The 144179-nt window shown below is 44.4% G+C and overlaps 3 protein-coding genes across 4 annotated transcripts; 2 read left to right on the top strand and 1 right to left on the bottom strand.

Moving 5' to 3' along the window:
* The first annotated feature begins 1055 nt into the window (after positions 1-1055).
* KLHDC8B (kelch domain containing 8B) lies at positions 1056-31142 on the top strand. Of its 2 annotated transcripts, none has more exons than XM_060239357.1 (6): positions 1056-1149; positions 13210-14041; positions 25515-25679; positions 26625-26849; positions 27389-27490; positions 30910-31142. In XM_060239357.1, exons 2-6 carry the CDS (start codon positions 13666-13668, stop codon positions 31104-31106), a joined length of 1065 nt encoding a protein of 354 aa, XP_060095340.1. In that variant the 5' UTR covers positions 1056-1149; positions 13210-13665; the 3' UTR covers positions 31107-31142. The 2 variants fall into 2 exon arrangements, with proteins under 2 accessions (XP_060095340.1, XP_060095339.1); XM_060239356.1 differs by having other exon boundaries at positions 1089-1149; positions 13195-14041.
* A 3525-nt stretch (positions 31143-34667) lies between these two features.
* C5H3orf84 (chromosome 5 C3orf84 homolog) lies at positions 34668-60027 on the bottom strand. Its single transcript, XM_060238263.1, has 4 exons — positions 59894-60027; positions 54499-54612; positions 36863-36940; positions 34668-35141 (listed from the first exon to the last, which is right to left on the bottom strand). Exons 1-4 carry the CDS (start codon positions 59918-59920, stop codon positions 34668-34670), a joined length of 693 nt encoding a protein of 230 aa, XP_060094246.1. The 5' UTR covers positions 59921-60027.
* A 21547-nt stretch (positions 60028-81574) lies between these two features.
* On the top strand, positions 81575-139574 carry IHO1 (interactor of HORMAD1 1). Its single transcript, XM_060238262.1, has 7 exons — positions 81575-81640; positions 89178-89340; positions 99292-99449; positions 114682-114730; positions 114952-115027; positions 132528-132631; positions 138413-139574. Exons 1-7 carry the CDS (start codon positions 81585-81587, stop codon positions 139532-139534), a joined length of 1728 nt encoding a protein of 575 aa, XP_060094245.1. The 5' UTR covers positions 81575-81584; the 3' UTR covers positions 139535-139574.
* The last annotated feature ends 4605 nt before the right edge of the window (positions 139575-144179 follow it).

The raw sequence follows: 144179 nt of genomic DNA, 5'->3' as shown, positions 1-144179 counted from the left end.
AATCCTTGGCGGAAACGTGAGTGTTCAAAGCGTGTGATTCTCTTTCCTCCAAATGTTTCATTGCAGTGCTTGGCAATTGTATAGTGTGCTTGGCATTCAGAGCCCTTCACCTACTTTGTGTTCTGGTCCTCACAACAGCCTTGCAAGTTAGGTTAGAATAATAGAGTTGGAAGGGATCCCCAGGGTCATCTTGTCGGGCTAGGCCTTGTTAGGCTGGGTCATGTGTGTGCCTATTTAAGAGTAGGTAGCAGAGATATAAACTTTATAAAGGACACAGACAAAAACAAAGGTTTTTTTTTAAAAAAAATGTAAAACATGCTTTAAAACATTAGCACTCATTGGTCTTAAAGGTGCTTGATTTGTATTTCTCTCAAGGGATCCAGGGAACTGGACAAAGGAAGCTCTGACTCTTTCCTTCCTCAGGGGCCGGGGGGGGGGGGGCGGGGAGCCTCAGCCAGTAGAAGGAAGAGAGGCATGGCTCAGTAGCTGTGTGATTGAGAGAGTCCAGCAAAGCAAGCTCTGCCTCTCCCCCTGTCCTCCCCAAGGGAGGAGCCTCAGCCAATGGAGAAAATAGAGGGGTTTTTCTCTGTAGCTCCTGTGCAATTGAGCAAGCCTTGCAAAGCAAACTGTTATGCAGAAGGAAGCAAAAGAGAGGGAGAAGGAAGCAGATGATAGCCAGTTGCTCAGGGGCCTGATAGGAGCCCTCCAAGGGCCTGATTTGGCCCCCAGGCCACATGTTTGACATCCCTGCTCTAAGCTGAGGTAGCTCACAGATTTTTATCCTCCAGTTCACACATTTTTGTCTTAGCTCAGGAAGGATTACCCCAGAGCACACTAATTTATGCAGTAACTCACAACTTTAATACCAGTAGCTCACAAAGTAGAATTTTTGCTCACAAGACTGCAGCTTAGAGGGAACATTGGTCTGTGCCACTGAACTGTTCTTCCCACCTCCTTCCATCACCAGAACTGGCTTCCAAAGGATCAGTTTCCACATGATCATTTCTATCTTTTTTTTAAAAAAAGGACATTATTTATGTTATTTTTTTCTTAACAGGATAACATCACAGCCTGCAGCTGTTTTTTCTTGGAGGGATCTGACCTCTTTGACTATGCATCTTTTCCAGCGTGAACAAGTTTATTATCCAGGTAAGAGCCTCTGGTCTTTTGGCTGCTCAGAAATTTTTGTATGGCATTTTCAATGCAAATCCTCCTTCCCATCCTTTAACCATTTATGATCTTATTCTTTATACAGTTGTGTAGAATCAGGGCCAGACTAGACATGATGGGCACATGAAAACCTCTGCATTATGTGTCAGTCCTTTGATCCATCAAGTTTGCCTACTCCTACGAGTAGCAGCTCTTCAGGATCTCAGGCAGAGGCTTTTCACATCTCCTATCAATCAGATGTTTTGAACTTGAAACCTTTTGCATATCAAGTGGATGCTCATCCATGGAGTCACAGCTCCTCCATCCTAGAGAGCCAGTTTGGTGTACTGGTTAAGTGTGCAGACTCTTATCTGGGAGAACCGGGTTTGACTTTCCACTCCTCCACTTGCAGCTGCTGGAATGGCCTTAGGTCAGTCATAGCTCTTGCAGAGTTGTCATTGAAAGGGCAGCTGCTGCAAGAGCTCTCTCTGCCCCAACCGCCTCGCAGGGTGTCTGTTGTGGGGGAAGAAGATAAAGAAGATTGTAAGCCGCTCTGAGACTCTGATTCAGAGAGGACGGGGTATAAATCCACAGTCTTCTACGGTCCTTCTTCACATGTGTCTTCCATTTGCATTTAAGCAGGAATGAGTGTCCCTGGTTTTTTTTAAACTGGAAATGGTGTGTATGGGTAAGGAGAGCTAAATCTTCTCTCCTCTGCCACGTTGTGCTCTCCATTATTTGTCGGAGCACACGTGGACGCACATGAAGCTGCCTTATACTGAATCAGACCATTAGTATTGTCTTCTCTGACTGGCAGCAGTGCTCCAGGGTCTCAGGTAGAGGTCTCTCCCATCACCTACTACCTGGCTATTTAAATTGGAGATGCCAGGGATTGAACCTGAGACCATCTGCATGCAGAGCCGAGGCTCTTCTACTGAAAAACGACTCCTCCCAAAGGGGAGGGACCATGACTAATTGGTAGAGCCTCTGCTTTGTATAGGGAAGGTCCCAGTTTCAATCCTTAGCATCTCTAGCTAAAAATGGATCAGATAACAGGCGTAAAAGTCTGTATCCTGAGACTCTGGAGAGCAGCTGCCAGTCAGAGTAGACAACACTGACTTCAATATACCTGTCTCAGTATAAGGCATCGTCATGCAAAACATTGTTTTCTTGCCTGGCTCATTTCTGTATTACAGAACACCAATACAGAAAGGAGAAGATGCTAAAAAAAAAAGTTTCAAACAACAGGAACAAATGAGGGTGGCTTTAACCTTCTTTACTGCATTTTCTGGGTTTTGTAAAAATAAATAAATCCTTCCTACCACACTTTACACATTAATACATTTCTTACCTCCTGTTTGAATTGAAAATGCATGCCATCTTTGGGGCAAGAAGCAACCCTAGCTTTTGCAACCAATGCAATACCTGCAGAATGTGCCAGTGTATGCTCTGTAAATGGTGAGCTACGGTCTTGAACCCCTTAGTCCCTAGACCCCTTGATCTCTTAACTAAATCTTTCCAGCGTCCTGGTTTATGGCCCTCTTGTGTAGGACCTACTAAGCTCTAATTCCTCACAATGACAGCCACGACCCTGGCACAACTTTAAACCCAAACTGCAGGCAGTTCCAGTGTCAAGAGCCGTCCACTGTGTAAATGCTATACGAGCGTTAATGTTGCCTGCAGATAAAATTCCTGCTTTTACTGCAACTCTCAGCCCACATCTGCCAAGTTTCCCCTGGGTGCTGAGCATGGCAGAAAAGGTACATTTTCTTCCCTCTGCCTCTTCCTAAAGAGTGTTGAAAGGCCTCCCCACAGAGCCAAAAGCTATTCCTGATCTGGGGACCTTCTTATCAATATTTTATGCATTCATTACTAAATTATGCAGCTCTCAGCTATTAAACTACTAAAGCTTCTAATTTTGTGAGGGGGAAGATAAATGAGCTGTAGAGGCCTTAGCTGCTGACAAGATTTAAAGCGGGGATTTATTGTACTCAGAGGGCCAGCCACAAATTAAAAGCACAGAGCAGAGGAAGAAGGGACTGGGTCTCTTAACTGGACTACGTGGCCACATGTAAGGCAGGTGAGCTGGACCAACACCTGTTTCACTTTCCTTCCTGAATCTCAAAAGACAGCTGCTGCTGTGGCTCTCTGTTCTTTATCTTCATCCTGATTTCATAATCAGTGGCTTGAAAGTTGACTTTGCTTGGGCCTCAGTGAAGAAGACTGCAGATTTATACCTCGACCTTTCTCTCAGAGACTCAGAGCAGCTTACAATCTCCTATATCTTCTCCCCCCACAACAGATACCCTGTGAGGTGGGTGGGGCTGAGAGAGCTCTCACAGCAGCTGCCCTTTCAAGGACAACTCCTGCAAGAGCTATGGCTGACCCAAGACCATTCCAGCAGCTGCAAGTGGAGGAGTGGGGGATCAAATTCGGTTCTCCCAGATAAGAGTCCGTGCACTTAACCACTACATCAAACTGGTGACCCCTTCAGCAAGGGGCCTTTATCCTGATCAACTGGCAACCCAATCTGCATGAGTGAAGTGAAGTGGTCTGGCCTTCTCCTGGAGCCCTAGTAGAAGGTTGGTGCACATAAATCAGCTGTTCACAGTAGTGAAAGAATGCACATTATCTGACCTGCTAGTATCAACATCTGCACATTATGCAACTGCTAAAAGCACAGCAGCTGATGGTAGCAAAGAAAGTTGGTAACCCTTCATGCAAACACTGACTCTTAGGAAGTAAAGAGACAAGTCCTTACACAACAAAGCCTTTTTTTAAAACTTATAAATCAAATTTTATTATAGACTCATTATAATTCATACCTATTCCAACAGAAAAGTGTACAACAATAACAAATCAAAAACAACACACAAAGCCTTGGTCTTCCCAAGGGGTCCATTTCTTTGCCTAGCCAGAGTAGGACTGGAGTCCAAAACAGGCAACAAACATAAGAACATAAGAGAAGTCCAACACTCTGTGTCACACAGTGGCCAAAATATATATATTTTTATATATCTTTTAAACCTCTATCATGTCACCCCGTAGGCGACGTTTCTCCAACCTAAAGATCCCCAAGCGTTTCAACCTTTCTTCATAGGGAAAGTGTTCCAACCCTTTAATCATTCTAGTTGCCCTTTTCTGGACTTTCTCCAATGCTATAATATCCTTTTTGAGGTGCGGCGACCAGAACTGCACACAGTACTCCAAATGAGACCGCACCATCAATTTATACAGGGGCATTATGATACTGGCTGATTTGTTTTCAATTCCCTTCCTAATAATTCCCAGCATGGCGTTGGCCTTTTTTATTGCAAACGCACACTGTCTTGACATTTTCATTGAGTTATCTACCACGACCCCAAGATCTCTCTCTTGGTCAATCTCTGCCAGTTCACACCCCATCAACTTGCATTTATAGCTAGGATTTTTGGACCCAATGTGTATTATTTTGCACTTGGCCACATTGAACCTCATCTGCCACGTTGACGCCCACTCACCCAGCCTCAACAGATCCCTTTGGAGTGCCTCACAATCCTCTCTGGTTCTCACCACCCTGAACGATTTAGTGTCATCTGCAAACTTGGCCACTTCAGTGCTCACTCCCAACTCCAAATCATTTATGAACAAGTTAAAGAGCATGGGACCCAGTACCGAGCCCTGTGGCTCCCCACTGCTTACCGTCCTCCACTGAGAAGACTGCCCATTTATACTCACTCTCTACTTCCTATTAATCAGCCAGTTTTTGATCCACAAGAGGACCTGTCCTTTTACTCCATGACTCTCGAGCTTTCTAAGGAGCCTTTGATGAGGAACTTTATCAAAAGCTTTCTGGAAGTCAAGGTAAACAACATCCATTGGGTCTCCTTTGTCCACATGTTTGTTCACCCCCTCAAAGAAATGTAACAGGTTAGTGAGGCAAGATCTTCCCTTGCAGAACCTATGCTGAGTCTTCCTCAATAACCCGTGTTCATCAATGTGCCTACTCATTCTGTCCTTGATAATGGTTTCTACCAACTTTCCCGGTATTGAAGTCAGACTGACTGGCCTGTAATTTCCCAGGTCTCCTCTGGAACCTTTTTTAAAGATGGGGGTGACATTTGCTACCTTCCAGTCCTCAGGAACGGAGGCAGATTTCAATGAAAGATTACAGATTTTTGTTAGAAGATCCACAAGTTCAACTTTGAGTTCTTTCAGAACTCTCGGATGTATGCCATCCGGACCCGGTGACTTATTAGTTTTTAATTTGTCTATCAGTTGTAGGACCTCCTCTTTTGTCACCTCAATCTGACTCAGGTCTTTCAATACCCCTTCCAAAATTAGTGGTTCTGGGGCGGGCAAAAAGTTCTCATCTTCCACAGTGAAGACGGAGGCAAAAAATTCATTTAGCTTCTCAGCCATTTCCCTATCCTCCTTCAGTAATCCTTTTACCCCATGGTCATCCAAGGGCCCCACTGCCTCCCTGGCTGGTTTTCTACTTCTAATATATTTGAAGAAATTTTTATTGTTGGTCTTTATGTTTTTTGCAATATGCTCCTCATAGTCCCTTTTTGCCTGCCTGATCACAGTCTTGCATTTGATTTGCCACAGCCTGTGTTCCCTTTTACTAATCTCACTTGGACTGGTTTTCCACCGCTTAAAGGAGTCCTTCTTACCTTTTACAGCTTCCATTACTTTGTTTGTTAACCACGCAGGCCTTTTCTTATGCCTGTTTGTGCCTTTCCTAACTTGTGGTATGTATTTTATCTGAGCTTCTAGGATTATAGTTTTAAATAGCATCCAAGCTTCCCCAAAGGTTTTGACCGTATGTACCTTTTTTTTCAGTTTCTTCCTCACATGCCTCCTCATCTCAGTGTATTTACCCCTTTTAAAGTTAAACGTGGTTGTGGCGGTCTTTTTGGACAACTCTCTATTTATACAAACGGTGAAATCAATAACATTATGGTCACTGCTCCCAAGTGGCGCAATCACTTTTACATCTCTCACCAAGTCTTGGGCATTACTTAGGACCAAATCCAGGATCGCCCCACCCCTGGTAGGTTCTGAGACCATCTGCTCCATAGCACAGTCATTGAGAGCATCAAGAAACTCAATCTCTTTCTCTCGACCAGAACACATATTGACCCAATCAATCTGCGGGTAGTTAAAATGACCTATTACAACACAGTTTTTACGTTTAGCTGCTATCTTTAAGCCTTCCATCATATTATAATCGTCCTCTCTCTTTTGATTTGGTGGGCAATAACAAACTCCCATAGTTAAATTTCCTTTTGGGCCCTCTATTTCAACGCAAAGCATTTCTAAAAGTGAATCTAATTCTCTGATCTCAGTCTTACTGGACCGTATATCCTCTCTGACATACAGAGCCACCCCACCTCCAACCCTTCCCTCCCTATCCTTCCGATATAGCTTATATCCAGGAATCACCGTGTCCCACTGATTCTCCTCATTCCACCAAGTTTCTTAAATTCCCACAATGTCTATGTTTTCTCCCAACACTAAACATTCCAATTCACCAATTTTACTTCAAACACTTCTAGCATTTGCATACAAACATCTATAATTTCCCAGGCGAGCTAGGCCCGCCACCTTCCTCCTGCCGCCTCGAGACTCTGGCAGACAGTCCATATTGTTTGTCACCTTCACAGTGGACAACTCTGGTCCATTACCCGGTAGAAAAATAGCAGCTAACCCTTCATCTCTTTGAGACGAGTCCTCCCGAACCAGAGACATTTCATCTCCTGTCGGCTTTCCACCAAGATTTAGTTTAAAAACTGCTCTGCCACCTTTTTGATTTTAAGCGCCAGCAGCCTGGTTCCATCCGGGGACTAGTGGAGACCGTCTCTTTTGTACAGCTCCCGCTTGTTCCAGAAAGCATCCCAGTGCCTAACAAACTTAAAGCCTTCCTCCTTACACCATCGTCTCATCCACACATTGAGACTTCTAATTTGTGCCTGTCTCTCCTGCCCTGCACGTGGAACAGGTAGCACTTCTGAGAAGGCTACCTTGGAGGTCCTGGCCTTAAGTCTCCCGCCTAGCAGCCTAAATTTTTCCTCCAGGACCTCACGACTGCATTTCCCCACATCGTTGGTGCCAACATGCACCACGACCACAGGCTCCTCCCCAGCACTGTCTATCTACTACAACTTGCGTAATGTCCGCTACCTTCGCACCAGGCAGGCAAGTCACCATACGGTCAGTACGCGGTTTCGCCACCCAGCTGTCTACTTGCCTAAGGATCGAATCACCAACTACCAAAGCCCCCCCTCTCCCCCTGCTCAGGGATGGTTCCTTGGCGCGAAAGGATACCCGCTCACCAACCGAAGAAGAGGTCCCTTCTAAGGGTGCATTCCCCTTGTCCTCAGCCCGGTGCCCTGTTCCCTCTCGACCCTCACGCTCTCTGGCAGCAACGGGGCTGCTACGTTCAGAGCGGGGCTCATCTAATACGCCCCCGAGAGTCTTTCCCAAGTGCTTAACTGACCGTCTCTGCTTCTCCAGGGCAGTCACCTCGGCCTCAAGGGTACGAACTCGTTCCCTGAGGACCAGGAGCTCCTTGCATCGAGCACACACCCAAGACTTCTGTCCTTTGGGCAGATAGTCATTCATGTGACAGTCAGTGCAAAACACTGGAAAGCCCCCACCCCCCTGCTGGCATTCTATCTTCATTATATATATATATATATATATATATATATATATATATATATATATATATATAAATCTCTTTCACCCTTAGGCCAGTCAACCAAACAAAGAGCAGTCAACCAAACAAAGAGCAGTTCCCCAGCTATCACACCTTAGAATTTTAGGCAGCTCCACAAACCTTAGAATGAAGTCCTTCAAAACTCAGAAATTTTCAGCAATTTCTCCAGCTGTCTCAGCTATCAGAGCTGCTCTGCTCCTCTCAGACCTCTGTGAGATGTGCTCAGCCTTTGGCAAGGCGCAGCTTAAAATGCAAAGAGGTGGAGCAGAGGCACTCCTCAGCAATCAGCAGCAATCACTCTCAATCTCTTTCACCCTTAGGCCAGTCAACCAAACAAAGAGCAGTTCCCCAGCTATCACACCTTAGAATTTTAGGCAGCCCCACAAACCTTAGAATGAAGTCCTTCAAAACTCAGAAATTCTCAGCAATTTCTCCAGCTGTCTCAGCTATCAGAGCTGCTCTGCTCCTCTCAGACCTCTGTTAGATTCTCTCTGACATACAGAGCCACCCCACCTCCAACCCTTCCCTCCCTATCCTTCCGATATAACTTATATCCAGGAATCATCGTGTCCCACTGATTCTCCTCATTCCACCAAGTTTCTGAAATTCCCACAATGTCTATGTTTTCTCCAAACACTAAACATTCCAATTCACCAATTTTACTTCAAACACTTCTAGCATTTGTATACAAACATCTATAATTTCCCAGGCAAGCTAGGCCCACAACCTTCCTCCTGCCACCTCGAGACTTTGGCAGACAGTCCATACTGTTTGTCACCATCACAGTGGACAACTCAGATCCATTACCCGGTAGAAAAGTAACAGCTAACCCTTCATCTTTTTGAGATGAGTCCTCCCAAACCAGAGACATTTCATCTCCTATCGGCTTTCCACTAAGATTTAGTTTAAAAACTGCTCTGCCACCTTTTTGATTTTAAGCGCCAGCAGCGTGGTTCCATCTGGGGACAAGTGGAAACCATCTCTTTTGTACAGCTCCCGCTTGTTCCAGAAAGCATCCCAGTGCCTAACAAACTTAAAGCCTTCCTCCTTACACCATCGTCTCATCCACACATTGAGACTTCTAATTTGTTCCTGTCTCTCCTGCCCTGCACGTGGAACAGGTAGCACTTCTGAGAAGGCTACCTTGGAGGTCCTGGCCTTAAGTCTCCTGCCTAGCAGCCTAAATTTTTCCTCCAGGACCTCACAACTGCATTTCCCCATATCTGTGGTGCCAACATGCACCACGACCACTGGCTCCTCCCCAGCACTGTCTATCAGCCTATCTACAACTTGCGTAATGTCTGCTACCTTCGCACCAGGCAGGCAAGTCACCATACGGTCAGTATGCGGTTTTGTCACCCAGCTATCTACTTGCCTAAGGATCGAATCACCAACTACCAAGACCCCCCCTCTCTCCCTGCCCAGGGATGGTTCCTTGGCGCGAAAGGATTCCTGCTCACCAACTGAAGAAGAAGTCCCTTCTAAGGGCGCATTCCCCTCATCCACAGCACGGTGCCCTGCTCCCTCTCGACCCTCACGCTCCCTGGCAGCAACGGGGCTGCCACGTTCAGAGCGGGGCTCATCTAATACGCCCCTGAGAGTCTTCCCTGAGTGCCTCACTGACCATCTCTGCTTCTCCAGGGCAGTCACCTCCGCCTCAAGGGTACGAACTCGTTCCCTGAGGACCAGGAGCTCCTTGCATCGAGGACACACCCAAGACTTCTGTCCTTTGGGCAGATAGTCATACATGTGACACTCAGTGCAAAACACTACAAAGATCACTGATTCTTGTCAATCTGTAAAAGGATAAATGGAACTGCAGTTGCAGTTTGGATCTGGTCTCCACAAGAAGTGGGGAGGGTTAGTCTTAACCTGGATAGTCAAAGCAAGGCGGATCTCAGCTGATCTCCGAAGTTAAGCAGGGTCGACTCTGGCAATTACTTGGATGAGAGACCTTGGAATACAAGCAGTCAGGAGGCAGGGGCAGGCTTTATTCAGCCACCTCCCTGAATATCCTCCAGTAGGGATCAGTCACCAGAGGTCGCCATGACTTCCAGATGCACACATGCACATAAAAACACAAAAATGGCAAAAAAAGAAGAAGAAATGGGGGGGGGGGAGGGACATTAATCCTTCAAGCCCTGCTTGGCTTCACTGATTGAAACTACGTTTCTTATGCTGTGTTTGGAAAAAACAAGATGGTTTGTTAAAGGGCACTTCTCTTTCCCGATAGAGCAGGGAGCTTTTGATTGGTAGAATTCAAGCAGTTCCCCCCCACACCCTTTCCTTTCCTCATATCCTTAATTTTAATCAGGGCTGTGCACATATACAATTTACTTTAAAAAAAAAAAAAAAAGATGTCATAAGTGTTTTGGTGCCAAGAGTCGATTCATGCATGCGTATATATCTATCAGTAGCCTCATCTTTGCCAGAGATGAAATTGGGTGTGTGAATTGCTTTTTGTTTTTTAGGTGTGAAAGCTCTCCCAAGTGGTTTTTAGAGACTGGTTTCACACCTGCAAGTCTGTCTAGTGCTATACTTATCAAGTTTTAACATGGACATTCCAGCTCATTCTGAGGGGTTCAAAGTGAAGACTTAATTTGGGCTGAAGAGAGTTGTATATTTGCTTGTCATTGTACCTACTCTGTATTGTTCTCTGCATGAACACAACTTTCTACATGCAGGACATACTAAGAGCCCCTTCAGCCGCAAGTTGCAGTCTCTTCTGAATCACTGCATGGGTCCTGTGCATGCATTAGAAGCACTAAAGAGTTATGTGATACTTTTTTGATCTCTCAAGTGGTGGAGCTGTTGCTGGGATCAGTTCTGCCTTACAGGAATGTAACCCTGGAAGGTGCTGCTAAAATGTGGGATCTGCAGAAGGCCTCCACCCCTTTGACATTTGCCTCCTATCAGTTCATTACTGTCTGATTTCTGAGATAATAGCCACAGTGCCTGTAACACTTTGAAATGAGCTTATTAAGAAAAAATGTTCCCTGAGTCTAAATTCCTGTGTGATGTGTTAGTGACTCTTTGTCTTTGTCATGCTGGAAGCAGCTGGCTCACACTTCCTTGTAGCCAAAGATTGTGGTGTTTATGTTGCATTTGGGGGACATTAAAAAAGATAGCTTCATGCAGTGGAAGGCTGATTATCTGCTGCAGCCGCAGTTAAAACTGCAGCTTGTTGGTCATATTTGGAAGGGGAGAGCTTTCTTGGCACATAGTTAACAGAGCTGCATGCATGCATCAGTGGACTTTGCACTGTCACTACAGTGAATGACTGCTATAATACAGTAGTGCAACCATGTTTGGATGCAGTCCAGGTTTCACTTAGGTTGCCTTCCCAGGCTACTACTGAGCAAATGCAGTCTGTGGGAAGGGAGCAGGGACTTAGGGCTGGCCTGGCCTCCTCCTGACTCTCACTGTATCTTCTGCTGAGCTTCCTTGCTGTTGCAGCTTGGCAGGAAATGTGTTTTGGAGTAGTCTCTCCTCTTAAGCACAGTTCACAGTCTCTTAGAGCTCCACGATGCTTTGTCTTCCTCCTTTGTGGGCCTATTGAGTCCCATTGAGGTGTCTGTGATCTGTTTGACAAAGGCCATCCTAGTGCATGACCCAGGGTACCAGCAGTTGGTATTGCTTTCTGGAGTTAGTAGGCTGGCCTTAATTTGACTGCTGCTCTTAAAACTTCTGGGAACTTTGCAGAATGAGTGAAGCAGCTTCCTTCATCCCTTAGGTTCTACTTGGAGGGACTGCGGCTCAGTGGTAGAACCTCTGCTTGGCATGCACAAAGTCTCGGCTTCAATCCCATCATCTCCAGTTAAAATGATTAGGGAGGAGGTCATGTGAAGGATTGCACCCAAGAGCATCTGCTGGTCAGAAAACACAATATGGATCTTAGCCCTGACCTGGATAGCGCAGGCAAGCTTGGTCTCATCAGATCTTAAAAGTTAAGCAGGGTCAACGCTGGCAAGTACTTGGATGAGAGACCTCCTTGGAAGACCAGGAGTCGGGGGGGACAGGGGCAGGCTTTATTCTGCCACCTCTCTGAATATCCTCCAGGCCCACCAGTAGGGGTCAGTCACCAAAGATCACCATGACTTCTAGGTGCACACAACCACAATTACAAAAACACCAAAAAAGAAAACACGACATGGATCTTGATAGACCAAAGGTCTGACAGTATAAGGCAGCCTGAATTTCTTTGCAGTGGGGCTGTGTCCTTTAAGCATCCAGTTTAACCACCTTTTGTCTATACACAAAGTTGAAGAAAATGGTAACTGGCTTATGTTACCTGATCTTGGGGTAAGCACCAACAAGGAGCTGGAAACAGTTTTTTCTCTGGGCAGCGTTATGGAGGACCCATGATTGTATCCCCCCGCCCCTCTGTGATGCATGATTAACTTAATGGAACTCACTGCCACTGGATGCAGCCACCTGGAGATGCACCATATGCATCTTCTAAATAAATAAATGCTGCTGCTAGTTCACGTAGCTTTCAAAGGGAATCAAACCCATTCCTGGGGGATGGGTCCCTCAATGGCTTTTAGCCTGATAGATAAATAGAACCTCCACATTCAGAGGCCATATACCTCTCTGAATGCCATTTGACAAGGTCAGGGGTGGAATTCTTGGAGGATTGGCTACATCAGGGGTGTGTGCCCTAATATGCAAAGGAGCTCCTGCTAGAATTCCACCCCTGGACAAGGTCCAAGTATGGCTTTGCCCTTGGTGGTCCCTCTGCTTGTGGACTTTCTAGGGCACTTGGTTGACCGCAGAAACAAGATGCTGACCTTGACTGGATCCAGCCTGTACCAGCTCCCCTGACGCTTCCCTTTATCAGTGCTGGGCCAGTCATGGGCAAGCGGGTTCTGTGGGGAAGGCCTCGGTGGGCCAGATGCAGGCTGTGTTTTTCAGCTTCAATCTGTGTGACATGCAGAGTTGATGCCGAATGTGGTTAGTTCTAGTCTGAAGCTCAGGCTGCCTGAAGCCTTCTCCAGTTGATGAATCTGGGATTGTTGCCTGAACATAAAGGGCAGCATGAGGTCTGATGGACAATTTAGGAGAGGCTTCCTGTAATCCAGCATGACCTGTTGTTCTCGTCAGCCAAATGCCTTAAATCAGGGGTGGCCAACGGTAGCTCTCCAGATGTTTTTTGCCTACAACTCCCATCAGCCCCAGCCATTGGCCATGCTGACTGGGGCTGATGGGAGTTGTAGGCAATAAACATCTGGAGGGCTACCGTTGGCCACCCCTGCCTTAAATGCTTCTAATGGCAATCATGAGTAATATTATTCCCTCTTTTCTGCTTTCTCTTTCTCTCTTCCCTGCCCTTTCCCTTGAAGACTTCCCAGCAGCAGGACCTCTCATCAGTAGAAAGACCTGAGAGGCACAAACTGGAAGAGGGCTTTCTGTGAGCACCCTGCGGCCCAAAACTGGCTGATACTTGATGCTGAGCTCCCAACATTTGAGGCCTGGCCTGGGCATCCAGAGAGACCTTCGATACAGCCCTAGGCATTCTGGGTAGGAATGGTTCCCTTCCTGCTGAAACCAGCATCCCTCGGGCATCTTGGTACCACTCACTGGCTCCTTCAGCACATCCTGGACTTTTCCGGCAGTTTTATCAGCTTCTTTTTCCACCCATGCCTCGTAGATGTGGAGTTTCAGCGGCAGAGGAAGTAGGACCTCCTGCTTCTCTCAGGCCTGTCCCTCCGGATCCCCACAGGACGGCGTGGAAGACTACCAGGCCAAGACGCCAAGTCTATACAGGGACTGTTACCATGTCTGCCTCCTGAGATGCCCGGCCGTGGGGCAAAATGGAAGCTGCCAATGCCAAATCCTTCTTCTGGGAGACTTTCCCCCCGCTGCCCACTTGTTGCGTGTACTGCAGCCCAGCCTATCAGGACGGGCACCTCTTTGTGGTGGGGGGCTGCAGTCAGCAGGCATTTCCCCTGGACACTGTGGAAATGTTGGATATCGTTTCCCAGAAGTGGCTTTCACTGCCGCCTATGCCTACACCTCGGGCAGGGGCAGCCACAGCAATGCTGGGCAAGCAACTGATGGTGATTGGAGGGGTGGACTCTACACAGAGCCCTCTGGCGTCAGTTGAAGTCTACAACGTGGACGAAGGCAAGTGGGAGAAGAAAGCGGACCTTGCACAGGCTTCCATGGGCATCTCTGCAGTTGAGAAAGGTAAGGTAGGTAGGGATCTACTGTACAAGTTGTTTGGGTGGTCCAGGCTTGCCTGATCGCGTTAGATCTCAGAAGCAATATGCTGTTGGGTGGTTTTGCTGCCTATGTCTGTAAGATTGTTTACTGTGCTGCTCCCGTTTTGTAATGTCTGTTTTTATGATGTTATTTTAACTTCGTTGTTTTACTGTTGTCAGCTGCCCTGAGCCTGCTTGCGGGATATAATTATGGATGGTCAGCCCTGGATAGTACTTGGATGGGAGACCACCAAGAAAGTCCAGGGTTGCTACATAGAGGCCGACAATAGCAAACCACCTCTGTTCATGTCTTGCCTTGGAAACCCTAAGGGCTCACCTTAAGTTAGCTACAACTTAACAGCACTTGCCACCAGTGTTCCCTCTAAGCTGTGGAGTCTTGTGAGCAAAAATTGTACTTTGTGAGCTACTGGCATTAAAGTTGTGAGCTACTGCATAAATTAGTTTGCTCTGAGGCCATTTTTCCTGAGCTAAGACAAAAATGTGTGAGCTGGAGGCTAAAAACTGTGAGCTAGCTCACACTAACTCAGCTTTGAGGGAACATTGCTTGCCACCATGGTTTACAGTGATGTTGGGTTAGAATCTCACAGTATTTTAAGGAGAATGATTGTTAGTCCTACGCAGAACTCATGTGGTATAGAGATTTTAAAATAAAAATTAATTGCAACTCCCACAGAAAGACCAGGTTCAAATCTCCACCCTGCCATGAAGTTTGCTAGATGACCTCGGGCTGGTCACACACTCTCACAGTTGCTGTAGGGATAAAATGGAAGAGGGGGAAGGAAAAAACAAGTGTGCTGCACTGAATTCCTCAGAGGAAAGGCAGGATAAAAGTAAACTCAAGCACTTCTTTTAAAGAAGATGATTTCCACTTGTAATGTGGGAATCAAGCAAAAGAAGCTTGCCTGTGTGGCATTTGTATGCCCATGGTGTCTCTTTCAGCCCCTGCATTTGTACTATTACCACACCAGCATTGTATCTTCCTGAGCTGTGAATCCCCTGATGTGCAAACAGGCTGGTTTAACAGTGTGCAATATGGACATAAACAGTGCTACATTGGGTAAGCTCTTCTTGCTCCTCCAGCATCATGTTTAACTTGGATCTAAGATTTGGGTCTTCGTGTAATCCTGTGCAGAGTTACATATCTATCTTTGAGGCTTAAAGAGGTAAGTAGCCATTTGCCCAATCACCTGTGGTGTATGGAAGTTGCTTTCAGGTGAGCAAGTGGACACTACAAATGCTGTGGCATGGCTTTTATTATTATTATTTCTTTTTGGCCACAAATAAAGTCAGAAAAGTATGCCTGAGCAAACTGGCAAGTAGGTGTTTCCTGTAGGGCTGTGAACATGTTGCAGAGCGTGCAGTAGTAACCTGGAAAGACATTGACCTGCGCCAGTAATATACTGTTGGCTCATGCAGTTGACAGTGTTGGGTTTTTGCTGATAGTAAATTGTTGCAGAAAGCATGACACACTTTCAGGGTATCTGATCTCCATTTTTGATATGTTGTTCCTCTCCACTCTCTGCTGCAGTCTTTGAATTCTAGGCTTTGCTCCCTCCCTCTCATTTTTTCTTTTTTTAACTACAGTGATTCATACCATTGGGAGTAGATTCAAAAGCCTTATCTGATAGAGTGTAAATAGCTAATGATTTGATTTCTGAAAATTTGAATGTAAACATTATCAATCTACCTGATTTTTTAAAAGTCAATTGTATTAACATAGTAGGCAATAGGTAATATGAACATATGAACCTGCCTTATACGGAATTAGGCCCTCAGTCCATCAAAGTCAGTATTGTCTACTCAGACTGGCAGCGGCTCTCCAGGGTCTCAAGCTATTTGCCTGGACCCTTTTTAGTTGAAGATGCCGGGAATTGAACCTGGGACCTTCTGTTTAACAAGTAGTTTCTCTACCAATGAGCCACCGTCCCTCCCCTAATATTTCAGGTAGTAATGAAAAGAAAAAGGCTTGTAAAATCTGCCTGTTTATTTTGCTATTAAAATCTGACCTTACTGAAATTATTCACACGAGCACATGAAGGTGTGCCTTATAGAAGAAGAAGAAGATGATGATATTGGATTTATATCCCGCCCTCCACTCCGAAGAGTCTCAGAGCGGCTCACAATCTCCTTTACCTTCCTCCCCCACAACAGACACCCTGTGAGGTGGGTGGGGCTGGAGAGGGCTCTCACAGCAGCTGCCCTTTCAAGGACAACCTCTGCCAGAGCTATGGCTGACCCAAGGCCATTCCAGCAGGTGCAAGTGGAGGAGTGGGGAATCAAACCCGGTTCTCCCAGATAAGAGTCCACACACTTAACCACTACACCAAACTGAGTCAGGCCTTTGTATTGTCCAGTACTGTCTACTCTGGCTGGCCAGCTGCTCTCTAGGGTCTCAGGCTGAGGTCTTTCGCATCACCTGACACCTTTTTTTAGCTGGAGATGTTGGGGGTTGAACCTGGGACCTTCTGCATGCCATCAAACAGTGCTCTGCCACTGAGCCACAGCCCCTTCCCACTGTAATTGGTTGATGCTTTTGTCAGCATGACTAAAATTTCATATCATTTCTTTACTCTTTTTAAAATGCAGTTTCATTAAACTTAAATTGACACTACAGATCTGCAACTTTCTTCATGGTCTCCTACCCACACACCAACCTTGTTAGGTTGGTTAGGCTCAGGGGGAAGGGGCTCTGAATGTCTCCTTTTCACACAAAAGTATAATTGCCCACAAGACTGCAAAGGTGGCTCAGATCCCATTTTATTGCATTTGGAATCACAGGGGTTGTAACTTCGTTTGTACATGGGAAAACGAGTGGCAGTCCCCCCCCCCCTCCAGAGTAATAGCATGAGATCTAGTCTGGAAGTCAAATGCATTAACTTAAAGATGATTCTGACTGGCTGAGTGCCCAGCTACCACGGAAGGAGGGAGCTGTCTTAATTCAGGACTGTGTGTACTCCTGGTCAGGAAAGTCTGCAAGTGAATCACGTTGACGCAACACCTTGCTCTTCCTCCTGGTGAGGTAGGGCAAGGAGTTATGCTGGAAACCAAACCCAAGTCCCTGCTCCTGGAAATCCTTTTCACTGTCTGTCTCCCTCAGTTCACAGATGCATACGCACACTTAGGTTTGAGGAAGGGGCGACTCCTGGAGAAATCTCCAGCAATGATGTTTTCCAGCCTATTTTCACAGCCGTTTTAAGTGAAAGCAAAATGAGAATTGTTTTTTCTCAGATCAGGTTTTCTTATTATGTGGATTGACTCTTAGCATGTCATTCAGAGTGAGGTTGGCCAAACAATCTCAGCTACCTAAGAGCCATTTCACAGAGGCCTCTGTCTCAGCCTAACTTACCTCACAAGGTTATTTTGTTTATTTATTTAGTTCCTTTATCCCACCTTGCTTTTCCATGAGGACTCAAAGCAGCTTACACCATTCTCCTCTTCTCTATTCTGCCCTCATAACAACCTTGTGAGGTAGGTTAGTCTTGGAGAGAATGGCTGGACTAGACTAAAGTTACCCAGCAAGCTTTCATGGTAGAACAGGGGTTCAAACAACCTAGTCCAGGGGTGGCCAAACTCACTTAATGTAAGAGCCACATATAATAAATGTCAGATGTTCACTTAATGTAAGAGCCACATATAATAAATGTCAGATGTTCACTTAATGTAAGAGCCACATATAATAAATGTCAGATGTTTGAGAGCTGGAAGGAAGGCAGGCAAATAGAGGTGGAAAGAAAACAACTTTAATGCATTCTCCAAGCCGCTGGCTAGCTTGGCTTGGCTTGATTTTAAGAGAGAAATGCCTTCTCCAAGCTGGCCAATGGGGCAGTGGGGGCTTCGAGAGCCACACAATATATGTGAAAGAGCCACATGTGGCTCCCGAGCAGCAGCTTGGCCACTCCTGTCCTAGTCCAATATTCTGAGCACTATACCAAAGGACAGGATAAAAATATAGGTGGATAACTAAGGGTAGTCAGACAAACTGACTTTAAATGTTACCCAGCTCTTAATGATAGAGTACCAGTTAATCGAGATTAAAAACATAAATAAAGATGGGAGCAACCCCCACCCCAAAGAAATTTTAAACCAGAGATATTGATCATTGACCCCGAGCCTTAATACATGCAAAGCAATTGCCCTGCCATTGATCTGAGGCTTTTCTTTGTGGGTAGAAACATTGATTTTCTTCGTCCTCTGTTCAATAATTTTTACATCACAACCAGACAGTCCATATCTATAGATCCTACCAGCAGAGAAGTTCATCATTCAAAAATGCAGCAGCCACACTCTGAAAGGGCCACTGTTTTTTAAAATTTATTTATAACATACTGCACTCCATCATCGTTGAGGGTGGCTGTATTAACAGTTCTAGGCAATTTAGCCAGCCTATAGAAAAAGAGAACATTGATTTGGGTAGGAAACATCGCTCCAATGAAGAGCAGAAGGACTTGGCAAGGATAATAGAACAGGGTAGTGGTGGGGGGAATGATGTGTGTGTCAGTTTTTACCTTGTTTAGTCATGACAGCCTTGTTTCACAATCCACAGTCTGTAGAATAAATATTTCAGCTGCCAGTATGGAGTGTCCCAGGGGGAAGGTTACACATAGGTGACTTGGCCAATACAAAGCAGCAGTAAATAATTTATTGGTTTCATCTCGCCATTCACCTTAATTATACAGTATTTAATTGCACTGTAAGAGCCCTTAATGTCAACTGAAGTGATCTTTTGGTACACTTTGGGGAAAAATATTTATTACATACACGGATCCAATTTTCTCTTTGTTATGCTAATTGCTGGAATAAGTTGAGCTTTTGCATTGCTACCTGGTTTTCTAAGCTGCTCTGGAAATAAGGGGAGTTTTCCCAGAGTGCTGAGGGCATGCATGGCGGCAGTGGAGGGCACAGAAAGCTCAGAGCGGTTTCCCCTGGCGTGACTGGAGTGAAAAGGCTAAATATAAGGCTTTTAGAATTGGGCAACAAGTCCTTCATGCTTCTGAGGTACTGTGCTGGACAATGGTCCTGATACCGCATCTCCCAGTTGCTGCTGGGTTTGGTCAGTCCAGTCCAGTGTTAACCAGAGGGGTGCTGGAAGAGAGAGGCCGCCTGCGGGCCAAGGGGTAGCGTTCCTGTGGAGCCACTGTTGCGGCTGGCCCCCGTTCCACCTTGGGGGGAGGGAAGCCTTTGAGTCCCCACTTGCAGTTTGCAGAGCGGTGGGCAGGCTGTGCTGGAAGCCACACTTGGCAGCGTGGCTGGGTTGCCATGGCATCTCCAGGGATACAATGCGGCGAGTATAATTAGATGTGATTGCCTCTGTTGTTCATTGTGGAGTACGTTGCAGAGGGAGGGGTGGGAGCCACATCTGGAATGACAGGTAGTGGGGACCTGTCAAATGGCAGTAAGACTGGGGGGGTTGGCATTTGTTTTGAAGTGTTTGCGTGGGGGTGTCAGCCAGCACGAGGAAGAAGACACCTGTTGTAGATGCAGGTAGAATGTGGGAAATGAGGCCATGTTCAGGGCTGGTGCGGCTACTGGGGGGATGCCACCACAAATGTTCCCTCTAAGCTGCAGAGTCTTGTGAGAAAAAATTCTACTTTGCGAGCTACTGGCATTAAAGTTGTGAGTCACTGCATAAGTTAGTGTGCTCTGGGGTCATCCTTCTTGAGCTAAGACAAAAATGTGTGAGCTGGAGGCTAAAAATCTGTGAGCTAGCTCACGCTAATTCAGCTTAGAGGGAACATTGGTCACCACCTAACAGCCTTTAGGGTACCCTTGCTGCACTCCTTCTACTGGCACCCCAGGGGTAGCTTGGTAAATGGGATTAACTGGGGAGCTTTACTGCTGGGATAAATCCATCCTGAAACACTATCAGCCAGTTGCCGACTGGATTATTTAACATCGGGGACTCGTAATATCTGTGAAGAAGAGATCGTTCTGCTAATACTTTTTGATGGTGTCACTGAATAAGAACTCCGCCAGCTTCCGATCCTTAAACCACCCCCTGGCTCCTCTTGTCTTGTCTCAAGGGCTCTTGGGCTCTTCTTCCTAGTTCGGCCGAAAGGAAGAAGGCACCAGGCTCTGCGGGGTGCGATGGAGCTACTGGGATTTCTCACCTGACCTCATTCAGAACACAAGGGTTTATTTCACCCAAGGGGTTAGGCCTATTATTTAACATACACAAAGAATGTAACGTTAAACCCCTTCACAAAACATCCTTTCTAGCTTCATATGTGATGTGAACGACTCATGTGGGCGTTATAGAGTTTACTTAGCTGCGTAAAGGTCCATAGCAAAGAGCCTTCCATCCTTCCGAGGTCAGTAAAATGAGTACCCAGCTTGCTGGGGGGAAAGTGTAGATCACTGAGGAAGGCAGTGGGAAACCACCTCATAAAAAGTCTGCCGTGAAAATGTTGTGATGCAGCATCACCCCAGAGTCAGAAACAACTGGTGCTTGCACAGGGATTTCCTTCACTATATCCCCATCTGGAATTGAACCCAAACAAATGGTAACCATATAAATTAGCTTGTTATTCCTGAATCTGATAAACATCTTCATTATGTTGCATGTTGTGTGCTAATTTACTGCTCACCCTCCATCTATATATGTGAATTGCTGAATTCTGTTTCACTGTATCTGAGGAAGTGTGCTAGCACATGAAACCTCATACAGTAAATAAAACTTTTGTTCTTTAAGATGTTCAAACTCGTTCTGCTCATTTTTTGTCATCCTGCGGAGAAGCATAAGGCGAGCTTATGCTTGTCTTGTTGCAACAAGGCACAATGCATTTAGGACTAGTGCATGGAATATACACAAATATTAATTAGGAACAGAGTGGAGCTATGTGACCCTTGGATATTGAATTAAAGGGGACACTTTAGCCAACACAGGCATATATTTAATAAAGAATTATATTTTACTGCATCTTTTCTTATATTTTACTGTTCTTTTCTTGTGTTCAGAGTAAGAAAAAGAGCAAGGACATGGTAGGCCCATTGCGAGGGCAAGAAAGTGAAATTGTAACAGGTAATGAAGAGAGGGTGGAACTGCTCAATTCCTACTTTTCCTCAGTCTTCTCTTCTGAGGGAAACGATGCTCAACATGGCAAAACCAGAACATATAAGGAGGGTATGAAATTCCAACCTAGGATCAGCATAGGGGTAGTACATAAACACCTAGTTTCTTTAAATGAAACTAAGTCCTCAGGGCCAGATGAATTGCATCGAAGGGTTCTAAAAGAGCTTGCGAATGTAATTTCTGAGCCTCTGGCTATTATTTTTGAGAATTCTTGGCGAACAGGAGAGGTGCCGGAAGATTGGAGGTGGGCGAATGTTGTCTCCATCTTCAAGAAGGGGAAAAAAGACGATCCGGGTAACTACCGACCCGTCAGCTTGACGTCTATACCTGGAAAAGTTTCAGAACAAATCATCAAACAGTAGGTCCTGGAACATTTAGGAAGAATGGATGTGATTACTAAGAGCCATCGTGGGTTTCTCAAGAACAAGTCATGTCAGACTAACCTGATCTCTTTTTTTGAGAAAGTAACTACCTTGCTGGATCAGGGGAATGCTGTAGACATCGTTTATCTTGATTTCATTAAGGCTTTTGATAAGGTTTCACATACTATCCTTGTTGACAAGTTGGTAAAATGTGGTTTGGATCCTGTTACTGTTAGGTGGATCTGTAACTAGTTGACAGATAGCACCCAAAGAGTGCTTGTGAATGGTTCCTCATCCTCTTGGAGAGGAGTGACAAGTGGAGTGCCTCAAGAATCTGTCCTGGGACCTGTTTTGTTCAACATCTTTATCAATGATTTGGATGAAGGAATAGAGGGAATGCTTATTAAATTTGCAGATGATACTAAATTGGGAGGGATTGCAAACACAGAAGAAGACAGAAACCGGATACAGGATGACCTTGACAGGCTGGAAAACTGGGCTAAAATCAATCAAATGAATTTTAACAGGGATTAATGTAAAGTTCTGCATTTAGGTAGGAAAAATCCAATGCATGGTTATAGGATGGGGGAAACTTGTCTTAGCAGTAATATTTGCAAAAAGGATCTAGGGGTCTTAGTGGATCATACGCTGAACATGAGTCAACAGTGTGATGCGGTGGCTAAAAAGGCAAATGCAATTTTGCGCTGTATCAACAGAAGTATAGTGTCCAGATCACGTGATGTGATGGTATCGCTTTACTCTGCTCTGGTAAGACCTCACCTGGAGTATTGTGTTCAGTTTTGGGCACCATATTTTAAGAAGGATATAGACAAGCTGGAACGGGTCCAGAGGAGGGCAACAAAGATGGTGAGAGGTCTGGAGACTGAGTCCTGTGAGGAAAGGTTGAAGGAGCTGGGGATGTTTAGCCTGGAGAGGAGGCGGCTGAGAGGTGATATGATCACCATCTTCAAGTACTTGAATGGCTGTCATATAGAGGATGTTGTGGAATTGTTTTCTGTGGCCCTGGAAGGTAGGACCAGAACCAGTGGGTTGAAATTAAATCAGAGTTTCCGGCTCAACATTAGGAAGAACTTCCTGGCAGTTAGAGCGATTCCTCAGTGGAACAGGCTTCCTCGGGAGGTGGTGGGCTCTTCTTCCTCGGAGGTTTTTAAATAGAGGCTAGATGGCCATCTGACAGCAATGAAGATTCTGTGAATTTAGGGGGAAGGTGTTTGAGTTTCCTGCATTGTGCAGGGGGTTGGACTTGATGACCCTAGAGGTCCCTTCCAATTCTATGATTCTATGATCTATATGAGGGCAAGAAAATGATCCTCTGCTATGGCAGAAGTCCCAAACAAGGTGGGATTGGCCAGAAAAAACATTACGTAAGAACATAAGAGAAGCCATGTTGGATCAGGCCAATGGCCCATCCAGTCCAACACTCTGTCTCACACAGTGGCCAAAAACAAAACAAAACCCAAGTGCCATCAGGAGGTTCACAATTGGGGCTAGAAGCCCTTCCACTTTGCCCCCCCTCCCCAAGCACCAAGAATACAGAGCATCACTGCCCCAGATAGTTCCAACAATATTCTGTGGCTAATAGCCACAGATGGACCTCTGCTCCATGTTTATCCAATCCCCTCTTCAAGCTGGCTATGCTTGTAGCCACCACCACCTCCTGTGCAAGTGAATTCCACATGTTAATCACCCTTTGGGTGAAGAAGTACTTCCTTTTATCTGTTTTAACTCGACTGCTCAGCAATTTCATTGAATGCCCACGAGTTCTTGAATTGTGAGAAAGGGAGAAAAGTACTTCTTTCTCTACCTTCTCCATCCCATGCATAATCTTGTAAACCTCTATCAAGTCACCCCGCAGTCGACGTTTCTCCAAGCTAAAGAGCCCCAAGCATTTTAACCTTTCTTCATAAGGAAAGTGTTCCAAACCTTTAATCATTCTAGTTGCCCTTTTTAGTAGCCCTGTGTCCTGTCTGCTTGCTGCTGGCACTGCCACTCTCCTTCCTAGAGCCAGCCCTAGAGTGTTTTGCGCCCTTTGCAAAACTAACTTTGCTCGCCCCTCTGCAGCACCGCACCAGAGAAGGTGTTTAGATCCCCTTGCTCCTGGCTCCACCCCCAATGTCTCCTGGCTCCACCTCCAAATTCCCCAGATATTTCTTGAATTGGACCTGGCAGCCCTAGAAGGGGTGAGGGTGGGTCACACCAACATCAATTGGAGCAGGGACAGGGCACCTGGACACTATCCTTGTGCACCGCCATCCCATTTACTGTGGCTTTTTCAGCTGAGAGAGCCAGTTTGGTGTAGTGGTTAAGTGTGTGGACTCTTATCTGGGAGAACCGGGTTTGATTCCCCACTCCTCCACTTGCAGCTGCTGGAATGGCCTTGGGTTAGCCATAGCTCTGGCAGAGGTTGTCCTTGAAAGGGCAGCTGCTGTGAGAGCCCTCTCAGCCCCACCCACCTCACAGGGTGTCTGTTGTGTGGGGAGAAGATATGGGAGATTGTAAGCTGCTCTGAGTCTCTGATTCAGAGAGAAGGGCGGGGTATAAATCTGCAATTCTTCTTTTTCTGTCCCCAAGTGGAAGCAGCCACGGACTCCCCATCCACAGCCACCGGACTGTGCATAAGTAACTTTATCCAGGTCTTCTCAGAATCCTACTCAGCTTACTTTCAGGAAAGTATTCTTAGGATTGCACTGTTAGAAGCCTGGCAGTTCATTCAGCTAAAGGATTTAGTTGGGCCTAGGAGGAAGGAGCTAGTCCATACACATTAACAGCACCCCATTTTCAATGAGCTGGACCACTGGGAGGGAGTCTGGGAGGATGGCAGCATATGAAGTCCAGCTGGTGCCTCACTGGGGAGGGGAGCTGGGTTTCTCTGCAAGTGAACTATTAACCCCTCACACCCTCACTGATTCTCTCCTGCTCCTTGGAGGCTCATAGCCTAGGAAGGCAGAATCAGGGTAGGGACTCTCTTCCTACTTTCCTTTCCTCCAAAATAAAATCTTAGAATTCCAGATCACTTAGCATGGAGTAAGTTTTTATGCTTTCATTTTTAACATGTATAAATATACAGTATTATTGAGCAACAGGCATTATTTCATGGCCACTAAATATTTTATGGAGATGCCAATGCAAATTTTGCTATCAAGCATCTAAATTGTCCTCTTCTAGCTTGCTTTTTTTACCCTTATCTCTCCTGGCTTTATGACCCACTTCTGGATCCAAAGCCAACTGATCTATACACAAATATCGCATATATTGCAATATAACATATTGCAGTTGCATTTAAATATCAGTCATGAGTGGTTAGATTCACTTGCCAATGAAAGGCTACTACTTTTTATGTATATTATCTATCGTCTGCCTCTCTCACTTGGACTCAAGGCAATTATGCAGAATGAGTCAAGTACAGCTGACAGATGGGACTTCCCAGCCCTGGAAATTCCATATTTGTGAGAGAGTTCCCTCAGACTCCCTGAAGCAACTATAGGGTCTTAGAAGCCTTTTCCACCTCCACCTACGCTGACTGAGGTTGATGCCCTTGGCTTAAGGTTTGGCAGGGCTTTTTTTGTAGAAAAATCCCAGCAGGAACTCATTTGCATATCAGACCACACCCTCGGCACCACCATTGTTTCACACATGGACTTTTTTTGTAGAAAAAGCCCTGCAGGAAATCATTTGCATATTAGGCCATACCCCAATGCCAAGCCAGCCAGAACTGCCCCCCTGTGCGTTCCTGCTCAATAAAAGCTCTGAGGTTTGGATGATCCTAAATCCTGATTTTCCACATTTTGAATCTTACATTCCTGTGATTTTTCTTATTCATTTTGGGTCCAGGGTTGATTGTTGTCAGAGGCAGCGTATTAGGCTGCCCTGATTGCTCCTGGCAGTGACTATTTTTGTGACTTCATCTGGTAGCAGGCACGTGCAAACTGCTTGTGTACTTTCTCTGTGTGTGCCAATCCCCTTGACTGTCCCCTCCTCTCTTCCAGATGGTACAGTTTATGCCTTAGGTGGGATGGGCTCAGATACATCTCCTCAAGCGCTGGTGCGGCTGTACGAGCCGACAAAGGATCACTGGCTGTCCCTGCCCTCTATGCCCACGCCCTGCTACGGGGCCTCCACTTTCTTGCATGGAAACAAGATCTACGTGATGGGTAAGGACAGCGTTCTCGGGCAGGATGCGCTCCCTGTCATCTGTGCAGTTCTGAAAGCTGTGCCTTGTCTAGGAACTTCCTGCCATCCAGTGCCCATGACAATACTGTTTGCTGGAATGGAGCTGTTTATTCTCTGCCTGCAAGGGTGTGCAAGATATTACCAACAGTATGGAAATGGCAAAGTTTATATACAGAGACAGTACAATCTTAAAGTGAAGCTGGGGGCCAAGGGTGGGGGGTTGAGAGAGGCAGAGGCTGAAAGAGAGAGCGAGAAAGATAAGTTAAGGGAAGATGAACAAAGAACCACAATCCCTGATCAGGCCACCCCATGATGGTCCAGGGCCAGCCAAGCGTGCAGGATTATTCAAACTGGGTCCTAAAGGCTTCGTGTAACTCTAGGTGGGGACGCTATTTGTGACTGATCTTGGACCTGTTTATACAATCTAAAATTAGATTTGGTTAATTGAAAAAGTCATTATCCTGTGTCAGCAGGCGCTGGGTTTTATGAAACAGGAACTCCAGGGTGTTGCAGCTACACAACTGCGCTTGACTTTTGGGTCGTTGGTCATCTTGCGTCTCAGCGGAACTGTGAACTCCATCTGTCACTGATGACAGCATTGATGGGGTTCATATGTCTGCTAATCCAAAAACTAATAGGCTGTCAAGAGTTTTGGATGTGTTTAGAGTTAGCGTTCTCTGTTTGACTTTGCATGGATCTTCCTAAACAAACAGACCTGAAGCTAAAGTGAATTTAATGGCTGTTTGCACAATTTCTTTTCTCCCCCCTCTAGGCATCTTGTTGCTCTGGATTTGAAACACAGGGTTCAGTTGTCTCTAAACGGTCCTTTCGCTTCTTAGCCTCTGAGCCCTCAGCTAGCTTGCATGGCTGCCTTCCTAGCCCACAGGTTTGCGAATCAGGATGTTGGGAATCTTCTCTTCCCACAGGAGGAAGGCAGGGGAAGCTGCCCATCACGGCCTTGGAAGCCCTGGATCTGGAAGTGAGGAGCTGGACGCGCTACCCCAGTGTGCCCAGCCGGCGTGCCTTTGCCAGCTGTGCCATGGTTGGCGGCTGCTTCTTCAGCCTGGGAGGACTGCAGCAGCCCGGCCCCCATAACTTCTATTCCCGGCCCCACTTTGTCAACACTGTGGAAGTGTTTGACTTGGAGGAAGGTAAACTGCAGCCTGTACCTGTGAGGGGTGAGCGATGGCAGTCCTGAGGTTAGCTAAAGTTTGCCCTCCTTAGTAGGAAAGGTGGATGCCCAATCAGTAGCATATCCTACCTTTGTTGATAAGGCACACACACATGTCACTGTTTTAGGGAAGGCAATATCCTTGCCAAGATTACCATGCAGGGGCCTTGACTCATCCTAAATGCACAGGATTCTTGCTCCTCTCTTCCCACTGCCTTTGTTCTTCTACCTTTGTGGCAAGCTAACATCTACTCCCTCCCACCCCAAAGAACCAGTGTGGTGTGTAATGGTTAAGAGCAGTAGCTTCTTCACATGCAGCCAGCTGGGTGATCTTGAGTCTTTCACAGTTCTCTCAGAGCTGTTCTCTCAAGACCGTTCTCTCAGAGCTCTCTCAGCCCCACCTACCTCATAGGGTGTCTGTTGTGGTGAAGGGAAGGGAAAGAGATTGTTAGCTGCTCTGAGACTCCGAGTGAAGGGTAGGGTATAAACCCAATGTCCTCCTCTTCTTTTCCCATTCAGGGTCCTGGAGTCGGCTGAGCCGGGCCACCCGCATGAGGGACAAGAGGGCTGACTTTGTAGCTTGCGGCCTAGGTGGACGTGTGGTGGTTGCTGGTGGTCTCGGTAAGTGATGTAGATCAGGTCCATTGGTTATTTCAGGGTGGGGGATATGAATGAATTTCTCACAATACAAGAACTCGTGGGCATTCGATGAAATTGCTGAGCAGACAGGTTAAAACGGATAAAAGGAAGTACTTCTTCACCCAAAGGGTGATTAACATGTGGAATTCACTGCCACAGGAGGTGGTGGCGGCCACAAGTATAGCCACCTTCAAGAGGGGTTTAGATAAAAATATGGAGCACAGGTCCATCAGTGGCTATTAGCCACAGTGTATGTGTGTATATAACATTTTTTGCCACTGTGTGACACAGAGTGTTGGACTTGATGGGCCGTTGGCCTGATCCAACATGGCTTCTCTTATGTTCTTATGTTCTTAATGTGTACAAAAGCTCAGGGGTGTGTTTGTTTGGGGAGTGAGAGGTCAGAAGTCCTGAACCTGTTGTGAGCTAGAATGTAATTCCTTAAAATAGATTGCCCTACTTCATATGTATGGCTGCTGGTCTGCAGAGACATCCCTTAAAGCTGTTCCTTTTTACCCAATTGCTTCCTCCGGTTTGCAGTTTCTCACCCTACAATTCCATCTTTATGGATAGTTTTTCTTTAAGATGGATGCTGAGTCTGGGGATGGGGGGACAGCAGAATAGGAAAGAGTACATGGAGGGGGAAACTCACTGCAGTCTCATTAGATATTAAAATCTCGGTTGAGAATACTGCTTGCTGTGTGAGATCTTTGTTTAATGCAGAATTGGCATGCATTAAAATCCTTTCTCTGTTTCATGTCTTTATTTTGTCATTGTGGTTATACCATCTGTTTTGTCCTTACAATATCCCCCTGAGGGTAGAGCAAAGTCCTGAGTCCAGTGGTACCTTTAAGACCAATAAAGTTTAATTTTGTTGGTCTTAAAGGTGTCACTGGATTCAAAGTTTGTTCCGTTACTTCAGACCAGCATGGCTACCCACCCACCTGAATGTCAGCCATGCTGGAGATTGTCAGCCGCTCTGAGACTCTTTGGAGTGGAGGGCGGGATATAAATCCAATATCATCATCATCATCATCATCACCATCATCTTCTTCTTCTTCTTCTTCCTCTTCCTCTTCTTCCTCCTCCTCCTCCTCTGAGGGTAGGTTAAGCTGAGAAAATGACTAGGCCAAGATCACCTAATGACCCTCATGGCAGAAGGAACATTTGAACCCAGATCTCTACAGTGTAACCACTACGCCATATTGTCTCTTCAGTCATTCTGTCATGGTTGTAATTAGAGTATCACAAGGTGGGGCTTCTATCCATGGTGGTGTCTAAGCATAGGGCTCAGAGGAAAAATCATTCCCAATCATTTAATTCTTATGGAGAAAAGTAGAGTTTGAAGCATGAGCCCTATGCTAACAAGTTATGGAATTCCTTCAGGATAATTAATCTTGAGTGAAAGACAAATTTATAGAGGATTGCAGGTCTAAAGTTGAGGGAAGAAAAGGAAAAAAATGCTCTTTTTCCTATAGTTTAGTCTTCCTGTCAGACAATGAGGGAAATTAGTGTGATGGGTATTATCTGCTCCCAGCTTAAGTGACCTTGAGATTTTCCTTAGAAATGCAGGTCTCTTACAGAGTGGCAGTCTTTTTGGTTATCTTACATTCAAGAGAGCAGAGTCTATTTTTTAAATAAATGTGAGAGGAATTAGGCTAAAACAGAGTGGCTTACCTTAGGGCATCACCTAGCTTGAGGATCTGAACATATGAACATATGAAGCTGCCTTATACTGAATCAGACCCTTGGTCCATCAAAGTCAGTATTGTCTACTCAGACTGGCAGAGGCTCTCCAGGGTCTCAAGCTGAGGTTTTTCACGCCTATTTGCCTGAACCCTTTTTAGTTGGAGATGCCAGGGATTGAACCTGGGACCTTCTGCTTACCAAGCAGATGCTCTACCACTGAGCCACTGTCCCTCCCCACTAACCTGGGTTTCTTCATCCAGTATCACAACAGTTCTATTCTCCTTGCTGCAGTGGTTCTTTAAACACATTAATATAGGGGTCTGAGAGAACTGGAGAAACACTGGGCGGGATTGGGGTGGGAACACAGGGCCAAAGTGACTTGCTGTACAATTCTAAGAGCACTTACCTGGGAGCAAGCCCAGCTGAATAGACCCCCCCCCCGCCTTGACCAGTGAAAATTGTGTGTGTCTCGTTTAGTGCACTTACACTGAAGACAGCTTCATGTGGATTGACTCCCCACTTTTGGGCCAGGTGGTAAAAGGACGGCAGTGGATAATATTTTTGTTTCTGACCTTCCCCACACCGTGCATTTTGTCCTGTAATCTTTGCTGATGGCAGAACCACACAGTAGTTACTGTGTTCATGAATAATGCAGATTTTTAATCGTATGCTGATGCATCTATGATTTAAGTATGCATAGTAACTAATCAATGGATCAGTCTGCAAGCATCTTTAAGAAGCAGCTAGACAAACATTTGTCAGGGATGCTCTAGATTGATCCTCAAGGGGTTGGGCTAGATGGCCCGTACAGCCCCTTCCAACTCTGTGATTCAAATGCCTGACTCCTCTAGAATGCACGGTGCCTTCATCTCTTTGTGGTAATTATGAATGGCTTTCTGGCTTCTTTCCGCACTGACTTTCTCCCCTCCCCGTGAATGCACGCACACATGCACACAACTCTGAGGTTACAGTCCTCTCTTCTACACCTCCTGCTAAGGAAGTCAGTGACTCACCCATCCCCAGGTACAGACTAGCTTTCCCTGTCATTTTCACAATGAAAGTGTCTACATTGGAATGCCTGGAAGATTACATCTTTGATACATCTAGGTGGGGGATGGGGATTGCTTCTATTGATTTCTTCTCTCAGTAGAAAAGGCATCTAAACCCAATCTCTTTATCCAGCTTCCTTTTTCTTAAAAACAGCCAAATGTCTAGCAATATTCAAACATAAAGTATAGTATGTAAGAGTGAAAATGCATAACCCCCTGAAAAGATCAACTTCGGAGCAGGATAATAGAGCCCTTTGAAATGTGCAGCCCTACAGCTTTTGGGACCAGGGGTGGGGGTGGGGGGTTGCTGGATTTCACACACCCTGTTAGCCTTGCAGGCTCTGCTGGGGTGCTGGCCAAGCCATCAGTGGTGGAGAAAGCCTGCTAAAGGCCAACTTTTCCTTGTTTCTAAGTTGAGTCTGAGTTCTGTCCATGACTTCTCTGAGCATCGTAGTAGCCTGTAAAATTAAACCTTTGGTTAGTGCAGCAGCACATGCCGTGCAGCGTATGTTAGGAGATGCACGGGCTTGAAATCTGGCTACACCACACCGTTCTCTTGTAATTACCATAGCAGTCGTTCCCTGGGTCCTCTGCTGTGACTCGAGCAGAGGACTTGCTGACTGCTGATTGGTTCATGGGTCTGTCTCTTCTCTTCCTTTGCAGGGAACCAGTCGAGTCCTCTGTGCTCCGTGGAAAGTTTTAACTTGACAAAGAAGAAATGGGAACCGCTGCCCTCCATGCCCACTGGCCGCTGTTCCTGCTCGAGCTTGCAGGCTGCCAACTTGCTCTTTGTGATCGGAGGGGTGGCTCAAGGCCCCAGCAGCACAGTAGAGGCCCTGTGCCTCCGGGATGGGGTCTGAACAAACAGCCCTGGTGGAAGGGCTCCTCCTGCCAAGCCAAGCGGGCTGAAGTGCCTGACGACAGTGACAGGATGTGCATTATGAGGGAGTGGGGAGGAGAGCATGCGCTTTGCCACTCATGTGGAAGCCCCCCACAGCAGTGACCTTTTCCTTTCGCTGTTTTCCAAATGACACATTTCATCTTCTCAGAAGCATAGAGTATCTCGGAGACTGGTGCAGTCTGTTCTGCAGGCAGGGCAGGTGGTCAAGCATCAAATTGCTCTTCTTGCCTGCTGGAGCAAGGGAAACTCAATGGCGCTGACTCCCCTGGCGCAGAAGACCCCGGCTGCCTGGCTGTGGTTTCTTCACTGCACATGACGGTTTGACTTCCGAAACAGTGCCAAACGGGTGTCGAGAAAATGGGCAGAGCTGTGCTTCTCAGGTTAGAATTGACTGTAAACTTCGTCACCCAGCTCACGATTCAACTCCCGTCTCTTTGTTATCTCCCCTTCGATTGGGTTTTAGATTGTACGCTCTCCAGGATACGGTCGTACCCTTTCCCTCTCTCTTCCCCTATTCTGTAAAGTGCCATGTACGTTGATGGTGCTATATTTGCAACAACTCACCTTTAATGCACCATGCTAAAGATGCCAGAAAAGGGTGACGCATGACCTGAAGAGTGGGAGTCGACAATCACATGACCGTGCATGACCCTCTGCCCGTGTTCTCACCGTGCCCGTTGGACTGTGTGAATTGGCCTTTGCTCGCAAAAGGGCAGTGGGATTTCCTCAGCTGGCCCTGGGGAAGGCGTGTGAAGGGAGCTGCCGTCCAAGCAGAGCAGGTCCTCTAGGGTTGCTGCTTTCAGCTGTCCTTGCTAGCATTTTTATGTTTGTCTCTTATGCTGCACAGCTGAGTTGATTCTAAGGCTGGGTGTAGCCATGACGCCTTGTGGTGTGTTCCTAACCCGGTCCATGTCTCATGTAGCACGTAATGTGCCCTCTAGCTCAGTGCCTAGGAGGTGACGTAGCACCTCATCTCAATAAAACTGGTGGAATTTTTTCCTCCCTATCTTTCTGTGTCTTGGTATTGGGTTATGAAGGGATGTGGGGCTCTATTATTTGAGGTCTGCTGAAGGTCTCTGACCAGCATCTCTGTCCTGCCTGCACTTACATACAGATGCGACTTTTGGGAAATTATTGCAAAATTCAAAGGTGGCCAGAGACTTGTCACAGCTAAGTGAGATGGCACATGCCAGCCTTCCCCAAGGAAACCAGCCAGCCCATCTCAAAAGGTGGAAGAATTAGATAGGGGTTAGTCAAAGCTGTAGCCATTTCCAAGGAATCTGAGTAGGGCAGTATTTATTGAGAAAACATCTGTGCTGCCTCTCCAGAGAAGCTGCTTGAGGCAGTAGTGGGCAGATGAGAATCAGAACCTAGGAGCATGGGATGTTTTGGGACAGGAGAAAAGGGGGGGGGGGATGGTGGTACAGTCCATGGTGCAGGCGATGCTGGGTGCAGCAGAAGGACAGAGCCAAAAGGGAACGGCTCAGAGCATCCTGGAATTATTTATGAGGGAGTTTCCGGGCCAACTGGATAAAGGCCTTTATGCTTTGGCTTAGGATGCCAATTTTGGCTCTTTTCTCTTGGGGAGCTGAGTCCTTGTGTTGGGGGGAGCCAGTTTATGTCTCTCATCAGTAGACACACAGACACTGTTCAAGGGCCAAACGAGATGTGCATTTTTAAAGCGTTGAGTTCCCTTCAGCCATGCGGCAGCTGAGGGAAATGGCTTTTTGAAAATAAAGGAGAGCCTGGAGGAGGAAGGTCTCATACCTCCCCACTCCTCCTGGCTGCTTTCCTGTGCCATAACAATGCGGGGGGGGGGGGGTGTTTCCCCATCTTTAATGCTCCATGTACACAGCATACGCCTAGCACAGAGCACAGAGAAGTAACTCCTGTCACCCAGCACTTTGTTGGTGCACAAAAATAGCTTGGGGTGCAAGCCTGTTATCCCATTCCTGGCATATTAGCAGAGCTGGAGTGAGACAGGATTCTGGACTAGCCTGAGCCCTGGTCTGATCCAGCAGGACTCTTCTTATGTTCTTAACCCAGGGGCCCACCCTTCCTTCCTCCCAGGGTGACATTCCAAGCCCAAACAGGCTGTCCTTTATTTTTTTAAAAAGAACTGTGACCTGAAGCTGCTGTGGGGAACATGCATTTGGAACCCAGATCCAACTCTTTAAAAACAAGTATGTCTAATTTGGCCCCAGGAGAGGCTGTTCTTGATGACTTGCATTCAGACAACTCTCCAAGATTGCAACAAATTACAACCTCGGAGCTGGGGTGGGCTGATGGGAAGACAATCGCATTTACCCAGGGCTTTTTTTAAAGAAAAAACCCAGCAGGAGCTCATTTGCATATTAGGCCACACCCCCGACAATCACAATTGTTTCACACAGCTTTTTTGTAGAAGCTCAGCAGGAATTTCTTTGCAAAGTAGGTCACACCCCCTGATAACTGCTCAAAAAAAGCCCTGCTTTACCCATGTTTGCAGTTTGTGCTGAGGAAAAACACAGTGTCTCCATAACAAACAGAAGCTCCTGCTTGAGGGAAACTGTGGATTGTGCACAGGAAGTAATCTAGTATGACACACCTACATGGAGGATAGAGTCTGAACAGCACTGTTGCTTGGCTTGCATTTACTGCAAACCCGCCCCTCCCCATAATTACCTCTTCCCCCAGTGGTGCAGTAAATTTTATTTTTATTTATTTCTTACAAACCCTAATGTTCCTTTTCCGAAATAATTCAACCAAAGCAGCTCACCGAAGACAGCCCACAGATGTAGATCCCAGGATTGGGTGTGTCTCTGACAGTGTTAAAATGCAGGATGGGCATTCACTGTACAACCTCCCCTGTTTCTAATTTCCAGCAACAACAGTTAAAGACCTGGGCAGAGGTCCAGTTGCTTTCTTTTTCAGTAAGGATGCCTGCTTGTTTAACTCAGGTCATTCACGTGCATAGTAGAGTTTAACTATGCAGGCAACTCCACCATCCAGTCAGTTCTTCTGTGGACTAGAAAATGGGACTTCTGTATAGTTCAGTTAATCTTCAGTTCACTTGTGACTGTCTGAAGGCTCAAGTAGTTTCTAAGACTGAGCAGCAGCAGTTTTGGCTCTCCGGAGCCCTTGATCTCACCTTTTACCAGCTTCTTTGCCACCTGACTGAAATGCCTTAACCTGCCCCCCTTGAACCCTCTCTTCTCATCTCAAAGAAGGGAAAGGTACAAAGGTACAGTAATGGTATTGTCTATAGGTCAATACGGCAAACTGACCACTGACAGAAGTGGCCATTGGCAAAAACATCCTTACAGAAAATTCAGGCTTTTTTTCTAACAAAATTAACTATCTCAGTTACAGAAAGCTTTGGGTGGGCGGGACAAAAACACTCAACACGCCTTCTCTTGGTGGTGCCATACCTAGCAGATATTCTGCAGACCAGCAAGGTTTTAATTTTTGGGGAGGTTTTTTTTCCTTACAAAGGAGCACTGAAGCTATTCCAAGGCGGAGGCGACATCAGACGTTGTGGTCAACAATTGTACCAGTGCAAGCAGTCGTACACTGTCAGTCGCTCTGGCCTGTGAAGTGCGCAGCGCCTGTAAAAGGGTCCTGGCGCAAGGGTTCGTGGGCTTCTGCTGTCATCTCTGGTGGTGGGTTCACTTGAAGTGGGAGCGGTGGGCTCACTCGAGGTGGGAGGGGCAGGTGTGATGGGTTCTGAGTCTTTGGCCACCTCTTGCTCTTTTAACACCCCAAGGATGGGATCACGCAAGGAGTAGCTCCGGTACGTGTGCTGGTAGGTGGTACTGGGGGTGCGGTGGAGGGGCTGCCCTTGCCCTTGGTTGCGAAGAACTAACATCTGGGGGACTTTGTCTCTGGAGCGGTAATCAGACTGATAGCTCGAAACGAGTGGCCTCTCACGCTGCAGCTCCTCCTTTAGGGGGATCCAGTCTATTAGGTTTTGAGTGCTGGGCAGGCTCCCCTCTATTCTCCTCCTTCCTAAGCCCTGCCATAAAACAAGAGCAAGACTGTTCAAGCTTTTCATTGTGACAAAACCACCTAGCAAATCACTGGGATCATACAGCAGGAAGGGGCTGGAAGGTCCTCAAGGTGGAAGACAGGTGGGTTTATATACTGTTTAGATTCCACCTTTCTCACTAGGACTCAAGGTGGATTACACAGAGTGTGTCAATACAATAAACAAATGGGACATTCAATGAACAATGCAATAGGATTAGGGTTGTGAAACCAACCAGATGTCTTCAAAATGGAACCGAACCAAAGCATAAGTATTAACATGGCACATTAAATGATGCAAAATTCTACAGTAGGATCTGAAATTCAATTTTTAGAGCTGGGAAGAAGGAAAGTGCCAGGGCTTCTTTTGGTAGCAGGAACTCCTTTGCATATTAGGCCACACACCCCTGATATAGCCAATCCTCCTGGAGCTTACAAGGCTCTTAGTACAGGGCCTACTGTAAGCTCCAGGAGGATTGGCTACCTCAGGGGTGTGTGGCCTAATATGCAAAGTTTCTGCTGCAAAAAAAGCTCTGGAAAGTGCTATTGATATGTTTAATCAAAATGAATCTGTTCCTCTCCCAGTGTGAGCTCTGGAGTAAAAGAAATAACAATTCTGTACATTCCCAGTATGGCAGCTAAGTTGGAAGAGAGCTGCTTGTGGTGGGTGCTATCTGTCTAGTACCTGTAACATTGCCCACCTGATAGGTATCTCTTTTCCCTAAACATTTGGGACTAGGGGAGGGAGGGTAAGGTGAAAAATGGCCATTTAAATGAACAGACATACCAATCTCATTTTAAAGGACATTTCTTAAAAATCCAGAGGGTGCCCAAAGGGGCAAGAGTGACACCAGTCACAAGATGGGATAAGTTGGAATGTATGTTTGTAATGCAAGTCCGAAGCTGCACTCACGCCATAGATGCAGAATCTGCTATGGCTGCTGTAATACAGCTGCTTTTACTTCCAGTGCCTGCATGTCCTTCAGCCGTCACTCCAGAGGCCATAACTGCATATCTCATGCCCATCTGCTCTGTGTTCATGCTAAGAGGTACTACCTGCTCCACTAACCTTACACACTTGAGGTGAACAATGGGAACCATCTCTTAGGAAATTACATTGGCTTCCAGGATTATGGATAATCAGATTACTGGACCCAGCATAATTGACAGTGGGTGGGAACAGAATTCAATGGTATGGGGCATCCCAGTGTAGATCCCGCTGCTCAGCTCCGTCTCCTTCCATGCAGACCCCAGTCCTGACTTCTCTGTGTTTAAACTGAGGTGTGTCGCAGTGCCTTCCTTAACAGCGCCACATCCTTCTAAACCCTCTTGACTTTTCAATGGGGTTGGAAAGGGCTTGCTCTCCTTAGGATGGTGCTGTTAGGCAGACACCCATCAGGTTTGTGGCCGAGCTGTGGGCAATTAATGGCTGTTTAGTTCCCGTTTTAGGATGCTCCATAAAGCATGCGGAGGAGGGGGAAAGGCAGAGTTCTTAACTAGCGTTCCTTCCAGGCAGCCGGTTGGCCCCATCAGTTCCTGAAGGAGCCCTGGAGGTTCTCAAAGGAGAGCTAATCACATTAGGAATGAAAATGATGGCTCTAATCAAGCACTCCTCTGATTAACTTCCCCGCCAGCTCTTTTGCTTCAGGAGAGGAAAGGGACTGCAAGCCTCTTCGTTCCCTCCCTTCCCTCTTGGCCAAGTACACTCACGTTCTCAAAGCAAGTCGCTGATCCTGGGAAGGCATGTCTGTTGTCATGCTTGGAGAATATGTGCTTGGAAGGGGTTTCCTTGAAAAACAGCACAAGCAAGAAACAGAGATTAGTCTCCTGCAAAAGGTACCGCCTGCAACACTAATCGTGGAGTGGGAAACAAAATGTCTGTTGACAGAAAGCGAGGCCCCAAGGGTTTAGCAACCGAAAACAGAAGCCGAGAATATTATGCAGGGCTTCCCTGGGTCACTCTCTCTCTGCCTCAGTTCTCTCTCTGTCACTTCTAATGGAACTAATATTAACTTTTCATAAATGGTAGTCCTGGTGCTGAATACTAGGAAATAGGTAAAACTGCTATGGAATACAGCACGAAGTTGAAAGAAAAACAGGTTGCTTACCTGTAACTGATGATCTTCGAGTGGTCATCTGTGCAGTCACACACATGGGTCTTGCCGCAGGCAGCGGATCCATACCTCGGAGCTCCAATAGCTCACCTATAGCGTTTTTGGCGCGCTCCCCTCCCGCCCTGGGGAGCAGGCAGCGACTGCGCATGCCTGGAGCGGGGGGGGGGAGCGCCCATTCCACTCAGTTTCTTCCAGCCGCCACTGGCACTGACATAATATAAGGTTAAGCAACACTCCCAAGAGGCCAGCAGCGGGGAAGGCTGGGTGGGCGTGTGTGACTGCACAGATGACCACTCGAAGATCATCGGTTACAGGTAAGCAACCTGTTTATCTTCTTCGTGGTCTCTGTGCAGTCCCACACATGGGTGACTAGCCAGCTGAATGTCCTGGAGGAGGGTGCGGGTAAAAAAGAAGAATTAGTCACACAATAAAACACATCACACCATATAGGTTATGGATGGAAGCGGATGCACTCACCCATGGCTTCAATGGAAGATCGATCTGAGGACTGCTTGGCCGAAGGAGGCATCTCGTCTGGCACGAACGTCCAAGGCATAATGGGAGACGAACGTGGAAGGAGAGGACCACGATGCAGCAGCACAGATGGCCTCTAGGGAGACGCCCTGTAGAAAAGCCGAAGACGTCAAGACCGCTCTGGTAGAGTGAGCCTTAAGGCCTTCGGGTAGAGGCTGCTTAGCCAGTTCGTAGCACAACCTGATGGCACTAACTACCCATTTAGATAGTCTCTGGGTAGAAATTTTGTGTCCTCTATGAGGTTTACCGTAGGCCACAAACAGATTAGGGTCCTTACGGAAAGGTTGTGTACAAGCAAGATAGAAAGACAAAGCCCTTCTGACATCCAAGGAATGCAGGGCTCTTTGTCCTGGGTCAGTTGGGTTGGAGAAGAACGTAGGTAAAGAAGTCGATGTCGATAAGTGGAACTGGGAGACGACTTTAGGGAGGAATGCAGGGTCTGGTCGCAAAACAACCTTGTCCTTATGGAAAATGGTGTAGGGGGAGTCATGGCGGAAGGCACATAAGTCACTTGCGCACTTCCCTGAGGTAAGGGCAACTAATAATGCTGTCTTCCAAGATAGAAGGTTGAGATCTATGGTAGCCATGGGTTCAAAGGGAGTTTTCATTAAGCAGGAAAGAACTAGGGATAAACTCCAAGCCGGAACGAATGGTTTAACAGGTGGGTGAAGGTGCAGCATGCCCTTGAGAAAGGATTTGGAGAGACCATGAGAAAACACCGTCTTGCCCTCAACGGGGTCATGAAACGCGGAAATGGCAGAGAGGTGAACTTTTAAGGAGGAATAGCAGAGTCCTGATCTCTGTAGGGACAGTAGGTAATCAAGGATCAGATGTAGAGGCGCTGATTCTGCTCGCAGATGATTGGAGGTCGCGAATGAGCAGAAGCGCTTCCATTTACGTTGGTACGAAAGTCTGGTAGAAGGCTTCCTAGCGTTAAGGATGATGTTGGCTACTTCGGTAGAGAGGAAGGAGGGTGGATTCTCCAGGCTGTCAAGGCCAGAACCTGAGGGTTGTGATGCAGTATTTGGCCATTGGCTTGAGATAAAAGATCGCCCATAGGAGGAAGGCGACGGTATGTGTGACAGGACATCTGCAGGAGCCTCGTGAACCACGGTTGCCATGGCCACCATGGAGCAATGAGGATACAATCCGTGCCGTCTCGTGTGATCTTCATCAGCACCCATGTCAGCAGGGGGGTTGGAGGGAAGAGGTAGTGAAGGGGACCTCTCCAAACGTGTAGGAAGGCGTCGTTGCCTCTCCTGGTATAGAATTTGGCATTGTCCCTGGAGGCAAAGACGTCCACCTTGGGTGTTCCGAAGCACCGAAAGATGCGACGAAGGTAGGTCAGATTGATGGACCATTCGTGGTCGTCTATCCGAACCCTGCTGAGAGAGTCGGCCAGAACATTCTCCACACCTGGGAGGTGAATGGCAGTCATATAGAAGTTGTGTTTGACACACCATTCTCAGAGCAGTATAGCTATACGGCACAGCCGGAGGGATCTGGTGCCTCCCTGTTTGTTCACGTAGAAGACTGTTGCCATATTGTCTGTGGAGATCTGAATGTGTCGACCCTTGATGAGTGGGAGGAACGATTGTAGGGCCCTGTGCACAGCAATCAGTTCTAAGCAGTTTATGTGCATGGCCCTCTCTGAGGGAGTCCAAAACCCCCTGACAGTCTTGCCGTCTAAGTGGGCTCCCCATCCCCACTTGGAGGCATCTGTTGTCACAGTAGCCGTTGGAGGAGTCGATAGGAACGGCATGCCTGCGAGAAGGTTGTCGGGTACAGTCCACCAGGTGAGAGAAAGAAGTGCTCTCTGGGGAACGGTGAGCAAGGTACGCTGCGGTTGCACGTGAGGATGGAAGGCACGCACAAACCAGAGCTGCAGCTGTCTCATCCGGAGCCTGGCGAAGCGAAGAACTGACGTAATGGCTGCCATAAGGCCCAGAAGACGTTGGATGGTGAAGGCAGATTGAAGCGGCTCTCGCTGAACTAATTTGGCAAGAGTGATGATGGTCAGCGCTCGGTTCTCCGGAAGGAAAGCACGATGAAGAGGGGTGCGTAGACAGGCACCTATGAATTGCAAGTCTTGGGTGGGTGTGAGGTGTGATTTGGTGGTGTTCACACGAAGGCACAGAGAAGTTAGGAGAGAAAGAGTGGTGTGGAGATTCATCTCCAGTTGGTGCTGAGTTGGTGCAATGAGGAGCCAGTCGTCGATGTATGGAAAGACTGGTATGCTCCGGACGCGGAGGGCAGCTGCCACCACTGCCATGCACTTGGTGAACACCCTGGGTGCAGTGGAGAGTCTGAACGGCAGGGATATGTACTGGAAATGATGTTGGCCCATGGCGAATCGAAGATACTTCCGATGCTGAGGTCGGATTGTGACATGGAAGTAAGCGTCCTGGAGATCTAGGGAAGCCATCCAAGAATCCTTGGGAATCAGAGGCAGGATGGATTGCAGAGATATCATTTCTAAATTTCCTGTATTCAATGTGTTTGCTCAGCCTCCGAAGATCTAGGATAGGATGCTTGCCTCCATCCCTCTTGGGCACCAGGAAGTATCTCGAGTAGAAGCCCGTCCCTCGATGTTGAGGAAGAACGGGTTCTATGGCATTTTTCTGGAGCAAGTCCAGAATTTCCTGATGGAGAGGAGGAGAGGGGGGGGGTAGCTGTGAAATAGTGGTGGTGAGGTGGTGAAATGAACTCGATTGCATAGCCTAGACGCACGATGGTTAGCACCCAGAAGTCGGTTGTGATCGAGTTCCAGGTCGGAAGGAAGGGTGAGAGGCGTGTGTGATAAGCAGGTGGAGTTTGAAGAGAGTCAAAGAGACTGCTTAGCCGGGAGGGAAGCCTTCTTGGTCTGTTGGGACCGAGGTCTCTGCTGGAACTGAGGCTTTTGTTGCACACCCCTCTTCTTCCAGTAGTCATTTTGTTTAGGTGACCGCTGGCGTTTTTGAAATGATGGTCTCCATGTTTTTCCCCGAGTGAATTGTTGGGAGGTAGGTTGGGAAACTCCCAGGCGTTTGGCACGCTTGCGGCCATCATCGACTGAGGTCAGAACCTCGTCAGTGGATGCATGGAAGAGGCCTAGGCCGTCAAAAGGGAGATCCTTGATTTTTTGTTTGATGTCTGGCTGCAAGTTGGTAGATCGCAGCCAGGCATGACGGCGCAAAGCAACGGAGGAAGCGAAGCCCCTTGAAGAGCATGAAACAGCATGGCGTATAGAGTTTATCTGCTGTTTGGACACTCTGGACAGTTCGGATACTAAATTGGAAGCCGTTTTCTGAGAGGTCTCAGGGAGGGAGGGAATGAGGGGCGTAAATTGGTTAGCCAGATTGAAGATGTAAGCAGAGAAGTAGGCTAGATAGTTATTGAGTTTGGAATCAGTAGAAGCCAAGTTAAGTACCTTCCGTGCCAGGGTGTCCAGTTTTCTACCCTCGCGATCGGGTGGCGTGGGGTGTCTAGAGGGCTTGGCCTTAGTGGCGGAGTGTACTATAATGGAGTTAGGCGCTGGATGTGAAGCCAGAAATTTAGCATCAGGGGCATGAACTCTATAGAGAGAGTCAAACCGTTTAGGAGTAGGAGGGACAGAGGCAGGCTTGTCCCATGCCTCTCGCAAGCCCTCCAGATGCACAGGCAGCATCGGTAGAAGTGATCCTGGTGGGAAGTCAGCTTGTACTAGGTCGTGTACAATGTCCGAAACCTTGGGGGAGTCTGAGGGTAAAGCGATCTTTAAAGTCTCGGCCATAGTAGTTATGAGATTTAAGTATGCTTTGGAGGCATCTGATGGTGAAAGGTGGAGCTGTGGTGCGGATTCTGAAGCTACGGAAGCGGGGTGGTCCTCCGAATCCGATGATGCTGAGGTTTCTCTGTCGGAGTGGGAGTCTTCTCTAGAGGGTGAGTGAGGCGATGCAATCGGTTCTGAAACCGACGTCCGAGGCTTGGAGGTCTGAGCATCCCTAGATGATCGAGGTGGAGTAATAATGATTGGAGCCGTTGAAGCCGCCGCGGAGGCAGTATGGGGTTTCTCCAGATCCCGAAGCCGAGGACGCTCTTGAACTTGAATCTGTTCCGAGTGCCGAGAAGGGAAGTATTCGGGGTCTCGAAGTCCAGAGAACTCTCGGAATCTATCGCAGCCACGGGTTCGAGGAGAGTCGTCGTAGCGGATTCGAGGGGTAAGAACCTCATGACCTAAATAGGAGGCAGCTTCCTGGTACCGGGAGCGGTGTGTTCCTTCATCGGAAGGGGAACGGGAACGGCGATGGCGAGGACGGCCCCTTGGAGAAGGGGATCGCGAATGAGATGAGTAGTCATAGCGTGGACGAGATGAGTAGTCGAAACGTGGGTGCACATAATGATCTTGATGTTCATAGTAGGTAGAAGAGCCGGAATCGCGGCGCCCACGTGGGGAGCGAGAGAGGGCTCGAAGAGAAGGGAGATGTGATGGCGAACGGGATCGAATCCGACGCGTGGAGACCTGGTTTGCTGGTGAGCGAGAGCGAACTCGGTGAGTAGAAATCTGAGTTGCTGACTCCCTGTACAAGGGAGAAACCGCGACATCTCGGAAGGACCCAAGTCAAAGTGATGACTTCATATATGGTTGAGTAGGGTCGGTGGATGGGTTGGGCTCGAGAAACTCAGACGGAACCACGCTACGGACTGAAGGTGAATGCGATCGGATCGGAATTACTTCTACATCCGTAGATGTATGAGGCGTTAACTGCGGCATGTCAGTGATTACATCGGACGGCGCCGACAGTTCCGGGGGGAGTAGAAGTTGGCCAGCCGAGGTCGCGTTGGGATCCATAGATGCGGAAGCCAAGGCCGAGTCCTGAGGTCTCTTGGAAGTCGGGTGCGACTCGTATGGCGTTCTTGGAGCCGAATCAGCTGATTCGGAATGATGAGGGTTTTTTGGCGGCAAATCCGTGGCGTCGGAATGACGCGATTTTTTAGAAGACTTATGGCCGGTCTCAGCGTGCTTCGATAGTTTCTTTCCGGACTTGTGCAGCTTCTGCTTTTATGAGAGAAGCGCGTCCGAAGTAGCCGAATCTCCCGCTCGTGGTGGGGGAGGCGGCGAGCCCGACGTGGGCATAGCCCTCAAAGACCGTTCGAGAAGAAAGCTCTGGAGCCTTGCTGCGCGGTTCTTACGGGCTTGCTTCCCAAAATTCACACAGTGTGGGCAAGAGTCCACTCGATGGGCTTCCCCAAGGCAGAATAGGCAGTAGCTGTGGCCGTCAGTGGTGGGGATTTTAGCTCCACAGCGCCTGCACTTTTTAAACGTAACCTTCCCTTCCATGCGCTCCGGACAGGGGAGGGGAGGGGAGGGAGGAAAAGAAAAAGGGGAAAGAAAGCGCAGAAATGGACTTTTTTTTTTTGGTTTAGGGATGAAAAATAGTGAGAAATATGAAGAAAAATGAGGAAACAAGTAAGCAATACGATACCAGTCGAAGAGGAAAACGAAGAAGAGAACGAGCTAAGGAGGAAACGCAGCGAGGTAGGTGTTGTCCGGGTGGCGGTAGGGAAGAAACTGAGTGGAATGGGTGCTCCCCCCCCGCTCCAGGCATGCGCAGTCGCTGCCTGCTCCCCAGGGCGGGAGGGGAGCGCGCCAAAAACGCTATAGGCGAGCTATTGGAGCTCCGAGGTATGGATCCGTTGCCTGCGGCAAGACCCATGTGTGGGACTGCACAGAGACCACGAAGAAGATCTATCTGTATCACTTCATGCTTTCTATTCTCAGCAAGTCTTTCGAAGGCCAATTACTTCTAGAGCAGGGGTGGCCAAATTTGCTTAATGTAAGAGCCACATAGAATAAATGTCAGACGTTTGAGAGCCACAAGACATTGAGAACAAAAAGGAAGGGAGGGAGGGGTGAAAAGAAAGCAACTTTAACTTTAAATGCTTTCTTCAAGCTGCCAGCAGGTTTGGCTTGGAGAAGGCACTTCTCTCTTTAAATCACTTCTCCAAGCTTCGAGAGCCACACAATATGTGCGAAACAGCCACATGCGGCTCTCAAACCACAGTTTGCCACCCCTGTTCTAGAGAAAGCCCGACAAACATTAAGTGTACAAACATACATTGTTTTTCTAGTAACATGAAAGGTGTACAGGGGTAGCACCACTAGAAGGACAGAGCAACAAGCACAAAGATAATCTGTGTTAGTTTCAAAGGAACCTCTACATATGAATAATAAAATAACATCTGCCTTAGAAGGTGGGTGTGATCTATCCAGTGGATAAGTGGAACAGCCAACACTTCCTTGTTGTCCACTGATGACTGGACCACAGTGTGCCATTGCACATGAACGCATGAAGCTGCCTTGTACTGGATTAGACCATTGGACCATCAGTATTGTCTACTCAGACTGGCAGCATCTCTCCAGGGCCTCAAGATAAAGATCTTTCACATCACCTGACGCTTTTAATTGGAGTTGCTGGATACTGAATGTGGGACCTTCTGTGTGCCAAGAAATGCTCTACCACTGAACCACGGCCCCTCCTCTGAAGGGTAGGAAGCCTTATCAATCACCAGCTAGTCTTTTGAAAGGTTAGACACATGCCAGTGTCAATATTGCAGCTCCCCACGTTCTCAGTCAGTCCACTTTCTGATGGTTTTCTAGTGCGCATTGAAGTGAGCTGTCAACTCAGGAGACCATTTAGCATGTCAGAATCCACTCCAAAGGTGACCACCTTGTGGTGGCTTAACTACACAGCTGCCAAATTTTTGAAAATAATATGAGTTGGCTCTTGTACTAGACTTGAACATGGAAGACCTGCATTCAAATCCCAGCTCACTGAAGGCCTCAGTTATAGGTAGCCCTGGACAGATGCCTGCTTTTCAAGTACTATTCTTGTAGAATGGGATAATCATCACAACCATCTACTTCAGAGATTTCCAATATGGTGCTTCTGGGTGCCATAGAACTAGGGTTACCAACCTCAAGGTGGCACCTGGAGTTCTCTCAGAAGTACAACTGATTCCCACACTACAGAGGTCAGTTCCCCTGCAGAAAATGGCAGCTTTGAAAGCTGGATCCCTACTGGCATCCCATGCCTACTGAGCAGCTTCTCTCCCCAAATTCTGCTCTCCCTAGCCACTGCCCACCCCCCAAAGTTCCCAAGCTGCATTGGCAACCCTACATGGAGTCCACCAATGTGTTTCCTGGTGCCCATTTCCTTCTTCCCCAAAGCAAAGAGCAAGTCCTGTCTTTCCTTCGTTGCATTGAAGCAGAAGGTGTTTCAAAAGAGTCCTCGGGTGTTTTTACATTCAGCTTGATCCAGAGTTTTACAGTCTTCAAATCACCTGCCACTGTTCCGCTTTAATTATTTTTGTTTTACATTTAAGCATTTCAATTTTTTTGGGGGGGGGGTGTCTCTGATCAAAGGGCAGCCGGAATACCAATGCTAAGTTAAATATATACGATTGCTTGGAAATCGTGTTGACACTGCAAAAACAATACAAATTTAAATCACTCGATGAGGCAAGCAATGATATGTAAAAATTTCAAGTGCTCTCAGTTCTCATGCAAATTACTGCACCTTGTGGTGGCTTTTGGAGGAGTCTTTTAAAAAGCAGGAAGACTTTTACAATACAAGTTTGAAATGCCTGTAGAGAAAAGACCAGACCAATAGTCTTGAGAAAAACGCTTTTGTGTTCGTCGTCGAAACCCATCTCACTTAAACAAATGTAAATGCCTCGGGAAGCAACAATGCGAAACAGTTATGTAATGTAAAAGGTGAGTTTACAATGCAGAGATAGAGAGTCGCAAACTGCCAGTGTAAAAACACCCCTCAAGGCATGACCTTTGTGTCTGCCTGCAGACAACGCCTATTAGGAATCAGCTGTCTCTGTCACAGCATGACAGTTGGCTTGGACTGTGATTGACCCCAGCATCCATGGCAGCCCTTGTGTGGTTAGCTTTGCAAACTCCGCCCATGACAGCCATTTTGTTGCACCAGCACCATTCTCAAAAGTGTCCATAAGCTCAACATGGTTGGGGAGCCTGATTTACTTAATTCACCTGCGAGGAATCAATTAGATAAGAGAAGGCAGTTACTGACTCCTAAGCCTCAGGGCAATTGCACAGATAGTCAAGCATGAAGGTGGTGCTGTATAACCTAATTGGTTTTTTTTTAAATATGCCCATCTGCCACACCTTCTGCTTCAACAGAAGTCTTACTCCTGTTATTCTTCCATACCAGTTTGTTTACATTGGATAGTATCCTGTTCAAATTCAAATGGCACCCAGGTTTGAATCTCCAGTCTGCTATGGAAGTTCACTGAGAAACCCCGGGATAGTCACTACGGGCCTGAGCACTGCCTTGGCAAATGCAGAGAGATTTTGAAGGTGGTGCCCGAAGAGGTTGAAATTTGGAAGGTTGTGATATCACTTCCAGGGGATGCTCTAGGAATTTCCCCAATCTCTACAGAAAGACCACAGAGATACAGGGAAACTCCAAGACTTGATGTGGACGCCATTTTCCAGACATTTTTTCCTCCCGATTCTCTATTTTTTGAGGGTAAGCATTTTGCCACTGCAGGTGGACTATTAGCAAGCCTACTTGTCACTCTCTTTCAGTCTAACCTATTTCACAGGGTTATTGTTGACAGGATAAAATGGAAGAAGACACAACAATCACGTAAGCCATTTTGGGTCCCTTTTGAGGAGACAAGTGGGGACAGAAGTATCCCACAGCTAAATATAATTAAATTGTTTATAGCAGTAGAAAAGAATAAGAGTACAGTCGCAACTTAAAGACTAACAAAATTTGTGGCAAGGTATGAATTTTCGTGAGTCACAGCTCACTGAGTGATTACTGCTCACTGAAAGCTCATACACTGATACAAAGTTTTTTATTCTTTAAGGTGCTACTCAACTCTTACTCTTTTCTAAATATAAAGCCGACAATCCTGGACCCCAGCTGCTTCATGATCCTGCCTCAAGACTGTACTCATTTTTTCTATATAAAATATGTTCAGGTGTATGAGTGCAATGGAGCACATTCAATATTATTGCAGGAAAACAGATTTAAAGTGCTGTGGTTACAGAAGGAAGAAGCACACATCTTGTGGGCAACTTGCAAAGATTAGCCCTGGGAGAGCAAGGGACAAAACAAATTAAATGCATAAATATTTTAAGTACATTGGTCTGACTGCACCTTCAAATGAATAGATGATGGAAAAATAAGACTAAATAAAGCACCGAGATGCATAATCAATAATTCAGGCTGGAGAAAGGTTTTGTGAACTGCAAGACCACAAAGTAAGTACAAAATTATAATCAGGGATTCCTCCTGGTCCTACTGCCTGCCTTTTGATGGCAAAGGACTTAAAGGACAGGAGGAGGCGTCATTAGGAAGGGCTGGCCTTGCCATCACAATAATCAGCTTCAATTACAGCGGGGTGATAAAGATCTTCTGATATTTCTCTGAGAGCTCATACAACCACTGTTCCCATTTTAAATCCAGACAGACCCCACAGAGGTAGGCTACAGACTGCCAGCTGTGAGGCATATATTTTCATATTTTAACCCCAATTGCTATGAGGTATGCGAAGCAATAGAGGAAAATAATAGAATAGGAAGGACCTCTTATAGAAAATTGGAGAAATCAAGGGAACATTTTGTGCAAAAACGGCCATGATGAAGGACAAAAATGGTAGGGACCTAACAGAAGCAGAAAAGATTAGGAAGAAGTGGCAAGAATACACCGAAGAATTATACACGAAGGATCTCAGTGTCCTTGACAACTGGTGAAATCGCTGACCTCAAGTTAGATATCCTAGTGTGTAAAGTCAAATGGGCCTTAGAAAGCATTACCAGCAACAAAGCGAGCGGCGATAACAATATCCCAGTTGAGCTACTCAAAGTCCTAAAAAACTATGCTGTTAAAGTGATGCACATATTATGTTAGCAAATTTGGAAAAAGCCGGAATTAAGATTGCCAGAAAAACATCAACAACCTCAGATATGCAGGCGACACCATTCTAATGGCAGAAAGTGAAGAGGACCTAAAGAACCTCTTGTTGAGGGTGAAAGAGGAGAGCACAAAAGTAGGCTTGGAATTCAACATCAGAAAAACTAAGATCATGGCATCTGGCCCCATCACTCCTTGGCAAATAGAAAGGGAAGACATGGATGTAGTGACAGACTTCACATTCCTGGAATCCAAGATCACTGCAGATGGTGACTGTAGCCATTAAATTAAAAGACATTTGCTCCTTAGGAGGATAGCTATGGCAAACCTAGGCAGTATAATAAAAAAGTAGAGACATCACCCTGCCAAAAAAAATCCATATAGTCAAAGCAATGGTATTCCCAGTAGTAATGTATGGCTGTGAGAGCTGGACCATAAGGAAGGCCAAGTGCAGAAGAATAGATGCTTTTGACCTGTGGTGCTGGAGAAGACTCTTGAGAGTCCCTTGGACTGCAAGAAGATCAGATCAGTCAGTCCTAAGGGAAATCAACCCTGACTGTTCCCTGGAAGATCAGATGTTGAAGCTGAAGCTCAAATACTTTGGCCACCAAATGAGAAGGGAGCACTCACTGGAGAAGACCCTAATGCTGGGAAAGACAGAAGGCAAAAGAAGAAGGGGACGGCAAAAGCTGAGATGGCTGGACAGTGTTCCTGATATAACTAATATGAATGTGAGTGGACTTTGGTGGAAGCTAGTAGGGCCTGGCGTGACTTGGTCCATTGGATTGCAAAGAGTAGGATTCTACTGTGCAACTGAACAACAACAAAAAGAGTTGCCAATTCCAGGTGTGGCCTGGGGATTTCCCAGAATTACAACTGATCTCTAGAGTATGGAGTATAGAGATAAAAGTGGCTGCTTTGGAGATATACCCTTCTGAGGTTTCTCTCCTCCCCAAACCCTGCCTTCTTCAGGCTGCACCCCCAACTTTCCATATATTTCCAAATCCAGAGGTGGCAAATTTCCAAATCCAGAGCTGAGGGCTAGAAATTTTACTTTTGTATATTGAAATTAGTTAATATATTATTATTGTTTCCACAGTGTGGTACAGTTATATTGACTTGGTTGGCCTACTTTATCTCCTTCCTGCACAGCTTTTTATTTATTTTCATAGTTCACCATTTTCACTGGAACTCAAGGTGGATTGCAAGTATAATATAACTATTTGGTCAATCAGTAAACGGATTGTAAAATATAATGGTATTTGAATTATGACATTTAAACCTAATAACAAAGATTCAAATTCAAGATTTAAAAAAAAAAAGCATTAGATCTTTCTAGGCAAACAAGGATCTAATTCCTAAGCCCCATCCTCAAAATGTACTGCCAGGGCCTTGTTCTAAAAAGCACTGAGCCAAGAAGACCCTTTCTTCCCTCGGTTCCAGAACAGCTCAGTGTTTCTGTCTGGAATGATAGGCACTTGTGCAAACCATCAGCTTCCAGGGACACTCTGCTAGCAGAATAATTTATTCAATCTGCCTCCAGGAGTGATCTAAGGCACTCTTTGCTGTGCCATTTCATCGGGGCCTGCAAAGCTGGCAGCAGAAGACTGGATTTCGCCTGGGCAGACGCTTATGCTGTTCTTGGTTGCATGTCCTCAGTATGTGCAAAGCCTTTGCTGGCATGCTAAGCATCCTGTGGGAAGTGGGGACAAAGAGGTGGTGGTGCACGGGCAGCCTTTCACATATTTGTCCAAACTAGCCAAACAGGTTTCTTGCCATAAGCTATGAGTAGCCATTTCTAGCATGCTTTTAAGTGTATAAATGGGGCTATCTCTTTAAGAGCAACTCATCACAATCTATCTCAGCTAGTCTGTGTAGAGCAGGGGTGTCAAAGCCTCTATTTTCTCCATTGGCTGAGGCTCTTCCCTTGGAGAGGAAGGGGGGAGGCAGAGCTTGCTTTTGCTCCCTCAGTCGCACAACAGAACTACTGAGCCAAGCCTCTCTTTCTTCTGTTGGCTGAGGTTCCTCTCCCTCCTAGTCTCCTGAAGAAGGAAGGAAAGAGCCCGAGCTTTCTTTGCCCAGTTCCCTGGATTCCATGGGAGAGATACAAAGAAACCACCTTTAAGACCAATGAGTGCTAATGTTTTAAGCAGGTTTTATTTTAAGGTTCTTTTAAAAAATCTTTAATTGTGTTTGTCTGTGTTCTTTATAAAGTTTATATCTGTTACCTAATCTTATATAGGTACACACATGGCCCAACCTGACATGGCTCAGTCCAACAAGGTCATATTTATGTCAGATCTGGCCCTCATTACAAATGAGTTTGACATCCCTAGTGTAGAGAGCTCTGCAGAATCCCTCTCCAATACACAGCTGGTACTACCCTGATTCCCTGATGGATGATCCAGTCTTTTGTGATCTCAACAGAGTTGGCCCTGGTACTGGGATGGAAGACGACCAAGGAAGTCCAAGGTTGCTATGCAGAGGCAGGCAATGGTGAACCACATCTGTTCACCTCTTGCCTTGATAATCTTTTGAGGTCACCATAAATCCACTGTGACTGGACAGCACTTTCCACCATCACCACAGCACTGACCTGGATGGTCCAGGCTAGTCTGATCTTCTCAGATCTCAGAAGCTAAACAAAGCTAAGTCCTGGTTAGTACTTGGATGGGAGACCACAAAAGAAGTCCAGGGTCACTATGCAGATGCAAGCACTATGGGAGACCATAGTGCTTGCATCTACTTGGATGGGAGACCACAAAACAAGTCCATGGTCACTATGCAGATGTCCTGGCCCCACTGATGGACCCCTTGATGGGACCTGGTGTTTTTGCCACTGTGTGACACAGGGTGTTGGACTGGATGGCCATTGGCCTGATCCAATATGGTTTCTCTTATGTTCTCTTATTCAAAGTGTTTGCTCTGCCTCTGAACTCTAGCTCCTCCCCTTCTCTGCTCTCAGGGGCCTCATATTGGAGTCAGAGGTATCTTTTACCATACAAACCAGCCTCTTATTTGATCAGCACCACCAGGCAATGAGGGCATTACGGTCAAGAGGAGTGAAGAGCATATGACATGTACTCGGGCATATGAAACTGAAAAAAGAGATGTAGAATGGAATGGCACAATTTTTTTCTTACAAGTCAAACCACCAGCAAACCACTGTGTCTTTATTAGAATGCTAGGGGCCAGATAAAAAAACTGGTTTCATATCTGACCCTACTACTTTCATCTCTGACCCTACAGCTTGCAAACTGATGCTCCCGCCGATAAAGGACAAGGCTCCCATACCTTTAATAACTGTGTAGTAAGACAGCATTTCTGCAGGCATAGCTTGTCATAGCAAAATTGCTGCAGGGATAAGCACCTGCTGAAACACCATCTTCCAAACACTTTTTAAATGGGAGCAGGAGCCTTGTATGTCTAGATCATATCAGATTTCCCAGTACAGGACTTTACAAACCAAAAGGAGCAAAGGAAATGAAAATAATTATCCAAGAAACCCAGATCCAGTGTTGCAGGAGGTAGACCCGTGGTTGTCACAATGCATCCTTGCGTTTACTGCCAGTACAGCTCTGCAAAATGACAGGGTTTGAGGCAAAGTGAGGGCAAACACACGAAGAAGTGGCAGTCAGGACTTTACCTCATAGCAGAACTTCTGTGGGTGCTAAAAGAGAATGAAGAGGCTTTATCTGGGCAAAGGGACAGACACCAGGCCTCCCTCACTGTCAGTGATGGGAGGCTGCAGCAGGGCTCTCATCTACAACATCCCGCTAGAAGTATTGCCAAGGCAATTAAAGAGAGATTAGCTACTGCCCCAGCAGGTAGGTCTTTTAAAAGGAGGGCTAATATTTTCAAACAACAGTGGCAGAAGGCCAGTTTGGTGTAGTGGTTAAGTGTGCGGACTCTTATCTGGGAGAACCCGGTTTGATTCCCCATTCCTCCACTTGCACCTGCTGGAATAGCCTTGGATCAGCCATAGCTATTGCAGGAGTTGTCCTTGAAAGGACAGCTGCTGGGAGAGTCCTCTCAGCCCCAACCACCTCACCTGTTGTGGGGGGAGAAGACATAGGAGATTGTGAGCCACTCTGAGATTCAGAGTGGAGAGCAGGATATAAATTCAATATCATCTTCTTCTTCTTGCTTGAAGTACAAACGAGCTGCCTGAAACAGCTTTGGGCATCCCTTTTGAGATGATAGGGGAAGATAGAGATAGTGTGTGATTTATCTATTTTTAAAAACAGCAGGGGGGATAATTAGCAAACAATTACAGGCATCATTGGCAATTAGAAGTTGTTTTAATTGCACCCAACCTAGGTGCTAGCAGTGGGATATTCAGTTTCATAAAACCGATCATAGCCAGTGAGCAAACATTAATTACTCCAGCCTCCAAAAGGGTATTTCCTTATTATCAGAGAGCTTTATTTTATTCCATAGCAAGTGATGTATTAATTTTTGCAATGCTGAGATCTCAGTGTTCTGAACACAGGTGCCCCTGGGCATGGGTTTACCATACAGGATAACTGAGGGCCAGGATTCAAAAGGTTGCTGTTTGGAATTCACAAAAATAGATTTCCCTTCAGAGGAGCTGAGTCCTGTTAAGTTGCTCCAGTTCAAATTAAACTTTGGATGTGGGAGAGGGATGAGTAGCAAGGCTGTTATCATCAATCTTATCTTGACTGACAGCTCTGGTGTTGCATATACACAAACCCTGCTGATGCATGCAAACAATCTGACAGGGCTTCAGCTACCACTACAGCGGAATGATAGGAGCATGGGCAATTAACCCTCTTGCCAAATCCCTCCCTAGGTACTCTGAGCTGGATCCAGGGCCACAGCCATAATCCTGCCTTGGGTGTACTCTTTCTCTCTTTTTCCCTTCAAGGAATTTACCTAGATGGGTACCCATCACCACTGACGTGCTTCATTCTGCTTTGTTAATTCTGAGTGAAGAGAAGCCAGGCCTCAATAAATTAGCACCTGCCTTCTATGCAGAAGGTCTCAGATTCAATTCCTGATGTCTCCAGCTGAAAGGATCAGGTATGAGGGGATATGAAAGACCTCTGCCTGAGACCATGGAGAGCTGCTGCCAGTCTGAGTAGACAATACTGACCTGGGCAGACCAAGGGCCTGATTCAGCATAAGGCCACAACATATGTATGAGAGGCTGAGGAAAGAGTAGAACTGGACTCACACTGTTGCTGCCATAGAGTAATGTATTTCAAATATGGAATTGGCTGAGGAATGCTTGGATTGGCAGGCAACAACAACCTGTCAGGGCTGATTCGGCCAGGAAAAGATTGGCCACCCCTTAAATATGTAGACTGAAGTTCTACTGTAGTTCTATAACTGAAGTGAAGCAAGCCTAGGCCCACAGGTGGATTAACACATTCCAAGTCCCTGAACAATGTCACATTTAAAAGGCTACATAGCATTATCAAAAATGGTTATTTAGCCCTGACCTGGATAGCCTAGGCAAGCCCGATCTCATCAGGTCTTGGAAGCCAAACAGCGCCACCTCTGGCAAGTAGTTGGATGGGAGACCTCCTTGGAATACTAGAGTTAGGAGGCAGGGGCAGAATTTATTCAGCATCTTTCTGAATATCCTCCAGGGACCCAGTCGGGGTCAGTCACCAGAGAAGGACATGATTTCCAGGTGGAGACATACACACTCGCACACATGCATGCACACAGGGCTTTTTTTGAGCAGGAAAGCACAGGATCACAGTTCTAGCTGCCTTGGCATCAGGAGGTGTGCCCTAATATGCAAATGAGTTCCTGCTGGGATTTTTCTACCAAAAAAGCCCTGACGCACACACACACATACCAAAATTAAAAAATGTTGTATAGTAATGTTAGTAATGTTGATAACGTATTTTTTATTTAGAGGCTCCTCAAAAACTGTAGATTATTTAGCTTATAAATAAATCCAAGTTGGTCTGGGCCTCATCAGTAAAGGAACAGGAAACTGCCTGAAAACCTCATGTAAGCTGGTCTGAGCTCTTTGGGAAACAGGTAGAATAAAAACACAGTATGCACAAAATTAAGTTAAAAAATAAGTGTTCCCTGCAGACCCAAAGTTTTTTGGAACTTTTGAAACACTTCCTGCCCCAGTCAGGCTGAGGATAGCCAAGACCAGGGCTTTCTTTGTAAAAAAAAAGCCCAGCAAGAACTAATTTGCATATTAGGCCACACCCTTTGATCTGCAAGCACTATGGTATATCATAGCTATAAGATAAACAAAAAGCATTCTAGTTCCGCTATTGCAGCCTGAGCATGGCTGAGTACTGGGCCTGAAAAGTCTGAAGACTCCCGATCAAGGCTGGAGAAAGGGTCACCAGCCACCTAGTAGGTCCTGAAGTTCTCCCAGGATTACAACGGATCTCCAAACTAGAGAGGTCAGTTCCCCTGGACAGAATGGCAGCTTCAGAGGGCAAACTCTGGTATACCCATAGCTTCCATGTGAAATCCCTTTGCAAATTCACCCCTCCTGCCCTCAAATCTCCAGGAATTCCCCAGTCTGGAACTGGCAACCCTAGCTGGAGATGGAAACTTATGGGTTCTCTGACAGCTTCTGCTGCTGCTTCCATTGAGGCAGGCTTCCATTGCATTTCATTCTCCAAAGGAGACCGCCAGCTGCAGATTTTGCAAGCCCTTTCATTCCACTTATGCCCATTAGCAATCAGGAAGGAGGGGCTGACAGATACGAAAGAGCTGCATGGCCTTTTTTTTTCATCTTCTTCGGAGCCCTCCAGAGGCCATCCAGAGACTGGTCACTCACCTTCATTCTCTGCAGGAAGCGATCAGGAGGTGGTGGCCGGGCTGCTTTACGATATTCTTGGGTGAAATCACTCCTGCATCTGCTTCTGAAGTTGCCATAGAAACCATTGGCATGCTAGAACAAAACAGGCAACAGGGAGCCCCTAATTAGCAATTGAGCACTGTAATCCAGCAGCTTCTCCAAACTTGCTGGTTAGTTTGATAGGGCCAACAGAGGTCACACTTTTCCTCTGACAAGTCCAAAAGGATTTTACCGAGATTTCTTATTACTGACAAGAAATGCAGCTCTTCAGGCTGGGGAAGCAGACAGGAGAGGCTCAGCTGCTTCCCGTTGGGATCCGGACATCCTCTTACATCCAAGGTCTTGTCATGGGGGCTTTGTTTGGGGGAAATCAGAAGCCCTAGTTAGACACTTTCTGTCACCACGGCCCCAACGTACCCAAGCACTTCAGAATTCCCAGCTACTCTACACGAGGGACACAGAGTGTTAACTAAGGCAGGTACCCTGTTGCATTTACCACCATCACCATGTCCTTGTTGAAAAGACTCCTCTTGTGGCAAAAGTTATAGGCAGGACTGCATTTTAAGCAACAAAAATCAAAATTTGAGGCTACTTTGGTTGGGTACCAAGATCAATGGAATCCCACAACCTAGACACGTCATGGAAAGAGGGCATGTGGACACATCTGCTTCATTTACATACTTTATTTTATTTGTTATAGGTGAAAGGAGCTGCACTCCCTAGCCACCAGAAATTTCAGTCATCCTCCAGTGGATGCCTGCCCCCAGCTGCTGACCCCTACAAGAATTTGGGAAGTGGAGACACATAGCAGAGTTCTGCGATGTGCCACGATGTGTGGTTATGCAGCTGGAAATGAGAATGGTCACGTTGCCAAATGCCACTCCAGCACCAGCATTTCTACCATCCCCACTGCTTGCAGGAGCAAGGCTCCCACCAGGCAAATGGCAATCCCATTTCTAAGTGTTCATCAGGCGTGACTCATGTGCTTTCAGGGCTGAAAAAGGAGCAGTATAATTCTCAAGATGCTGAATTCTATGCCTGTCAGTAAATTTCACACTGCCAGTGTTGTATCCTGGGGAGACCAGGGTATGCATAGTAACATCCCACCCATAAAGCTCACCAGGTGACCATGACCATCTCTCTCTCTCTCTCAGCCTAACCTAACTTACCTCGTAGTGTAGTTGTAAGGATAAAAGGCACTCAGAATATGTGTATATGCTGTTAGCAGGAGGTTTAAGGTGGGCAGCTATGCTGGTCTGCAGAAGAAGAGCTAAACCCGAGTCCACTAGCACCCTAAAGACCAACAAGATTTCCAGGGTATAAGCTTTTGAGAGTCAAAGCTTATAAGGTGTTTTGCCTCTCGAATGCTTATGCCCACAACATCTTGTTGGTCTTTAAGGTGCTACTAGACTTAAATCTTGCCTCAAAGGAAGGATAGGATAAAAAATGTGACAGATATTTATAGGATAAAAAATGTGACAGATATTTACAGGACAGGATGAAAAATGTGACAGGTACTTACAGTGATGTGCACTGCCTTGATTTTGGCTAACACGATATACTAAGAGAATACACTGTGATCTGGGGGGTCACAAAGTTCAAATCTCTGTCACAAACTCACAAAGTGCTGCTCTCATCTCATCTCTAGTATGGGAGTAATAATACCGTAAAGGGCTGTTGTAAGGATTACAAGATAATGGTCCGTGCAGGACTTTGGATTCTGAAAGTGCTGCATAAATGCTTGTTTCTATTAGACCCTATTTAAAATCTTGTGTGTATTGTTGGAAAGTGTGAAAGGGAAGGCTGAGCTGGAACAGTAGGAGGTAGCTTTCAGTTCACAAAACCTGACTCAAACAGTGTTTTGAGGTCAGAATCTTCGCTTCTACAAAATAATGTACAATTTCATCTTTTGTCTATCATGGAAAGCAGATTGTAGGAAATGACATTTCAGCAATTTGTCTCATATAGTAGATGAGGAACATGCACACTCCACTGCGAGTGCTGTTGTGAAGCAAAGGATGAAGGGACTGGGTATATTAGCCTGGGGGGATGGATACGGGGAGAAGGTTCGCTGGCAGTTTTCCTTGATTTTGAAGAGTGTCAAAAGACAGGCAAGTACATTTGCTCATTGTTTCTGCCAAGAAAGTGACATGAAATGAAAGTGCTAAATATGAATGGAGTCTGGCAATGGAGTAAGCTGTGTAGGGAACTTATGACATGTTCCTCTTTGGAGGTTTCAAGAAAAAGCTGAGCCAGAAGTTCTCAGTGGCCAATAAGGTAGACTGTTGCAAGGTTGAGGGGTTGGACCGGATGACCTACAAGATTTTTCTTTAACATCTCTATGATTCTTTGGTGTTTTCCTGGATTTCTGAATAACCTCTCAAAGAAAAAAAAATTCCTTGAATGCTACAAAAATGCAACCTAATTCAATGGTCCTTAATGCTGAAAAACAGAGACATTTCAAGATATACTATTTTGTCAAAAGCTAGATATTCTTTTGGTTTCTTATTTCTTCTTCTGAGGAAATCAGTATGGAGAAAGACAAAAGGCTAACTCACATGGCCAGCATGACATGAAAGAATCAGTGCAAGGGCGGTGGGAGATCAGCAGGGTAACTTTAAGAACACTTTCCTGGGAATAAGCCTTACTGAGTGGACTTCAGCAGACCTGTTCAGAATCACTGTTCAGGACCCACATTCCAGTTTAAAATTAGAGTACTTTCAGATTATTTATTCCATTTACTTTTTATATTTCATTATATTTCTATAGCAAAGTTATCAACACAGCTCAAATCATTACCCTCCTTTTAAGTAATGGAATTTGTGCCTTTCTAGCAATTGTAATTTATTATGTAAATAAGTGTCTAGGAATATAGGTGCTCCTAAGGAAATATCACATGATTTGAAAAACCGTGTGTATGTGAGCAGACTCCCCCATTGCCCTCTTTGGACTGAGGTTGGTGCATTTGGTTGCCAACTTCCTAGAGAAAAAAATGCCTGTCCTTTTCTCAGACCCTTAAGAGGCAGTTATTGACCAGATGATGTTATTTACCTCCACACCATGAAAAGCCTAAACTGCTCTGTTAAGAGGTCAGGACTTTTTTTATCAGGCCTGTCGGCATGTGACTGATTCATATGTGTGGGAAAGGTAATTCAACGTCTGCATTGCTTAATCTGCCTAGGTAGTGGAGCCATCCCACCCTGGCATCTGCAGCTGGCTAAGGTTCAAAGAATCATAGAGTTGGAAGGGAGTGGAAGCCTAGGAAGACACGAAGCAAGAAGATGAGAAATTAGGCATGGAAGTCATATATAAAGAATAGAAGAAATTATTCCTGTCTGGTACATGGAAACAAGGGTTCATTCCAGGGCATGGAGGGGAGGGGGAGAATAGGCCCCCTGGCAAGGGGCAACTTGTCATTGCAGCTAAACAAATTGCTGGAATGAAGGTCTGGGTAAAGCTTTGCAAATCTTGGGACAATATATTAATGAAGATAGGCAAGGACTAACAGATTAATGCGGGGGTGGGTGGGGTAGTTAGAATTGCCATTGTTATCTTTGGCCTAGAGCACTGCATTGCCTAAGGCCTGTCCTATTTACTGCCAAGGAAAAATGGGTGGGATGCACATACAGAGGTTGCTAGGCAACCATATGCTTTTCTCCAAATTAATTTTTCCCAGAAGAAAAGGTAGTGGGATAACCAGTGTGTAATTTATTTATTTATTTATTTATTTATTAATTTCATTTATATCCCGCCCTCCCCCACCTTGGCAGGCTCAGGGCGGCTAACAGCAATCCATAAAACACACCATAATAAATAAAACATCAGAATTACATTATAGAACAATAAAACATTAAAACATTAAATTAAAAACCAGTCTAGTAGATACAATTATACTGCGGTATAGATCTTTGGACCGCATTGGCGGATCTGTAATTACCATTTTTCTTAGCAGTCCGAATATGCTGATTTAAAAAGGATGGTCTTGCAGGCCCTGCGGAACTGTTCAAGGCTCCGCAGGGCCCGCACCTCCTCGGGGAGTCGGTTCCATAGAGTAGGGGCCGCGATCGAAAAGGCCCGTATTCTGGTGCTCTGATATTTAACTTCCTTCGGCCCAGGGATAGTCATTAAGTTTTTCCCCGTTGACCTCAGTGCTCTCTGGGGTTCATATGGGGAAAGACGGTCCCTCAGGTAGGCAGGTCCTCGGCCATATAAGGCTTTAAAGGTAACGACCAACACTTTGTACTGGACCCGGTATATAATCGGCAGCCAGTGCAGTTCACGTAGTCCCGGCCATATATGCTCCCGTTTCGGGAGTCCCAACAACAGCCTGGCCGCCGCGTTCTGCACTAGCTGCAACTTCCGGGTCCGGCACAGAGGTAGCCCCAAGTAGAGGGCGTTACAGTAGTCTAGTCTTGAGGTGACCGTTGCGTGGATCACTGTTGCGAGGTCCCGGCGCTCAAGGAAAGGGGCCAACTGCCTTGCCCGCCTCAGATGGAAGAATGCTGACTTGGCAGTGGCTGCTATCTGGGCCTCCATCGATAATGAAGGCTCCAGTAAAACACCCAGACTCTTTACCTGGCGCGCTGCTTTCAATGGCGCACCATCGAAGGCCGGGAGAGCTATTTCCCTTCCCAGAGCGCCGCGACCCACGCATAGGACCTCTGTCTTCGCTGGGTTCAACTTCAGCCCACTCAGCCTGGTGGAATGGTGGTGGTGGTGGGGAAACTGAGGGCAGCGATATGGAGATATGGTTGGAGAAGTGGGTTTGGAGGCAGTGGTTCCGAGTTCCTTCCAGAGTACCTCAGTAGTTAGAGCTCATCCTGTTGGAGAACTGTCAATATTTGGGTCAATCATCACCTGCCATTTCCATCCTCTTCTAGAATTAAACACGTCTAAAAATACCAGGCAGCCCAGCAAACATGTGCCTCCCCCTCTGCATGAAATCTCCAATTCTTTGTGTGTCAGCTCTGAAGAAACAGGGGCACCTAAGCAACCTTGCCTCCTGTAAGGATCAGGGCCAGTATTTTGAAAGGTTAACCTGATCTCTGCATCCACATTTAACAATATTGTCCAAGTTTCATACTTATATTCAATGACCTTCATGTACAGGGGTTAATTTGCACCAGAGCTTGTCAAGCATCAATATGGGATGTAAGAGCAAAGAAGAAACGTTCCCTGAGCTGGTACAAAATTCAGTTCTTTCACCACTACAAAGATTCTGCACAGAGCAGGATTAGGGAGAAAGACTTCCGTTTCAGAGGGTGGGGTTTTCTGGTGCTGAAGGCTTAGCCTCTCCTTTTTTAAAAAAACATACACTGTTCACAAACCCCTACAAACAGCCACAGACAACATTCATCACTAGGATTGATCTTACCCATGTCCCTACAATCGGGCTAGGCATCCCCTCAGAACCTGAGGGGAGCCGTCTAAAAGCAGCCAGTCCCCTCAGCTACTACAACAGCCACCTGAAGCTGGCTGGGTCCTGCGGCTAGGACTTGCCACCCATGTGTATCTAGTTGCTAAGCAACTATTCTGTGAGGACAGCATGGATTGTTAGATCAGGGCAAAGTGTCTGCCTGTTCCATGTGTCATTTTGAAAGCCTATTCCCTACTCTTAGGAAGAAATAGATATTAAAATGTGAGCAGCTGATGACCTGTTTTGCTAACTACCTAGAAACCTCTGAAGTACAGGTGAAAATGATTTAACAACTTCCCTTCCCCCCATGGACTGGCCTGCATCCTTACTTTTTATTAAATGTTTTATACATAGCAATTACCACATTTACAGTTTCAGAGGTAGGCATACTGGTCTGCAGTAGAAGAGCTAAATTTAGGTCCAGAAGTACCTTAGAGCCCAACATAATTTTGGAGGTATAAGCTTTCCAGAATCAAAACTCCCTTCGTCAGATAATTTTGACTTTCAAAAGCTTAAACCCTGAAACTCTTGGGGGTTTAAGGTACTACTGGAATTGAATCTGGCAGATTTAAGGTACCGTAATTGAACTAATATTTATCACCAGTCAATTATTGCAAATCAAACTGCTGTTAAAGATGACAGCTTCAGAGTCAGTTCAAAAGTTGGCTTGGCAGCCCTGTGGTGAGTTTAGATAAGGATTCTCAGTGTTGACTTTGACATATGCTTCTGGAGCTTTAATGCTGTGTGAAATAGAGATTTAAAAGGTGGGGCTTCTGCCATCTTTGCAGCACTACAACAGGACCGGATCTACACATTTTTTGAGGGGGGGCAAAATTAAAACATGAAGCCCTTATGGGCCATTCTATTTTATGGTCCCATAGAATACAATGAACTCCATACCCAATTTGGCGCCCCCCCCTGTTGGCGCCTGGGGCAAGCACCCCCCTCTGCCCCCCCCCCCCCTCAATCTGGCCCTGCACTACAAGCATTGGATGAACTTATACCTTATGAAAACAGTTCTGGAGATCTCATAAGCAACCTAAAATGTCTGAAGTAAGGAAAAAAGAGGCTGGATCCAGGTGGCTATTATAAACCATCTCAGGGATGCCCCATGACTGGACCAAAAAAGTGTGTTCAGATGCACGTATCTGGATCCCACCCCATTCCCATCCTCACCCTGTCCTAACCTGTCATCCTGCCGCCTCAAAAAGCTACCACATACAAAGTGATGGCAAATTGGTGGCAAATTGGCAAGGCGCTTCCAAGGTGCCTTTCCCTGCCATCTGAATGGCCAGGGAGTGCCTAGGAAGCAGCAGTCAAGCACATGAGAGGTGTGATAGCTCTTCCAGGGCATGTGCGGCCTGTCCCTGTTCTAGCAGTGGGCCGCACTCCATCTGACCCATCCCCAGGTACTTCTCTTTCCGCCGGCTTACTTCCAGGACAGGAGGCTGCCAGTGCCACCCCAAGTTGGCCATCTGTACCCAGCCGGAAAGTCCCTTCTGTAGAATTATCATAACAGGAGGAAATATTTAATTTCTAATCACTTTGTGTATATTTTCTGTAAACCACTTCAGAAGCACAATATAGGAAAACGAGGCACATTTTAAAAATAAATACATAAATAAATATTTAAAATTGTGTTTAAAATCCTTACGGCTAGCTACAAATTTCCTTGGTTCTTTAAAAAAAATTATCGTGACAACATCAGGAAGTAATGTTCTGTGTGTGAGTCTATATTGCTAGGCAGGGATTAGAGATAACATGAGTGATTAGGAAACATAATCCATTGAAATGTTCTATGACTATGCTCTTTCTCATGGTTATCTGTGTATAAATTCCACTACCCTAAAGAGATTTTAATCTGCATAACTGTCCACCAGCCTTAGAATAGTATTTTTTCTATACATCCCCCTTTCTCCTTCACTGGTGGTAAAAAATGCTAAGTCACAGGGGACTAATGGCTACCCTGTAGGGTTTTCCAGGCAAGAGACTAACAGAGGTGGTTTGCCATTGCTTGCCTCTGCATAGCAACCATCTATTGGAATATCTGGTTAATATAGCCAAGCTTTGCTCTGTCATAGAAGCATGATACTGAGCGCAGTAACTAAATCTCTCAAGAAGTATATTGTAAAAAAAGATACTTACATTTATTCAAGTAGATCCAGCTCACATTCAGGTTGCAGTTTAAAGGAGAACTAGAAGCCTAATCTAAAGAGTCCTTTCCCTATCACAAATGGCCAGCTTGTCCAGCATCATGTGTGTAGGAGTATGAGGGCATGATCTCTACAGGAGGGACCTCCATGTGAGAGAACAAAATGAGAGAGAGAGAGAGACAAGGGGCCAGAGGGCAGCTCCCAGATTATGACATTCAAGCAAATAAAGGTTCTTGTCTGCCATATCCTTATAGAACAGACAAATGGTAGCCATGGTGATGAACAAGAGGACCTTGAGATGAAAAGAGATAAACTGATAAAACAAGAACTTTATATTAATGTTATGGCCTATATAATAAACTGAGTACCAGCCTGTTTTAAGTACTGAGAAACTATAAAAGACAGTCTGCTATCTGCTACAAGGCAAGGAGCTTAAGGACATACACTAAATAGCAGAAAGATCGCTTTGGGTCACATTTCTTGTGTGTTAATAAATGAAAGACTCCCTTTGCCTGACTACAGAGGCAAATAAAGTCTTTTCCTTCAAATAAATGCAAGATGAGGAACCCAGTCTTGGCATTATCTCTAAGCTCTAAGGAGTTGTGCTGTGAAGGAAGGAGAGAGAGTAGAATGCAGGTTAGCTGTCAAAGATGGCAATTAAGGAAGATGTCCTCCTTTAATGAGATTTCCTTTCCTTGAATATAAACCCTCTGGAAATATAAAATCTCATTTTCCCAGTCCCAGAAATCCAGCTGGCAATCACTATAAAGCTGAATCTTCACAGCCACCTCTGAAGCAGGAAGCATCCTCTGTAATAGCAGAAAATAACAGGACAAACTGATACCAAATCTCATCACAGTTGTACTCTGCCAAAGCAAATCATTGTTTCTTAACAAGGGTGGAAAAACAAGAGCCAATGAGGCTTCAGAAGAGTTCTGAAGGGTGAAATTGCATGAGTTTTTGTCAAGGTCTGCGGGTTGATGATAAAATGGAATCCCATAAAGGAAGGATAAAACCCATTTGCAGTACATACGCCCTGATAAAAGTATAACATTCATAATTGTCAGAAAAGCTGGCCTTTTTGAATCTTAATTGCAAGATATATATTTCTAATTTTCATGGTTACTAAATAAATAAGTAAAATGCAGAGCATTCTCCGTTAAGGCTTGGGGTGATTCACAGATTAGAAAGTCTATGTACATGGGCTTTGTAAAGGTATATTGTGGGAGTTCCCAGGTGGTATGTGCATGCCTGATTTGGGCTGGGACTGTGGCACACACTGGTTAAACTTGCATGTACTCATATGCCCCTGAAAACTGAGTTCTCAGCATGCAACTCTAAGCACATATCTGATTTTTTAAAAAACCCAATATCATGATAGCCAAAATTTCATCTGAGGTGGACAGTTTCAAGTTCTGCCCTCCAGGACCCTCAGCCAATCATTTTCAAATGGTGGACTGGAAAGCTGAAAAGAAATTTAAAAAAGGAGGAGGAGTTAGGCAGTTTAACTGCTAGCCAACTGACAAAGTCGGGGGTTGTTGGATTTTGCTGGGAGAAGGGGTAGGAGGTTTGCTGGTTAGGGAGGGAAGATTTTAAGGTTTTTAGATATTTTGAAGATAGGGTTTGGGTGATGTTAAATAAAACAGTTAAAAGGCGGAACTAGATTCAAGACTAGTAATGCCTTAGAGACTGACAAGATTTTTTTTTGGGGGGGGGGGAAAGCTTTAGAGAGTCAAAGTGGCTTTCCTCCTGAAAGCTTATACTGCCCACCCCCCCCCCCAAAAAAATCTTGTTGGTAGCTAAGGTGTTACTGTACTTGAATCCAGCTCTTCACTGTAGACCAACATGTCTACTCTCCTGAAGTTAAGGGGGTACCCTATCTGCTCAGTGTTACAAAGGTTTGAGAGCTGTTCCTGTCAATAGCAGTTAGAAGATACAAGCTGTGCTGTTCCATGTTATAAGTCTAAATCAGTCAAAGGAATATGCTTTGTAAATATTCGTAGCTCTCTGATAAAAGGACTAGGGTTGCCATGCCAGCTCAGATTCAGGAAATATTTGGGGACTTTGAGAGTGGAGCTGGGAGACTTTGGGGATGGAGCCAGGAGCATGGTTGTGACAAGCACAATTGAATGCTGAAGGGAGTTCTGGCCATCACCTGCATTCCTTTTAAATGCCTCCCCCCACTGGAAATAATGGAGGATGGGGGCACCTTATTTTGGGACTCATAGAACTGGACCCCCTGACCCATTTTTTTTTTTTAAAAACTTGGGTGTTTTTTTAAGGAGAGGTACCAGATGCTATGCTGAAAATTTGGTGCCTCTAGGTCAAAAAACAGGCCCCTCAGAGCCCTAGATACCCATGAATCAATTCTCCATTATATCCTATGGGAAGCCGATTCCACAGGGTATAATGAGTGTCCATCAGACATTTCCTCCCCCTCCCTGCTTTCTAATAACCCTGAAGCAGGAGGAGAGCTTCCAAACCAAGAGATCCCCTGCCCCCAACTGGGGAAAATCGAATGAAATAAAATTATGAATCAATAAACAGTCACTGTGTTCTGATGCTCTAGAATTAAATATGATGTTAATACACACTAACTAGTCAAAGTACTTATGAATACAGTGAAATCAGAATTGCTTATGAATACAATTGCTTAATTGCCAACCTCCATAATGGTAGCAAAAGGAGAATATAATAAAAACACCTCCAATTACAAAGGAACAAAGCCTGCAAGTGAAAGTCCCAGCAACTGTGTAGAAAGCTTGTATGATGGAGGGCAAAAAAGTAATGCAGATCCGCTAAATAGAAGCTGGAAGACAAAGCGACTTCTAGATACGTTCCGACGTTTCCTTCTTCAGGAATAAAATAAAAAAGTGTTGACTGAAGGCGCGGATTTACCAAAAGGGTGGCATTCTTACGCTTGGTATAGCCCTCCAGCTAAGGATAGTAAATTTCTCAGACATGAGATAAAGAGACCACTTTTTTAAATCTGGTGGGAGATAAAAACGCTGATATATAGATACACACCCAAGTGGCTATCACCGGTCGAAGCGGCGGTACACCCGAATCTTTACTCTTGGGAGGGTAACTATACGTATGATTGTTTATTAGATACGAAAGGTGAACTAAAAACTGAGGAATACTCAAAGCTAGATTGGTGGTTAAAGATGCAAATAAGTTCCAGGTTTAAGTCGGATAAGGAAAAAGGCTTTTCAAATAAGCTAAATGAATTTGACGCAATTATTTTCGAATCAGACCGGAAATTGGTTTCCAGAATTTATAACTGGTCACTAGAATATAAAATGCAGGATGAAGTGGTAAAAGAAGCCTGGGTACATTGGATGGAAGATTTCGGTTATAGCATGAAAATTATTGAGTGGGAGAAAATTTGGAAAGAAAATTTGAAATTGACGAAATCGGCTTTATTTAAAGAAAACTTATACAAGTTGATTTATCGCTGGTATTATACTCCAGATAAAGAAGAAAAAGAAGAAGAAGATATTGGATTTATATCCCGCCCTCCACTCCGAAGAGTCTCAGAGCGGCTCACAATCTCCTTTATCTTCCTCCCCCACAACAGACACCCTGTGAGGTGGGTGGGGCTGGAGAGGGCTCTCACAGCAGCTGCCCTTTCAAGGACAACCTCTGCCAGAGCTATGGCTGACCCAAGGCCATGCCAGCAGGTGCAAGTGGAGGAGTGGGGAATCAAACCCGGTTCTCCCAGATAAGAGTCCGCACACTTAACCACTACACCAAACTGGCTCTCTAGAGCTTACCCTCTGGCTTCTAACAAATGCTGGAAGTGTAGCAAAACAAAAGGTTCTTTGTTCCACATGTGGTGGCTTTGTAATAGGGCCAAAAAATACTGGACTCAAGTATCCATATGGATACAAAAGATATTAAAAAAGCAAATTCCCCATCTACCCGAATTGTTTTTATTAAATGTTTGTAAAACTGATGTGTCGAAATCAGAGAAAAAATATTACTCCATGTGTTAACTATACCCAGAATAGTATATGCCAGATATTGGAAGACTTATAAAATACCAAAGCAAAATGAATTTAGAGTTAAATTATTGGAGACCGTAGAAATGGATTTTCTAACCACGAGGTTGAGAGATGGAAATATGAAGGAATGCAAAGATACATGGAAACCGGTATATGAGTGGGTGGAAAACTTAAGATTTGAATAGATAGAATAAGAAATAATTGTTAGCTAGTTATCTTTATGTCCCTTTAAATGTGGTGGTGGTTGTGTCTATTGGTTGGTCCAGCAGTCTATTGGACAGGTCTATTGGACAGTCCAGCAGTCTATTGGACTATTGGACAGTCCAGCAGTTCAGCTACCTGGGGTGCATCATCTCCTCAGATGCTAAGATCGACAAGGAGATTGACAACAGGCTGGCAAAGGCAAACCGTGCATTTGGCCGACTGCACAAAAGAGTGTGGAGCAACAAGCATCTGAAAAAAGGCACAAAGATCAATGTTTACAAAGCGGTTGTGATGACAACCCTCATCTATGGCTCCGAATCGTGGGTTTTATACCGTCATCAGCTGCGACTCTTCGAGCGCTTTCATCAGCGCTGCCTTTGCACCATCCTCAACATCCACTGGAGTGACTTTGTGACCAACACTGAAGTTCTCAAGAGGGCGGAGGTTACCAGCATCAAGGCACTGCTGTTGAAGACGCAGCTGCGCTGGGCAGGACATATTTCTAGGATGGAAAACCACCGCCTTCCCAAGATTGCCTTGTATGGCGAACTCTCCACTGGCCATCGAAATAGAGGGGCACCAAAGAAGAGGTACAAAGACTCCTTGAAGAAATCCCTTGGCACCTGTCGCATCAACCATCACCAGTGGTCTGACCTAGCCTCAGATCGCAAAGCATGGAGGCACACCATCCACCAGGCTGTCTCTTCTTTTGAGAACGCACGCATAGTTGGTCTTGAGGACAAAAGGAGATTGAGGAAGAATCGCACTGCTACAGCACCAACCCTAAATCAGACTTTTCCCTGCAGCCACTGTGGCCGGACCTGCCTGTCCCACATTGGTCTTGTCAGCCACCAGCGAGCCTGCAGCAGACGTGGACTATTGCACCCTTCTTAAATCTTCGTTCGTGAAGCCAAGCCGAGAGAGAGAGAGAGAGGGGTTGTGTCTATTGGTTGGTAATGTTTGTTATATGTGGTTTATAAAATATAATAATAAAGAAAAAATTTAAAATAAAAAAACAAAAAGAACTTTGAGACACTAAGAGCTATGCCACTTGGAATTTTGAAAATGGGACCTTGATGAATGAGATATCTGTCATACAAGCTTTCCACACAGCGTTGCTGGGACTTTCACTTGCAGCCTTTGTTCCTTTATAATTGGAGGTGTCTTTGTTATATTCTCCTTTTACTACCATTATGGAGTTTGGCAATTAAGCAATTGTTTCCATAAACAATTCTGATTATATTCCACTGTATTCATATGTATTTTGACTAGTTGGTGTGTATTAACATAATAATGAATTCATATAGCATTTTAGAACACAGTGGTTGTTTATTGATTCATAGTTTATTCTGTGTTGTGCTTACCCAACTGGGGATTGACAATGCTAAAAGGACACTGGTTCCCCAATGTTTTGAGACGAGCAAACTTGATATGCGCTAACCAGCGCTAACAGAATATGCAACGTGTAAAAGGTCTCAGAGGCACAGTATTGAAAGTAACATAGTAAAACTGAATTACTGAAAAGGAAATAAAAATGTACATGTCATGAAAAGCTATACAATGCAAAAATGTCTAAAAATAGTAACAGAATAAAAAGTACCAAAATATAAGTTTCCAGCACTGTCTAGTAGTGCCAGATATTAAGGCAGGAAAGGCAATATCTCATTTGAGTCCCAGACTGGTCTTTTGTTTAAAGCATCTTCAAAATGGAGCCTGCCATGTGACTCGGTTCCTGATAAAGATGCAGGAGAAACTGGAAGGCCGTCCCATGCATGCTTGGAAAACATCAACTGAAACCCAGGGGTCATTTTGTAGAAAAATAGGTGGTGGAGTTTATCCTGGGATTGTTATGCAGCTGCACATACTATTCAATGGACAAGGAGGTGGAACTCTCAGAAGGAGGAGGTGGAACTCTCAGAAAGGTTCAGGAGCTGTGCTCCTGTGAGCTCCCACTGAATCTTAGGCCTGCTGAAACCTATCACAGCACTCAACTCCTACGGGGCATATTTCTGCATTTGAATTCTAGGGGCTCTTTCCCTTGGGTTGAATATAAAGGCCTTTTATCTAACGAGAGAAAGATTGGCAAGGAAAATGAGATTCGCCTAAAGTATCTATAAGACACTCACATGGAGTTAGCATAACAGGTGGGGTTGAGGCTTCTACTGTCAAGTGATAGGCACAAAGGAAATTACACACTTGCACACAGCAGATAGACTGAGACTGAGTTTATTTTCAGCCTTAAAAATATAGTTGTTGCTAGCCAGACTTCAATAATCCAGCCAAGGTAGACCTTTCCCCTATGCCACACTCAAAAAATTTACTGCTTTGTGTTAGCTGAATATTTTTTAAAAATCCCTGGATGGCAAGAAAATTTATTTTTAAATCTAAGACAATCAAATAGATTTGCATGATCAGTATGGACAGCATGGCAATGCTATCTTGTCAGTGTGGTACTTACTCTGCTTCTGTTTTCTTTAAAACACTGCTACCACTTGGGAAAAGAGCATTTTGGAAGAGCTCAAGTTAAATGTTAAATTGGGCTTTTCTTATATAAGGTTAAAAATTTGCTTCTTAGCAAGAATGTAGAACCTATTTTGCCAAGAACTGTATGTTTAATTTCTGCTTCATACTATACTCCACATTGACAAAATTCACATAGGGCACAAGCAATATGTTCAATCATTCCTCGTGTTTATAGCCTTCCTGCAAGGGGCACAGGATGGCATACGTCGATGAGGGAACTCTATTTAAAAAAAATCCTCACAACAATCTTGTGAATTAGGTTAAACTGAGCAAGAGTAACTGGCCAATAGGTTTCGTAGTGTGCACATGAAAAAGCTTTGAAAGCGCTTTTTAGCATTGTAGACTGCTTTGCATAGTGGTTAGAATATCTCACTAGGATGCTGGAGAGACCTGGGTTCCATTTTTTACTTTGTCATGGAAGCAGGCTTCCCATTTTTCCACCCAGATGCAGTACCAGCCCCCAGCCCCCATATCCTGCCTCCATGAAATTGAGGTGTGGAATAGAAAAAACATAGCCTCCTTATAGTGATCCTCTAGGAATTTCTCCTACACCACTTCCTCCTCAGATTCCACCTCCTGAATTCTCCAAGCACCTTCCCCACAGTCTTCCAGCATTTGCTGAGTCAGTTTTGGGTGCCCTACATGGAAGCTCACTGGACAACATTAGACTGGTCACTCTCTCCCAGGCTAACCTATTTCACAGGGTAGTTGTTGTGAGGATAACAAAGAGGAGGGGAGAACAGTATTGTAAGACACTTTTAGAAAACCAAATCATAAATATCAGAGCTGGCCTTGTCACTAGGCAAACTAGACGATTGTCTAGGGTGCTGGTGTTCTGGGGATGCCAAATTGGGCGCCCCTGATGTTACTTGGTGACATTATCAGTAAGGGTGGGGGGGACCTTGCTTAGGGTGCCAGACAATCTAGGGCCGGCCCTGATAAATATCTGAATGCATAAATAACGTGAAAAGTATTTAAAAACAGAAAAAGAATCTCTTCAGTCTGTTCTGATATTGGGTGCATTCACGCTACACTAGATAATGTGTTTTGCAACTGGATATGTAAGAATAGCAAAAATCCTGTTCCAAACACATTATTTAGTGTTGTGTGAAGTGAACACACCCATTATTAACTCCATCACACTTGAGAACTGCAATATAAGAATTCATCACCTGTAACTACAACATTTGCTTTGAGAAGGTTTTATAACAGCAAAAACAAAAAACTACGGAACTATTATTCCCTCCCCTCCTCCATCAGCCTTTTCCACTCCTGAGTAGGGAATTGAAACAACGAATAGTAAATAAGTCATTAGAGTTGCATAACCAAGGTTGAAAATCTTCCCTTGGAGGATATGTAGCTCATGGATTATTTACTTAGGCGTTGTGAAGGGGGAAAGTTAGATCACTGTAATTTCCTCACTAAGTGGAATTCCCGGGGTGTTCATGCATAACATATATTGGTTTCATTTGCATATTAGCATGCCCTTCTGATGCAACAAATAATAATAATATTTAATTTGCATCCCGCCCTCCCCGCCGAAGCAGACTCAGGGCGGCTCACAACATAGGCACTTCAACAATTAAAACAATACATATTATACATACATACATATTATACATACCGTATTTTTCACACCATAAGGCGCTCCGGACCATAGGACACACCTTTCTTCTGGGGGGCAATCCTCTGCCTCCGATCCCGGTGCTTCCCCCACACCTGCCTGGCTCCAGCTTCTTCCAGCAAGCGCTGGAATTGCTCCACGCTGCTCCCACCGCAAACCAAGCGCTTCGCGAGTGCCGGCTGCGGAGGGGGCAGTGTGCTTCCTCCGTGCCTGTCTGCCTGGCTCCAGCTCTGATGCTTACAGCAAGCGCCAGGATCGTTCCCTCTGCCCTCCGATCCCGGTGCTTGCTGTAAGCATCAGAGCTGGAGCCAGGCAGACAGGCTCAGAGGAAGCATCCGCCCCCTCCGCAAACCCAGCGCTTTGCGAGCGCCGGCTGTGGAGAGGGCAGCGTGCTTCCTCCGGGGGGAGGGGTAAAGGCCCCCCTCGTGCCTCCTCGCCACATGGTCAGGATCTCCAGAGGCCCGCCAACAGCAGCAACAATGGGTTGGGCCAGCATCTAAACAGTTGTTTATGGAGTTTCCAGCTGGGGCCAGAGCCGTGGCAACGGCCGACAACCGCCGCTGCCGAACTCACCGATTTATTGTGTAGCGGATAGAAGCGCCACTTCCCCAGTAGCCCAGAAATTCTCCACCACTTCCTTGGTGTTTTGACCAGCAGTCCGGCCGCCGCTGGTTTCTTCTCTCAGCCAACGCCCCATGCCCCACAGCCGACCTCGCTCTCCGGAATGTTTAAGAATGTTTAAGCACCCCGATCTGATATGTGAAGAGAAAATATAAGGTGCTTTCACACGGCAACTGTTCTGCTCTCTTATATGCTAAAAATTCAGTTGCAAAGTGCACTATTTAATGTGTGTGAACACACCCAGACTACTTTCTTTCACATTTGCATCCTTTTAAAGAAAACAAATTCTAAGGCTTGTTTTGAGATAATGCCTAAGACGTTGCAGGAGCAGTAGTGTGGGGTCCTCTTTTCTTTCATCCTTTGTCGTTTTGGGCAAAATGCTCCACGGGTAATATTTTCTGCTTTGATTTTACTCTTTATAAAATGAGCAGAAGCTAGCAAGTGTGAAAATGTCATGTGTAAAGTGCCCAGGAGATGGGAGACCTGCTCAGAGTATCTTCTACACTTTAAAGTTCTAAAATTAAATTTGCTTTGCATAGCTTTGTTCTGCACTTTGTCGGGACTACATAGCAAAGTATTCTGTATAATTTACTGAAAACAGAATTGAAGGCCCTAATTGCAGGGGCCTGGATTAAAGTCATGGCTCATTACAAAGCAATCAGTACAGTCCCATCCTAATCCTACTTTATAGTTGTTGAGTGGAATAGGATTGCTCCTAAATCCCCATTTTCTAGGAGGAACACAGCTTTATGATAGCAGGAGTGAAAAACCCTGTGTATACTTCATCCCTTATACTGGCAGTACACTAGCAGTATAAGGAAGGGGAAATTGATTGATTTGGGACACAAAGCTGTAAAAAGGGCTTGGCAAATGAAGCACTTACTTTGGGTGCACAAAGCTAATATCATGACTAAAATAAATGTGTTGTTATTATTATTACTCTTGGTATTTATATATTTACCTTTTTACCAAAACAACAACTATGAATGTATAGGGGGTGCAATTTTATATTCTTGCAAAATTAGCTAGTTATGGTTCTGTTGGGACTTTGGTGAAGATTAAGAAGCAAAAAGTTAGTCAGAATCCACTGCTTGCATATGGCAACATAAGATAGGCTTCCCAACCCTCCCGCCCTGGTGGGGGACCCAAGGATTTACAGCCTCTTCCCCCGCTCTCCCAAAAAACAGAAGCGGGGGGAGGGGGGAAACGGTGCTCCTGGCCTGCCTCCACCCTCCCCTTCTCTGATTTTACCTCAGGCTGAGCCCATCTCGGAGGAGCAGCTATGGTGAAGCGGAGAAGAGGCGGCAGCTGTGCAGTGGCATCGCCCGCTCCGCCTCTGAGGTAAAATGAGAGATTGGGTGCTGGGGCGGGGGGGAAGAAACAAGCAGCTCCGCAGCCTGCCCTCCTCAGCCTTGGTGGGTTGGCCGCTGGAGAGAGGCAGGCAGCGAGTGGCAGAGGAGGAGCTCTGAGGGGACCACGCCCGGCCTGCAGGATGGGGTGGAGGAATGCCGTGAGGGCAGCCGAGAGCTGAGGTGCCTCCCGCTCTGCCAGATGGTGTGGACCCCAGCGGGCTTCTTTTCCCCACAGCGATGCCTTCTCTGCTGCCGGCCTCGCTGCTGCCCGCCGCCTATTCCGCCCCTTTGCCGGCAACTGCTTGGCGCATGGTGGGTAGGGATGAGGTTTCTTCAAAGTCTTGGGGGGGGGGGCGGGAGTTTGCAAAAGGGGAAACTTTGCAGAAAGGGAAACCCTCGTCCCCACGGGCGACGCTGGGCCGGTCGCCACTGCATCTCCCAGGCTTGTTCCTTGCTGCCTCCGAGGCCTTTGTCCCCACCCCCCCAAGTCCTTGGGATTTCCCATCCATCACCAGCATCCTGGGTTTGGCTCTAAAAAAATTTGCATCTAGTTATTGGCTTTGGGGCTTCCAGGTCGTTTAACATACTGGAATTAAATGATTGTTCTATGGAGGTGCATCAAGTAAACATCTCTTACGGCCTCTAAGCTGCTGTTCCCTCAAAGCTGCAAGAGTCTTGTGAGCAAAAATTCTACTTTGTGATCTTCTGGCATTAAAGTGGTGAGCTACTTCAAATAAATTAGTTTGCTCTGGGGCCATTTTTCCTGAGCAAAGACAAAAATATGTGAGCTGGAGGCTAAAAAACTGAGCTAGCTCACGCTAACTCAGCTTAGAGGGAACACTGCTTACGGGAGGGGGAAAGTGGTGGGGGAAAACTCACCAGTCCAGCTATCTACAGAGTGACTCCAGTCTAGGTAAGCTCTTTCTCATTTTGCAAGGCAAACCTAAAGAGTTGCACATTTCTAAACCCATTGCACTGTCGGTTTCGGTTTCTAAACCTCTTCATCCCAGACACCAACAGAGATTTGTTGCTGTTCTCTGTGTGTAAAGGGCAGCACTGGTTATTTGAAATTCCACAGTTCTGTGGTCCTAAAGGTAAAGGTAAAGGTAGTCCCCTGTGCAAGCACCGGTCATTTTCGACTCTAGGGTGACGTTGCTTTCACAGCGTTTTCACGGCAGACTTTTCACAGGTGGTTTACCATTGCCTTCCCCAGTCATCTACACTTTCCCCCCAGCAAGCTGGGTACTTATTTTACCAACCTTAGAAGGATGGAAGGCTGAGTCAACCTGGAGCCGGCTACCTGAACCAGCTTCTGCTGGCATCGAACTCAGGTCGTGAGCTGAGGGTTTTGACTGAAGTACTGCAGCTTTACCACTCTGCACCACGGGGCTATTACCCAGGGCTTAATTTAAATTCCAGGAATTATTTTTTGAAGATCATAAGTCTCAGAAATGTGTGAAGCGATGCCTGAAAAAAAGGGTTCCTGGGGATGTGAAGACTGGCTTGCTCTGTCACTGAAGAACGCGTACTGGCACATTTAAGTGTTAAGTAACTGTATTTCCAATGTTAGCTGGCTGCGGGTTTGCCCTGTATTTCTGCTTGTTTTTTAGAATTCCCTGGATCAGAATCCACACTTCTAGTATTTCTTTATTATTAAAACAAGCCCCCCCCCCCCAACTGAAGCTCAGCCTGAGCCCATCTCGGAGGAGCAGCTACGGTGAAGCGGAGAAGAGGCGGCAGCTGCGCAGCGGCGTCGCCCGCTCCGCCTCTGAGGTAAAATGAGAGAAGGGGAGGATGGAAGGAAGGAAGACATTTAAAAAGTTATGCCGTCCCTTGAAATGCGATGGCCAAAACTCCCGTTGGGGTTCAGTGATGCTTGTCACACCCTTGCTCCTGGCTCCACCCCAGAGTCTCCTGGCTCCACCCCCAAAGTCTCCTGGCTCCACCCTCAAAGTCCCCAGATATTTCTTGAATTGGACTTGGCAACCCTAACATAAGACTGCATCTGCAAAAGGTGTGGCATAACTGAAAACACACCCTTTTAAGTCACTTTCTCCCCTTTTGCCATTTCAGCTACAATGGACGAAAGGATTACAAATAACTCTGCAACCAACTGTGGCACATAGTAGTTTTTTAGCCCTAGCCAAGTACTCTTGTGATAGGTTTTTTTTACACAAGAAGAGCTCTGTGAACAAACAACTAAAAAAGTCACCTTACAGATACCTGGCCTCAGAACTCTAGACATTACCACCTACCAGGATTCTCAGTTGCTCACTGTGGTCAGATCTGTGGATACTTAAATCCAGAGATTGGAGCTGTGAACAGACAAGATAGATTTTTCTAGAAATCTGAGAAAAGCCCCAGGTTTGCAGAAAAATCTGAAATCTTAAACAACAACATGGCAGTAACCAAAACAATAGAAGCCGTTCCAACAAATGGATGCCCTCAATGGCCATTGCAAGGCAACTGCAACAGTATTGTCAGCTTTCAAGGTTTGTTTTTTGTCAGTAAAAGGCAGGGGGAAGGGGCAGGGCCCATTCCAGGGCTGTTTTGACCTTGGAGAGAAAATCAGGATTAGACCCAGCAGCAACCACTAATCAACTGGATACTACATGAGTTCCATGACTCACCCAAGTTTGGCTGCCTGCTACAGTTCAATGTTAAACAAAGAAAGAAGTCACCACAGAATTGCAAAACAAAACACAACCTCAAGATTATGATGTAGGGTTGCCAAGTCAAATTCAAGAAATATCTGGGGACTTGGGGAGTGGAGTCAGGATACTTTGGGGGTGGAGCCAGGAGACATTGGGGCGGAGCCAGGAGCAAGGGTGTGACAAGCATAATTGAACTCCAAGGGAGTTCTGGCCATCACATTTAAAGGGACAGCACACCTTTTTAAATGCCTTCCTTCCATAGGAAATAATGGATAGGGGCACCTTCTTTTGGGGTTCATACAATTGGACCCCCTGGTCCAATCGTTTTGAAACTTGGGGGGTATTTTGGGGAGAGGCATTAGATGCTATACTGAAAATTTGGTGCCTCTACCTCAAAAAACAGCCCCCCCAGAGCCCCCGATACCTCCAGATCAATTCCCCATTATACCCTATGAGAATCGATCTCCACTTAGGGAATAATGAAGTGCCCAACAGACATTTCCTTCCCCCCCTCCCCCCGCTCCGCTCTTCTGCAACTCTGAAGCGAGGGATTGGCATCTCTACACACGAGTTGCTGTCAGCTTCTTCAAAGTAACACAGACACACCATCTCAAGAGGAAGCCTTTCCAATCAGAGACTGAAGCCTCTGGAGGTGGAAAGTCACATGGTGGCTGTGGAGGCGGTGCTTCCCCCCCACCAGCCAGCTGACTGGGGGCGGGAAGAAGCCTGGGAAATCGGGAGAATCCCCCGCTGGGACCTGGGGATTGGCAAGCCTATTATGACGACAAAATTACTAATATTGCAACAAATAACAGTACATGAAGAGAACAAGTCTTGTTGAAAAATCATTAAGTATCAGTATCCTGAATCCAAACAGACTTGATATTGATTTCAGTAGATGCAAAAGCATTCAAGTCTCACACATAGTTGAAGCTGGAATTCCCTGGAACAGGTCGTCGACTTCTGCCACACCTGTTTCAATCCTTTGTCAACATGGGATATTCCATAGCACTTATATAGAACACAATTTGCAGTATTCAAAAATTATACATAGTGACCAACCAGTCTCCACAAAATGCTCTCTCAATTAGGGCACATGCTCCTACTGGCTCAAGGGGAAGTAAGGTCGGGTGTTGATGGGATTGATCCAAAGGTGAGACAATAGATTTTTGGGAGACCCATTGTCCTAAAATTTGCATCTCTCCCAGGCATGGAGGGGACAGTAGACAGTCAGTCACTCTTACTCATACTTCTAAACTACACGTCCAGGCTTGTTTCTGACTGGCATCCATTTTGTGTCATTTTGGCCAAGCAGTGTCTTGCACTTATGATTTTTGAGGTGATATTTTAAGGGTGTTTATGATTAGCTATAAACTGCCCATTGGTGAGAGGAGGGGTCTGCTAACAGGTTAGATCAGGAAAAAGAGGAACCTCCCTCAGCAAAAGCAGCAGCAATGTGGGTAGGCTACTCAGAAAGCAGAGGAACCACTAGAGAGCATCTGGCTGAGGGCACTTTCAAAGCCTGGATCTAGCCTTGGTAACTATGGCTTTTCCAGGAATGCTATGGGAATATGTCAGTATTGCTCGTTTAGCACTTATTTCTACATTGAACCTTTGCTTTTTATGTTGCTTCTAGGAATGTATGGTGACTACTTTACACTGGAATTAGTGCCGGCATAGGGGCCACCCAATTTAGTAAGACCATAAAACTGAGTTGCTGCCTATATAACTGAATATAGCAAAATCTTTCATCTGAGTGTGATATGCTCAGAGTAGAATTACATGCAAAATTAACTTGTGTGAGTCTTCAAAGGAACTTAAAACAATATAGCTATTGTGACTTATTTGAGGGGGAAATTGGAACAGGAAAGATGGACTTCTGAATCTCTTACCTATCAAAAACTGTCCCTACCAAACTGCTTTTATGTCTGCTGGTGAAAATTTTGGATGCCCACATATCTGTTCTCTATGAGGGTAAAAAAACCCCAAACCTTTAGTGGAGGCAATTTACTGGCTGCTTTTTCCACATGCACACTAACAGGCAGAGAGGGGCTGAAAAGTACCTTCAGTTACACATGCAAATTCAGTCTTAAACTGGAATAATATGTGCATGGTAAAATGCAGGAATCAGTTCAGAAATCCACTTTCAGAGGATTTCAAACCCTGATTTCACACGTCCATCCAACAGTAGCAGAAAGGTGAAAAGAAATGTGTGATTTGAATTTCATTTATAGGCTTGACTTCTTGCTGTCCTGAGCTTGAAAAATGGAGCAAGGGAGGGGGAGAATGCATGAATCGTAAGCTACAAGATACCGCTTGCCAGACAGCAGGCAGATATTTATTTGTATTAATAAACAATTGTCATCCCTCCGTCTTCTAAAGCAGCGGGTAGCTGTTTTGTGAGAAACTTGAGGGAGCTGCATTGTTGAGGCCTTTCAAGGAAGGACTGAGCAAAATGCTCAGGTCTCTTCAGGGATGGGGGAAAGGTGCCAGATCTTTGAGGAGAAAATAAAAAGGCTGTGAGGGAAATGCATGAAGAACTTTTTAAATGTCTCTGAAAAGGGACTGAAAGTGTTGGTGGTTTGTTGTTGGTATAGTTCAAACGGTTCAACAAAATAACCTTTTGGTTAAATACAATGAAATGTCAGAATACAAACTCCTGTATCGAAACAAGATCTAGGCAAGGTAAGGCTTCTTGGTGGGGGAAGTTAGCTGAAGGCCCTGCCCCCCAAAGTGAACTAATGGGAGGAGGTGATTAGAAACGCAGATGTGTCCACTAAGTGGGGCATCTGAGGGGAAAACAGGGCAACGTCGCCGCTTGTGTCGGGGGTCCTCTCTCCACTTCTCTGTAAAAGGATAATGGAGCGCGAATACAGCTCGGCTAAGGGGGCTGGAGGAGGGTGAAATTTATTTCCCTAAGGGGAGGCTTTTCCCTCAAAAGCTAGGTCCCGCCTCCAGGAGCAGGGGAGGTGCTTGTGGGTGAGCCTGGGGGCGGTGGCGTTGCTGTGAGCGGCCATGCCAGCTGCGGCTGTGGCGGGCGAAGATGGTTGTGTGAGGGAAGCAAGACGTGAGGGGGGGCGCCTCAGTGGGTTTGGGGGATTCCGTTAAGAGGCGCGCCAAAATCCCCGCTTGCTTAGCTCGCCTAGAAGCGTGCGGGGAAGAAGGGAGCGTCCCTATTCTAGCAGCGCTTCTCTCCGGAGTGCGGGAGCGGCCTCTCAGCCCCAAAAGGAAAACGTTCCCCAAAACAGTTCTCTTCCTATAGAGTTAAGTCTGTCTTTAGGGATAATACTTCCAGAGACGAGTAGCTGCGTTAGTCTGTTGCAGCAAAAAAATAATTAATTACAAAGCGGTTAAAAGTAATGACAAAAATTAGACCACAATTAAAGTAGGGAGTGACTTGGAGGAGGCTGCCTCCAGATCTTGTTATGAGACCTTACCTAGTCCGTTTTTTAAGGGAAGAGAGAACGCACATAATTCCTAAGGGGACGTGTGTGAATGTTTTAAACTTATTTTTATTTTCTTTGACGCTTAGACAGTATCCAGCACACATTCCAGCAGAAAAAGGGGATGAGACTATCATGCAAAGGCTGTGCTGCTATAGGGATATATGCTTTGCTATCTCTGATGCTTGCAGGCTGAGACCCTTCAACATTTTATGGTAGTGCCAAAAAAGAAACAAAATCCCTAGACTGTCTGCAGGGACTGTTTTGTAGAAAAATAGTTGGTCTGGCTCATCCAGGGATTGTTATGCAGCTGCAATACTATTCAATTGACGAGGTGGAACTCTCAGAAAGGTTTAGGAGCTGTGCTCCTGTGAGCTCCCACTGAATCTGAGGCCTGACTGTTTCTTTTGTGTTTATAATTTATAGTTTAGAGTGTATAGTCACATCGGTTATCTTTGTCAGGCTGTGCAAATTAATATGCAAATTTTAGATACTTGGATTCTTGTCAGTGAGCTAAAAAGTTCCTTTTCTGACAATCATTTTTAGCATAGTAAATGTACAGCTGTTATTAATTTGTGAGATATCCTGACATCTCTTCTATTGGTAGGCTTGGCTGGGAAGTTTCACTGTCTATATTAAAGAGGAGCAGAAGTGACAACATTTGGCAAAGTCTTCTAAGGCAAAAGTTTATTTCTGGCACACTTTCAAAAGCCCCATCAGCTTGAAGTAAATAAACATTGTATAATGATTACTGTGCTACTTCAGTGTACTTAGCCAAAGCACTACAGAATACCAAACAGTTAACACATTGCAAACCGTAATGATATGGATGTTATAAAAATAGGCCTTTTTTACTGCAGAGTTTTCTTTCTGCATAATGTTCTTTAATATGCAAATTTCCTGCTGGGTTTTTAGATACTTGGATTCTTGTCAGTGAGCTAAAAGGTTCCAAGGGCCTTTTCTGACAATCATTTTTAGCATAGTAAATGTACAGCTGTTATTAATTTGTGAGATATCCTGACAGCTTTCCTTTGGGTAACAGTTGCGATTTGGGCATATTGTATTTCCCCAAGACTCAGAACAGACATATTCAATTTGTAGAAAAATGCTACATCTACATACATACACAATGCTATTGTGACTTGTTTAAAATATGCTTGTGCATTGATTGGAATCAATAGTTTCTGTAACATCAGTGGTGATGAGTAACCCAACTTCTCACTCCATTCTTGCACCATTTTGTGAACCATTTACTTCGCTAAGATCATGATCATATAAGGAAACCTTATTCCAGTTGCCACCTTTTCACTTTAGAAACTTGAGTGGAATGCCATCCTATCCCCCCTCCCCAAATTGTGGAATTAATTCTCTGTTTATTTAATCTCAGGCTCTCTTAACTGAGGTTTACAGGATGGCTTGCAATCATTAAAACAATGCTACAACAATCCAATGCATTGCAAAACCTATCAAAAGTTATTGTGAAGATACAGGGAGGGAACCTAGGGTTGCCAACTGACCAAAAGAAAAATGTTCTGATCCTTTAATAGAGGCATAATATGTGAAAATAGGAACCTGAAGCTTTTAGGTAAATAGCATCACAGGGTAAATGCTGCACATAAAACGGATAGTTTAAAAATCAGCAGCCCTAAGGGAACCCCACCTAAAGTATCCAGCCACCCAAAATACCGGTACATCACCTGTCAAGCATCCAAGAGGAATCTCAGTTGTCCTAGAAATGCCAGAAGGCTTTGCCTTTGACCTTGATGCATGGAAGACATCGGAAAAGTGACAATGTGCTTTGGCCATGGCTACATTAGAGAGAACCTGAGCAGTATAATAAAAATAATAGAGACATCACCCTGCCAACAAAAGTCCGTATAGTCAAAGTGATGGTATTCCCAGTAGTAATGTATGGCTGTGAGAGCTGGACCATAAGGAAGGCCGAGCGCAGAAGAATAGATGCTTTTGAGATGTGGTGCTGGAGAAGAATCTTGAGAGTCCCTTGGACTGCAAGAAGATCAAATCAGTCAGTCCTAAGGGAAATCAACCCAGACGGTTCCCTGGAAGGTCAGATGCTGAAGCTGAAGCTCAAATACTTTGGCCACCAAATGAGAAGGGAGCATTCCCTGGAGAAGATCCTGATGCTAGGAAAGACAGAAGGCAAGAGAAGAAGGGGATAGCAAAAGATGAGATAGCTGGACAGTTACTAATGTAATAAACACGAATTTGAGCAGACTTTGGAGGATGGTGGAAGACAGGAGGGCCTGATATGACTTTGTCCATGGGGTCGCAAAGAGTTGGACTCGACTGTGCGACTGAACAACAACAACAACAACACACTATCACTGGCAGGGAGCCAACAGCATGTTGATGCCCTTGCTAGACTGTGGCGTCCAAGTGGATGTTTGAATCACTTGAGTAGTAAACCAGCTCTGTCTCTGTACGCTGTCCTGACCTCATCAGATAAAGACCAGGCTAAAGGAGTCATAGAATGTTACATGTGTTTAAAGCCCCTCTAGATTTCCCACATATGTCCCACTGAAATCAGCGGGGCTTTAAAAAAGTGTTTAACTCTGGCTGGGTTCATACAAATAGCTGGGTGTGTACAAAAAAGTATTTGTTTGTGGTGTAGTGGTTACAGTGCTGGACTAGCATCTATGAGAACAAGGTTTGAATCCCCACTCTGCCATGGAAGCTTGCTGGGTGACCTTGGGCTTACCACTCATTCACAGTCCAACCTATTTCACAGGGTTGCTGTTGTGTTGACAAAATGAAGGAAAGGACAGCAATGGTATAAGCCATTTTTGGATCTCTGTTGGGGAGAAAAACAGGGTAGAAATATCAAAATAAATAAAAATAAGTTGAGTTTTTTCAACTACTGATACTGATCTCTCACTCACAATGCGCATCTTGTACTTGCCATTTATTTCTCTGTCCATTCTAAGGAGAAACTGGTGTTTTGTCTTTTGAATACAGAAAAAAGTAAGAAGAATTTTTAAAAGCATACCAAACAGAACAGTCCTCACATATTTCTCTTTGGTTTTTTTTATATAGATAAGCCTAAAAAAATGAGTGTGAATGTTTGGAATATCAAAGACATGTTTAATACTTCTTCAGTCATGGGGTAAGTGATTTCCATTGCACTATATAAATCACTATTTTGCCTGGGAAATATCAGATGGCAAGAACACAGATCTGATAGCATGCTTTAATTTTACTTGAGTAGTAATATTAAAATGTGCATAAGATATGATTTGACCGACAGATCAAATTATTGGAAGCTTTGTGAGCACTTTATCTTTGTGATTTCCCTTGTGCTGTTTACAGTAGAGGTCATTACATGGAAAGGCCTCTCCAGTAATGGTAAAGACAGTGCAGAAATGAACCATTACGCTTGGAAAACGATTTACTCATTATACAACTGTGTGTTGTATTCTACTGCACTCATGAGTTTGGGTTTGAGTTCCTCATTAGAAAACACAGAAGAGTAGCTCTATCCAGGATTGTATCAAAATAACACATGCTTTTTTAATGCTATGGACATCTAGCAAAATCAGTGGCAAGGGAATTAAAGCAAAGTAGCAGTCTTTAGACCCATTTCACAATCATTTTGAATCAGTTTAATCTTCCGCACAATGGCAGCGCAGCTGAGCGAGGAAATTTGGCCCACTGGGCTTATACTGTCTAAATTAACCTTGTTAAACTGTCAGTGAAATTTTCCGGATTAGGCACTGAATCCTTTGCTACTTTATTTTGGTGTGATGGTGGATGAGGGGGAGGATTTTTTTTAAAAAGAAAGAAATAAATTAATAAAAGTCTACTTGCCCATTAAGGAAATGTACTCACCTCAGGCAAATGAGTTGATATATTTTTGTAAGGCAGAAGATGTCAGCAGAGCTAGCTAGCAGAAAAGTAAGATTAATTTTCTCTGGCATGATTTACTCTTTTAAAGAAAAGCATGCTGTTTGATTGGATTATATTCTGGGAGCTTTCAATTATTTTTACAGGTTTCTGGAATTTAGTTTATTAGATTTGTATAACATCTGAACCAACTGTGTTGCTGATGTTATTCTTCCCCAGTGGACTGATGACAGTTTGCATGGTACAGAATCCTGTTATTAGTTGGGGGGAAGGGAAATGTAGCAACCAAACTATTATGAAAACCTTAATTAGTTCAATCCAGCCAGATTTCCAGCTGGTGAAAAGGAATTAGGGTTCTTCTTTGACCACCTAAGAATACTGTTCTGGAGATCAGCGGACCTGCATGAACAAGTCATGTGGGATGGTAAGGAGGGAAATTGGGCAGCATTAGTGGCAAAGGTTGCTGGATCTAAACTAGTGATACTCAATGGCTTGGGAGCCCCATGTGGCTCTTTAACATGTCACCTATACCAGGGCGCTTTTTTTGTAGCAAGAACTTCTTTGCATATTAGGCCACACACCCCTGATGTAGCCAATCCTCCTGCAGCTTACAGTAGGCCCTGTACTTGGAGCCCTGTAAGCTCTAGGAGGATTGGCTACATCAGGGGTATGTGGCCTAATATGCAAAGAAGTTCCTGCTACAAAAAAGCCCTGCCTATAACTCTTCAAAGCACTGTTCCCTAGTACCTGCCCTATGTCTCAGAAAAGTGGGCAAGGTCCTTGCCTGATGGGGCTTGTGGTTAGTAGGAACCACATAGAAACAGCCACTACTATGAGTAAGTTTCAAGCCTCCCTAAGGTGCAAGCCAGGGATGGAAGTAAATGTGGTTCTGATAGCGATGCCACCCTCCAGGTGGAACCTAGGGATCTCCTGGAAATACAGCTCATCTCCAGACTACAGAGACAAATGACCCTAGAGAAAATGGATGCTCTGTAAGGTGACCTCCCTGACACTGTACCCCACTGAGGTCTTTGTCCTCCCCAGGCTTCATCCCCAAATCACCAGGAGTTTCCCAACCTTAATCTGATAACCCTACCCCTCTTCCCCCACTGGTGGCCAGGGGGGACCAGGCAACCCTCCTCTCTTAAGTGGTGGTAATTACAAATGTGGTTCTACAACAGAGAGTACCAAATAGATACCACTGAACTGACTCATTATGTCAATTCGGAAAGAACCTCTGGGCCTTATGCAAGGTACTGCTCATTACCTCTAAAGCCCTAAATAGGAGCAGGAAACTTAAAGGACTGCCTTCTTCCATATGTTCCTGCCTGACAACAAGTTTTGTCTTCCAACAAACCCTTCTCCCTGTGCCCTTATTTTTTGAAGTAAGGAAGAGTGCCTTGGTGGGACTCTGTTTAGAGAAATCTCTGCTGGGTTCACCTGGTATGTAGCCTTGTTACATTTGAGGCATCAGGCCAAAACGTTCCTTTTCACCCAGGCTTTGAAGTGAGCTGTGGTTTGTTTCCAGTGGGATGAGGAGGGTTGGATTTTTGCACGGTGGCCTTTTAGAGATAGCACCAGTAATAGCACCAGCAATAATTGCCAAATTATTTTTACAATATATATATATTATGTGATATACATCATATAGAGCATCACCCATACAATTCAAATGAAACCATTCAATTCATTATATATTAATCCAGTTTCTCAGTAGTATTTACACAATTATGAGTTACAACAAGAGAATCCAAAGTTCGCATGAGAATCCTGGATATGAATCTCGTTCCAGTCACCTTCATCAGTGAACTCTCCAGGATATAGGTGTCAATTAATGGCCAGCAATACTATGTTGAATTCTGTGTATTTATTCCACAGAATTTATAATTAATTCTGAACAGGCACCATCTCAAATTATTCAAAACATGACTGAAGCACTGACTTCCATTGTGGTGTAGCAAAATGTTCTTCTGTTTTCCATTTATATGCTGTAATCCTTAATAATAATTTCTATTATCTGGAAACTCCATGGAGACTGGGCAACATGCAGCTCAGCCAATGGGTGGGTAGGTGAGTTGTCGCCAAGACGACTTGCCTTTTATATCCATAGGATTACGTGACCACCAATTTTTCAATAAACTGTCTCTGATAACATGACCATTACATCTCATAGCTTTTTGTGTGTGTTTCCCAGCTTTTTAAATCCAAAGATGACCATGTAAACGTTCAGACAGATCTGCTTCTTCCAGTTTCTTCAGTCTTTCATTCAGGTTTTTAAATCAGTCTGAGATACAAACCAATCTGGCTGCTTGATAATACAACTTAATATTGGAGACCACTAGGCATCCTCTTTTTCTTCTTCTTCATCTTATAGAACTTTAAATCTGTCTTTTGCCAATCTTTCAATATCTTATGTATCTCAATCGGGAGCATCTGGAATACAAAAATAATTTTTGGGAGAATATTCATTTTTATTGAAGAAATTTTTCCAAGCCAAATTTAAATTAGACCATCTTTCCAAGTCCTTTTGATTTTCTTCCAAACTGCTTTGTAGTTATCTTGAGGAACTGTTTCTTTCTTCCACAGATACATCTATTCCCAAATTTTTGAATGAATTGGTGATGAGATCACAGCCTGTAGCTAATTTAATATCATCCTCTTGTTTTGATAAAAAAAACTGAAATCATTTTAGTTTTTTTCTTGGCCACTGGAGATATGATATACTTTGAAGACTTTGTAGAATAAATAACTTAGTTTCAGTTGTAGCTTCCACCACAATGTTGGTTTTATTTTTAAATTTTAAAAACAACTACCCTTCTTTCCCCCTGCACTCTATGTATGTGGCTCTGCCTCCTGCAGCAGCCATTTTGTAGTTGTGCCCAATATCCTTTGTCATAATCCCAAATGCACCCACCAGCTCAAAAAAGTTGGGGACTCCTGCCCTAGAGAACTGTTGCCGGTGAGTAGACGGTGCTGACACTGATAGAACTAATTCATTGTAAGGAAATTTTATGTGTTCATAGTGATGGCTCTGCTGTAGAAAATGTATTTGTAGTATACTACTTTGCGCATAGTGGGCCCATGCAGCTTGTTACAACCATTTTGACAGTCTTTGGAATAATGTTGATGTGAATCCATTGTAGCTTTGCCCCCTTGAGCAGTATTCTCAGTATTTTTGCATTTAAAAGTTCCATAACAAATGTAGAGAAAACACACTGTTTCTAATCCCTTTTTAGATGCAATTTGAGCACAGCATAGAGCTTTCTTTGCATCCAGTACACAGCTGAGCTCATAGTTTGATGTTATTATATTTAAAATGACATTTGCATATTTATTGCATTTCTACAGTCATATGCTTCCCAGTCATTTTCCCTTGTGATGTGTTTGTATTCATGTTCAAACATGGCTGGCATCCTATAAATAGCCAAGGGAGAAAGAAAAATGCACTGTTTTGTTGGAATAGGGCTGCAGATATCAAATAAGCATGTCAGTATTTGACTTGCAATAGAAAATTCTATCTAAAAAAATGTATCTGGCACATAATAGATGCCAAAATTCGAAATGTTTCTTAGACCAGGGGATAACTAAGGGCACAAAAGTAAAAGAAGAAACTTACTTCTTAGACATTGAATATTAAATATATTGTCAAAATAACTTTTTGTGTCTTAAAACATCAAACGTTGCAAAAGACATGAGAATTCTACTGAATTTATAAAGGACACAAACACAGTTACCTATAAACTAAAACACTGATAGCTGGTATAAGGAGTAAGTAAAGATATGCAGGGCTTTTTTGAGCAGGAACACACAGGAACAGAATTCCAGCTGGCTTAGCATCAGGGGATGTGGCCAAATGTGCAAATGAGTTTCTGCTGGGCTTTTTCTACAAAAAGAGCCCTAAAGATATGTCTCAGTTCATTCCTGCTTCTTGAGGAAGGAGATGTTTTGCTGCAGATGGTAAGACAGACTGGTTCTGCTAGGGTTGCCAACTCCAGCTTGGAAAATTCCTGGAGCATCATATATATAACTACAGGCTGGCTTAGCATCAGGGGATGTGGCCAAATGTGCAAATGAGTTTCTGCTGGGCTTTTTCTACAAGACATTTCTCTCTTTAAATCATTTCTCCACTTAAATCATTTTTCTCTTTAAATCATTTCAGCCAAGTCAAGCCAGCCAGCAGCTTGGAGAATGCATTTAAAGTTGCTTTCTTTCTACCTCTCCCTCCCCATTCCCACGCCTGCCTGCCTGCCTTCCCTCCCTCGCACAACTGACATTCATGTCTTGCAGCTCTCAAACATTTGATGTTTATTCATTAAGCAAGTTTGGCCACCCCTGTATAACTATATTCTCACAGTTTGCATATTTGTTTTCTGTTCCCACTGTTTTCTGACATTTCAGCTCAACAGGTTCAAGCCTTACTTGTTATTCAGTTGCAACTTTAACAGTTGAGTCCAACTCTTTGCGACCCCATGGACAAAGTCATACCAGGCCCTCCTGTCTTCCACCATCCTCCAAAGTCCACTCAAATTCATATTAGTTACATCAGTAATGCTGTCCAGCCATCTCATCTTTTGCCATCCCCTTCTTCTTTTACCTTCTGTCTTTCCCAGCATCAGGGTCTTCTCCACTGAATGCTCCCTTCTCATTTGGTGGCCGGAGTATTTGAGCTTCAGCTTCAGCATCTGATCTTCCAGGGAACAGTCAGAGTTGATTTCCCTTAGGACTGATTGATTTAATCTTCTTGCAGTCCAAGGGACTCTCAAGAGTCTTCTCTAGCACCACATCTCAAAAACATTTATTCTTCTGCGCTCAGCCTTCCTTATGGTCCAACTCTCACAGCCATACATTACTATTGGGAATACCATTGCTTTGACTATACGGATTTTTTTTGGCAGGGGGATGTCTCTGCTTTTTATTATACTACCTAGGTTTGCCATAGCTGTCCTCCCAAGGAGCAAACATCTTTTAATTTTATGGCTACAGTCACCATCTGCAGTGATCATGGATCCCAGGAATGTGAAGTCTGTCACTACTTCCATGTCTTCCCCTTCTATGGGGCCAGATGCCATGATCTTAGTTTTTTGATGTTGTTTCAAGCCTACTTTTGTGCTCTCGTCTTTCACCCTCAACAAGAGGTTCTTTAGGTCCTCTTCACTTTCTGCCATTAGAATGATGTCATCTGCATATTTGAGGTTGTTGATGTTTTTCCTGGCAATCTTAATTCTGACTTGCGATTCATCCAGGCCGGCATTCCACATGATGTACTCTTCATGTAAATGAAATCAGCAGGATGACAATATATATCCTTGTCAAACTCCTTTACATATTCTAAACCAATCAGTTGTTCCATAAGAACATAAGAGAAGCCATGTTGGATCAGGTCAGTGGTCCATCCAGTCCAACACTCTGTGTCACACAACAAACAAACAAAAAACCCCCAAGTGCCATCAGGAGGTTCACAAGTGGGACTAGGAGCCCTTCCACTTTGCCCCCCCCCCCCCAAGCACCAAGAATACAGAGCATCACTGCTCCAGACAGAGAGTTCCAACAATACGCTAATAGCGACTGATGGACCTCTGCTCCATATCCCCTCTTGAAGCTGGCTATGCTTGTATCTGCCACCATCTCCTGTGACAGTGAATTCCACATGTTAATCACCCTTTGGGTGTAGAAGTACTTCCTTTTATCAGTTCTAACCCGACTGCTCAGCAATTTTATTGAATGCCCACAAGTTCTTGTATTGTGAGAAAGGGAGAAAAGTACTTCTTTCTCTACTTTCTCCATCCCATGCATAATCTTGTAAACCTCTATCATGTCACCCCGCAGTCGACGCTTCTCCAAGCTAGAGTCCCAAGCATTTTAACCTTTCTTCACAGGGCAAGTATTCCAAACCTTTAATCATTCTAGTTGCCCTTTTCTGGACTTTTTCCAATGCTATAATATCCTTTTTGAGGTGCGGTGACCAGAATTGTACACAGTATTCCAAATGAGACCGCACCATCGATTTATACAGGGGCATTATGATTTGTTTTCAATTCCCTTCCTAATAATTCCCAGCATGGCGTTGGTCTTTTTTATTCCAATCGCACACTGTCTTGACATTTTCAGTGGATTATCTACCACAACCCCAAGATCTCTCTCTTGGTCAGTCTCTGCCAGTTCACACCCCATCAACACTCCATATCCTGTTCTGACAGTTGCTTCTTGATCCTTCTTCGCAGCCACAAAAGACAGACACTGCTTTTATATTTTATTTTTTAAATTAGATTTTCAGGGTGCTGGATTCAGTGGTCTTTACTAGATTTTGTTTTTACATAGAATAATGAAATGTCCAGAACCCTTGGCCGATTGTTTAAAGAAATATTAGTGATGGTGTAATTGCAACTGTTCTAGATATAGCTCTTAAAGCATGTCCTACTTCCAAGTTGTTTCATATGAGAGCCTCCCAAATATGTTGATTGGTTGGAAGAAGAAACATATTACTGGGAATATTGGAGACTATATTATGTCAGAGGGGAAAAAACCCACATACTTTTAAATCACCTATGTAAAATTTTCCTTTGCTGAGTTTATAATGATGAATGGTGAAAGAGCCTTTACTTCCAAGCATGCAGAATGACATTTTATCCACTGAACATTTATCTGGATTGTCAGACATTTAATACTGTTCTATTGTGGGATTTGAACAGTTTCAGCAGTGATAAATAGGCAAAAAAAATACTTGGCTGTCATATTATATACATTTACTTTTATTAGTTACAGGTTCTCAGGGTTCATTTCTGTCTGCTTTCTTGTTTCAGATCTCATAAATCATCCAGCTGGACCAGTGCTGCTACCGATTACAACAGTATGAGTGATTCTCAGTTCCTTTTTGGTTCACAGTTCTGCCCAGAGAATTCACAGTCCACATCAACCCCACTTGAATTTAGACCATGCAAAAGCTCACAGCAAAATTCTCAGGATGTGAGTTATATGTAGAGTATGCTATCATCTGTGCAAAGCTAAGCAGGTCTACTCAGAAGCAAGTCCCATTGAGTTCAGTGGCACTTACTCTCTAATGTACTTAGGATTGCAGTTCATATTGCCTTTTTGGAAAGTAATAACATTAAAATGTCAACTTAGGATTTATCGTGGGCCAGGATAAATTGGGAAGGAGTCTTCTATACCACACCATCAGGTCTGCTTTGGAAGGATCTTACTGGGGCATGGGTCTGTTTTCCAAAACAGAGTCTGTGAGTGAAGGATGTTCAGCCTTACTCCTTCTTCTACTTGATCTCTCTGAGTTATGGTACTTTATGGATTTTTCTTCCAGCTCAGCTGTATTACTGGAAGTGAGCCAGACTCAAAGAAAAAATATGCCTGGATTACTCCTTCCCATTGCATTTAGCAGGAACTGTAATAAGCATGTCTAATATAAATTATCAGTATTGTATTTTCTTACATTACATTATTCTCATGCATAAAATAGGTTGGTGAAAATTCCTCTTCCTGCCCCTTCCCCCTTCATTGTTAGTAAATAATGAGCTGGATCCACAGGGGCATTTCCATGGGTGGAAGGATTTCCATCTGTGGAGCAAAACTTTCTTACCTTCCACTGCAGCCCAGAATGTCCTCATACTGTTCCTGGGGTCCCCTCCCTGCTCAGGATCAGCACAGTAGGTGCCATTTCAGACTGCAAAAGGTTGCTGGGTTTTGCCCTGTATTGATGGATGTCTTCCGCAAGCAACCACGTGCAAACTGTGTGTGCTGTGCATTTATCCTAAAGCAACATCTTGAAAAAATAATGCAAATTTTGTTCCAAGAAACACCAAATTATTAAAGCCAGATTATGCAAATCAAGTAAATTTGCACTTGTTTGTTTATGTTACAGCTAGCCTTGGTGTAACCATTGGTGAGGGACAAAAAACTGAACCAGAAGCCTTGCTTGTTAGACTGCCTTACTCAGGACCACTTCTGGCTTCTGTGAATTCAGGCACTGACCACTAGTTTCAAGTTTTTCTCCATAGCCAACAAGGGTTAGAAATATGAGGATTTTTTAAAATGAAGCTGAGACTGGGTGACAGATACTGAATCAGGGTTTCCAGCTCTGGGTTGAAAAACTCCTGGAGATTTTGAGGGTGGAGCCCGGAGAGGGTGGGGACCTCAGCAGGATATAATGCCATTCAGCCCATCCTCCAAAGCAGCTACTTTCTGAAGGGGAAATGATCCTGGTCATATAGGACCTGAGAGATCTCCAGGTGCCTGGAGGCTGGCAGCTCTATCATGTTTACAGTGCAGTTATAGATAAGTGGAACATGCATAGCTCTGAGAATAAGCAAAGTGAGCAACATTTGTCCATGGAAGAGAAGCATGTGTGAGCAGCAACTGTGTGTATATTACAATTTATATATTTCCCCCTGTTTACAGGCATAGCTATTGAATTTGCTGGATGGTTGTGGTGCTTGTTTCCATGCTTAGAGTGGCCTTTGTTTCACTTGTGAATGTGCTTTGGTTGTTATTTATGTGAAAACATTGCAATCTTTCATTTTGTGGCAAGAACTGTGTTTTCATTCATTAAGTCTATGGAGAGAAGGGGGGAAAAGCTTTTTGCAAAATGAGCTATGCTGGAGATTACTCTGATTAACTTCCATAAATATAGTATTTATCTGTTCCATTGCTGTGGACTCTGCTGTGGCAGATTTTCCCCGGGCTTTGGAAGAAGACAACCCAACCCACATTCCCCGTTTATTGATTTTAATAATGCTTTCTCTAGTGATTTCAGTAATGCTACTGCCATCTGCAATGAAGTAGTCATTTTCACTGAATTCCTGCTTCTTACTTCACTACCGCACACCCTTAAAGACCACCCTCCAAAATCCTGATGTTTGAGATGAGATAGTGCTGTGAGGTTCCTTCTATATTCTTTCTGCTCTGTTTGCATTTTTGTAAATGGTTTCCCCACATCTGCCACTTCAAACAGAGAAGATAAATTTCACTTTTTTTTAGATGAAAGAAGGCAATTTAACTGGATTTGCATTCTGCTTAAATGTAAAGATCAAGGGAATGAGGTTTCCATTTTATTCAACATCAGTTCCTATAATGAGAATCAGGAATTTTTCTGCTTGAATAGCAAACAAAAAAAGTTGACAGTAAAAACAGCCATGGTAAACATTCCCCAATGTCAGCTCCAGGCATCAAGAATAAATACATCTACAAACCTGGAAAGTCCATATATTCTACAACAATCAACCTCCTGTCTCACCTTAACAGCAGTAACATCCATCACCACTAACAGGATGTCACTCTTTCACACTGCAGGCACAACAATAACATTAGCAGTTCCATCCTCTGTAGAGTTACCCTCTTCTCAGCCTATCACCTTCAACAGACTTTGTTGTTCAGTTGCACAGTCGAGTCCGACTCTTTGCGACCCCATGGTTTAGAATAGGAAAACAAGTTCGACAAGGATGTATATTGTCATCCTGCTTATTTAATTTATATGCAGAGTACATCATGCGGAATGCTAGTCTGGATGAAGCACCAGCCGGAATTAAGATTGCCAGGAAAAACATCAACAACTTCAGATATGCAGATGACACTACTCTAATGGCAGAAAGTGAGGAGGACCTAAAGAACCTCTTGTTGAGGGTGAAAGAGGAGAACATAAAAGTAGGCTTGAAACTCAACATCAAAAAAACTAAGATCATGGCAATTAAAAGATGTTTGCTGCTTGGGAGGACAGCTATGGCAAACCTGGCCGGTATAGTAAAAAGTAGAGACATCACCCTGCCAACAAAAGTCCATACAGTCAAAGTGATGGTATTCCCAGTAGTAATGTATGGCTATGAAAGCTGGACCATAAGGAAGGCCGAGCGCAGAAGAATAGATGCTTTTGAGATGTGGGGCTGGAGAAGACTCTTGAGAGTCCCTTGGACTGCAAGAAGATCATATCAGTCAGTTCTAAGGGAAATCAACCCAGACTGTTCACTGGAAGGTCAGATGCTGAAGCTAAAGCTCAAATACTGTGGCCACCAAATGAGAAGGGAGCACTCCCTGGAGAAGATCCTGATGCTAGGAAAGACAGAAGGCAAAAGAAGAAGGGGATGGCAAAAGATGAGATGGCTGGACAGTGTTACTAATGTAACAAACACGAATTTGAGCAGACTTCAGAGGATGGTGGAAGACAGAAGAGCCTGGCGTGACTTTGTCGGGTGCAATTCTGTTTGGTATTACACTGCAAGTCGCTTTTCTCGCAACTATCAAGACATGAGAAGTTCTTTACAGATATTGCTTATGATCTTTGAATTGTTCCCCCAATACATTGATATTTGTTCTGAAAAAAATATCAAAAGATAACACGAGAATGGCCATTTAATACTGGCTGACCAGACACATCAGGAGTGAAACAGGCAATTGTATGACTCTTCCTGTGTTAAGTATTTGTGTTTTTTGTATTTACTTCTATTCTACCTTCCTATGCAAGATGAACTGAAGGTGGTTTACAGGAAGAGATGTCAAACAATAAAGCAGCTACAGGAATACATGCACGACAGAACAATGGGCAGAGATAAAAATAGAGCAGCAAAGGTACTGGTAAAAGGAACAAGTAGCCTTGAGTCTGCAAAAGGAAGACTATAAAAGCATTAAAACAAACAAATAAAGATGACTCTAATTCCATACTGCTAGAAGATTTTAAAAGTGCATGAAAACATACACAGCATGATCTTTAAATACTAAAAGCATTAAGCACCAAAAGGACTGATCACAGTAAGGAAGGTACTTGGCGGGTCTGCTTTGGCAATGAGTGGCAATACTTCAGAGAAGGTCCTTTCTTCAGTGATTGTCCTAATTTTAGCAGGCAGGACACAGAGATATACAGAGAAGAGCCTCAAATCAGCTGCCAAGCTAAGTCATATAGGAGAAGACAGTCTTTCAGGTATCCTTTTACCCAGAATATTTGAGGTCACCTTGAATTGATGATCTGGTGTGCCTAGAAACACATTGGGATATTGTGAATACCTTTAAACCATTAGTGGTATAATAAGTTAATTGCACCAGACCACAGTTATTAACCTAGCTACCATATTCAGAACAACTTGGAGCTTCTAAAAACTCTTGGTAGCTTGAATTTTTAGGGTCGCCAGGTCTGACTCAAGAAATATCTGGGGTCTTTTAGGGGTGGATCCAGGAACAAGGGTGTGACAAGCATGCTAGAACTCTGAAGGGAGTTTTGGCAATCACATTTAAAGGGACTGCATGCCTTTTAAATGCCTTCCCTCCATTTGGAATAAGGAAGGATAGGGGCACCTTCTTTTGGTCCTCATAGAATTGGACCCCTTGATCCAATCTTTTTGAAATTTGGGGGTGTTTTGAGAAGCACTGGATGCTATGCTGAAAATTTGGTACTTCTAACCTAAAAAAAAAGCCAAAGCCCCAAATACCTGCAGATCAATTCTCCATTATACCCTATGGAAATTGGTCTCCATAGGGATAATGGAGTGCCCAGCAGACATTTCTCCCCCACCCCGCTTTCTGATGACCCCGAAATGGGAGAAGGACATCCAAACCAGGGGATCCCCTGCCCCCAACTGGGGATTGGCAATCCTACCTGATCTATAATGCATCCCAGTAGTCTCTATAGTTAGCTGTGGCAAGATCACTACTTCCCCCATAGTGTTAAAACATCTAAAACACTGAAAGGAGACTCAGTGTTCCAATACACATTCATTATCCTTTAATCTTATTCCATTTTTCTAGCAATCCTGTATGCTTATCCTGCCCTTCCTCAGAGCAGCATACATTGTTCTCCCTTTCTCACAACAAACCTGTAGCATGGTTTGGCAGAGAGAGAGAAAGAGAGAGAGGGGGGGGGGAGAGAGAAAGTGGTTCAAGATGTCACAGCAAATGAAAGTCTGAATACTTTAGGGTCCTTTTAAAACAATAAAACTTTGCTCTAGATGGAAAAAAAATTACAGAGTGGAGATTTAAACCAAGGTTTCTCAAATACTAGTACAGCACTCTAATTCCTACACCAAACCAGCTCCCTTGGACACACATTGACCATCTCCCTTGGGAGCCTAGTCTTAAGAAATTGATTTGGCTATAGCAGCACAGACTTACCCTATGTCCAACTAGCAGAGTGGAGCCATCTGGCTTTGCCCTCTGCCTCAGGGACTTTCATTCTAAGCTGTGCATAAGAAGACACTAACTTTTTCCTATCTGTTAGAATACCATGCTGCAGCACCATCCATATATATGAACATATGAAGCTGCCTTATACTGAATCAGACCCTGGGTCCATCAAAGTCAGTATTGTCTACTCAGACTGGCAGTGGCTCTCCAGGGTCTCAATCTGAGGTTTTTCACGCCTATTTGCCTGGACCCTTTTTAGTTGGAGATGCCGGGGATTGAACCTGGAACCTTCTGCTTACCAAGCAGGTGCTCTTCCACTGAGCCACTGTCCCAGTCCTAAATCCATCCTAAATCTCTCCCTGACTGTGCATAAGAAGACACTAACTTTTTCCTATCTGTTAGAATACCATGCTGCAGCACCATCCATATATATGAACATATGAAGCTGCCTTATACTGAATCAGACCCTGGGTCCATCAAAGTCAGTATTGTCTACTCAGACTGGCAGTGGCTCTCCAGGGTCTCAATCTGAGGTTTTTCACGCCTATTTGCCTGGACCCTTTTTAGTTGGAGATGCCGGGGATTGAACCTGGAACCTTCTGCTTACCAAGCAGGTGCTCTTCCATTGAGCCACTGTCCCAGTCCTAAATCCATCCTAAATCTCTCCCTGACACAAATGTCCCTGCCTGGAACTACAACCATCACTATGAATTTGTACCAGAAAAGTGGGGGCAGTGGCTGCTATTATGCTGGTGGTGGGTCTAGGTTCTGGGCTGACTATTAGTGGGCAGACAGAGAAGTCCATCCTACCATGTATACCATGAGAGGGAGATATGTGCCAGTCTCTCAATAGGTGCAATTTTGTATTAAGGGGACACTGTGCATGGGGGCTCTTTAGAAAACGAGACCCTTTAGAAACACACAAAATGGTGACTGTTGTGTCCGGCTTTTGTGTGCACATGCACTTTTGCAGTGCCTCAATGGAGGCAGGGACCGAACTTGGGACTATGCGAACAATGGGAGCAGGATTCTCATTCCTGCGCTTTCCTGACCAATCGCAGGTTCACCGGTTGGTTCAAACTGGCCTATTGTGTGCCAGCATGGGAACCCGAGGTGTATATAGTTGGCCCCATTGGCTCTTAGTTTCTCAGTTCAGTTTGTGCCTAATATGCTGTAATCGCTAATAAAGAACTGTGATCATCATACATGAGCCTCCTCGTGTATCGAACCCAGCATTTAACAGTGACCATGCATATCAAGAGGCTCATGTGTAGCATGCTGTCTTGGTACACAAGGTGAGAGTGCCAAAATCATAATGACTGAAAAGTGCTCTTCATGTTCAGGTATTCCTAGAAGTGTTAACATCAAAGGTTTTATATAAATACCTCTCCTTCACTTCTCTGATATCACACACTATTCTAATGCTGCCACTATTCTAAGCACAGGTCACACTTTCATCACTGTTACCAAAACAACAATTACACACCTGAAAATATAAGCAAAACTTATTGCTAAACCACCATTCTCTTTGTCCTTTATTTTTTCTACACAGAGTACCCTGGCTTGCATCGCTATAAATCAAAAGAATGACCTACTTATCAGCCGCTACAGTCATAGACAAGTTGCCACCTAATGAAATCAATCCTTCATGGTTTCCATGACAATATTCTGTATTATAAATGGAAAATATCATAGTTCTAATTTAAAATCAGTAATTTAAATAAAGCTATTATTGCTATATGAATGCACTGATGGATAGTTTGGATAAAAATTGATTCTGTCATGTTCACAGTGTATTCTGGATGGGATTATACTTCTCTTTAAGGAACAGATTTGTAGTGCAAAATTTATGTGCAAAATTGAATTCCTTGACTCATGTGTGGCCTGTAGTGGCTTTGACCAGGTGGAGGGTCCATGGCTCAGCCTCTTTGCCTGACACCATGGACAGCTGCTCCCACTCAGAGATGATAATCTTTAGCTAAATGTATAACAGTTACAAAGGGGTAGCCACGTTAGTCTGCTGTAGCAAAGTAAAACAAAAGTTCAGTGGCACCCTAAAGACTAACAATATTGATTTCAATATGAAGTGAGCTGTAACAAACAAACTCCTATAGAAATACGTGTTGTTAGTCTTTAAAGTGCCAGTGGACTTTTGTTCAAAATTTATAAGGCAGCTTCATATATAACAGCTAAAACTGGTTTGGTAAACCTGTTCCCCCTGCTAGAAGACAGGAACTGACCTCTGTGATACACAGTCTTGATCATCTCCAGATTGGATCACTGTATTTGATTACATACAGTATGTCTTTAAAATGTATTCAGAGACTTCAGCAAGTCCAAAATGTGGTGACCATACTGCTGTGCTTAGAGCTTTGTGTTGATTATTGCTAAGGCTTTGATTCTGTTAGATCCAGATGGGCAGTCAAGTGTTGGTCTGTAGCAATAGAACAAAGTTAGTGTCCAGTGGTACCTCTAAGACCAACAAAGTTTTATTCAAGGTATGAGCTTTCATGTGCACACAGGGCTTTTTTTGGAGCAAGAATGCATAGGAATGCAGCTCCAGCTAGCTTGGTGTCAGAGGGAGTGACCTAATATGCAAAGTCCTGCTGGGCTTTTTCTACCATGTGTCAAGCAATGGTGACATCAGGGTGTGTGGCCTAATATGCAAATGAGTTCCGGCTGGGCTTTTTCTACAAAAAAGCCGTGTGCACACACACACACACATTTCCATTTCAATGTATCTGAGGAAGTGTGTGTGCACATGAAAGGTTATACCTTGAATAAAACTTAGTTGGTCTTAAAGGTGCCACTGGACTCTAGCTTGGATCCTATGAATGTCTTCTGCATATGCTTTGCTCTGGCTACAACACAACACATTTTGTCTTCTGCTAGTATATCCATTTGCACAAGGTCAGTGGTTTTCAATGAGCAGTTCCACAAATGGAAGTTCTAGTGGCAGAGGAAACAAGCTGCACTATGGCTGAAGTGAAGGAACATGGACAGAATGTGTCCATAGGATCTACACCATTGTTTCTGGGCTTCATTCAAGTGTTGCTATAAATCTTTTTCTTTTTTAGTAGAACACTTTTAAAAAATCCCATATTTCTTACTGAAAATAATGACTCAAAGTAGTTTTCAAAGCCAGCCAAATACATCAATACCAAAAGCTTCACAAAGTTAAAACAGCAGCAGGAGCAGCTTCTATATCTTGCACAGGCATTATCTGCCACCCAGTTTAATTCCAACCAAACATCTGCCTGAAAAGGGCAGCCTTACACTGCCTGTAGAACAAGGAGGATCTCTCCCCATTTCTTCCAGCAAGCTCTTTCAGAATGTCACAGCTGTTGGAAAGGAGTGAGCCCAGGTAGCTCTGTTTGGAAGAAACTCTAGGGGCGTTTTCACACTCACGTTCAGCCGGCGCGACCCCCCTCTTCACCGCGCAGGATCTGCGCGGATTTCGCACTAAATGCTGCGGAGCAGCCGGAAGAGCCGGAAACTCCCGTCGCAAAAGCCGCACAAACGGAAACTGCTTTTTGGCGATTTACGTTTGAGCGGCTTTTGCGACGGGAGTTTCCGGCGCAAAAGGCTGCTCCACGGCATTTAGTGCGAAATCCGCGCAGATCCTGCGCGGTGAAGAGGGGGGTCGCGCCGGCTGAAGGTGAGTGCGAAAACGCCCCAGGAGTCAGACTACACATTACTACTTTTAGGCTGCGATCACACACACACTAAATAATGCACTTTCAATCTGCTTTCAGTGCACTTGCCAACTGGATTTTACTGTGTGAACTGGCAAAATCCAGTTGGGTAGTGCACTGAAAATGGATTGAAAGTGCATTATTTAGTGTGTGTGATCGCAGCCTTAATGTGTCATTTCTGGATTCTTTTTAAGGGCAGCCTCATACAGAGTGCATTGCAGTAATTCTTGGAAGTTGCAGGTGTATGTTATCAGTGGCTATTTTAGTGCAAATCTAGGCCTAAAAAGTGGTTTCAGGGTACCTGAAGGAGTTTTCCTTCCTCCTTGGCCACAGATCCTTTGTGAAGGCCCTTCTTTGAGGGCACCATTACCTTCAGAGAAAAGGTTTATGGTTGTGAGGAACAGAGCCTTTTCTGCAGTGGCTCACACTTTATTGAACATTTTGACTAGAGAGGCTAATTTATAATGACATTCAGCTGAATGGACTGTTGCTGCTGCTCTGATGAGGTATTGCTATATATAGTACGGTTGCCAACCCTAGGTTGGAAAATTGCTGGAGATTTTGGGAGTGGAGCCCGAGGAGGGCAGATCTTGGGGAGGAGAGGGGTCTCAATGGGATATAATGCCATAGAGTCCACCATACAAAGAACCCATTTTCTGGGGCTATGAGGGCATGTGAGGTTAACCGGTCTATTTGGGGCTGTCCATTTTCTCTGTAGTGTAGTCTAGAGATCAGTTGTAATTTTGGGATATCTTCAACCTCCACCTGGAAGCTGGCAACCTTGGTTTATCATGTATTATTATTTTTTAAAAACCTGCTATTTTAGTGGATTGTGTATATTTCATCTTGCTTTATGTTAAATGTCTCGAGAGCCATGAATATTAAAAATGTTAAAACTAGTAATATTTTAAAAGAATAAATAAATGGTACAAAGGAAAAGAACAAACACTTGTTGATAATTCTGGGTGTTCTAGTTTGGGTGTCATATTGGAACTAATCCTGAGCAAGTCTACGCAGAAGTACAGTCTTATTCCATGGGGCTTAAGTGTCTTTAGAACTGCAGCATTTATTTGTATGTTCAGTACAACTGCATTTTGTTTGTAAACAGAGTGAGCCAAGTATTTTTGCCAAATACCAGTCTAAACCACAGCTCTTCAGTGAGGATGAAAAGGAAAGAGGTTCGCTTAATTTTCCTGCTGGAAGATTCAAAAGTGCCTTGGAGCAATTTGAAGATAAAAAGAAAAAGATCAAGGAAAAGCATGATAGGTATGTAAGCATCTTCTGCAAGCTGTGAAGGTAGTTGATTCCTCCTTGTAGAAAATAGCAAAGTTATATAACTCCTACTACAAGGAATTTTTGTTTAGAGATGATTTCAATTTGCATAAGAAGCAAGCTGGAGAATGTCTGACAAAGTTTTTGCCATACACTTAAACACAGAAAAAGTAGCCATTCTGAGCCCCAGTCATGAGCTAAGCAAAATCAGATGACTGACTGCAGAACTCCTGTACCTGCATTGCAGTCCCATCTTGGAATCACTGCAATTTTTATACTGATTGCTTGTACAGCTCTGTCATCTGTATCAGCTCTACTCCTGGCTTTGGCAAGTGGCTGCATGAGGATGTGTGGAGTTAACTGGTATTTGGGGCTGTACAGAAAAATCACCATCATGTTCTGAATTTGTAAAATCTAAATAAGAACCAGTATGATGTAGTGATTAGAGTCTTAGACTAGGATCTGGGAGAGCCTCGTTCAAATCTCTACTCTGCCATAGTTCAACTCTCTACTCTGGGTGACCTTAAATCAGTCACACACTCCCAGCCTAACCTGACAGGGTAGTTGTGAGGATAAAATAGAGTAGAGGAGAATGTCCCACTCAGGACAAAAGCAGGGAAATTAAGTGTGTGTGTTAAGGTTGCCAATCCCCTTCTGGGGGCAGGGGACCCCATGGTTTGGAGGCCCTCTGCCTGCTTCAGGGTTATCAGAAAACAGGAAGGGGAAGGAAATGTCTGCTGATCACTCCATTATACTCTGGGGGGGCTGTTTTTTGAGATAGTTGCACCAAAGTTTCAGCATAGCATCTGGTGCATCTCCTCAGAAAAATCTCTAAGTTTCAAAAGGATTGGACCAGGGGGTCCAATTCTATGAGCCCCCAAAGAAGGTGCCGCATCCTTCATTATTTCCACTGAGGTGGAAGCATTTAAAAGGAGCACATATCCAAGTGGGCAGCCGTGTTGGTCTGAAGCAGTAGAACAAAGTAGGAGTCATGTAGCACCTTTAAGACCAACAAAGTACTATTCAGAAAAGCTTACATTCTGAATAAAACTTTGTTGGTCTTAAAGATGCCACTTGACTCCTACTTTGTTCTAAAAGGAGCATAGTTTATCTGATGACCAGAACTTCTCTCGGAGTTCAGTTATGCCTGTCACAACTTTGCTCCAGGCTGCACCCCCAAAGTCCCCAGGTATTTCCTGAACCAGATCTGGCAATGCTAGTGTGTATATATATATATATATTTTAAAAACTAGCACTGATTTCTGAATTATTTAGGAACTTGTGGGCAAATATTTTCTCAGACTCAGAATTCTGCAAGACTTACTCTAAATGTTACAATGTTACAACATTGCAGTATTGGATTGTCTTATCAAAAATTGGCAAATGGCAATGTCTTACTCACCACTATGTTACAGATACTAGAGTTGCTCCATTCTTTGTTTCAGAAAAAAAATATGCTGCTGCTGTGAAGAGAGCTTTGGATGAAATTCTTATCCCTGATTGTGTGTGCGTATGTTTACACACACAGTTATTGAGAAATATATATAAATAATATTTCTCAATGTTGCATTGATACAATGAACTGTCCTGTGAGGACAGCCTGAAGGAAATGTCAGTGTGAGAGTTTCCTGTATTCCTTATTGGATACAACACTAAACTGAATACATAGGAAGCTTGTACCTGAGGGAGAATATAGCCATTCTAAGGGAGGGGGGAGGTAGCTGTAGATATGTGTTTAGTAGTAATTCATAATAGAGCCCAGCTTTGCAAACACAAATAACAAAACACTGAGGAAAAAAGATGAAGAGCTGAGCAAGCTGGCACCTGCATGAGGGGACAAGTGCTTCTTCTATATTAACTAAAGAGAAACCAAGAGCGTAGCTTTTTCAGGAACTGAAGCCTGAGGTGGTAATTCTGGAGCAATTTGCAGTTACTAGCTCCACTCTAGCAATTAAATCTACTCAACTGCAGTTAATACCATACTAAAACTAAATTCAAAGTGGTAACACTAGTGTGAAGTAAAAGGTGAAGGTAGTTCCCTGTGCAAGCATCCAGTCATTACCAACTCAAGGGGTGATGTCACATCCCAGTGTTTTCTTGGCAGACTTTTACGAGGTGATTTGCCATTGCCTTCCACACTCATCTACACTTTACCCCCAGCAAGCTGGTACTCATTTTACTGACCATGGCTGAGTCAGCCTTGAGCCAGCTACTTGAACCCAGCTTCTGGCAGGATCAAACTCAGGTCATGTAAGAAGGGCTAAAGTGCAGATTTAGCTAAGCTGTAGAAAACCTTTGAGCTGTAATCCTGAACACAGTCTTATGCTGAGTCAGATCCTTGGTCAGTATTGTTTACTATTCTTGGCAGTGGCTTTCTAGGGTCTCAGGCAGAGGTCTTTCACATTACCCATTGCCTTATTCTTTTATCTGGACATGGTTGGAGATTGATTCTGGGACCTTCTGTATGCAAAGAAGATGCTCTGCTAGGGAACACTGGGAATTTCCAGCTGAAAGATTCTCAGGCACAAAGGAACCAATTTGGATCAAGGATCATGGTGTGTGAAATGGCAGTGGAGAGTTGTTGTTTGTTCTCTGGGGAAACTCACATGAACTCATGGCCTATACATATACTGGTGACAGCCTTCAGACATAGGGCTGAAACTGTTATCTTGATCAACAAAAATGTTCTGTGACTTTTTTACACTTGAGGGAAAGGGCCCATTTCTCAAATGTTGAATCAATATTCTCTGGTGCTGAGAACATGCCTCTAGAGGTTGGTTCTGGACTGGTAGTGGGAGATTCTGCAATTGTTTTATTAGCTCATTAGAAATGGAATGGAGAGATTGGTTTGTAATGAACATTTTGACCTCATGGATGTTGGAAATATGTATCTGTTCTGTATGTCCTTTGCAATGTTCTAAAGTTCCAGTAGTTATAGGGTTAACACTGTGCCTGATTCCCTATTGTCTGCATGACCTGGGAAGAGGATACTGACTGCTGTCAATCAAAGTCTAGAAGCGGTAAAACCTGTTTTGTTTGTTTGGTCATTTAGTCAGGTGACTTCCTCTGTTCAGGCAGAGAGTTCAAGAAGGAGGAAGTCACCTCCATTAAGCACATGATCTAGTGTGAGGATGTAGTTCTATAGTGTTTGTTATTTTCATCTCCCAGTACCCGTTCCCTGTAGAAATAAATATGTTTTTGATTTTTCATGTTAAATGCCTCTCAATGATTATTTAATCCAGTGATCCATCACACTGTTTGAGATAAAGAAATATAATTTCAAACAGAATTCCCTAACAATGGAGTCTTACCTGCCTTGTGCAGATAACAATGAAATGTATACATAGGTAAATCGAGGAGTCGGTGGTTATGGCACCTGTTGGCAGCAGTGAGAAATGTAGTCAAAAGGCACTGGAATTTAGGGTACCCAGTAAGAAGTCCTACCTCCTCTCTTTTGTTCCAGATATTATTGTTGTTGGCAGATTTCCCTCAGATGCTTGTCTTGTAGCAGTAACTTGAGTAGCTCCTCAAATTCTGTTCTGTTTCCCATTGCATTGCTTTTCCTGCTGAGGTACAAAGCACTTCAGATGTGTTGGGTATGCAGAGCTATGAGCAATGTCTGCATCGAAGCATTGGCAGCATAGTAAAACTCAAAGCCTTCTCCTGGGAGGCTGGTGTCACCTATGGCTTCTGTTCCTCCTAGCCATTAGTCTGTAGAGAAAAGACCAGCTGATGTAACCAGAATTGCATTCACCTATGAACACATGGAACTGCCTTATACTGAGCCTATCAAGGTCGATATTATCTACTCTGACTGGCAGCATCTCTCTGCAGTCTCAAGTAGAGGCCTTTAAATATGACCTATTACCTGTTTTTTTTTTAAACTGGAGATAGCAGGAATTGAGCCTAGGACCTTCTAAATACAAAGCAGATATACTATTGCTAAACCACAGCCTGTCCCCAAGTACGTTCTGTGTTCCTGGCTTTTTCAGTGGCAGAATGGTTGTGCAGGCAAGGAACTCCCCCCCCCCCCCTCTGTGAACAGTGCTACTCATGCACCATTGTTCTAGTCTTGTATGCAGGCTAGCCAGGATCAGTCTGAGGATCAGGAGGACCATTTCCCCCCCAGAGGAAATAAACAACTTTATTAAAAGCTTTGTCAGTTGAAAAAAAGTGGTACATTGAAAATTATAACATAGTTTCCCTCCACCCACCCCTGTCCCCTTCCATGTTTTACATAGCTTTCAAACTGACTCAGCTACAGGTGAAGTCAGTAAACAGTGTAGAGACCCATGGTGTTTGAGGACCATTGACCGTTTGCTTGTGAGGACTGAATTCTGTGCCTCAATTCCTTACCAAAAAATCATGCAGACATGTCCTAAAATGATAAGCAGGGAGTGAATGACTATAAATTCCAGGTTGTTGTCAGTCCTTGTCAAGCACTGTTCACATACTGAAATGCACTAATCTGAACAGGGAATTGGGTACATAGTAGGTCAAGCAGGGAATTGGGTAAATAGTTGTCCCCTCCAGGGAGAAAAGAGAGTGTGTTATTTGCCCAAGCCTGATTGTTCTGTGGGAAGAGTATTGATGGTGTTGTAGAAAAGGCATTAACTTTCCACCTGCTGTTTATCAGGTGATACTGTTCTCGTCAAGTTTCCCATGAAAACCATTTAATAAAAAAAAAAAAATGAAGAAATGCATTATGGCTGATCAAAGATATTGCTACACGAGGTAAAAGTATGTTTTAATTGGAAGTTCTTTGTAATCCTGCTCCCAGATGGCCTTAGGCTTGAGGCATTTGCATGATCCCACTCTGCACATGCTCCAACCCAAAGCCTGGGTGCAAGGAAGGATGGGAAATGGAGTCCTTCCCATTCCCCAAATATTGTGGCTTTAAGTCTATCTTTTACCGAGTGAAGGGAGGGCTTAAAAGCCCAAGGATGGTATGAAGGGGGGGAGAGCAGGATGGTGCATGAAAACAGGTTTTTCCAAACTCCAGATACCCTAGTAGTTTTGGAATGATTGTGTTGATACTCCAGGGACAGAATTAAAGCCCCAACATCCAACAAGCAATCCATCACTACAGGGTCCGGAGTTGGCACCTGGGCAGAAACTGTCCTGACCCCTTGAGCTGCCCAGTAATCTGGCAGTCAACTCAAGGCCTTCCCCAGTGATTCATGATCCTGAAGTATTAGAGGGATCTGGAGAGAGGAGGAAGTTGCACCCAACAGCACCAAAAGGGGACCTGGCAGAAGTCTGTTCTGGCTCATAGAGCCATCTGGATATGCAGCCCTTGCCTGCATAACTGCAGAAGGGAACCAGATTGGATACGAGGAACCGAACCAGGAAGCTTAAAGCAGCTACCTTTTTTGGATGGTCCTCGTCCCCAACTAGCTTTCAGGTCAAAGCAAGGGTCACGTGGAAGTGGTATCTCTGCATAACAGGTTTTACAAGTTCATAGACTCAAGGTGAGTGTCTTCTCCTTGAAGCACTGCCTAAATATATGTTTGTTTTGAGTAAAACTGCAATTTGCCCCTCATTTCCAGCTCGCCTCGGTTTTGGCCCAACGCAAAGAAACGGGGGAAGCTACGAAAGAGAGTCCTTTCACCATATGTAGAGACAAGTGTATTTGTTTTCCTTCAAATCTGTTTTTCACCAAGAAAGTTTGGGCTGTAACAGCGGCCATGAGGGTTAAAAGAGGGCAGGCAATGACACTTGCCCTCCGTAGCACGGGGACTCCTACTAAATGTTCTGCCCTTCCAGGGTCTCAAAGGGCCAGAACAGACTCTCCCAAGATGCCAAACCGCAAAGGCATCAGGAGTTTGACTGGCATGTGGGACTTCCGGGGGAGGAAAACGTCGAGCTGAGCTGCTTCTCATAACGGGAGCAGGCTGGAACTTCTGTTCGGGGTAGTGGAAGGCAAATTAATGCCTACTGCCTATTCTCAGTCAGAGATTAGTCCAAGATTTGCACAGGAAACTTTGAGGAGATTTACCTTAGCTAAAAGGGAGTCCCGGGGGGGGGGGCTCCTTTGAGGCTTTGAGAGGTCTCCGGGAAGAGTTGCATTTTCATCATCTGCAGAAGTTTTCAGAGTCATTTATTGGACATAATCTCAACAGTATCCTAACCTTCTTGGACATTGCTAAACATCTAAAGCTTTGCAAGACCGGTGGGAACTTGGAAGAGAAGGTACAAATTACTATCTTTCATTCCGGAACTATTTACAGCTTAATGGAATAAATTTAAAAGGTAGGAAAGGGAAATCTAGAAAGTTTGGAAGAAGAGGGGAGGAAGAGGTGAAATTTGAACTTTATAAATATAAAAGAGTGTTAAAAAGTGCTAAAAAGTGGAAAGGAATTTATTGTTTAGTCTACTTGCGGTTTTGAAAAAAGAGCACCATCGTCACAGACCTGCAGCACATTCAAGCAAGATAGGAAGTATGTCAAGTATCGTGAGATCTCCTTACCAGTGTGAATGAGACTTTGTGGCAACAAAAGCAGGAAGTAGCTTAATTTATCATTGTTGGGAAGAATAGCTGTAATCAAAATGAATATCTTACCAAGAATAATGTATTTGTTTCAAACTATTCCTATTGTGAAGGATGGCAAACAATTTGATAAATGGCAAGGGAAAATCTCAGAACTTGTGTGGGCTGGGAAGAAACCAAGGATTAAAATGAAAATTTTGACAGATGCAAAAGAAAGAGGTGAGTTTCAACTGCTGAATTTAAAATTATATCAGGAAGCAGTTTGTTTAGTGTGGATGAAAGAATGGATAACGTTGTTAAACAAAAAACTTTTAGTGTTGGAAGGTCACGGAAATAAATTTGGCTGGCATGCGTATTTGTATTATGGAAAAAAGAAGATGGACGGTTTTTCCTCTCACCATTATATAAGAAATAATTTGCTAAATACATGGATTAAATATAAGAAATATGGAGATGAGAGAAGACCGTTATGGATAGTGCCAGCCGAAGTAATAAAAATAATGGCTGAGATAGGCGAAGAAAAGTGATTGTCATATAATCAATTATTAAAAATACAAAGTGGCAAAATAGAACTGAAAACTGCTGAAGAGTTGAATCATAAAAATGATTGGTTTCAAATGCAACAAATAAAGAGCTTGGTGGAGAATGATATTAAAACTGAAGGAATAAGGAAAGAGCAAACAGAATTGGAAAAAGTTCTGCTTGAAGACAACGATAAATTAATTTCAAAAGTATATAAATTACTTCTACAATGGTCTACAGAAGATGAAGTAGTGAAATCGCAAATGATTAAATGGGCAATTAATGTAAATAAAGAAATACAGATGGAAACTTTGGAATATTTGTGGAAGAAGAAGAAGATATTGGATTTCTATCCCGCCCTCCACTCCGAAGAGTCTCAGAGCGGCTCACAATCTCCTTTACCTTCCTCCCCCACAACAGACACCCTGTGAGGTGGGTGGGGCTGGAGAGGGCTCTCACAGCAGCTGCCCTTTCAAGGACAACCTCTGCCAGAGCTATGGCTGACCCAAGGCCATCTCAGCAGGTGCAAGTGGAGGAGTGGGGAATCAAACCCGGTTCTCCCAGATAAGAGTCCGCACACTTAACCACTACACCAAACTGGCTCTCCGAAGAGCCAGAACTCTATTTACCTTGAAACATGTCAAGATATTAAAGAAAACTTTTAAGATGATGTATAGATGGTATATAACTCCTAAAAAATTGGCAAAGATGAATAACAAGATGCCAGACAGATGTTGGAAATGTAAAAAGCATGAAGGTTCTTTCTACCATATGTGGTGGACTTGTGAAAAGCTAAAATGTTTTGGCAGATGATTCAGCAAGAGATTTCTAAGATTTTGGGATATGAGTTTAACAAAGTTGCAGAGACTTTTCTGTTGGGACTACAAATGAAAAAATTTCCAAAAGAAGATAGAACTTTAATCTGGTACTTGCTCTCAGCCGCTAGGACATTGTATGCACAGTTGTGGAAGCAAGAAAAAATACCAGAGAAATGGGATTGGATTATAAAAGTTATGACATGGAGTAAAATGGACCAATTAACAAGAATATTAAGAGACTATGATTTGGAAGTTTTTAAGACGGAATGGAAAAAGTTTAGAAGATATGTCGAAAAAGAGTGGAAAATAAAAGGACATTGGACAATCTTTGATAATGATTAAGTTTTAAAAAGAAGAGGAATATAAATTTTTGTTTTAATAGCTAAGGGTACCTTTAAATATTTGCATTTTAAGTAAATAACACCAGCGGGGATCAAGAAACGGGGGGAGGGGTGGGTAGAAAGTAATATATGGGGTAGATAAAAGAAGGGTTTTTTTTAAAGATGTAAGATATAGATTTATTACCATATGTTACCAATAAAATTGTTTTAAACTCAGGAGTTTGACTGGCACGCGAGCCCCTGAGGGGGAAGAATGGTTGAGTCCGCCACCACCAAGACAAGCCAGGCCATGGAAGGTTCTTACTTGTTAAAGTGATCAAGCGCTACTGTATGTGTCTCAACCCAACAATATTATTATTGTATATTGTATGTAAACAGTATTGATATGTTATGTTCTTGGGAAGATCCACACTCACAAAAGCCTTGAAATCCTGTTTCCCTGCAAAGAGAAAATATGCATAATCCCTCCTCCTCGAACCCTGGCGTGCATCCCCTCTCTCGTCGCCTTGTAAAGTGCTTCATCCACCAGTGGGAGGCAGCACTTGGCAAAGTGTGTGACGTGTCAGGTGGACTATTGCCATCTCCAGGGCGGGAGAAAGTAGCTAAAGTTGTGTTTTTAACCAAGTATGGCCCCATGCATATGTTTTAAGTCTATCTTAGCTTGAGGTAGTTGTGTTGGCCGAACTGGGGAGTCTGAATCTATGTAACCCGATGGAGCTCAGCACGAGGCCATCAAGGACAGAAGCGAGGGGCAAGCCCCTGCTCTTGCCTCCAGGTTCGGAGAAGACCACCTCCATACTGGGTGTTGCCGCCCGCAATGCCAGTAACCCTTCTAGTCCGACATATTGTTAGGTGTGGGTGGTCAGAGGGACCCAGGAGTATATGACCGCCACTAAACCACAAGGGACTCACTGAGAAATAATGCTCATTCGAACTGAGCCATCAACTGTTATTGTTATGTTTGTGTAAAGGTTGTCTGTAAACAAATGTACCATCATACATTGCACACAATCGGATCCATATGCATAAGCCCGCCCATGATCCGGATATACCCGAGTAGACATGAGGGATATCTGCACATGTACAATGAAGTGTATGGCACAAGACTGTAATGGTCCCTCCCCCTTCAAGTGAGAAAAAGCTTGTTGAGGGACGGATCTTACGGTGAGTGACAGGCTGTGCTAAATTTTGGAATGTTCTATCTTTTACTGTTTAAAGGGGGAGTCCCCCCCAATGCCAGGGAGGGACTCCAGATAGGCCATAAAAGAGGGCCCGGCTTGTAATGGGCCCCCCAGAGCCACAAAGGCTCTAGATTAAAAAGGAGGAATAGGCGCACGAGGCTGGCTTCCCCGAACCAAGTGCAAGGGAAGAAGCATCTTATAGATGCATACTCCCTGGTTCGGAGTGCCATTAACTCCCGGGAAATATGGCCATCCGCAGTAAATAGTGCCTGAGACACGTCAACCAACATGCTTTAAGATCAGTGTGTGTGTGTCACAACTAATGAAAAATGTGACCTTAGGATTTGGGTATTGAAGAGGGTATTGTGCTTGTTGTTATGTGTATTGTTTGAGGGCATGTAAATCACAACAAAGGTACAAACATTTCCCTCGGAATCCTTTTGCTTGTACTTGCTTGTACTTGTTTGCATATGTGTATGGAAGCCCCCTTATGATAGGGTCTCACCAAGCCATGTGAGTCCAGAATTTGGGAGGGCTGAGAGACCCGAGAAGACTCGGGAAACCTCAGGAAGCCCCACATTGAACATGCTCTGCGGAGGAGTCGGCTTCAAACCGGGCATTCTCCATACAGGGGGGGGAGGGCAAGTAATGTTCGCCGCCAGACGCTCTCTATCTCCACCTCCTGCAGAACTTGCACCTGCCAACTATAGCTATGAAGCAGAACCTCTTCGAACCCCAGGATAAGAAGCTTATCAAGGGGGGTGGGGAGAAGAAACAGAAGAACAAAGATTAGCTAGTGGATAGGAAAAACGCTGTATTAGTGTTAGGAGGATGTATGAATTCAACTTGTAATACTGAATTCTAATGTGATTGTGTGCCTTTATAATCAATTGATGTAATTAATTGTGTGTTTTTACCAATCAAATATTGTTATTTAACTGGCTTAAATAACAACCATGATTTTTATGAAATCACTCTTTTATGCCAATGATTATAAACTTTTAACCTTGTGTCTGGGAATACTGTATGCTGTACAATGTTGCCAATGTCTGCTACCTCCGAATCGTAGTATTTGAGGAAGTTTCCTTTGGCCCATTGGAATACTGTATTTTTCCAATTGATTTTTGAGTAGTTTTAGATTAGTGGTTCCACTTTTTGTAGGTAGGAGGTACACCCCAGTCAATACTTGGCTTTCCGTGGACACATCACCTGTCAAGATCAGCTATGGACTTTTGTTTGCTGTATTATCCAAGACCTTGTATCCCGTTGGTGACTTAGGTCTTGAGGGGCGGAATAGTAAGGAAATGCTCCTAATTTCCAGAACATCATAGTCACCCATCTGGTTGCCACAGTGCCTGGAGACTGAGCTCTCACACATCTGCCAGAAGGACGTGGGTTTGCCTACCAGACTGGAAAGGGCTTATGAGTACTAACAGCCACAACACTAAAGCAGTGCTCCAGGTTCCTGGAAGAGCGCCAGCAAGGAGAACGGATGGTTTCCAGTCGCTTCAGGCGAACGCCATCTCTATCTTGGAGCGGAAGAAAGTTAGGAGCTATCCAGGCCATGCGGTTTTCAGCTTTGACCATAGAATCCACTTTGGGAGGCTAACAACAGCTATCTTCCAGCAGTGCCAAGACTCCATTTCAGCACAATGGGAAGCACACGTACACAACAGATGTTACCCACCCATGGAGCCATCAAGCTTATCCAGGCGTGGACCCTGCCAGACCGCCTAAGCCTTTGTGCAACGGAACTCAAGACAAAGACTGGTAGCAAGAACACTAAAGAAGAGGAAGACCATCTTCAGCCAGAGCCAAGTTAGTTTGTGCAAACCGGGTGTTACCTAGGTAGTAATTTGGCCATCTATTGTCACCTTTTTAGATAAGTTTAATAATCTTAAGCACCCCTCCACCCAGTAATTTCTCCTATTCTTCTTCCCAACTGTCATCTTGGAGTCTCCCCCTTGACCCATGGTTACCTGTACAGCCAATCAGGTAACCCAGGTCCAAGCTTGTTCATTGGTCAGTTATGGGCACCCAATTAGGTGTCACAACTAGCACAACTTGCTATTGGCTACTGCAGAAGTCCAGCCCTTATGGTCACTGCAGAGCCTCCCCTTTCTCCTCCCCGTACCTCCCATCCCCTGAGGGTTCAAGGTAGTCTATTTAACCTCTGACCAAACTCCACTCAGGTGTGAATCTAGCAGTACCCTATCTCCGCTGTCTAGATCCATCCCCGATTCTTGGCCAGTTGAGGGTCCCATTTCCCCGTCCTCTTACGTCGCCATTGGAGCCTTCCCTGAAGACTACGATCGGTAATTATCACCCTGTTTGTCTACCCATGTGTTGTCTCTATCTATCTCTCTATTTTTCCTAGGACTGTATGGATGATTTTATGAGTATTTTATCTTGTATGTAAGCCTATATTTTCTGGAATAAATTTTAATTGTTTTACTTAATTAGAGTCCCTAATATTTTAAGCATTAATTTCTGGATGTGGAATCCTGTATACACAGATAAAAGATCCTGATTAAGCCAGGTGCCCACCTGACAATTCCCCATCCTCGTTTTGAGGGCATTTTGGCTTACAACATCTACCCTCCCAATGGCCCACTTCCCCTCTTGCTGCACATCTGATTGTCCAGTTGCTGCCTTCTCAGACCTGTCCAATTTGCCCCATTTCCTTCACCCTTCCCAAACCACCCAACTAGCCATCTGGTCAAGGCTTCATCCTCCTCAACCAGTTCCAAAGTTTTAAAATATTTTTGTGCAGTATCTTGCATTGCTAGGCAACCTAAACTGTGGACAGGAGGGAGGTTTGTGTATGATGTTGCTTATTACTCTTTATATTGCAGAGAGAGAGATGGTAGCTTTGGATGGGCTCCAATTGCAGGTTCTTTGATCCACATGGGAGGACATCCCATCACTATTAAATAGATCTATGATAAGACATTATTACTTGCATTATTAGTGTGTATTGAGGGGAAAACTAAACCTTTTAAAAATATCTGCACCTCTGTTACTAATCATGGTTTGTAAACAAGTGTTTCATCAAAGCAATGTGTTCTGTTTGACAGGGCAGCCTCCCTTTGGCATCCTCTAGTGTATTTTTTGTTAGAAAGAGAGGATTATGATGATCCTTTTTTAAAAAAATCACAGAAGGTTTTTGCTGAACAAGGCAACAGCTTCAACCCCAAGTGTGAAAGATTTCAATGAATTTTTCTGTAGACTAATGAATAATTCCAGCTCGGTATATTCTGTTCAGGGAGGAAAAAGGAAGTGAGAATATCTGAAAAGAAGGTTTGTGTTCTTCAAGGCAAATTATATTTTGCCTAAAAGTGTCCATACAAATACAGTTGCTTATTTCATCATCTGAAATGTATTCAGAAGCTTCTGATTAAGCAAATATTGATGGAAGACAAATAGCGATCTTTCATAAGCAAGGTAGAGGTAGAGCTGACCATGATCTGGTTTATAAATGCTTAGAGAAATTTCTAAATCCAGTTTTAAAAACTGTTCTGTGATTTCTTTTTGTTTTGTCATAATAATCCTGTCACTCAAAGCATCATTCCGTACAAATGCCATCTGCATCTGCAAAGAACAGTTGCCATGGGCTTTGTTTTCCCAGGGCTCCCTTTTTGTTTTATATAAGGGCGGAAGACAATGCAAGAATCCTTGTTATTCCCTACCTATGACAGACTGTAAAGTATTTGGGCACTCTGGATTGGGTTCTGTAGTTCTGCACTTTCCTCACCTCCCACCTTCTTCATTCAGGACCCAGTGGCAATCTGTTCCTCATAGTCTCTCCCTGACTGACCACATTTCAGACAATGATCCTATTCCTATGAGCACAAAAGCAAAATAGGTCATTGATCCAACGGGCAAACCATCTGTGTCTCTCCATAGTTCTGCACTTTCATCTACTGGCAGTCAGTTGCTGCCTGGCATATATGTCTCAACATCATAATATGATATTAATTAAACATCAAGAATGAAACAGTTGAAAAGGCATTATATAAATGCAGACCATGGGCCTCAGTAGAACGGGCTTTAACTGATCAACAAAACTGATTGTTTCAGGGAAAAACCCAACTGTGTTTTTTTCCCCAGAGATGGGAAGTCTCAGTTAATATTGAGTTACAGTAAACATACAAGTATTTTTGCTTTTTTAATAAATTTGTGTGAACATAAGAGTCCTGCTGTGTCAGAGCAGTGGACTATGTAGCTCAGCATCTTGTTTCACACAGCAGCTAACAGGTTGCCTTGGAAGGGGCAACAAAGAGGGCATAGAGCAGGGGTGGCCAATGGTAGCTCTCCAGATATTTTTTGCTTACAACTCCCATCAGCTGGCTGGGGCTGATGGGAGTTGTAGGCAAAAACATCTGGAGAGCTACTGTTGGCCACCCCTGGCATAGAGGCCAAGGCAATGTTACCTCCTCCTGGCACTGGGATTCAGAGCTTTACTGCCTCTGAATGTGGAGGTTCCCTTTAGTTGTCATGATTTGTAGCCATCAGTGATCCTCCATTATCTGTTTAATCCCCTTTTAAAGCCATTTGTCACAGTGGCTATATCCACTGACAATAAATGCTACAAAGAAAAAAGAAACAAAAGGAGACAAATTATTCAAAATGCAATTCTCTGGTAACATCTCCTAGCATTTTTATTTTTGCCTTAAAGTAGCTGCTGGAACCTGGTTTTGCCTGATCTTAACACCCACATACACATTCACAGCCCATAGTAGAATCAGCCTCACAACGAAGCATTGCCCTTTAATGGATGCTTTAAAGAAATTTTAAAAATCAGTCTCCCATGTTACACATAGTTTGGCCCTCAGAACAGCACAACATTTCTTGTTTTTACTGCTTATTATAAGAAGTGACTCAAAACCATCCCTTGCATCCCAAGGCTCGTGCCACTTAATACATGGACTGTAAAGTGATTTTTATGAATGAAAGACTTGGTGGACAAAGTTACAGGAATTGCAGTCATTGATATGGCTTCCTGTAACACAGGTGCAGACAAATATGCAGCAGGTGCAGTTTTAATACATGCTCACTTTTCTCAAATGATATATAACTTTAGCTTTCATGGCTTGACTTGTTTTAGATGCTCATTTTTCATTTTTAAATATGCTGATTGCAGTTTCACCAAGTATTTCTCACCTATACAGAGGAAATCCCCAAACATAATAGCCCCTTCTGCATTATGCCTGTTTTTGGAATATCTCCCAGGTGTTTCTCCTAGAATCCTCCTCCTCTGAATTCCTTTCATGATTCCTTTACTCTCTCTAGTTCACAGGGGCTATTTTTCATACAGCCACTGTGGTATAGTGGTTAAGAGCAGCAGACTCTAATCTGGAGAGCCAGGTTTGATTCTCCACTCCTCCACATGAAGCCTACTGGGTAACCTTGGGCCAGTCACAGTTCTCTCAGAATTCTCTCAGCCCCCCCCCTTCTTCTTCTCCTCATCATCTTCCCCAAATGTTCAGTTTATTTTCTAGTAAGTTTTTCAGATTTTCTTTTTCTTTGTTCTTTCAGATTTAATCAAAAGGTTACCATAGGCTTTTAAATCATCATAACAAATTTTAAAAATAGCTTGTTGAAATATTAATTTCTGCCATTTATTAAAGCCTCTGGTTTAAGCACAAACATTTCAGAAAGAGCAATCTACTGAGAATTCCTACTGATGGAATCTATTTGGACTATAAAGGTGAAAGTTCCCTGGAGTTAAACATTTTAATAAGGAATTAAGGGCTTTTAAATCTTTGTTTTGCTATGTAATGCTTACCTTCTCATGAGATTATACTACTTCTCATTAGCATCTCTGAGTATTTTGCACGTAAATTTTATGTTGTCTGTATATTTTCATTTTAGTGAAGTTTTAAGCAGCTTCATCTGGAACACCAAAGAAAATCTTCAAAAGGTAAGTAAATACCAATTATGTTGAAAATATGAATAGGGTATGTTTCCTTGCATTCTCCTCCCTCCCTCTATTTTCTAGTTAACAGAATAGTGGCCTTCTTGCCATGCAAATGATAAAATATAATTTAACCTTTTGTTTTGATTTAGCTGTCACAATATATTTAAAACACTAATGGAACTGAGTGTCAGTCTTTCAGCTTCTGATTAACCTTTTTGTTCTAGTTGCAGTCATCCTTAGATAAGTTTGAAGATATTCTGAAATCCATGTTGGATGGTTTGAGCAACCTTGCAAAGAATAGTAAGTTGTTGGATAATCCTATTATTAGCAGAGAATAGGGTAGGGTTGCCAACTCTGGGTTGGGAAAGTTCTGGGTGGGAGGGAGGGTTTTGGGGAGGGGAGGGACCTCAGCAAGAATAATGCCATAGAATCCACCCTCCAAAACAGCCATTTTCTCTAGGGGAACTGATTTCTGTAGTCCAGAGATCAGTAGTAACTCTGGAGGTTGGGAACCCTAGGACAGGGTCATACTGGGGAAGCTATCCAGAAACTGTTGCTTTCAATGGATGACTAGGGACCAACGAGGGTTGCCAGACCCCAAGTGGAGGGGGGTCCCCTGCTGCCAGGCCCCATCACCCCACCTCAGCTGACCAGTAGGAAAAGGACTTGCTGGGGAAAGTGCAAGGCCCAGTCAACATTGCATAGATGTGTCTACTTCACTTCCATCGTGACCCAAAAGTGATGTCATTACTTCAGTGATGTCAGGGTGACGCTGTGGTATTTGGGCAAAAACTCTATGGTAGAAGCTGAATGTACCATAGATTTTCACCCAAATACCAGAGCATTGTCCCAACATCACTGCATGATGATGTCACTTCCAGATCACATCAGAAGTGATGTAGACACATCCCTGCAGAGTTTGCTGGGCCTCCCTCCTGCTCCTGGTAAGTCCCTCCATCGCCTCCAGCAACCCTAGGACTAGGCTACACAAAGTAATCCCAGGAAGCACACTTTGTTATCAGATCTTGATCTTGACCTTCTTCCAAGGGAGCTAAGATTGCCATCCTCCAGTTGAAGCCTGAAGAGCTCGTGGAATTACAACTGAATTACAACTGATCTCCAGACAATCATGCCAGATCTGGCGGGTGGAGTCTATGACATTATATTCTCCTGAGTTCCTGTACCCCCAAATATCCAGGAATTTCCACCCAAAGTTGGTAACCCTACAAGGAGCACTTTGAAGTATGCAACAGTATTTGAATTAGATTGGTAAATGATCCAGAAAAAAACAGATGTAATTGCTTTTAACACCCAGCCACACACCCTATGTTTATAAAATAAAAGCTGCTTTCTTGCTTACTTTGTTTATCCCCCTAACAAATGGACCTTTATTCCTATGTTTGCAGTGATGGTGAGAAGGAATGATTTTCTCAGTGCATTTGTGGTTAGGATGGGGATGGAATCCATGTTTGTTTATTTAGATAATTATATCTTGCTTTTGTCTCTGATGTGGCTCTAAAGCATTTTATACATCATTCTTCTCTCCATTTTATCCTCACAACAACAAACCAATGAGGTAGGTTAAGGTGAAAAAGTGTGACTGGCCCAAGATCACCCAGTGCACCTGGTGCACTGGAAGGCCATGGCAGAGTGCGGAGTTGATGCAGGGTTTCTCAGATCCCAGTCTGCACTCTGACCACTACACTACACTGGTGTAGTCTATGCACCATACTTTTTTGTAAACCTTGCCTTGGACTTGTGTTATAACATTTTAAAAACTCAAGATCTGCTGTATGCATGTGTATGCATGTGTGTGTGTATTATTTTCTAAAACTTGCCTACCATATATCCAGAAGCAAGCTCTTGCTGGCAAATTTAGCTAGTTAAGGTTATGCGAAATGCAGATTTTTATCCTGCAGGGTTCCATAGGCACATTTTCCTAATTCAAATACAGTAAACAATGTCAGCTATAATGAGGCAGAGCTCCAAAAATGTCATGCCTTATTCAATATGGGTCTTTGAAGTCAGAGCTCCAAGAGACAGAGACTGGCTTCTTTTGTACATAATAAAGTGCATATGAAATTCCTCGGTGAAAACATAAATTAGTCTGATTTTGACAACCCCTGATTGCTACCATCTTTTGTTAATAACACCTTTTGTTCTTTTAGGTAACTGGTATACACTTACCTATCCCTATCATAGGCAGTGCAGAAGTACAGACAGAGGGTCATGGATGCTTGGGATCAAGGCTTTTTTTGCAGAAAAAGCCCAGCAGGAACTCATTTGCATATTAGGCCACACCCCTCACATCACCATTGTTTCACAGGAGGAACTCACTTGTATATTAGGCCACACCCCCTGATGCCAAGCTAGCCAGAACTGGGTTCCTGTGCGTTCCTGCTCAAAAAAAGCCTTGCTTGGGATCAGATCCAGGCTGAATAATGTGAATAAAAAGTGAGGAAGAAAAAGCTATGATTCTGGGCCGTGAGCGCTCAGGCAGCAGAGGAGGGGCTGTGGTTCAGTGGCTTCACATGCAGAAGATCCCAGGTTCAGTCCCTGGCATTTCCAGCTAAAATGCAAAGTGTGATAAACCTCAATGCAAGACCCTGGAAGACCACTGCCATTCCAGAGAAGACAAGGCTGACCTTGATGGATCAGTGGGTTCATGAGACTGTAAAGCCAAACACCAGGTACAGTGACAGCATGATGAGCCAGTCTGGTGTAGTGGTTAAGTGTGCGGATTCTTATCTGGGAGAACCGGGTTTGATTCCCCACTCCTCCACTTGCACCTGCTGGAATGGCCTTGGGTCAGCCATAGCTCTGGCAGAGGTTGTCCTTGAAAGGGCAGCTGCTGTGAGAGTCCTCTTAGCCCCACTCACCTCACAAGGTGTCTGTTGTGGGGAGGAAGATAAAGGAGATTGTGAGCCGCTCTGAGACTGAGATTCGGAGTGGAGGGCAGGATATAAATCCAATATCATCATCTTCTAATTAAATAATAATTTGGTCTAGTTATTAAGTTTTGTACTTGCAGTTCACTGCAGTTTTCTGATTGAAGTCCTTTAAAAGCACTTTTGGATATTCAAAACCACTGTTTAAATAGTAAATAATGGTAGGCCATGTGTCTCTGCAATGGACATCTAGACTTCTTCCCACACTTTCTCATGCCCATTTTCTGTAATTATCTCAAGCAAAACTCCAGATTTCTCTTAACTTTCCTGAGTGTCAATCATCCAATCTGGAAAAGAACACTTGGCATTTACCGTAATAAGGAATCCCACTGTAGCAGAATGTTGTATGTATGATTAAAAACGAATCACCCACTTTCAACATATTGCTTCCTCCTTCTGCACGGGTTCATCTGTGCATAACTGGCTGCTCATAAACAGTGCTGCTTGACTGGGATCACAAAGATGGTTAATTATCTTCCCACCATCTTAAATAACCGCAATGGAGACTTGGAGAGGTATCAGTTCAATATGTTCCCTTTGAAATCCAAATACCCCTCTCACATCTGGTCCAAGATGAGCAAGTCTTCCTCTAGCTGACTGACATTTTAAAGCTTGCAGCTGTTGTTATAAACCACAGAGAGAAAATTGTGTGGATTATATTTATTGGTAGATTGGGAGGTGGTGGCAGGAAATGGGCTGCTGTATTAGACTTCCCAGGGCGTCAGATAGGCAGTGTCCTAGTCTATAACTGCTGTAAATATAGCACCTCTGTTTTCAGTGTATGGCGTCATAGGAAGAAGGCCAGCTAATTTTAATGGAATTATTTAGAAGGGGGTGGGAAGAGAAGAAAGCTGATGTGCAACTCATAGCCATGTTGCTTGTAATTTATAACTACATTCCCTCTTCTTGCCTAGGTGCCCAGCTTTACAGTTCTTCTACTGATACATAATTTCACAGACCTGCATGCCATTGATTTAGCACAGTGGGATCCCAAAATGGAAAATGGCATAATGACAGCTTTGGCAGGGAGCCAAGCTCTCCTACTGCTGGGCACAGCTGTCCATTGAATGGTGGAGGAGACTGTGTAACATTCTGCACAGGTGACTTGTTCCATCTTCATTTGTTACAGAGCATATTGTCCTGTCAAATGAAGCAGCTGGACCTGGCCAGAGTCAGAGACTGCCGTTAGGTATTCCAGTTTCTCTAGGAGGAATATTAAAATTGTACCCCAAAAAGCTTCCTGGCTTGGTGGGTCCCATCATTCTGCACTGTCTCTTATTACGGTCCATTTTCCACTGCTTCCCAGAAGACTTCTTCAACTACCCCCTCCTGGTGTTACCAGGAAGCAGGGCTTTTTTTTGTAGCAGGAACTCCTTTGCATATTAAGCACATACCCCCTGACGTAGCCAGTCTCCTGGAGTTTACAGTAGGCCCTGTACTAAGAACCCTGTAAGCTCCTGGAGGATTGGCTATATCAGGGAGGCCTGGCCTAATATGCAAAGGAGCTCCTGCTACAAAAAAATCCCTGCCAGGAAGGATCCACACCTGGAATATTGTGTGCAGTTCTGGAGGTCTCCCTTCAAGAAGGATGTGGATAGAATGGAGCGGGTGCAGAGGTGAGTGACTAGGTCAATCAGGGGCCTGGAGTTCAGACCCTATGAGGAAAGGCTGAGGGACTTGGGAATGTTAAGTCTTGAGAAGAGGAGGGACATGATTGCTCTCTGAGTATTTGAAGGGCTATCACTTAAGAGGAGGGCAGGGAGCTTTTCCTGTTGGCAGCAGAGGAGAGGACTCACAATAATGGGTTTAAATTGAGGGTAGGAAGGTATCGGCTGGATATTAGGAAAAATTTGTTTACAGTAAGAGTTGTTCAATAGTGGAATCAACTACTGAGGAAGTGTGGTGAGCTCCCCCTTACTGGCAGCCTTTAAGCAGCAGCCAGACGAACACTTGTCAGGGAATGCGCTAGGCTGATCCTAGATGGTCTGTATGGCCCCTTCCAGCTCTATGATTCTATCCTTTACTAACTGCTCATCTTAGCTCTCTATAGTAGGGGTGACCAACGGTAGCTGTCCAGATGTTTTTTGCCTACAACTCCCATCAGCCCCAGCCAGCATGACCAATGGCTGGGGCTGATGGGAGTTGTAGGCAAAAAACATTTGGAGAGCTACCGTTGGCCACCCCTGCTGTATAGCATGAAGCCCTTTGTCTCTTCCTTTGATCCCTGGCTATTTTTAGGAGCAGAAACAAATTCTGTTGAGGTGATGCCAAGAAAGAAAAGCAGGTTGTTGGTGCACAAAACTGCTGTCCTATGTTGCCATCCAGGCTTCTATGGAACATGCAATTTATCCTTAAGAGGGGCTCATAGCACATTCACTATCCCCACCCCCATAATGCCAGCCCAGCTTCTTCCTGATTGTAACAGATGTACAGCACTTATCAGCAAATCAAACGCTGACTGAATGTCTGCCTCCCCACTCACCCCACTCCCGGCACACACATTCTCTCTCTGCTTCAGATAAGCTCTCTGCCCTCCTTTATTGCAAGTTTATTCAGTTGATATCTTACTGTTTTCTAAAATACACACACACACACACACACACTTATATAATATTTATTAAAGACATTTTTGTGCCCCTTTGGTACAACTTTAGTATTCAACATTGTATGAAAAACAAAAAAGTACTACAAAAGCACAGCTAAAATAACAGTGTCTGACAGTGCCATTCTAAGAATGCTTTCCTGGGAGTAAGGTCCATTGAATAGACTTACTTCTGAATAGACCTGTTTAGGATTGCACTGTGAATTGCCCATTTATTCAACTGATATTTAGAGTGCTGTTCTAAGCAGAGTTTCAAGCCCATTGACTTCAATTGACTTAGAAAAGTTTTATTTACCTTGGGGCCAAACTACACATTTGAGTGTTGGGTCCACGTTCCATGTATGTGAAGTATTCTGTGCATGTGGAACAGCAATAATGCCAGGGGTGGGCAGGGGAGACAGGAGCCCTTCCTCTATTTGGAGTCTCCTTTATTTTTATTTTTATTTTTGTTATTACTTATTACTTTTAAAAAGTTGCTGTGTGGGTGCAACGAACATGAGTCTTGGGAAGCTGGATCCAATGTTAAAAATCCAAATGTGTAGTTTGGCCCTACGATGGCACTGTTAGCTTGCTGCTTCAAAAAGCCAGGTGAAAAAGAAGTACCTTGCAAACTTTTCTGAAGGCACATGAGGACATTCTCATGCTCCAAATTCAGGAAGCAGGGTTGCCAGTTCTGGGTTGGGAGCTGAAACATTCCTGGAGATTTTGGAGGTAGAGCATGGGTATAGTGACCTAAAGTTCACCTTTCAAAGCAGCCATTTTCTCTAGGGGAACTGATCTCTGTAACTTAGAGATCAGTTGAACAAAGTTGGAGTCCAGTGGCACCTTAAGACCAACGATGTTTTATTCAAGGTGTAAGCTTTCATGTGTGTGCACACTTTTTGATACAGATAAGTGTGTATGGACATGACAGCTTATACCTTGAATAAAATGTCACTGGTCTTAAAGGTGCCACTGGGCTCAAATTTTGTTCTGCTACTTCAGACCCACCTGAATTACTTGTAATTCCAGGAGATTTCTAGCCTCCACCTGGAGACTGGCAACCTTATGGGGAAGAATGTTCCACATCTTGGAGGCAATCACTGAAAAAGGCCCTGATTCTGGCAGCTACAGTCCTTGTGCACTATTGGGATATGAAAAAGAGTCTGATCTGAAGAATGCAGTTGCTATGGAGTTTCATATGGGGAGAGGCAAAGTTTTTAAAGAATTGAAGAACTGCTTCCAGAAAAGTGGGTTTGTAATATCACAAGCTTCAGCCAATTAGCCTTCTACCTAGCTGACTTGCCAATTAGCCTTCTACCTTGCTGACATGCTCCAAACAGGCAGAATTGGGCTTTTCCCCAGCTTGAAAGCTAGAAAGAAGACTGCAGATATGAACAAAATGTGGTATGTATTTCTCTAGCAGCTCCCCCACACGTCTCTTGGGCTGGATGCAATCTGAGTGTGAGGCTAAAGCTAGCCCTGATGTTTGTAAGTATAATATAGTGGGTTCTATGCATGGAGGAGTCCCCAGTAGAGTGAAAACATGCTCTGTAATAGGCAAGGCATAGTACAAGGCTACATTACAAGACTGGGGATGGGGCCTACTGGCCCAACTTATATACATCTTTGGGCTCTCGTGCTAGCACATCATTGGGTCATTCAAACCAGTGGGGGCTTGTGATTGGTCTAGGGCTGCAGAGATTTGGATCCTGCAGCCCTTTGTTTCCAAGTCCTCAAGCTCAGTCCGTATGGCTCCAATGAGTCCGGCAGGCACACCCAAAGTCTTTCCTTGAGTCCACATACAACAGTAAGGTTGCTAGCTCCATCCTGGGAAATCCCTGGAAATTTGATTCCAGAGGAGGGTGAAGTTTGAGGAGCTCAGTAGGCTTCCCAATCCCCAGGTCCTAGCGAGGGATCACCTGGTTTTGCAGGCTGCTTCCTTCCTCCAGTCAGCTGGCCACGAGGGGAAGCTCTGCCCCAACAGCCACCATGTGCCTTTCCAGGTTGGAAGGCTAGAAGAAGCTTGGAAACTGCTTGCTTTTTGGAAGGTGTGAGTGGCTTTAAATCTGTAGGAACCAGGCTGAATGGGGCAGGGCGAGCCAGCAGAACAATGTGGCTATTCCCAGTGAACTGTGAAGCTGTAAGAAAGGAAGGGAAAGCAGCCCAGAACTTCTGTTTGTGTTACATTCTTTTCAGAAGTTGTTTGCACAGTAAAATAGTTGAGAAAACTACCAACCTTTGGTTTCCCAAGTTCTTCCCTGAAGAACTTGGTTGAATATACAGCAGATGGTTACATTCAACAACTCTATGAGTAAATTGCCCCCGTAAGATCACAAAAGTGGGACTGCAAACTATTTTGGCTGCTTTGTGCATGTGTGGGGAACATGCAGCTGCTGGAGGATGAGGAAATGAAGACTGTATTCAGGGGAACTGCACTGCTGTATTTTTATTTATTTTAGGGAATGTGACAGTCTCCTGGCTCCACCCCCAAAGTCCCCAGATATTTTCTGAGCTAGACTTGCCAATCCTAGAGCCCAGTGGGATTGGGATGCCTTAGAGTCTACCTCCAAGCTTGTCATTTCCTCCAGGTATCTCTAGTCCGGAGATCAGAAGTAATCCTGAGAGAACTCCAGGCATGAACTTGAGGTTGGTAACTTTAGGTGATAGAAACAGAAAAATATAAATACTGGCCATTACAAAAATATTTATTAGCTCATTTTCATAGACCTACTTTTCCATATCATTAGCTTGTCTGCTGATGAACTCTTGATTGCCTATTTAGCAACTCCACAAAGTTGTGAATAGCACCATTATATAATATTTGTAATTTTATAGTTTTTAGCATTGTGTTGTTTTATTGATTTAATATGTAATTTTGGGTTGTTGTTAGCTGCTCTGAAGTCCTTTCGCAAAAAGGGCGAGAAATAAGTTATAAATAAATAAATAACTCTTGCACATTGCAAAGATATTCTGGAGTGTAAACTCAAACAATGCAGTGCGTTGTCTAGACTTGCCAGTCCCCAGGTCCAGATGGGGGCTCCCCTGGTTTTTCAGGCTTCTTCCCGCTGTCAGCCAGCTGGCTGGTGGGGGAAAGCCCCACTCTAACAGCCACCTTCAAACCTCAGCAGGTCTAGAAGAGACTTGCAACTGTTTGTGTTTCTGAATGTGTGTGTGTGTCACAAGAGGAAATCTCACAAGAGGAAAGGTGCAGGTGGGCGAGGTAAGCAGACAGAGCCACATTGTTCTCAGTCCTTCTGTTTGTTTGGAGGAAAACTGCACCCCCTATTAGTCTAAGAATTTAGCTGAAGAACAGCATATGGTTATATTCAGCAATGTGAGTAAAGTGAGATCACAAAAGTGTGTGCTTGTTAACTGTTTATTTTGGCTGCTTTGTGAGAATATGTGTGTTCACTTTCATTTAGTGGAAGTATTGCTGCTGGGGGATGAGGAAATGACTGTATTCAGGGGAACTGCACTGCTATATTTTTATTTATTTATTTTAGAGAATGGAGAAGTCTCCTGGCCCCACCACCAAAGTCTAACAGCTCCACCCCCAAAGTCCCCAGCAATGCTCCCTCTAAGCTGCAGATTCTTGTGAGCAAAAAATCTATTTTGTGAGCCACTGGCATTAAAGTTATGAGCTAACTGGCATTAAAGTTGTGAGCTACTGCATAAATTAGTGTGCTCTGGGGTCATCCTTCCTGAGCTGTGACAAAAATGTGTGAGCTGAAAGCTAAAAATCTGTGAGCTAGTTCACACTAACTCAGCTTAGAGGGAACACTGGTCCCCAAATATTTTCTGAATTGGACCTGGCAACCCTAGTGTTGGCTCAGCCTGTTGGCCTTACCTTCACTGGTATAAACTGAGAACTCATGTCATTATTTTAATTATTTACTTAAAAATTTATGGTCTGTCTTTTCACATCCATTCAAAGCAACTCATAAAATCAACCAGAGACAGAGCTTTTTCAGTGGTGGCACTTTATCTTTGAAATGCCTTTCCTGAAGGTTGCCTGGATACAGCTGGCAACCCCAGGGGAACATTTAGAGGGTGGGGACTGGCATATCAGCATCATGTCAGTATTCTGATGCCACTTTGGGTGAAAACTGGAAGCACCATCATGGACACTCTAGGATTTGCAAAAACAATATAATAAAACCATAGAGTTTTTGCAAATCCTAGAGCATCCCATGATGTCATGTTTAGTTTTCACTAGAAGTGACAGCATGACACTGGCATACACAGCCATTTCCTGTCACTGGTGCTCTGGACACCAGCAGGGGGAATACTCTAGGTTGCTGGGAGGTCATAGTCCTCCCCCATGAGGAGCCTTTGTCTTAGGCTTCAAGTGAAAACATTCCTTTTAACTAAAAGGACTTGTTTTGTTCAACATCTTTATCAGTGATTTGGATGAAGGAATAGAGGGAATGCTTATTAAATTTGCAGATGATACTAAATTGGGAGGGGTTGCAAACACAGAAGAAGACAAAAACATGATACAGGATGACCTTGACAGTGGAAAACTGGGCTAAAACCAATAAAATAATTTTAACAGGGATAAATGTAAAGTTCTGCATTTAGGTAGGAAAATTCCAATGCATGGTTATAGAATGGGGGAGACTTGTCTTATCAGTAGTATGTGCAAAAAAGATCTAGGGGCCTTAGTGGATCATACGCTGAACATGAGTCAACAGTGTGATGCGGTGGCTAAAAAGGCAAATGCAATTTTGGGCTGTATCAACAGAAGTATAGTGTCCAGATCACGTGATGTGATGGTATTGCTTTACTCTGCTCAGGTAAGACTTCACCTGGAGTATTGTGTTCAGTTTTGGGCACCACATTTTAAGAAGGATATAGACAAGCTGGAACGGGTCCAGAGGAGGGCGACGAAGATGGTGAGGGGTCTGAAGACCAAGTCCTATAAAGAAAGGTTGAAGGATCTGGGGATGTTTAGCCTGGAGAGGAGGGGGCTGAGAGGTGATATGATCACCATCTTCAAGTACTTGAATGGCTGTCATATAGAGGATGGTGTGGAATTGTTTTCTGTGGCCCCAGAAGGTAGGACCAGAACCAGTGGATTGAAATTAAAAGAGTTTCCAGCTCAACATTAGGAAGAACTTCCTGACCATTAGAGCGATTCCTCAGTGGAACAGGCTTCCTCGGGAGGTGGTGGGCTCTCCTTCCTTGGAGGTTTTTAAACAGGCTAGATGGCCATCTGACAGCAATGAAGATCCTGTGAATGTAGGGGGAGGTATTTGTGAGTTTCCTGCATTGTGCAGGGGATTGGACTAAATGACTCTAGAGGTCCCTTCCAACTCGTATGATTCTATGATTCCATGATTCTAAAAGTTTTATCCCTTAAATGTTTTATGATCTGCTTCTTACCTGAGGATCATTTTATATTACTCAGTGTGTAGTTTTTTTTAGCAGCTTGTTTTACTGGCATTGGTTTTGTTCATAATGGCTTTGTTTTGTTGTCTTAATTGTAAGCTACCTTGAGCAGGTCATTGGGGAGGAGGCCTAAACATTTTTAAATCAGTCAGTCAATCAGTCAAGCAAAACAATTCAGAAGCAATGCCATGCAATAAAATAAGCATTAAAAATCACAGACATTTCAGCTGTAAACATAACAGTAAGATCATTAGTTGCCTGAGATCTTTCTTTTCCACAACTGTTTCAATGAATGCCTATGATTACCAGCAGGGCTTTTTTTGAGCAGGAATGCACAGCAACACAGTTCTGGCTGGCTTGACATCAGGGGATGTGGCCTAATATGCAAATTAGGTCCTGCTGGCCTTTTTCTACAAAAAAACCCCGTGTGAAACAATGGTGATGTCAGGGTGTGTGGCCTAATATGTAAATGAGTTCCTGTGGTGCTTTTTCTAATTAAAAAAGTCCTGATTACTGGTCTTTGACTGCAAATGAAAACATTCATTCACTCACAACTATTTCTGGCAGTCCTCCTAATTTTATATAACATGAAATCCCAAGGTATAGAAGGTATTTTCAGGCTATGCCTTTTCTTATTTATTAGTATGCTGCTCTCTACTGTGATGTAATTTTAGCAATAATTATCCTGCTCCAGAGGTCTCCAGTTGCACTGAATATTTTTGGAACATCATAAATGCCTCTTTTTGTAAGAAGTTCCTTGATATTTTGGCCATGAAAGCAATGTATGGACATCGCAATGCTGATGATGTTGATGTTGATGATATATCTTAAAATATGCTACCTTTCCCGAGATCTTTCAAGGCAACTCACAAAGTTAAAATGATACAATCAAATCACAAAAACAACATAAGAATTATCAATCATAAGCAAACCATAAAAACAAGCCAGAAGCATAAGAATACTATTCAACAGCCAAATAAATTCAAAACAATCCTTGGGCTAGAAACTGACCATAAAACAACTGGAAAAAGATGGGACGCCTCTCCCCTTCCTCAGAGCTGCTCTCACTGCCTCCCACAGAGCCATTTTTTCTGGTGGCAATTAATGTTAATGTGGCTGAATGCGTGAACACTTTCCTTGTCTGCAGAATTCTTGCTACATCAGTAAGAAAAACTTCCATTTTGCAAACTGGCCTGTATTTCAGATACCATTTTGCGTACATACAAAAAAAGAAAAAAGAAAAGAAAGCCTTTTTGCAGTTGATTGATGGCTTCCTAAAAATAACAGCAGTAACATGCTGGGCTGCTGACTATCAGCAAAGTACAAATACAATAGCTTGTATTTTCCCCACTTACACTTAGCACTAATATTAAGGTCAGTGTGGTGAGGTGGCTAGAAAGTATGTTTGCCATCTCTGGTTAAGGAAATTCCTGGCAATTCAGGGGCTGTGCCTAGAGAAGGTGGACCTAGGGAAGGAGGGGATGTGATGCAGTAATAGTTTCCCCTCCATAGCTCACATTTCCTCCATGGAAATAGACCCCTACAGTTTGGAGATCATATGTAATTTGAGAGGAGTCTAGGCCTCATTGAGCTAGCAACTCTACAAGGAAGTCAGACTACAAACTCCAGAGATACGGGTTCAAATTCCTACTCTGCCATGAAGCCTTTAGTGGGTAAATTCAGGCCAGTGTCTCTACCTCAGTTTAACCTACCTCATAAGTTTGTGAGGATACAGTGGAGAAGGGGAATATCATGACAATGTCTCAGCTTCTTGGAGAGAGAGAGAGAGAGAAAAGGTAGTCCCCTGTGCAAGCACCAGTCGTTTCCAACTCTGGGGTGACATCGCATCAAGGTGTTTTCATGGCAGACTTTTTACGGGATGGTTTGCTATTGCCTTCCCCAGTCATCTACACTTTCCCCTCAGCAAGCTGGGTGCTCATTTTACCAACCTCGGAAGGATGGAAGGCTGAGTCAACCTTGAGCCGGCTACCTGAAACCCAGCTTCTGCCGGGATCGAACTCAGGTCGTGAGCAGAGAGTTCAGACTGCAGTACTACAGCTTTACCACTCTGTGCCACGGGGCTGCTTCTTGGAGAAAAGGCATTTCCCTACTTGGTTATATTTTTACCTTATCTTGGAGAAAAGGCAAGGTAAAAATATAACCGAGTAGGGAAATGGCATGGGAGAGAAGGGTTAAACACCCATTCACCCAGCATTACTGCTCCAATCAAATTTGGATTCCTCTGCCTCTGCTTGAAATATTTTTTAAAAGGTCAAGAGATCTAATCATGGGTCTCCCAACATCACATTTCAGTGTGACACATGATTCTTCTAAGCTAGACCTTTTTTCCAGGTCATTTAGAAACCTCTTCAGCAGAACTGACACGGTACCCCAGCGTAATTGGTGAGAATTAGAGTAGCAGTTCAAGATTTCCACTAAGACTTTTAATATATAAGACCTGCCATTCAATTGCTATAACTTGAGAGAGTGAGTATGGGTTTTGTTCAAATACATTTAAAAGCCACATAAAGAGCATCGACACTTCCAAGGCTGCTTAAGTAATAAGCTGAAAAGAAAATCATTCAGAAGGAAGCGAGAACAAAAGAAACCACATCATTCACACTGTGTTTTCAATTTATAGTTTTGTTCCAGTAGCATATTTGCTATTAGTAAGAATAACTAGTTTGAAGGAAAGGACACCTTTTTTATTTTAGGAAGCTCATCTTTAAGATGTAGCAGCCAGGTTTTAATGAGACTTCTGCTCTTTGTCTAGTTTTTGAGCAAGGTTGAGTAGGGTCAAGTAATATGCTTGGTTGCAGCTGTGGCATTGGTGAAGAACCTGGCACTGTCCCTGCCATGGAAAACAGCTATATCAGATCTCAAAAAAACTAATAATTGGAAATGCTGGTATTGTAATAATGCAAAGGGGGATTTTTTTGTATCACATCTGGTAACACTGCACAAGAACTATGATCTTTTGAAAAATGCTATTAAATTCAATTGAGGAGATGGATGAATTATAGAATATCCAGGGATCCAGGAGTCTGCTGGCTGAATTGTATGAAAGAAGCAGTTACAGTGTGTATACAAGAGATAATTCTGAATGTGAACAAGATTGACTGCTGGAAAATAATGGCAAGCGTCAACTGTCTTGTCTAAAGTAGAACAGGAATGGAAAGCATGGATCAAATTAGAAAGAGGGGGGAAGTGAGAGGTGGAAGAGAGATACCACTTTATGATTCTTGGACATTGTTTATTAGCAAAGCAAATGGCAATTCTTTAGAATAGCTTGACAATATATAGTTAAGAATTATTTACCATGTGCATTTGCTTTATTATAATTGAAACAGTTCAAACAAATGTTTTTAAAAAGGGGAAATCACATAATGCACCTGAGTGCTTTGCTTATGCTTTCACTTTTGTACAACTATAATACTAGATTACACTAGTTCACTCAGGGGCAATGAATAGCACTGTATGGCACTGCATTAACACCCACACATGTGGAAAATTCAGTTCTGCAGCATGGTTATCCAAATTCTGCACCAAGCAAAGCAGGCTACTGTGACCTGTGAAAATCAGATTTGCATGATTTGCTTCTTTTGTGTGAAATATTCTGATTATAATAATCATGGTGAGGGTATCTATAAAAGGCACCACCTTAAGGCCAGAGGGAAGCTGAAAGAGAGCCTTTGATTCAGAAACAGACATTTTGGATGGGGAGGAAAGAAGCCACATGACTCTGAGAGCCAGTTTGGTGAATGGTTAAGTGTGTGGACTCCAATCTGGGAGAACTGGGTTTGATTCCCTACTCCTCTACATGCAGCTGCTGGGTGACCTTGGGTCAGCTACAGTTCTAGCAGAACTGTTCTCCCAAGAGCAGTTCTCTCAGAGCTCTCTCAGCCCCAGGGTGTCTGTTGTGGGGAGATGAAGGGAAGGAGATTGTTAGCCATTCTGAGACTCCAAGTGAAGAGCAAGGTATAAATCCAATCTCTTCTTCAACTGTTGTGTTTTCAGTATGTAGTCTTGAGCAGCCACATTATTTGTTATTAATATATTTCCAGTGCTATAAAGTTTAGAAAAAATCATAAATGAAAGGTTCTTGAGAATCTGAATGCTATGCTCGTTGCTGCATTCTGTGTTTTATTCTGTACAGCACTTGAAATTTTAGAATAGATATATATTACTGAACAAGAATAGCTGAACAAGAATAACTGAAACAAGTGATTCTTGTCTGGAACAAGAATAAATGAAATTCCTGAGATTCTTGGTAGAAGTTCTTAATATGCTGCTGTTCTGGAACTAGCAAGTACTGATTTTTGGGAAACTATGTATTTATGCACCAACATTCAAGGGAAACAAAACTTTAAACCTGTCCTTCTCACATGAACATATCTCATACTGAGTTGGGTCCCTGGGCTATCAAGATCAGTATTTTCTGCTGTGATTGGCAGAGTCTCCCCAGGGTTTCAGACAGAGGTCTTTTGTATCACATACCATGCAGAGGATGTACCACTTGTGCTATGATGATTTCCTGACCACACTTGATGCAGTAAGAGAACTGGAAGCCCCTTGTCTGTCTTCTAGTCCTTGTTTGGGCCATTTCAGCTGGCTCTCCCAGGAGAATGTCGACAGGATCCTAGCAGCTGTGAGGCCTACCACCTGCCTCTTAGATCCATGCCCATCCTGGCTGGTCAAGGCCTGTGGGGATGGAGCCTGGGTCCCCCTGGAAGAGATTGTCAATTTGTCCCTTTTATCAGGGTTTTTTCCAGTGGTATTGAAAGAGGCAGTAGTATGGCTGCTCTTGAAGAAACAATCATTGGACCAGTTGGTTCTAACCAACTACCGCCCAGTATTGAACTTACCGTTCTTGGGTAAGGTAGTTGAGAGAGCAGTTGCCGAACAACTCCAGGTCTTCCTGGATGAAGCATCTGTCCCGGACCCATTCCAGTCCAGCTTCCGACCTGGCCATGGGGTGGAGACGGCGTTGGTCACTCTCACAGATGACCTCGAGAAATCTGGATCGAGGCAGATTGGCGTTGCTGTTATTGTTAGATCTGACAGCAGCATTCAATATGATCTTTTGACCTACTGCCCCACCGACATAGGAGTGAAGGGGACTGCCTTACAATGGTTTTCTTCTTCCTCCAGGGTCAGGGATAGAGGGTGGCAATTGGTGACACTGTCTTCCAGCAGTACGCATTAGAATGTGGAGTGCCGCTGGGAGCAATCCTGCCGCTGATGTTGTTTAACATCTATATGTGTCCCCTTGCCCAGTTAGTATGGAAGTATGGGTTGGGTTGCCATCAATATGCCGATGACATCCAGCTGTAGCTGTTGATCGGCGGCCACCCAGACTCTGCCCTGGAAAATCTTGGCCATGTGCTTGAGGCCATGACAGGGTGGTTGCAGCAGAGCCGACTGAAACTAAATCCATCTGAGGTCCTGTTTCTGGCCCGGGGCAGAATAGGTACAGGAAAAGGCTTCCAACCATTGGTGGGGCACTTCTCTTGCCGGCGCTGAGGGTCTGGAGCCTTGGGGTGATCCTGGATGACTTATTGTCTATGGAGGCCCAGGTCACTGCATAGCAAGGTCTGCCTTCTACTATCTATGGCAGGCAAAACAGCTGACTCCCTACCTATCCATTCAGGATCTGGCCACAGTGATCCATGCAGCGGTCACTTCCAGACTAGATTACTGCAGTTTGGTCTGTGTGGGCTTGTCCTTGAATCTGATCCAGAAACTCCAACTGGTGCAGAATGCGGCGGTGCACCTGCTTGCTGCAGCACCTATGCGGACGCGCATGCAACCAGTGCTTTGCCAGCTGCACTGGTTACCAATTGAGTACCGGATCTGGTTCAAGGTTTTGATTCTGACCTTCAAAGCCCTGAACAGCCTGGGACCAGCATATCTGCGAGACAGCCTCTTCCCGTGTACCCCCTGGAAAGCCTTATGCTCCATGGATCAACATCTGCTGGTAATCCCTGGCCCACAAGAAGTCCACTTAGCCTCATCCTGGGCCAGGGCATTCTCTGTCCTGGCACCTACCTGGTGGAACAAGCTCCCGTTGGAGATTAGGGCCCTGCAGGGACTGTTGCAGTTCCACAGGGCCTGTAAGACAGAGCTGTTCCACCAGGCATTCAACTGAGGCAGCGGACATTTTGTTATTCTGTGGCCTCCCTGCTGTAAGTGCCCCAATGAAATAACTCTGTCGACCCATTTATCTTATACCAGCTATATGGATGTATGGAAGGAGTGGAGGCAACTGATACCACCAACTGCAGAATTGGAGTTTGTTTTTAGACTATTGTTTTTAGTTTGTATACCGTTTTATTATATGTATCTGATTTTAACCATGTATTATTTAGGGGGAGGGATGGTGGTAGAGTGGTAGAGCATCTGCTTGGTAAGCAGAATGTCCCAGGTTCAATCCCCGGCATCTCCAATTAAAAAGGGTCCAGGAAAGTAGGCGTGAAAAACCTCAGTTTGAGACCCTGGAGAGCCGCTGCCAGTCTGAGTAGACAATACTGACTTTGATGGACCCGGGGTCTGATTCAGTATAAGGCGACTTCATATGTTCATTATTGACTGTTGTTATCCACTCAGAGCCCATTCGGGAAAGGGTGGACTATAAATAATAAATAAAAAAATAAAAATTCTTAGGCCAATGCCACACCAAGTTTAATAATACTTAGTGGTTTTCCTGCTTCTGTATTAAATGTTACTTCCACCTCCAGCTCCATAATTCAGTTACCTCCTGGCTGTATCACACAAGTACCATTTCATTCCCAACTCCACTGAGAAACCTTGAGTGGCATTATATTTTTACCTACAAATGACGAAAATAATTGCAGTTTGTATTGATTTCCATGTCTAGTGCAAGAAACATCTCAGTCCCATTATGAATTGGTCCAGAATGTTCTCAAAGACAAAGGTGAAATGGAGCAGACGTTACTGGGAGTGAAGAAAATGCTGGAAGATGTAAGTGTGGAAATTAATCTTCATTTGACTGAACTTTATCATTGCTTTTTCTTTTCTTTCTTTAGAAAATACCAATTATCAAATTGTAGTCCTGAGATTCATCTTGATATCTCCTGTTATGAAATAATTATCAGTTTTTCAGTTGCATTTCATAACCAGGGCATTAGTTTACTGCAAATCAGAAGTTAAAATTCCAGTTCACTGTCAGCATAATCCATTTTGCAAATTGCCAAAAAACCATAAAACTATATTTGGACTCCCCTCATTATCATCATTTTTTTTTCAAAATACCTCTTCTTGCAACCTCAGGAATGCAGAAGCAGCTAAAAGCTACTATTTCTGTATAAAGTGTTGTGGGCAAACTCCCATGTCAGGTTACGGAGGGACTTTTAGGGAACTGGCAGTTTATGGCACTGAAGGGATTCCATAACTAGGCTGATCCTGCATTGAGCAGAGGTTGGGCTAGATGGCCTGTATGGCCCCTTCCAACTTTGTGATTCTATGATAAAGGTGAAGGGTGGAAACCTCAGCTCCTAAGCTTATCTATCTTAGTCCTGCTCACAGATATGGTTCTATTTAAATCTGAACAGATGTTTGCTGGGATGACACAGACTACTAGAAACAATGCCAGCCTTCTAAACAAATCAGTGGCCGTTTTCGCACTAGCGTTTACTCCGGCGTAGCACCCCATTTACCTCCGGATCTTTTCCTGGTTTTCGCACCTGTTGCTCCAGCGCTGTGGTTTGCTCCGGTGCTGCAGGGGTTTCACGCCGGAGTATCTTGATCCACCTGCTTCCGGAGTTTTTGAAAACCTCCGGATCCACTCCAGATCCACTCAGCAGAGTTTGCTGTGGGAAATCCATCCACGCCGGATCGACTGCTTTGTGGGCGTCACCCTCTCCCTTTCCGTCCTCCCACCCCATCCACCCCCTTGGCCAATCATCAGCCCTTCGCGGCGCTTCCCCAAAGTGCCCGCACGGCCATTTTTTTTTAACTTCATATTTCTTGCGTAATAGCGATATTATTGCTTTTCCGCTGTTGTGTTAGTTCGTTAGGTCCCCATTGCAGCTGCAAGCGCCAGCCGGGGAGGGGGAAGAGCGCGGAGGAAATCCCAGCTTCGCCACCCGGGAGGGAGCGAGGCTGGGAAAGGAAGAACCTGCCACACACACACACACTAGTGCTGGGAGGCTTAAATGTAAAAGCTTTCTCCAGTTTGAACAACGTGTAGTGTGTCGCCATAACCATTTCGTTATAACGCAGCCATTTCATTATGGCGCAACCATTTCGTTAGTTCGTTAGGTCACCGTTGCAGCTGCAAGCGCCAGCCGGGGAAAGGGCAGAGCGCGGAGGAAATCCCAGCTTCGCCACCCGGGAGGGAGCGAGGCTGGGAAGGGAAGAACCTGCCACACACACACACACACACTAGTGCTGGGAGGCTTAAATGTAAAAGCTTTCTCCAGTTTGAACAACGTGTAGTGTGTCGCCATAACCATTTCATTATGGCGCAACCATTTCGTTATAACGAAATAGCGTTAGTCCACGCAGCCAGTGGAGGCGACTGGGGACACCCAGACGACTCCGCAGAGCGCGCTGAGCACCCGCCAATCACCATCAGTGGCGGGAAGTTTTTTTTTTTTTATAAACAATTTTTATTAGTAACATATGGTAGTAGAACTATATCTACAACTTATAAAAAGCCTAAAGTGTAAAAAAAAACATCATTCTACCCCACATCTTACTTTTCTCCCACCCCTCTCCCCAATAATTGACCCCCGCCAGTGTTATTTAAAAAAAAACAAAAACAGATATTAAAGGTACCTTTAACTATCAAGAAAAAACAAAAATTGATTAAGAAAAAGATCCCCCCTTCGAAAGTTATATTCTTGTCTTAAAGGTCTTAATCTTCAAAAATTGTCCAATGTCCTTTTATTTTCCACTCTTTTTCTACATATCTTCTGAATTTCTTCCACTCCCGATTAAAAAGTTCTAAATCGCAGTCTCTTAGTTTTCTTGTTAGCTTGTCCATTTCACTCCATGACATAACTTTTATAGTCCAGTCCCATTTTTCTGGTATTTTTTCTTGCTTCCACAACTGCGCATACAATGTCCTAGCAGCTGAGAGCAAGTGGCGGGAAGTTGACATCTAGATTCTCCACTGTGAATGCTTCTGTTAACACATAAAGGGCTGTGGAGGATGCTACAGCTGCAGCCAATCCATAAGCAGAAGCGGCACACGTGACGCTCTTGTTACGTTGTTACGTAGTTACGCAACCAGACTTGCACTTAAAAAAAAAAATGATTGACAGGGCATCGAACTCAAGTCGATGCTAGTGCGAAAACGATTTGAGCCGGGGCTTCATGGAAAGCGACTCCACTAAAGAGGCAATGTGCGAAAACGAGAAAAATGATCCGGACATAATTGCGCCGCGGAATAAGGGGAGCAAACGCTAAGTGCGAAAACGACCAGTGAAAATTTCTCCCCCCATGGAATTAGAGAATAGTGCAGTAAGAGCAAGATAATATGTATAATAATCAGTAGAAAAGACTACAATTCTATGTCCTTTATAAATATATAATCTATCCCATTATTCTACAGTCCTAGTCCCTTTGTAGAAAGTTCATCCTGAACAATTATTTTGCAGTTTGTGGAATGCAGGAAATGTGGGGCCTTCCTGACCTTCCCATAGAGGCCATTTCAAAAAGTGGGCTGTGCAACAGAGAAAGCACATGGGCAGGCAGCTGTTGAGCTTACCCACTTGCAGGTGGGCACATTCAGAAGACTTTTTCTTAGGGTTGCCAATTCCCAGTTGGGAGCAGGGGATCCCCTAATTTGGAGGCCCTCCTCCTGCTTCAGGATTATCAGAACATGGGGGAAGCAGTTTGAATGTCTGCCGGGCACTCCATTATACCCTATGGAGACTGGTTCCGGTAGGGTATAATGGAGAATCAATCTGTGGGTATCTGTGGCTTGGGGGGGGGAGCTGTTTTTTGAGATAGAGGCACCAAATTCTCAGCATAGCATCTGATGCCTCTGCTCAACTGCCCTTCCAAGTTTCAAAAGATTGTACCAAGGAGTCCAATTCTATGAGCCCCAAAATAAGGTGCCCCCATCCTTATTTCCAATAGAGGGAAGGCATTTTAAAGGTGTGTGCTTCCTTTAAATGCGATGGCCAGAACTCCCTTCAGAGTTCAATCATGTTTGTCACAACCTTGTTCCTGGCTCCACCCCCAAATTCCCCAGGTATTTTTTGAATTAGTCCTGGCAACCCTATCTTACACTGTGTTATCTCTCTTGAGTTTCAGGGAGAAAGGCAGGCCATAAATGAATAAACAAAATAGACTATTTGGATAAAAATAGCCTCTTTGCCCAGTGCTTGCCAGCACAGATAGGATGGAATTGCAACAAACAGCATCACTTCTGTTGTGAACTCAGAAGTTACATCCCCACATTGGCAAAATGTTCTAAGATTAATCCAAATGTTCATGGGGAAAACTAGGGCTTTCTTTTTTGAGCAGGAACACATAGGAACGCAATTCCAGCTGGTTTGGTGTCAGGGGGTGTAGCCTAATATGCAAATGAGTTCCTGCTAGGCTTTTTCTACAAAAAAGCCCTGGAAAAAACCTAGAGAACTGGGTGAATCCTAGAGCGTCCCACTGTTGCACCACTTCCAGTTTCATGCTAGAAGTGATATGGCTGTGGTGCCCCCCCCCAAAAAAAATTGGATCCATCTGCTCCACAGAGTATCAGTGGGAGCAGTGTGGCCAAGGACACACTTGGTAAGCTTCATTTGGCTCTAGCTACCCTTCCCTTAGATTGAAAGCTCAGTTGTACCAAAAATAACAAAGGAATAAAAAAACCCACTGTTGCAGTGGTGTCAGACTAGGATCTGAGCGACTGGTTTTGAATTCCCACTCTGTCCTGGAAGCTCAGTGGATGCACTGGGATCAATCACTCTCAGCCTAAACTACCTCACAGGGTAGTTGTTTTGCGGATAAGTTGGAGGATGGGAGAGCTATCGTGTAAGCTGCTTTGGATCTCCACTGGGGAGGAGATGTAGGATATAAACAAGCAGAAATAAATAAGCTTGAACAGTGATCCATTATTTCCTCATCTGACAGTGTGTGTGGAGCAGTGCCAGCTTGAGAGTAAATAGCGCCCTAAGCAGGCGCCTCCCCCACCAGCGCCCCCAGGTGCGCTCTGCTCGCCCCCCCGCTGCGGCCACCACACTCCCCCCTGCTATCGCTGCTGCCGTGGCCACCACCAGCCTCCTCCTGCCTGCCGCTGCTGCACTCCACTTTCCCGCCCGCTGCCGCCATGGCCATCACCAGCCTCCTCCAACCCACCGCAGCTACACTCCACAATCCCCCCCGCTACCATGCTTCACTCGCTTGCCCTTCCCATGCTTGCCACCCGCACCTGCGCATTTAACCAAATGCACAGGCGCGGGCTGCAATAAGCCAATAGGGCTGTAGTTGTAGCGACCGGGGGAGGGGGCAAGCGAGCGGAGAGCGGCAGCAAGAGGAGCGCAGTGGTGGGCCGGAGGGGGCTGGTGGCAGCGACCTCAGGGGCAAGCAGAGCACGGCAGCGGGCAGGAGGCAAGTGGAGGCCGCAGCGGGGGGCGGTGAGCAGAGCACTGTGGCAGGCAGGAGGAGGCTGGCGGCCGTGGTGGGGGGAGGCAAACTTGCCTGTTGCCTTGGGCACCGGAGGCGGGGGGAGCCCAGTTCAGCGCCCTCTGCCTCTTGGCGCCCTAGGCAACCGCCTAGTTTGCTTAGTGGGTGAGCCGGTCCTGGTGTGGAGCAATGTCGGGGCTCTGTTTGGAGGACCTGGAAATGAAAGTGTTTAAATATCCCCCACTCTCTTCTTGCCTGTAGGGACTGCAGGTGGGAAAGATGGTGGATTTCCCCTTAATGTACTTAGTCACTAAGAGTACATGTAGCCCGATATTTCTGATATTTGATAATAATCTACTTCAGCGGTCAGCACAAACATCAAGATCTGCTCCAAGCATAATGTTGTCCATCCATGGAAATAATTTCCATGAAGGGAAAAAAAAACTGTTGTGTGAAGATAGCATGAATATTTAACGAGGCAAGTTTTTGTATATTTAGAAGCCAATGCTTGCAATGGATTCCAAACAAGTCATTATGGCAAACGTCTGTGCCATTGTCATAGATGATGCATGAGTACTTACTACCCCACTCCCACATCCTACATGAAGATTACTTCCAGGTGGGCAAAATATTATGTGTGAAGTGGCCTCTTAGTTTCAAAAGGAAGCTCAGTAACCCATTAGTGCATGAGGACTGTAGGACTGACTGTTCTAGATTTTTAACTCGTATTGACTATCTCTTTATTTATTTTATACATTACATATCAACAGATATAGCACCAAAGAAATTAATTTTATGCATCTTGGTTTTAATAATTGCTTGATTTTTTATTATATTAATATTGTCTTATAATCAGGGCTTTTTTGTAGAAAAAGCCCAGCAGGTGCTCATTTGCATATTAGGCCACACCCCCTGACATCACCATTGTTTCACATAGGACTTTTTTGTAGAAAAGGTCCACCAGGAGCTCATTTGCATAATAGGACACACCCCCTTACACCAAGCCAGCCGGATTTGAGTTCCTGTGCATTCCTGCTCAAAAAAAGCCCTGCTTATAATAGATTATTGTATTTTATCATGTTACTATGCTGTTAGCTGCCCTGAGCCTGTTTGCAGGGAGGCGGGATACAAAAATAAATAAATAAATATTGCCTATTCTGCTTTGCTCAGAACAATGTGGAATTCTCAGATCTGAAATCCAGCCAGCGATTGCTGAAGAAAAGTCTGGAGCAATTAATGGCTCAGCAGAATGAGCAGCATTCGAAGCTCTGCGAACAGCTAGGTCACTTGCAGCTCCCTAGTCTTTTGGCAGATTTGCAGGCCTTCATTTCTGCACCCAGAACACCCAGTCATATAAAGGACAGTGCTGCGCAGACCTCACCAGATATGCTGTCAACCAATCACTCTCCCACTTCACAATTAAATGCTCCTCCTGGAAGCAAGTTCACTTCTACCGTTGGTGCCTCCGGAGGCAAAGAAAATGTCAGCAAACAACAGAGGAGGGGTATTCTAACCACAAGCCAGGATGACAACAATACTCTTTGTACCTGCCACTCTGGTCCAGCTGCTCCTGAAGATGGCAGGGAGGGATGCTGGCTACTTACTCAAGAACCGTATCAAGCTACACCAGTGAGGAGAGTGATCAAGAGAAACAATCAAGCAAAGGGACTCTGTGCCGTGAGGCATGCACCATTGACCTGCAGTCATGCTGACAGTGGGCTCATGCAAACACATGCACAGAACCATGAGAAGCTGGCTACAGTCCACAAAGTGCAAAGTAAAAATACTGGAAGCAGGGTGAAAAAGGGAAGGTTCCAAAAATGCAACCGGAGGAAAAGACAGTATTCTTCCAAGAAAGGACCGCATTCCAAATACATTGCTACCCACCTGAAGCAAAAAGAAATCAGAAAAGAGTGTGCTGAGTCAGAGAGGCTGCAGCGTTCTTACCAGGATTCAGTAAATCAAGAAAACACTTCAATTATCAGTCAGCAAAACCCACACTGGATTCAGAATAGGATGGCAGAGAAATCCAAGCTTTTGTTCCAGTCTGATGAAAAAGTGCAGCATGTACCCAATCAATGGGAGATGTCTGGAGTTAAAAAGAGAGTGGACATTTCCAGCATAAGCAATAATAGTTTCTGGGCATGCTCCTCTCCAGAAAGCTCTTTATCCCAAAATCAGATGGGATGGCTCACTCTTTCTGAGAATCTCTCACCCACCTGTGCTGCATCAGCCTTGCAGAAGACGACAACACGCTGCCCATTGTTTTTTGACAGTGATTATTCTGATTAAGAATGTTGTTTTTCTTTCTCCCTCTTTCTTTTAAGGCATATGCCAGGGATTGTATATTAGTTTAAAATATAGTTAGAGACCCTTTGCAAGTTGTGAGCATAACCTTTTCCTTTATTCAGAGCATCACAATGTAATGCCCAAAGGGAAAAAATTAATATAGCTTTGAGCCAAGTGATGGACTCCTTACCCTTTTAAAATATTTCTTCAGGACTGTTCAGATGTTCTTTATGGGAAAAATTCTTATCCCCAAAAGACTCTCAGGCTGCATTCATGCATCTTTGGATGTAACACCATGTTGTTGCACTGTAGCAAGATTTCACGGCTGGATTCTCCTGTGTGCATGAGCCAATTCAGTTGCAAACTATTGCTACAGAAGCAATAAGAGTGAAGTACCTGGCAATGTATTCCATGCCACCTCAGACTTTTGCATGCTGTTCCACACACCTAGACCGGGCAAAGAAAGTAACATTTGATCCAGGCTGCACTATTTCAGTTTATCCCCCCCCCCCCCACTCAAACGAATGGGTGTTACAACAGAAATTTGTTGGAAGGAGGTATCATGGAAAGAGATCATGACAGCCTACCTCAGATTTTCTTCCTTTCCCTGATGAGGCCAGGGGAGGAGTGTTCGAGATTTCTACTAGGTTGTGATCTCTCCCCCCCTCCCCCCATAAGAACTGTCTGAACAAGCCTCTTGCTAACCTTCCACACAAGCATGTAATTTCCTCCAAAAAGCTACTGCCATACTTATTCACAACGAGGCTGTGCAATATGGAGAACATACTTGTGTGGGATTGTGCACAAAAATAATGTAAAATATGTAGCTGGTGCCTATTTGTAAGATATGTGCCTACTTGGAATGTATTGGTTAAGCATCCATAATAAAAGCTCCATAAACTGAATTCACTTCTTGGTGGAGTACCATTTGGGTTGAAAAGGTTGCAGTATTACACTCCAGAAAAAAATACCCCAGGAAAGAATTGCTATGGTTGCCAATCCCCAGTTGGGGGCAGGGGATCCCCTGGTTTCGAGGCCCTCCCTCCCCTTCAGGGTTATCAGAAAGTGGAGGGGGGCTGAATATCTGCTGTGGGCTCCATTATACCCTATGGAGGGGATAATGGTGAATTTATCTGGGGTTCCAGGGGGGCTGTCTTTTGAGGTAGGTGTACCAAAGTTTCAGCATAACATCTGGTGCCTCCTCAAACCCCCAAGTTTAAAAAAAAATTGGACCAGGGGGTCCAATTCTATGAGCCCCAAAGGAAGCTGCCCTTATCCTCCATTTTTTCCAATGGAGGGAAAACATTTAAAAGAATACAGTCCCTCTAAATGTGATGGCCAGAACTCCTTTTGGAGTTCAATCATGCTTGCCACAACCCTGCTCCTGGCTCCAGCCCCAAAGTCCCCAGATATTTCCTAAGTCAGACCTGGCAACCCTAAAGTACTCCCACATGGTGGGCTGTATGTGTGAAGGAGTCTTGTTGAGGAGAGGTATTTAGGAGAAAACATGATGGACAAACATGGAAAGACTGATGGCCACAAGTGTGGATGGCTCTAAAACAGAATTAGATTCACATTGGAGAAGTCCAGCAATGGCTAGTAGAAGAAGACCGCCCTTCTCTCTGAATCAGAGACTCGAGCAGCTTACAATCTCCAATATCTTCTCCCCCCACAACAGACACCCTATGAGGTGGGTGGGGCTGAGAGGGCTTTTGCAGCAGCTGCCCTTTCAAAGAAAACCTCTGCCAGAGCTATGGCTGACCCAAGGCCATTCCAGCAGCTGCAAGTGGAGGAGTGGGGGATCAAACCCGGTTCACCCCTATAAGAGTCCGCACACTTAACCACTATAGCAAACTGGCTCGCCATGGTGACTAAAAAGAACCTCTATATTCAGAGGTAGTAAACTTTTGAATACCAGTGCTAGATAGGATTGTCAGCTCTGGGCTGGGAAATATCTTTGGATTTGTGGGTGGAGCCCAGAGAGAGAGGGGAGGTGCCATAGTCACAATACCATTGAGTTCATCCTCCAAAGCAGCCATTTTCTTCAGGGGAACTGATCTCGGGAGTCTGGAGATCAATACCAGTGTGGAAGGAGCTTTGTTAGAAGCTCCTTGTTCAGACCCCTGCTAACAACAAAGATCCAGACAAAACAGCTAGGAAAGAAATACATTTATTTTACTATAGTAAAAGGTCCCCCAGCAATCAAGGAAAGAAGACCTTGAGAAAAGTAATACAAGCACTTATATATATAATGAATATTCAGTGGTTCTGGCCCCAATTTAATAACGCTGCTCCATTAATTACTTGTTACTGCAATCACCTGCCTAATGACATGTTAATGTCTTATGCTTTCCCTTTGTTAGCACATTATGTCTTTTTCTAACATTCTTGTGTGGCCTTCAGTTGTTCTCAGCTGCTTATTTCCTGAGAAGCAACTTTCTGAAACTTGGAAGAATGCACAAGTCTATTGTTGCCATTCTGTCGTAAAATTTATTTGTTCTAGTAAGTAAACTCACAGGGAGAGATTGCCAATTTCCAGACAGGAGATTTTCAGGTCTTAATTTAATCTTTGTCCTTCACACTTCTCCCTCTTGAAACTCACTTCTCAGTACTCATATCTAATGGCAGAGCAAAAATGCACACAACTTAATATACAGCAGAAAATTCTGTCCCTACAAGGCATAGAACAGGGGTGGCCAAACTTGCTTAACATAAGAGCCACATAGAAGGGAGGGAAGCAAGCAAGCAAGCAAAGAAGGCAGGCAAAGAGATGGGAAAGGAATGAGGGAGGGAGAAGTGGAAAGAAAGCAACTTTAACTTTAAATGAATTCTCCAAGTTGGTCAATGGGGCAGTGGAGGCTTTGAGAGCCACACAATATGTGTGAAAGAGCCACGTGTGGCTCCTGAGCCACAGTTTGGCCACCCCTGGCATAGAAGGAAGTATATCCCACCTTTTAATAACCGTTTGGCCCATAGAGAGACATCCTAGATACAAAATAGGAGTCAATTGCACCTTTAAGACCAACGTAGTTTTATTCAGAACGTAAGCTTTCGTGTGCATACACACTTCTTCAGATAATAATAATAATAATATTAATATTATTATTATTATTAATAATAATAATAATAATAATAATAATAATAATAATTTTTTATTTCTATCCCGCCCTCCCCGCCGGAGCAGGCTCAGGGCGGCTCACAACAGAAAACACACATTACATCAATTATACTTATAAAACATGGTTAAAACAATTACAAATTATTAAAATTAACTTAACAATATGGCGTTATAAACAGGTTTCAGATGAGGAATGAGGTACAGTAAGCAGAGTACAGTAAGCATAGCTGGTGGGATTTGGAATGCCAAGTGGTACAAAGTTAAAAACCAATAGCAGAATAGTAAAATTAACAAATTCAGAAAACCTTTGATCTGGGTTGCGTTAGCATGGGAAACCATAAAACAGTAACATGTCAGAATGTGGGAATGCCAATTATTCTATTGCTAATAATACTGCTAATAATACTAGTAATAATCATCACCTGCGACTCCTTGAGCGCTTTCACCAGCGCTGCCTTCGCACCGTCCTCAACATCCACTGGAGTGACTTTGTGACCAACACTGAAGTCCTCAAGAGGGCGGAGGTTACAAGCATCGAAGCACTGCTGTTGAAGACGCAGCTGCGCTGGGCAGGGCATATTTCTAGGATGGAAAACCACCGCCTTCCCAAGATTGCTCTGTATGGCGAACTTTCCACCAGCCATCGAAATAGAGGGGCACCAAAGAAGAGGTACAAGGACTCCTTGAAGAAATCCCTTGGCACTTGTCGCATCAACCATCACCAGTGGTCTGACCTAGCCTCAGATCGCAAAGCATGGAGGCACACCATCCACCAGGCTGTCTCTTCCTTTGAGAACGCACGCATAGCTGGTCTTGAGGACAAAAGGAGATTGAGGAAGAATCGCACTGCTACAGCACCAACCCCAAATCAGACTTTTCCCTGCAGCCACTGTGGCCGGATCTGCCTGTCCCGCATTGGTCTTGTCAGCCACCAGCGAGCCTGCAGCAGACGTGGACTACTGCACCCTTCTTAAATCTTCGTTCGCAAAGTCAAGCCGAGAGAGAGAATAATACTGGGAAAGAAATGCCTTCTTTTTGACCCAGATCAAAGGTTTTCTGAATTTGTTAATTTTACTATTCTGCTATTGTTTTTTAACTTTGTACCACTTGGCATTCCAAACCCCACCAGCTATGCTTACTGTACTCTGCTTACTGTACCTCATTCCTCATCTGAAGAAGTGTGCATGCACACGAAAGTTTACAGTCTGAATAAAACTACGTTGGTCTTAAAGGTGCAATCGACTCCTATTTTGTTCTACTACTTCAGACCAACACGGCTGCCTATTTGGATCTATCCTAGATACAAGGCAGCATCAGGTTAAGGTCTTGGGCTCTGTCCCTGTTTGTTAGCCCTCCAGGGCAACTGTTTTAGCTATCGTGTGAAACAGGATGCTGGACTAGATGAACCACCACCGGTCTGATCCAGCAGAGCTCTTCTTATGTTCTTATTTGCCTCCCACTATTCTTTCTCTCACAGCCTCCCTCCCTTGTTTTCCTTCTGACAGGTAAGCTAAAACAATTGATCCTTCT

The sequence above is a fragment of the Heteronotia binoei genome, chromosome 5 (assembly GCF_032191835.1).
Source record: "Heteronotia binoei isolate CCM8104 ecotype False Entrance Well chromosome 5, APGP_CSIRO_Hbin_v1, whole genome shotgun sequence".
In the NCBI taxonomy this organism is placed as follows: domain Eukaryota; kingdom Metazoa; phylum Chordata; class Lepidosauria; order Squamata; family Gekkonidae; genus Heteronotia; species Heteronotia binoei.
This window is presented reverse-complemented; position numbering and strand designations above follow the sequence as displayed.

What these genes read in the sequence shown, in the direction of transcription:
- KLHDC8B (XM_060239357.1), top strand. Translation starts at nt 13,666, where the DNA reads ATGGAAGCTGCCAATGCCAAATCCTTCTTCTGGGAGACTTTCCCCCCG. An exon ending in CATCTCTGCAGTTGAGAAAG is followed by an intron (nt 14,042 to 25,514) that starts GTAAGGTAGGTA and finishes CCTCTCTTCCAG; the next exon opens with ATGGTACAGTTTATGCCTTA. An exon ending in AAACAAGATCTACGTGATGG is followed by an intron (nt 25,680 to 26,624) that starts GTAAGGACAGCG and finishes CTCTTCCCACAG; the next exon opens with GAGGAAGGCAGGGGAAGCTG.
- C5H3orf84 (XM_060238263.1), bottom strand. Translation starts at nt 59,920, where the DNA reads ATGCCTAGCCCGATTGTAGGGACATGG. An exon ending in GCCCGATTGTAGGGACATGG is followed by an intron (nt 54,613 to 59,893) that starts GTAAGATCAATC and finishes GTTTTGTTCTAG; the next exon opens with CATGCCAATGGTTTCTATGG. An exon ending in GCTTCCTGCAGAGAATGAAG is followed by an intron (nt 36,941 to 54,498) that starts GTGAGTGACCAG and finishes CTGTTTTTCAAG; the next exon opens with GAAACCCCTTCCAAGCACAT.
- IHO1 (XM_060238262.1), top strand. Translation starts at nt 81,585, where the DNA reads ATGAGTGTGAATGTTTGGAATATCAAAGACATGTTTAATACTTCTTCA. An exon ending in AATACTTCTTCAGTCATGGG is followed by an intron (nt 81,641 to 89,177) that starts GTAAGTGATTTC and finishes TTCTTGTTTCAG; the next exon opens with ATCTCATAAATCATCCAGCT. An exon ending in CCAAAGAAAATCTTCAAAAG is followed by an intron (nt 114,731 to 114,951) that starts GTAAGTAAATAC and finishes TTTTTGTTCTAG; the next exon opens with TTGCAGTCATCCTTAGATAA.